Source organism: Chanodichthys erythropterus, chromosome 2 (genome assembly GCF_024489055.1).
Source record: "Chanodichthys erythropterus isolate Z2021 chromosome 2, ASM2448905v1, whole genome shotgun sequence".
Lineage (NCBI taxonomy): Eukaryota > Metazoa > Chordata > Actinopteri > Cypriniformes > Xenocyprididae > Chanodichthys > Chanodichthys erythropterus.
This window is the reverse complement of record NC_090222.1, coordinates 2754040-2898218: the sequence shown is the minus strand read 5'-3', so window position 1 is coordinate 2898218 and position 144179 is coordinate 2754040. Positions and strand designations below refer to the sequence as shown.

The following is a 144179-nucleotide window of genomic DNA, read 5'->3' as shown; positions in this document are numbered from 1 at the left end:
ATTAAACACCCGATAAACACTTTATTGCCGCTATTAAACACCAGATAAACGCTTCATTCCTGCTATTAAACACCCGATAAACGCTTTATTGCCGCTATTAAACACCAGATAAACTCTTCATTCCCGCTATTAAACACCAGATAAACGCTTCATTCCTGCTATTAAACACCCGATAAACACTTTATTGCCGCTATTAAACATCAGATAAACGCTTCGTTCCCGCTATTACACACCAGATAAACGCTTCATTAATGCTATTAAACACCCGATAAACGCTTTATTGCCGCTATTAAACACCCGATAAACGCTTTATTCCCGCTATTAAACACCAGATAAACGCTTCATTCCTGCTATTAAACACCAGATAAACACTTAATTCCCGCTATAAAACACCAGATAAATGCTTTTTTAACGCTATTAAACACCAGAAAAACACTACTTTCCTGCTATTAAACACCAGATAAACGCTTCATTCCCGCTATTAAACACCAGATAAACGCTTTATTCCCGCTATTAAACACCAGATAAACGCTTCATTCCCGCTATTAAACACCAGATAAACGCTTCATTCCCGCTATTAAACACCAGATAAACGCTTTATTGCCGCTATTAAACACCAGATAAACGCTTCATTCCCGCTATTAAACACCAGATAAACGCTTCATTCCCGCTATTAAACACCAGATAAACGCTTCATTCCCGCTATTAAACACCAGATAAACACTTCATTCCTGCTATTAAACACCCGATAAACGCTTTATTGCCGCTATTAAACACCAGATAAACGCTTCATTCCCGCTATTAAACACCAGATAAACACTTCATTCCTGCTATTAAACACCCGATAAATGCTTTATTGACGCTATTAAACACCCGATAAACGCTTTATTCCCGCTATTAAACACCAGATAAACGCTTCATTCCTGCTATTAAACACCAGATAAACACTTCATTCCTGCTATTAAACACCCGATAAATGCTTTATTGACGCTATTAAACACACGATAAATGCTTTATTCCCGCTATTAAACACCAGATTAACGCTTCATTCCTGCTATTAAACACAAGATAAACGCTTTATTCCCGCTATTAAACACCAGATAAACGCTTCATTCCCGCTATTAAACACCAGATAAACGCTTCATTCCTGCTATTAAACACCAGATAAACACTTCATTCCTGCTATTAAACACCCGATAAATGCTTTATTGACGCTATTAAACACACGATAAATGCTTTATTCCCGCTATTAAACACCAGATAAACGCTTCATTCCCGCTATTAAACACCAGATAAACGCTTTATTCCCGTTATTAAACACCAGATAAACGCTTCATTCCCGCTATTACACACCAGATAAACGCTTCATTACTGCTATTAAACACCCGATAAACGCTTTATTGCCGCTATTAAACACCAGATAAACGCTTCATTCCTGCTATTAAACACCCGATAAACGCTTTATTGCCGATATTAAACATCAGATAAATGCTTCATTCCTGCTATTAAACACCCGATAAATGCTTTATTGACGCTATTAAACACCCAATAAACGCTTTATTCCCGCTATTAAACACCAGATAAACGCTTCATTCCTGCTATTAAACACCAGATAAACACTTCATTCCTGCTATTAAACACCCGATAAATGCTTTATTGACGCTATTAAACACACGATAAATGCTTTATTCCCGCTATTAAACACCAGATAAACGCTTCATTCCTGCTCTTAAACACCAGATAAACGCTTCATTCCTGCTATTAAACACAAGATAAACGCTTTATTCCTGCTATTAAACACCAGATAAACGCTTCATTCCCGCTATTAAACACCAGATAAACGCTTCATTCCCGCTATTAAACACCAGATAAACGCTTCATTCCCGCTATTAAACACCAGATAAACACTTCATTCCTGCTATTAAACACCCGATAAATGCTTTATTAACGCTATTAAACACCAGATAAACGCTTCATTCCCGCTATTAAACACCAGATAAACGCTTCATTCCCGCTATTAAACACCCGATAAACGCTTCATTCCTGCTATTAAACACCCGATAAACGCTTTATTGCCGCTATTAAACACCCGATAAACGCTTTATTCCCGCTATTAAACACCCGATAAATGCTTTGTTCCCGCTATTAAACACCAGATAAACGCTTCATTCCCGCTATTAAACACCAGATAAACACTTCATTCCTGCTATTAAACACCCGATAAATGCTTTATTCCTGCTATTAAACACCAGATAAACGCTTCATTCCTGCTATTAAACACCAGATAAACGCTTCGTTCCTGCTATTAAACACCCGATAAACGCTTTATTGCCGCTATTATACACCAGATAAACGCTTCATTCCCGCTATTACACACCAGATAAACGCTTCATTAATGCTATTAAACACCCGATAAACACTTTATTGCCGCTATTAAACACCCGATAAACGCTTTATTCCCGCTATTAAACACCCGATAAATGCTTTATTGACGCTATTAAACACCCGATAAACGCTTTATTCCCGCTATTAAACACCAGATAAACGCTTCATTCCTGCTATTAAACACCAGATAAACGCTTCGTTCCTGCTATTAAACACCCGATAAATGCTTTATTGACGCTAATAAACACCCGATAAACGCTTTATTCCCGCTATTAAACACCAGATAAACGCTTCATTCCTGCTATTAAACACCAGATAAACGCTTTATTGCCGCTATTAAACACCAGATAAATGCTTTGTTCCCGCTATTAAACACCAGATAAACACTTCGTTCCTGCTATTAAACACCAGATAAACGCTTCATTCCCGCTATTAAACACCCGATAAACGCTTTATTCCCGCTATTAAACACCAGATAAACGCTTCATTCCCGCTATTAAACACCAGATAAACGCTTCATTCCCGCTATTAAACACCAGATAAACGCTTCATTCCTGCTATTAAACGCCCGATAAATGCTTTATTGACGCTATTAAACACCCGATAAACGCTTCATTCCTGCTATTAAACACCAGATAAACGCTTTATTCCCGCTATTAAACACCAGATAAACGCTTCATTCCCGCTATTAAACACCAGATAAACACTTCATTCCTGCTATCAAACACCCGATAAATGCTTTATTGACGCTATTAAACACCCGATAAATGCTTTATTGACGCTATTAAACACCCGATAAACGCTTTATTCCCGCTATTAAACACCAGATAAACGCTTCATTCCTGCTATTAAACACCAGATAAACACTTCATTCCTGCTATTAAACACCCGATAAATGCTTTATTGACGCTATTAAACACACGATAAATGCTTTATTCCCGCTATTAAACACCAGATAAACGCTTCATTCCTGCTATTAAACACCAGATAAACGCTTCATTCCCGCTATTAAACACCAGATAAACGCTTCATTCCCGCTATTAAACACCAGATAAACGCTTCATTCCTGCTATTAAACGCCCGATAAATGCTTTATTGACGCTATTAAACACCCGATAAACGCTTCATTCCTGCTATTAAACACCAGATAAACGCTTTATTCCCGCTATTAAACACCAGATAAACGCTTCATTCCCGCTATTAAACACCAGATAAACACTTCATTCCTGCTATCAAACACCCGATAAATGCTTTATTGACGCTATTAAACACCCGATAAACGCTTTATTCCCGCTATTAAACACCAGATAAACACTTCATTCCCGCTATTAAACACCAGATAAACGCTTCATTCCTGCTATTAAACACCCGATAAACACTTAATTCCTGCTATTAAACACCCGATAAATGCTTTATTGACGCTATTAAACACCCGATAAATGCTTTATTCCCGCTATTAAACACCAGATAAACGCTTCATTCCTGCTATTAAACACCAGATAAATGCTTTATTCCCGCTATTAAACACCAGATAAACGCTTCATTCCCGCTATTAAACACCAGATAAACGCTTCATTCCCGCTATTAAACACCAGCGCTTCATTCCTGCTATTAAACACCCGATAAACGCTTTATTGCCGCTATTAAACACCCGATAAACGCTTTATTCCCGCTATTAAACACCCGATAAATGCTTTGTTCCCGCTATTAAACACCAGATAAACACTTCGTTCCTGCTATTAAACACCAGATAAACGCTTCATTCCCGCTATTAAACACCCGATAAACGCTTCATTCCTGCTATTAAACACCCGATAAACGCTTTATTGCCGCTATTAAACACCAGATAAACGCTTTATTGCCGCTATTAAACACCAGATAAACGCTTTATTGCCGCTATTAAACACCAGATAAACGCTTCATTCCCGCTATTAAACACCAGATAAACGCTTCATTCCCGCTATTAAACACCAGATAAACGCTTCATTCCCGCTATTACACACCAGATAAACGCTTCATTACTGCTATTAAACACCCGATAAACGCTTTATTGCCGCTATTAAACACCAGATAAACGCTTCATTCCTGCTATTAAACACCCGATAAACGCTTTATTGCCGATATTAAACATCAGATAAATGCTTCATTCCTGCTATTAAACACCCGATAAATGCTTTATTGACGCTATTAAACACCCAATAAACGCTTTATTCCCGCTATTAAACACCAGATAAACGCTTCATTCCTGCTATTAAACACCAGATAAACACTTCATTCCTGCTATTAAACACCCGATAAATGCTTTATTGACGCTATTAAACACACGATAAATGCTTTATTCCCGCTATTAAACACCAGATAAACGCTTCATTCCTGCTATTAAACACAAGATAAACGCTTTATTCCTGCTATTAAACACCAGATAAACGCTTCATTCCCGCTATTAAACACCAGATAAACGCTTCATTCCCGCTATTAAACACCAGATAAACACTTCATTCCTGCTATTAAACACCCGATAAATGCTTTATTAACGCTATTAAACACCAGATAAACGCTTCATTCCCGCTATTAAACACCAGATAAACGCTTCATTCCCGCTATTAAACACCCGATAAACGCTTCATTCCTGCTATTAAACACCCGATAAACGCTTTATTGCCGCTATTAAACACCCGATAAACGCTTTATTCCCGCTATTAAACACCCGATAAATGCTTTGTTCCCGCTATTAAACACCAGATAAACGCTTCATTCCCGCTATTAAACACCAGATAAACACTTCATTCCTGCTATTAAACACCCGATAAATGCTTTATTCCTGCTATTAAACACCAGATAAACGCTTCATTCCTGCTATTAAACACCAGATAAACGCTTCGTTCCTGCTATTAAACACCCGATAAACGCTTTATTGCCGCTATTATACACCAGATAAACGCTTCATTCCCGCTATTACACACCAGATAAACGCTTCATTACTGCTATTAAACACCCGATAAACGCTTTATTGCCGCTATTAAACACCAGATAAACGCTTCATTCCTGCTATCAAACACCCGATAAATGCTTTATTGACGCTATTAAACACCCGATAAACGCTTTATTCCCGCTATTAAACACCAGATAAACGCTTCATTCCTGCTATTAAACACCAGATAAACGCTTCGTTCCTGCTATTAAACACCCGATAAATGCTTTATTGACGCTAATAAACACCCGATAAACGCTTTATTCCCGCTATTAAACACCAGATAAACGCTTCATTCCTGCTATTAAACACCAGATAAACGCTTTATTGCCGCTATTAAACACCAGATAAATGCTTTGTTCCCGCTATTAAACACCAGATAAACACTTCGTTCCTGCTATTAAACACCAGATAAACGCTTCATTCCCGCTATTAAACACCCGATAAACGCTTTATTCCCGCTATTAAACACCAGATAAACGCTTCATTCCCGCTATTAAACACCAGATAAACGCTTTATTGCCGCTATTAAACACCAGATAAACGCTTTATTGCCGCTATTAAACACCAGATAAACGCTTTATTGCCGCTATTAAACACCAGATAAACGCTTCATTCCTGCTATTAAACACCAGATAAACGCTTCATTCCCGCTATTAAACACCAGATAAACGCTTCATTCCCGCTATTAAACACCAGATAAACGCTTCATTCCTGCTATTAAACGCCCGATAAATGCTTTATTGACGCTATTAAACACCCGATAAACGCTTCATTCCTGCTATTAAACACCAGATAAACGCTTTATTCCCGCTATTAAACACCAGATAAACGCTTCATTCCCGCGATTAAACACCAGAGAAACGCTTCATTCCCGCTTATTAAACACCCTATAAACGCTTCATTCCCGCTATTAAACACCAGATAAACGCTTCATTCCTGCTATTAAACGCCCGATAAATGCTTTATTGACGCTATTAAACACCCGATAAACGCTTCATTCCCGCTATTAAACACTCGATAAACGCTTTATTCCCGCTATTAAACACTCGATAAACGCTTTCTTGCCGCTATTAAACACCAGATAAACGCTTCATTCCTGCTATTAAACACTAGATAAACGTTTCATTCCTGCTATTAAACACCCGATAAACGCTTTATTCCCGCTATTAAACACCCGATAAACGCTTTATTCCCGCTATTAAACACCCGATAAACGCTTTATTCCCGCTATTAAACACCCGATAAACGCTTTATTCCCTGCTATTAAACACCAGATAAACGCTTTATTCCCGCTATTAAACACCAGATAAACACTTCGTTCCTGCTATTAAACACCCGATAAACGCTTTATTCCTGCTATTAAACACCCGATAAACGCTTTATTCCCGCTATTAAACACCAGATAAACGCTTCAGTCCCGCTATTAAACACCAGATAAACGCTTCATTCCTGCTATTAAACACCCGATAAACGCTTTATTGCCGCTATTAAACACCCGATAAACGCTTTATTCCCGCTATTAAACACCAGATAAACGCTTCATTCCTGCTATTAAACACCAGATAAACGCTTTATTGCCGCTATTAAACACCCGATAAACGCTTTATTGCCGCTATTAAACACCAGATAAACTCTTCATTCCCGCTATTAAACACCAGATAAACGCTTCATTCCTGCTATTAAACACCCGATAAACACTTTATTGCCGCTATTAAACACCAGATAAACGCTTCATTCCTGCTATTAAACACCCGATAAACGCTTTATTGCCGCTATTAAACACCAGATAAACTCTTCATTCCCGCTATTAAACACCAGATAAACGCTTCATTCCTGCTATTAAACACCCGATAAACACTTTATTGCCGCTATTAAACATCAGATAAACGCTTCGTTCCCGCTATTACACACCAGATAAACGCTTCATTAATGCTATTAAACACCCGATAAACGCTTTATTGCCGCTATTAAACACCCGATAAACGCTTTATTCCCGCTATTAAACACCAGATAAACGCTTCATTCCTGCTATTAAACACGCGATAAACGCTTTATTGCCGCTATTAAACACCAGATAGACGCTTCATTCCCGCTATTAAACACCAGATAAACACTTCATTCCTGCTATTAAACACCCGATAAACGCTTTATTGCCGCTATTAAACACCAGATAAACGCTTCATTCCCGCTATTAAACACCAGATAAACACTTCATTCCTGCTATTAAACACCCGATAAATGCTTTATTGACGCTATTAAACACCCGATAAACGCTTTATTCCCGCTATTAAACACCAGATAAACGCTTCATTCCTGCTATTAAACACCAGATAAACACTTCATTCCTGCTATTAAACACCCGATAAATGCTTTATTGACGCTATTAAACACACGATAAATGCTTTATTCCCGCTATTAAACACCAGATTAACGCTTCATTCCTGCTATTAAACACAAGATAAACGCTTTATTCCCGCTATTAAACACCAGATAAACGCTTCATTCCCGCTATTAAACACCAGATAAACGCTTCATTCCTGCTATTAAACACCAGATAAACACTTCATTCCTGCTATTAAACACCCGATAAATGCTTTATTGACGCTATTAAACACACGATAAATGCTTTATTCCCGCTATTAAACACCAGATAAACGCTTCATTCCCGCTATTAAACACCAGATAAACGCTTTATTCCCGCTATTAAACACCAGATAAACGCTTCATTCCCGCTATTACACACCAGATAAACGCTTCATTACTGCTATTAAACACCCGATAAACGCTTTATTGCCGCTATTAAACACCAGATAAACGCTTCATTCCTGCTATTAAACACCCGATAAACGCTTTATTGCCGATATTAAACATCAGATAAATGTTTCATTCCCGCTATTAAACACCAGATAAACACTTCATTCCTGCTATTAAACACCCGATAAATGCTTTATTGACGCTATTAAACACCCAATAAACGCTTTATTCCCGCTATTAAACACCAGATAAACGCTTCATTCCTGCTATTAAACACCAGATAAACACTTCATTCCTGCTATTAAACACCCGAAAAATGCTTTATTGACGCTATTAAACACACGATAAATGCTTTATTCCCGCTATTAAACACCAGATAAACGCTTCATTCCTGCTATTAAACACAAGATAAACGCTTTATTCCCGCTATTAAACACCAGATAAACGCTTCATTCCCGCTATTAAACACCAGATAAACGCTTCATTCCCGCTATTAAACACCAGATAAACACTTCATTCCTGCTATTAAACACCCGATAAATGCTTTATTAACGCTATTAAACACCAGATAAACGCTTCATTCCCGCTATTAAACACCAGATAAACGCTTCATTCCCGCTATTAAACACCCGATAAACGCTTCATTCCTGCTATTAAACACCCGATAAACGCTTTATTGCCGCTATTAAACACCCGATAAACGCTTTATTCCCGCTATTAAACACCCGATAAATGCTTTGTTCCCGCTATTAAACACCAGATAAACGCTTCATTCCCGCTATTAAACACCAGATAAACACTTCATTCCTGCTATTAAACACCCGATAAATGCTTTATTGACGCTATTAAACACACGATAAATGCTTTATTCCCGCTATTAAACACCAGATAAACGCTTCATTTCCGCTATTAAACACCAGATAAACACTTCATTCCTGCTATTAAACACCCGATAAATGCTTTATTGACGCTATTAAACACACGATAAATGCTTTATTCCCGCTATTAAACACCAGATAAACGCTTCATTTCCGCTATTAAACACCAGATAAACGCTTCATTCCTGCTATTAAACACCAGATAAACGCTTCATTCCTGCTATTAAACACCAGATAAACGCTTCATTCCTGCTATTAAACACCAGATAAACGCTTCGTTCCTGCTATTAAACACCAGATAAACGCTTCGTTCCTGCTATTAAACACCCGATAAACGCTTTATTGCCGCTATTATACACCAGATAAACGCTTCATTCCCGCTATTACACACCAGATAAACGCTTCATTACTGCTATTAAACACCCGATAAACGCTTTATTGCCGCTATTAAACACCAGATAAACGCTTCATTCCTGCTATCAAACACCCGATAAATGCTTTATTGACGCTATTAAACACCCGATAAACGCTTTATTCCCGCTATTAAACACCAGATAAACGCTTCATTCCTGCTATTAAACACGCGATAAACGCTTTATTGCCGCTATTAAACACCAGATAAACGCTTCATTCCTGCTATTAAACACCAGATAAACACTTTATTCCTGCTATTAAACACCCGATAAATGCTTTATTGACGCTATTAAACACACGATAAATGCTTTATTCCCGCTATTAAACACCAGATAAACGCTTCATTCCTGCTATTAAACACCAGATAAACGCTTTATTCCCGCTATTAAACACCAGATAAACGCTTCATTCCCGCTATTAAACACCAGATAAACGCTTCATTCCCGCTATTAAACACCAGATAAACGCTTCATTCCTGCTATTAAACACCCGATAAACGCTTTATTGCCGCTATTAAACACCCGATAAATGCTTTGTTCCCGCTATTAAACACCAGATAAACACTTCATTCCTGCTATTAAACACCCGATAAATGCTTTATTGACGCTATTAAACACACGATAAATGCTTTATTCCCGCTATTAAACACCAGATAAACGCTTCATTTCCGCTATTAAACACCAGATAAACGCTTCATTCCTGCTATTAAACACCAGATAAACGCTTCATTCCTGCTATTAAACACCAGATAAACGCTTCATTCCCGCTATTAAACACCAGATAAACGCTTCATTCCTGCTATTAAACACCCGATAAACGCTTTATTCCCGCTATTAAACACCCGATAAATGCTTTGTTCCCGCTATTAAACACCAGATAAACACTTCGTTCCTGCTATTAAACACCAGATAAACGCTTCATTCCCGCTATTAAACACCCGATAAACGCTTTATTCCCGCTATTAAACACCAGATAAACGCTTCATTCCTGCTATTAAACGCCCGATAAATGCTTTATTGACACTATTAAACACCCGATAAACGCTTCATTCCCGCTATTAAACACTCGATAAACGCTTTATTGCCGCTATTAAACACCAGATAAACGCTTCATTCCCGCTATTAAACACCAGATAAACGCTTCATTCCTGCTATTAAACACCCGATAAACGCTTTATTGCCGCTATTAAACACCCGATAAACTCTTTATTCCCGCTATTAAACACCCGATAAACGCTTTATTCCCGCTATTAAACACCAGATAAACGCTTCATTCCCGCTATTAAACACCCGATAAACGCTTTATTCCCGCTATTAAACACCAGATAAACGCTTCATTCCTGCTATTAAACACGCGATAAACGCTTTATTGCCGCTATTAAACACCAGATAAACGCTTCATTCCCGCTATTAAACACCAGATAAACACTTCATTCCTGCTATTAAACACCCGATAAATGCTTTATTGACGCTATTAAACACCCGATAAACGCTTTATTCCCGCTATTAAACACCAGATAAACGCTTCATTCCCGCTATTAAACACCCGATAAATGCTTTGTTCCCGCTATTAAACACCCGATAAACGCTTTATTCCCGCTATTAAACACCCGATAAATGCTTTATTCCTGCTATTAAACACCAGATAAACACTTCATTCCTGCTATTAAACACCCGATAAATGCTTTATTGACGCTATTAAACACCCGATAAACGCTTTATTCCCGCTATTAAACACCAGATAAACACTTCGTTCCTGCTATTAAACACCAGATAAACGCTTCATTCCCGCTATTAAACACCCGATAAACGCTTTATTCCCGCTATTAAACACCCGATAAATGCTTTATTCCTGCTATTAAACACCAGATAAACGCTTCATTGCCGCTATTAAACACCCGATAAACGCTTTATTGCCGCTATTAAACACCCGATAAACGCTTTATTGCCGCTATTAAACACCCGATAAACGCTTTATTCCCGCTATTAAACACCCGATAAACGCTTTATTCCCGCTATTAAACACCAGATAAACGCTTCATTCCCGCTATTAAACACTTCCCGCTTACTCTCCACACCACTGATCCTGTTATCTGACAGGTTTCTTCTGTAGTTTTGTCTGGCCCAATCAGAAACTGGTGGGCGGAGCTACTGTAAATAGCCTCTGCCAACAAGGAGAGCAAAGTTAACTAAGTTAATTACTTTCTTTAATAACAAGAATAAATTCTAAAAATGTTTTTTGGGAGGGGGTAATTGAGAACTATTACAAACTCGATCCTCATGAAATCGCCTGCAGAGTGTACAAGTCTACAAACAACATCTGCATTCAGTTTTTTCATTCTTTATTTATTTGTTTCTTTGAATCTTCTGATGTTTCTGTTTTCTAGAGTGATTAGGGCTGGAACTGTCCGCTCTATACTGTGGTATTACACATGTGTAACAGGCCTTAGCGTAATTTGGCCCATTTTTTCTAGACATTTGAATATTTTTAGCTGTTCCAGATTACCCTAATTCATCCAATATAATGATGATTTGGCATTGTCCGGAATCGTTTAAATCTAATGAATGAAGTGATAAACACTAATGTCTTTACTGTGAAACTGTCTCCTGATCAGATCTGTTCAGAAAGCGGGACCAGGCCCAACAGGGAATGGCCACATTTCAATACGATGATGTAAGTCTTAAAAACATTACTGAACATAATATCATGAAGAAAAACAGTCTTACTTTATACCAAGAGGATGCATTTTTGAAGTAAAAATAATTTTCAGTACAATGTAACCTGTAAATCAACGTGTGATAGACAGTTCAATATGGTGATAGTTCATTATATCATGGTAAAGTTGTATAGTAAAAGCATTCTGTTATAGGAATAAAAAGTTGCAAGTTTCCATCCATGAAAACGAGTGTTAGCAATGACCTCTAAAGAAACCCAAAGATGTCTGGTCTTCTAGTGTTGATTTTCATACTGATAAATTAATAAATTCAGGCATTTGTGATTTTTAACTTACTAAGTTGCCAGAAATTAGGCTGTTTTTTTTTTTTTTTCTAAAGCTTTTATAAGAGTCATAAATCTAAAAATATAGCATTGTATTTCAATTTATACTTTATTCACCAAGTCCTACTTAAAGGGGTCCCTGAATAGTCATGTGACCTTGCTGCTGTGCAGAATTGAGGAATTGTTTGATTTATTATTACATTTATTAAATGAATATGACTGTTTATTGAACATTGGTGTTTTTTGTAGTTGTCATTGTTTTCTAAAGCATTCCCATGAAGCTAATGACTTTGAACTGTCTGTCAGTTAATGTGAATGATTGCATTATGAAGGTTTCACTGGTTATTCAGATTATTTGAATATCTTGTGTCTCTTCTCACAGTTCATCCAGTGCACCATGAGCATCTGAGAGAAGCCATGGATTCATGCTAAGAGCAGACAAAATCTCTACTTTAGCCTTACTTTTTATAATATGCATTTGTAAACATCTCACATACTTTTATGTCATAATTTTTATAACATTGTACTACTTAAAGTATAAAATGTACATTTAAAGAATATTGTTTGCATATGCAGCCTTAAATGAACTATGTTAGCAGTGAAACTACACCAATGACATTTGCTGCCTATCCACTCATTTCAAATGTTAACATGCATCTTATATATACATATATTACGGTATAGCACCATTACTAGCATCCAAGCCTGTCAGCATGTTCATGTACTTCCAGTACATTTGTTTGAAACTCTTAATTTGACATGGCCAGTTATGAAAACGTTGTCAATGTGAGGAGGGCCAAGCTTCAGGTCCATGTCTGTGCTGCTATTTGGATGTAAAATGTAGAATTAAAATGTTATATTATGTATCACCAAAGAATTCATGTCTCTAAAGTTTTTTTGCTCTGTGTATTGGTGAGATTCTGACTTAATGACAACACCTTCTTCTTCTTTCAGTAGTTACTGTACATGTACATCTTGTGTGCAGTGTTGTTCACACAGACTTGATAAGAATAAGACATGAATGTGTCAGAGAATCAGATCATTCCTGTGCACTTTCACAAGATTGCTCACATAGATGTCTTTTCCAACATGCAGTTTCAAAAATTACATGCAACCAAAAATTATCTGATCGTACTGTGGTTAAACAGCTTGTTGCTTTGTTAGTGTGAGTTTGATGGATAGGATGTGGACAGTGTACGCAGTGGAAAACTGATTCACACATTAATCCGCAGACACACACAGACACACACCGCTGTACGCGGTGTGAACTAAAAAAACGTTCACTCATTATTGGGAAACGTGCATAACAAGTACAAAACTGCAATTTGTCAAGATCAAAAAGGTGCGATTGCAAATACGTTAATTAAAAAAAAAGCTGTTCACCCAGATATGTTCAATTGACAGTTTTAAGACGGTCATTGCTCATATAGTCAGTGTAGTTTATGCATACTTCATTAAAATGAGTTAAACCAACACAACTGCTATACATTTTGTCATAACATAATTTCATTGTCTTCAATCCAATTAAATATATGTGAGAGTGAAGTTTACTTAATCCATTTGTGTTGGGACTACATGCATGATTTTTCTTGCATTAACTGAAGTTGGGCGGAGGATCTGTAGTTGCCAGCGTGCTTTGCGTATGACTGGATCACAAGAGTAAATATTGTAATTGTGATATTTTGTGTGTGTTTGAGTAAAGGGAAAGTTTTTAGTTCTGTTTGACATTTAAAAGAGTTTGTGTTATGTTGAAGTTTTTGTGGTTACCAGCGCAAGAGTTGAGTTTATGTGAGGTTGTGGATGTATGAAGATTGTAATGCGTGCGCTATTCAGCGCTGTGATAACCACAAAAACCAACACAACACAAACCCTTATAAAGGTTAAACGTATTAAACACAAACAGGTCTTTCTCTTCACTAAAACATTTATGGTTACACTTTATTTTACAGTGCCGTAGTTACATTGTAAATACTCAAATAAGTACTGAGTACTATTAATTATCTACATGTACTTACTATAGAGTTACAGTTAGGGTTAGGGTTTGGTTTAGGGTTAGTTACTTGTAATTATGCATAATTTACTGTTATTACTATAGTAAGTACATGTAGTAACATGTAACTACGGCACTGTAAAATAAAGTGTTACCACATTTATTCTCCTTATCGAGTCCTGTGCATGATGATTTCAATAAGTTACAACAACTTAAAAAAAAAAAAAATCAATTAACACAAAATTGTAAGTTCTAGTCTGAGTTACACACAATATTAAGTTGATGTAGTTATCAACATTAGTATGTCGACAGAACTCAACAAAATTATGCTTGCAACTTAAAAGTGTCATTTATTTATTTTTGCCATTGTTTGTAGCGTATTTGAAATGGCCTTTTTCTGTTTTTCTTCTTTATGATTCTTTGGGTTGTGCATTTGATTATAAAGGATGTGTTAAATATTAATGTAGCAATATATCTAAATCTATATGCTGCGTTGATCAAGTGTTTCATCTTTAACTGGAACATTGATGGATATTTTAAAATGTTTTCCGTCATGTTGCCACAACAAATATTGCATTTCCCTGCTTTAAAAAGAATGCAGTAAACACAGGGATTAGAAGTGGAGAAAGGGGGAGAAAAGTTCTTTTTAAAGCACGTGAAAACAAACCGAACATTAAATCATCAAAAACATTGTGTGTCTGTAAAGTCAGGTGATGTTGGCTCTATACTGGGCTTTGACTCAATCTGTGCAGCATTACTTCACTGAAGTGAGGACTCTGAGCTTTGCAAGGACTTTTATAAGGTGTTTGAACACAGACGTGTGTCCAAAGAGTATGCAAACAACCAGCCTATAATGGTAAAAATCCACCGACTCTTTTTTTATAATCCCCATAAATCATCTACAGTGTGTCCAAACGAGTCGTTCCAGATTTCCCCCTACTCTTACATAAGAAGCCCCGCCCATGACTGCTGACAGACTCCACCCTATTAGCATAGACCCCGCCCTCAGTGAGCTGCACGTTTATCATTTATCAGCAGCATTCAAGTAAGAAATGTATTCTTATTAAAGCTACTGAAGTTATTCAGTCGAGCAGTGAGTGATTTTCTGTTTTTCTTTTGTTTGCACATACAGCAGTAGGAACTGTATATTACACTGCTGTCACTTTAATACACAAATCTAATATACACATGTGATTTCTTTCCCTGCTGTTGATGTTCACAGACATAACCGAATGTGTTTATGTGAACTTTGTGTGGTTTTGACAGTTTAAGTGCAACAAGACATGAAAGAGAAGTTAGTTTAATACTCACACGGCCGTCTGACAGACAGCTTTCTGTGCGCGTGCTTCAGGTGTGTGCACTCAGAAAATCATATATCACTTTAAACTGATATGGCTTTAAAATGCATGCAAATATTAAACTTTCATTATGATGAAGATCTGTAATGCGATAGAGATGATAATCAAAACCAAACAGATGTTTTGTGAGTTTTTGGCAGGAGTCCAAACCCGGAACTGAATTCACATTTTAGCAGTACCGCTTCCATCGTCCTGAAGTCAATGGGCTTTTGGTGAAATGCCTGAAATATGGTCCGTTGAGAACACAAGCTCAAGATATTCTCACTTTTTATTCTAGGACATAAAACACATCAGTAATACGATCATGTGATGTTTTAAAGCTTTTACTTGTCTTGTAGATGTGTGTAAATGGACTCCGAGTAAACTCATCTACAGTCTCTTTCACAGTTTATAATCACACTCTTACTAACTATTCTAACTCAAACCTTCAGGGAAAATGTTTTTAAACAAAGACTGAAAGCTGTCGGATGGTGGTGGCGACGCTAAAGTCATGTGACCGTGGCGTAGTTCGTTTAAACTCTACGTTTAGCTTTTATCAATTACATTTTTTTCATCTCTTGGTTTTTGATGAAGAACGTGTTTGATGTAACTTAATCTGTAACTTAAATTTCCACATTGATTGATTTAAATTTAAAAAGTTTAATTTATTATAATAATATTTGGCCTACCTTGTAAACTTAGTTAATTCTTATAACAAACTATACACTCTAAAAAATGCTGGGTTAAAAACAACCCAAGTTGGGTTGAAAATGGACAAACACAGCAATTGGGTTGTTTTAACCCAGCGGTAGGGTTAAATGTTTGCCCAACCTGCTGGGTAGTTTTATTTAACTCAACTATTGTTTAAAAATTACTGTATTGCTTAATTAAAATTAACCCAAAGTATGTTGGAAATGAACATTTATTAATGTTCAATGAATAATTATTAAACAATAAACACTTATTACATTGCTTATTAATAAATGTCTATTAAACTATTAAATTTATATTAATAAAATATTAAAGCTTATTCATAAACATTCACCTTTGTCTATTATTGTTGTCTCTAATTGCATCTGGTTTTTAATTTCCCAAATAGTTTGGGTTCATTTTAAGCTAGCCATATAGCAATTTTTAAATAATAGTTGGTTTAAATAAAACTACCCAGCAGGTTGGGCAAACATTTAACCCAACCGCTGGGTGTAACAGTTCGTAAATATGGGAAGAAGGAGGCGGGAACCGGCGAACATTCAACAAAAGTTTAATCTCAAAATAAACAAACAAAACGAAAGTAATGCCGGCAGACCCTCGCGGACGTCTGTCGGCCACCCAAACATAACAAAACCATAACATAAAGTCCAGGCCTGGGGCCTGTACCATGATGGTAGATGAACAAACTCAGGGTTATAGGATTAGTTTCGAGTTGACAAAACCAAACCACTCCAATCCGGCTTTGTTGGTACCATGATGCTGATCATCAACTTTCTCTGTCAACTCAGGCTTTGATCCTGAGTTTGTGAAGTGTGTGCACATGAATCTGTGACATCAGTGGTGAACAGCCAATCACATGCCTTGCAACAGAAATAAACTGTGATTCACTTCTCACGAGAGAGCCAGCGAGATTCAATTCAGTGAAAATTAAGAATTTAAACGCATTTACACTAATGGAAAATACTTATCTTTGAAAGAGGACAAATAAAAGAAATGATCTTTCTCTATCAGTGCAAGTGACTTTAGTTTATATGGTTAATAATATATAGCGATAGAGACTCAAACATACAAGCTCACATGTAGTCATATTTAAATAGTATATTTACACCTTATTTATATTAGCCTACATATGATCAATATTCATTGAAACTAAGTGCTTAATAACAACTGTTAAACTAAACTTGCATGTGTGTAATGGATTAATAAAAAATATAGATCATATACAAATCATATATAAATTATATTATCATTAAAACCAGACAATTTCATCATTAAATATTTGTTTTTACTATATAATGACCTTTAATTTGGAGGAAGAGAAACTGGGGGAGTGACTTTATTGCGTTGGGTGTGTCAGTGTCACTTAGCTTACACCTGATTGGTCCAATTTCAGTTTGAGATCTCTAACCCTGAACATAACCTGCCCCGGAGCAGGTTAGCCGTGGAGCGTAAGTTACCATGGCGATGAACACCGCTAAAAGCCAAGTCACTTTCATGGTACCTAAAACCCAGGATTGGTGCAAACTAATCTGAAATTTACCTGGCTAGCCAGCTAATCCAGCTTCATGGTACAGGCCCGTGGTCCTCTCTCGTCCTTCATTGTAGTCGCTCCTCCTTTTATGCCTCCGGAGCTCCTCCGTGAGAGACTCGAGGCCGGCACGCCTCGCAGGTGACGCTCATTATCACTCGCGTCACCGGCCTCGCGCCGTTCCCTCACGGTCTCTAGCCCGCCCTGCTCGTCACACTGGGTTTGTCCATTTTCAACCCAACTTGGGTTGTTTTTAACCCAGCATTTTTTAGAGTTTATGTAGTTAAGTTTAGTACACAACTTATAATTATAAATTGAGTGAATTTAAAATTTGAATGTTTATTTAATCCTCTAGCTTGAATAATAAAACCATATTTAATCTAAAGTAAACAACAAAACAAAATAATCTTCTTTCAAATTTTTCTTTATATTACATTTTTAACTTCAATGAACTCAAACGATAAAGACATTACATTTTAAAATGTATTTAAATACTCAGAAGTCTAACTATTCAGAGAATCATTTTTTCTGACTTTAGATCAGTGCATCACCACTGTGCCATTAGTTTAATCAACAGAAACTCAAACTATTATGGTATCTGGACAACATTAGTGAATTTAAGTTGATTTGACAAAATAAAAAAGTTTTGATAAAAATCATGACAATATTTTGTGACAGTGTAGATATGTTAAAGACTGTCTTTATTGTTACAGTTTCAGTTCAGCTGCCTTGAACCGCTCAGAGGATCTAGAATGAGGGTTTGTGTTCTTCCACATTGGTTAGAACAGAGGAAACTGAAACCCGCTATAGTTTATTGGGTTGTTGGTAAAAATCTTAATACATGGAAATAACAGGGAACCAAAACTAAAACATTCTAAAGACTTTTTCCAAATGGTTTTGAAAGCGTTGAAAAATGAAACTTGGCTGAGTTAAGGAAGGAATCAATGAGGAATCAATTCAAAACCTTTTGTAAAAAGAGATTCCTCCAATTATCTAAATATTACTTGCCCTTATAGGCTATGAAGGAGGATATCAGATCATGTTTCAGACTGGTGTGTTACAGCATGTTCAGGAGCAGCTGCAGAAACATGTCAGTCTTTATCAATGAAACATGATCTGACCAAACCCTGGGGTTCCATAGAACTCTTATCTTGTGATTTGGTGTTGTTTTAACAGAACTTGGTCTATTTCAATAAATTCAGGTTATTATTGTTTTGGTGAATACCTGTTTCTCAGATCATAAAGTGTGAAGCAATAGCCCTGGTTACCACAGAAATGAGTGAGTGCATGCCAGGAACTGAATTTCAGCATTTGTACATAAAATAGTTCAAACCAAAATGAATGTTTAATGGAAAACACACTTAAGGTCAGCTGTGATGAGCTTTCTCCTCACTATAAGCGCTTGATTCAGTTCGCTGAAGCCTCTCCTCCATTGACATCCATTCAAAACCGGCCTTGAAATGTTTGAAATATTCACATCTAGACAGCTTTATTTCTATAGTGCTTTATACAGTACAGTATTGTATATAATGATCAATGATTCAATGCTGCAGAGTTCAATAGTAAAGCAGCTCTAAAAAGACAATACTTTCATTAATTAGCTTAAGTCAGTTCAGTTCAATAACTCTGCAAAGTTGATCTAATATGAAATGAGTTCAGTTCAGCTATAGCCTACAGCAGAAAGCAGTGATGATTTGTCTATCATACACACATGTCGCAGATTTAGAATATTTGCATATGCGGTTATGTTTGCTGCATAATACGTGACATTTCCATTTGTGTATCACAGCTGTTTTATTATTGTATTTTTTTACCTTTATGCAAAACCCCTTGATCAGTCCAACTGAGCTCAACTTGGGTAAAGTTGGTTTTATATTCGCACATTCGGACTTCTGATAAATTCAGACTTTCCAATAAATGTGCAATAAATTAATGTTTGCGAATTTTAAGCAGCGACATGATATTGACAACCAACGATTGTCAACTTACAACATTTTTCACAGTCGATCAAAATAGGCAAGTGTTGATTTAATGGCATATTTACTTGTGAATGTCCACATCCACATACGGATGTCCGAATGTGCGAATATAAAACCAACTTTACCCAAGTCTGAGCTCAATCTGAATGAAAGGGGTGTAGACCCGACCAAAACACTGGTTAAAATAAACTTTTAAGTGAGTTATATTCTGTCTTTATGAAGTATTTTTCCCAACTTACACCACCAAAAGGCGTGTGTTTGCTTCAATACCTCGTTAAAGAAACATATTTATTTTTATTACTGTTTACTCCTATAGTCAACAAAGAGGGGAAAACTCATTTCAGACAGACTAACAGTTGATGGAGAAAGAGTTCCTTCCGCTGTAGTTGTAGAATACACCAGCAGGGGGTGATGGAGTCATTCTGAACTCATTTCCATGTGACAGCTGAACTGATGTCAGTTATGATTTTTACCACCTCATTATATGATAATATATGATTTTTATGATAAACCCAGAATCAAGATTTATATTTCACTTGTGTGTGTCACGTCATACGTACAGCGAGAAAAGAAGCTCCAATCGAGGGTTTGAAGCTGAGCGTTTGTTGTCACAACCGACAAAAAATAATAATAAATGACCACAAATGACAAGCAACACACTAATCAAGATCAGACAATATCACCTAATAATCCTGACTGAATATTTCAGATTTCACAATCTGAAATTTGTCCACCCTGTTTGAACCTTAACAGAGGGAAGTTTTCATGTCCAGCATAAACTGACACAACTGGGTGGACATGTTATGCTTCTAAAAATGAGGTAAAGTTTATGAATGACACTTGCTTTGTTCTTGGAGTTGCTTTCCCTCCAAGGAAATGATGTCACATCTAGCAGGTCATGTGATATGGGGCATACACTTTTAAGATTTTAAGATTTTAAAGGGAAAGTTGCACCAATGTAAAAGCTTAAGGGGCAAAAAAAATTACACATTCAAAAAATAGGTATCACAATAAATTGTGTTTTACGTCAGACAGAATAAGTAAATATACCAATACTCAAAATTGCTAATTTAGAAATATGTGTGTAACTTTTATTTCAAAGTGAAGTTGAGAAAACATAATTGGGAATTTGCCTGTCAAGTGCTTTAAAATATTAAACTGACACAGTAAAAATAAAACATTGAGTTCACTTTTAAGAAACAATAGTTATAATGTAAAACAGTGATATTATTAATATTATTATGGGTACATCTATGCATGAAGAACCATGTGGCATGATAGATTATGTAAATGTGCAATATTGTTTCATGGGGACATAAATCCACCAAACAATGACCCTATAATGAAGTAATGCAATATGAAGTAATATTGTTTTAAAGTGTTAGTTCACCCAAAAATGAAAATGATGTCATTAATGAAAACCGTAAGACCTCCGTTCATCTTCTGAACACAGTTTAAGATATTTTAGATTTAGTACGAGAGCTTTCTGTCCCTCCATTGAAAATGTATGTACGGTACACTGTCCATGTCCATAAAGGTAATAAAAACATCATCAAAGTATTCCATGTGACATCAGAGGGTCAGTTAGAATTTTTTGAAGCATTGAAAATACATTTTGGTCCAAAAATAACAAAAACTACGACTTTATTCAGCATTGTATTCTTTTCCGGGTCTGTTGTCAATCCCAAAGGTTGGAATCGATTCCACTAAGAGGAATCGACTCCTCTTTTATTTATTATTTTTTTAAAACAAACCGCGGCCGAAAGAAATCACTCACTGCTCTTGACTGAATAGTTTTTGTAACTTCAATAACGATTAATCTTTATTTATTTTATAAGATAATATGCAGTGATATTTTATATTTGATTACTTTACTGTACCTGAAAACTATGTTAGATACCTGAAAAAGCATTGTTTATTTTATTTGAATATTTGCTTTATTGTTCTTATTTGTGATGCTGTTTGTTCTTATTTTCTTTATTTTTATTTGACAGTAGTCCTATTTTCCCTAAGCATAGCACATACCGAACCATACCGAAACCGTGACCCTAAAACCGTGATACGAACCGAACCGTGAGCAATTTGAACTGTTGCACCCCTATATTGTCTACTGTCCACACCTGACACAGGAAGCACGATGTGACAAATCCCCTGAGTACATGCCTCTATCTATGAACAAGCATCACTCGCAATAGTCTAATAGGAAGGACAAATGCATTTGCAATGGCCGCTTTGTCACGCCCGGTGTAGAGAGTTTCTCGCTGTGTGGCACTGTAAGACGCGACAATGTTAGACGGTGTTGGTATTAAAAAAAGAAAAAAAGAAACGAAAATGACAGTGAGGAATCGATTCCAAAAAATCCGGAATCGAACTGCCCTAGTAAACGAAGCTCGGGCGCACCAGATAACACGTCAGCAGCGTCACTGCGGAGTCGTGAACGCAGATTGACAACAGACCCGGAGCGAATAAAGTCGTAGTTTTTGTTATTTTTGGACCAAAATTTATTTTTGATGCTTCAACAACTTCTAACTAACCCACTGATGTCACATGGACTACTTTTATGATGTTTTTATTACCTTTCTGGACATGGACAGTCTACCGTATAATTTTCATTTTTGGGTGAACTAACCCTTTAAATGTTTCACATTTATTCTGCATTATGCCTCAAGCAGTTCACTACATGTGCCTTTACAAATATTGCAAAAGATATTAAAAAAACAAAAGAGTCAAAAACACTGAATACTAAGGGAATTAGAGAGCTCAGGGTGTTTTGGCAGACACATTCTTCTCTTTACACTCAGATAAACTCTGTGTTTTGTTGGGCGGCAGGTTTCTGTATTCATTTTTGTTTGTTATGAGCTATGATTTTTTTTTTTTTTGACATTTTATTAATCCTTTTAAGCTACATACCCTATTCAGAAATGCAAATTTGAATCAATTTGACTTCTCAGACTTTTCAAGTGGGATTTAATTAGAAGCCGAGGCTCACTATTTTAATGAGAGAGAGGGAGGAGTAGAGAGAGAGAGAGAGAGAGAGAGAGAGCAGGGTTTTCATGTTCACCACACATACACACAAAAAAACTTCAATATACTGTCAATCCTATGCTAGTATACGTCTCTATGTGCTTCATCATGTTTAGTTGCATTACAAGAAAGAAAGTGTGTTAAGCCCAGTATTTGGACATATTTATTTGTTTTCGGTTGGGAGGTAAGGTATTTTCACCCTTTTCAGGGACTAGTCTGAGATTTTATTGCTGTTTTACTGCCTCTTGTGTTCGTTTCAGCTGTTAACTGCAGCATTTTGTATGTAAGCCATAGGTACGTTTTAGAGGCACATGCTGTATCATGAGCTCATTGAGTTGAATAAAGAATATAAAAGACAGCATGAGCAGCAAAGGAGCCATTCTGTTAGTGAAATAATCATAATGCAGCAGAGAAAACAGCTCCATGATTTATTAATCTTCCCTTCAGCCTCTGATAATTCAGTCCAGGAGACAGAATCCAATTTGAGCGTGAAGCAAAAGCAACCTCTGACAGTCATCAAACAACAGCAGAAACTGTCAGGGACTTTCCTCCCTGCTTGAGCTGGGTAAAAGCTGGCTTTCATCTGCTCTTACACTGAAGGCAACAAGTCTGGCTAATTCGTCGTTTTGTTTGTATCTTGCATCGAATTGTGTTTGTGGAGCTGTCAATAAAGCTAAAGCAAATGCTCATCATCAAAGACACTGTGAAAAGGGATAATAAAGGAAGAAGAGATCTGTGTATTGGTATGAGAACATTTTATTTTAGTCTAAGGTAACAATATTTGGTTCCCACAACATTATTTTATGGTTGGTTGCAAAATATAGAACCTGAAGCATAAAGAATGACTGATGAAGAACTGTGAACCACATCACGTTCAGCGTTTCCTTTCACCGAAGGCTAGACTCACTGTTTCTACGTGGCTGGCTATATTATTATATTACTGCTTATCACAGCATTGCTTCTAGAGCTTGTTCTGTAAGTACAAGTAATTTCAGTTTCAGTGTTATGCTTTTCTGACGTCTTTTTGTCAGGAAACTCTCTGTGAACACCTTGATTCGGTGCTGCTCGACTGACACTCATAACTTGTAAACCTCCTAACATGACTATTCTACAGTTGGTCAATCCATATTGTTATGCTCGTTCCACGTTCTCTTTGTGGCCAGTGGAGATCAGAAGTGCTCCTGTTTAAACACTGACACCAACTAAACTCAGTCATCGACACACACATCTGTCAATCTGACCCTGTGAACGGAGAGAGCTCCTGTCACCCCGATATACACGTGGTAAACTTCTCTTTCGTTCTTCAATTAGGAGTAAAACGTTTGAAATATGTGACCAGTGATATACTGTTAGTGAACATGCTGACTCCACCCACATTTAGATGAATATGTAAACATGTGCTTTCCTCTCAATAACAGAATAAACACACAACAGAAACACCAGCGGTGAGAAAACAGCAGTTCAGAAAGCATCTGATCACAGTGATGTGGATGTGCTTGATTCAGACTCCAGTCACGTCACGTTTATTTATACAGTAGATTGCTTTAAAGGGGTCATGAACTGCTTTGTTTTATTGTTTTATAATGTTTTCTGGAGTGCACTTATAATGTTAGTATGCTTTTTACATTAAAAATTGTCATAATTTAGAAATAAAAGGCATTTTTCCTACCCTGATTTTAGCCTCTGATTTGAACGCTCTGTTTTAAGGGGCGTGTCTGCTGTGATACTTCAGTGTAAACGCCCACTGCTGTGATTGGCTGACATCTTTCCTTTTGAAATAGCTTTCACTAGCACATTTTTACTATTACAGTTCTCAAAGTTAACTAATTGTAGTCGATCACAGACATGTTGTTGAGATCATGAAAGCAGTGATCTCGTCAATTTCTGCACACTAACACATGCTTTCATCATAACTAACAGTGCAATTGCGATATAACTAAGAGATTCATAGAATTAAAACGGGAGTTTTGGCTCGAGTCCAGAACTCAGTCACTGATAAACTCACTCTGTTTGATTGACAGCTCCAGCGATTGTAAAGGGAACGTTCTTTATAAAATTTAATGTTTAAATAACAGATTATTTTCATCCTACTAAGAGAAACAAGGTGAAGTTGATCGTTTAGTCGCTGGTTTGATTTACTGACACACAGACAAAGATCATGTGACTGTACATGAATCATTAATATCAGAATGAACACAGTTACTGACATGTTGTCGCATTACTGTCGAGTTCATATCGTAAAAGTCTGTTTGCGCCGAAATGCGATTATTTATTTGTATTCGGTTCATTTCACTGTGGATTCTTTGGTAAATCAAAGCTCAGCTGAGACATTCACATTGTTGAAAATAAATAATCATATTTCTGCATTAGGATCGGGTGTGTCTCATACGTTCTGAAAAGTGAAGCCACGGGCTTTTTGATCGCCCCCTGGAGGCTGGATGCAGTACAGGTCATAAACCCCGCCTTCTCAATGCAGTCGAATGAGACTTCAGTGAAAACTTAAAAATAAATTCTGCTTCAAATAAAACTTTCTGAAAGATGGTTTTGGTCATTTAAGGTAGTTGTTATCACACTGATATATATTCAATTGTTCGTTTTTGTGATGATTTAGATTTTAGCTAGCAATTTGATGCTATAAAAACGGGGCGTGTCGTCATGATTCGAACTTGATTGACAGCTCAGCTTGTCTGAGGACTGTCGGAGCTTCGAGGGGAGATTGAAGATGTATTAACTAACTGTTAATTTTCGATTTCTTTGTTATTTAACACCAACAAAATTAGTTGTTCAGCAGTAAACTGTACTAACCGACCTTTTAACTTTAACTTTTTTTCTGTAACATCAAATGTGGGCGTTATAAGCTAATTAATAAATGTTATTAGTTAAGATAACACACCTAATGTTAACCATGTCGGGAAAAAGCAGGTGATCGTTATCTGGCAGTTACTTATTATTTTTATGGGTATAAAATAATAATTAGCAGGACAAAACTAAGGATAGCTTACTCTAATTACAGCAATCGATCTCCTGTAACGTTAGTTGAACTTGATTTAAAATGGCAGGACCGTTTCTGACGATTTAGAGTTGTTTCTAGTGGCATATTATATTGATTTTATCTACTGAATTTGCTGTTTCAAAAATATTATTGCTCTAGAAACAGAATAGCCTATTATTTTATAGGTAGACTTTTAAATTGTGTATAATTTTTATAGTCTATTTAAAATACATGAATGATGACGCAGTCGTCTGGGCGGAAGTTTGATATCGCGACTCCGGCTCAACTGACGATTCCTTCTGCGCATGCCCAGGCTCCAAACTTTTTTTTTTTTTTTTTTGACGTATTGCGTAACGTGTCAGCGCCCATTCATCAGCCCATTTTGGCTTCAGTTCAATACAATGGAAGGAAGCGACGTCGCGTCGTCCATCTTTTTTTACAGTCTATGATTAGGATCCTTTGAAAGTAATGTTATTTTAGTCCTGCATCGCTCTTCTCTCTTCCTCACCTCACTAACACACCAGTGGGAGGGGCTAATGCTGTAATGATGAAGTAGGCATTGATTTCTTCTGTGGAGGCGGAGTTTCACCTATAGGCACATTCCAGGATCAGTCGTTCTCTGGGTCTGGTGTCAATAAAAGCTTTTATTGGACTAACAAGGAAGTTTTCATTTCTGAAACTCACAGGATTTTCTTACAGTATGGTGACCTCTTATATATCAAAAGCTCATAAAGCAGCAGCTTTACAGTATTAAACATGAAAAACAGTGTCAGTGTCTCTTTAAATTAGAATCACAGCTTCAGTTTCTACTATTAGGCGTCTCTCCAGTGTGTTCATGTTTTACTCGTGTCTGACCTCGACCGACTGAACAGAAGAAATGAACCGGAGAAGATTTACACCTCAAAGAAGGCGGAGCCTCAGAGCCACACCCACCCATTATATCATCACCACAGACCAATGGTTGTTCAAAGGTTTTTCGTTAAAGGTCGGGAACTCCTGAAATGAACTCCAAACAAACTTCGATCTGGCCTGATATAGCAATGTCATCACAGTTAATCCTTCAATTTCCCTTTAAGTATATCATTGAAGTACACAATTTTCTTCTAGAGCTGCTGTGCAGCCAAAATTATGTTCCTGCTTTCACTGTTAAGCTGCTTTGACACAATCTGCATTGTAAAATGTGCTATATAAATAAAGGTGACTTGACTTGACTTGAGGGTCTTAAAGCTACCCAACAAAATTGCACATACGATCAGGCCCGCTTTAATCTCTCTAATCTCTTTTGTGAGTTATTTTGGCCTGGACGTCTCCTAAAGCCCTTTTAAAGCTTCCCCTTTTAAAAAGAAATCTTACTTTTGCATTTCCAAAAACTATGGTTTTGTCAGTTCTGGACAGGACACGAAAGTTCTTGGTTTTATCCTGTAGCTTGTACTTTTCCTCTTCGGCTGCTGCTCTTCAAGAGTGAGACCAGGGAAGAGGAAAGGAGAAGGGACAGAGAGACAAAAGGGAAAGGCTGAAGGGAGTGGTGGTGATTCAGATATAAACAGAATCGTGAAGAAGGAAGAACTAGATTGCTAGTTTCCACACACAGCTGGAGGAATCAAACCTTCTGAATGTGAACACTCCTCTCATCCGTTCAGTGTCGAGACCGCTGCAGCATTCCTCACTGTCTGTTCATACTTGTAGATAACTGCTCCACATTGTGCAGTTTTATCGCATTTTTAGATGATTATTTCTGTCACATTGAGATAAATGGCCATGCATTTTTTTTAATGCAATATTCACCAGCCTAACAAAAGTCTCACAAGAAATCAGTAAAAATTAACAAAAGTGTGATGATTCTTCAAAATATCTCCATTTAGTGTTCCATAGAGAAATATCAGCAATAAATCATGACACAGTCTTCATTTTGAAGTGAAATAAGGCCCATACTAGGCAGTCTTTTTACTCTGATGAAATTGGGATGTTGAAAGCAAACATTAATGACACATATCAGCCTCCCAGTTTAATCATTCTGCTTGTTTCCTTTTGCCTCGTCTCTGATGCCTGTGTGTTTGAAGTTTCTTCACCACCCTCCCCTCTCTCTCTCTCTGGAGGATGTTTGAAGATTGCAAGTTTCTTTTAATACTCAGAGGAAACACAAAGAGAGCATTCTGCAGAGGCAGCTGATTGAACAGTGTCCTTCTACTCCATTCTTTTTTTCTTAAATATAACATAAATAAGCATGATCAGGTGCCTTATGCATCTTTACTAAGATGATAAAGGTTCTCTTAGATGCATCATCATTCTAAATTTGATTGCATAAATGTTTTCTACATTTGTGTTTATATATAAAGTAAAATTGATTAAACATTTAACTATTTGCATACATCTGTAAAAGTAGAAATTATTTGAATAAATATTTATACCTTCATAGTCATTGTGAACACCCAACCCCACTCGTCAACAATTAAAATACTAAACATGCTCATAAAAGTAAAGTCACAATAATTAAAGTCTTCTGAAGTCATACCACATAACAATACAATATGTGGCATTTTGGAAAAGTTACGTTTCACAAATGTATATTTTTATTTAACTATAACTATGGAAGTAAATAAATTTCAAATGTCTTTGAAACAAAAAAGCTTGTTGAATTGCACCAATTAAAAAAAAAGAGTGCTGGCATTGTAATGCATTGTATTTTCAGGGCTTAGATTTTTGGGATCTGATATTCAACATGGTTGTATATTTAAGCTGTAAACATTTCAAATGAAAATATTTCATACACATTTGTCGTTATTTTACTTCCATATATAATTTTGTACTCGAGCACTGCCTTTGTAGTTTGTCTTTATAACATACTGTACAAACTTCTCATACTTTTATAATAGCTATTATTGTTCATTTAAACTAACACGTATGCAATATTTTGAGACTGCTGAGGAAACTCATCGGCTGGCAGGAGGCCAACGAAAGCCTTTTCACTGGCAGGTGTAATTCCTCCAAAAGTGGATGGGATGGGAGTGAATATTGATTCTGAGTGCTTGTATCAATGCCTGTATGTCTGGAGAAGAGATGGAGCCAGATTCTCCATCTGTAATGATTAATATGTTACTCAAGTGGAAGTTTGTCATTCTTAACATTCATGAGTACTCTGTTTCCACTTCTTGCCTGCAGTAACTGCCAAACAGGCCAAAAAGAAGTGGAATAAGACAAACACGATGCTCTGCCTGTTTCTCTTTATACTGAGAGTGCCTTCCTGAGACTAGACAGCCATATATGAAGCCTAAGAAACACAGATTCAGTGGCCCTTAAAACTGGAAAGTGTGCTTTGGAATTGTAAATACTTTCAAACAATAGGTTTTACAGTAGAGTAATTAATTTTCAGGAGCTTAGGGAACCAGAAATGAGTAGTATGACTTTCTTTCTTCAGATAAACACAAAGATGTTTAGGAAAATAATCCTTCGTGACTCCATATTATGCAAATGCAAATGAATGGGTGCGGCTCCGTTGATGCTTGAAAACCACAGCGATCGTGACGGCAGTCCATACCTGACTGAGTTGCTGCTGTTCCGAAACCCTTCCACTTTCCAATAATATCCCTCACAGTCGAGTGAGGAATATCTAGTAGGGATTTCACAAACTGACTTATTGCACAGGTGGCATCCTCTCACAGTATCACACTTGAATTCACTGAGCTCCTCAGAAGAACGACACATTTTTTCACAAATGTTTGTAAATGCAGACTGCATCTCTGTGTGCTTGCTTTTATACACCTGAATTCAATGATTAATAATACTTTTGTTCATATAATGTATTTACTGATGATTAAACCATTATCATGGTTTATTTAAAAATAGGGCTTGATGTTATTTCTGTGGCATCATTGACTCATTATTCAGTATAAAAATCACAGGGAGAAAGGATTCACTGTGGGATTCAGAAGCACAAAAAAAATAATATATTTAATACTGTCTGTCAACAACACTAGAAGCACAAAATGTCCATTAATGTCTTTAATGGGCTGGAATTCATACAGAACTTATTTAAATTCTTTTTAAATGAAATATTAAATGTTGACTGGATACTGCTCCTCTGTTTTTAATGCTCGCTTTTACTATGTGTGTGTGTCTACAGCTTTGCCATTCTCTTTGTACTGAGTGTATGCGTGTGCGCGTGTGTGTGTTTGTGTATGTCATTCGCTGTTTCCCTCAGGATCTCATGTATAATGCATTCCTGTCCTCATGAATATGCAAATTTGTCAGAATGCAGGGAGAGGTGAGAGGGCTTCCCCTGTTCTCTGCTTCTGATGAGAGAGAAATGAGCACGAGTGAGAACATGCTTCACATTTACTGAAATGAGACGAGGATGAGAGGAGGGGAACTGTGAGGAAAGGTGCTCAGTGATGAAAATAAGTAAATTAATAAATAAATAAAGAAAGAATGAATGAATGCAGGTAAACGTTATGAGGCTGTAAGCAAGGCATAAATTGAAATGTGACCAAAAATGCACAAGGTCTGATCTGATCACAAACAGTACAAAAATAGTATGATAAATAGAGTCAAATATACCGCATTTAGGACAGCAAAATAAAAACTATTTTCAACTTTTAAAAGTGAGATGAAAATACTTGTCATATACACTGCTCAAAAAAATAAAGGGAAACTTTGAAAACACATCAGATCTCAATTGGGAAAAATATGCTGCATATTTATACTGATATGGATAATGTGTTAGGAACGAAAGGACATATCAACCTACAGAGGACTGAATTCAAAGACACCGCGAAAATCAAAGTGAAAAAATGATGCAGCAGACTAGTCCATTTTGCTGAAATTTCATTGCAGCAACTCAAAATGGTACTCAGTAGTTTGAATGGCCCTCACGTGATTGTGTGCATGCCTGACAACATCAGGGCATCTTCCTAATGAGATGACGAATGGTGTCCTGGGGTATTTCTTTCCAGATCTGGACCAGGGCATCACCGAGCTCCTGGACAGCCTGAGGTGCAACCTTACGGCATCGGATGGACCAAAACATAATGTTCCAGAGGTGTTCTATTGGATTTAGGTCAGTTGAGCATGGGGGGCCATTCAATGTATCAATTCCTTCATCTTCCAGGAGGAACCCAGAACCCACTGCACCAGTGTAGGTTCTGACAATGGGTCAAAGGATTTAATCCCGATACCTAACGGCAGTCACAGTGCCATTGTCTAGCCTGTAGAGGTCTGTGTGTCCCTCCATAGATATGCCTCCCCAGAAAATCACTGACCCACCAAACCGGTCATGCTGAATGATGTTACAGGCAGCATAATGTTCTCCACGTCTTCTCCAGACCCTTTCATTTCTGTCACATGTTGGGTGGACCTGCTCTCATCTGTGAAAAGCACAGGGCCTGCCCATTCTGGTGTGCCGATCGAGCTCCACGGTGCCGGGCAGTGAGCACAGGGCCCACTAGAGGACGTCGGGTCATCAGGCCACCCTCATGAAGTCTGTTTCTGATTGTTTGGTCAGAGACATTCTGTAGTAAATTAGCTCAATAATTAATCATAAATAGTTGTAATTAATTATAAATATTTGGATTAGTTAATAAAATTAACTAAATGTAATAAAATGAATATTACAATCAATTAACCTGTTTGGCTAATGAACTCTCAGTGTTAATGGTTTATTAATTCTAAGAAATGTTCATTTCCAGATTATGGGAAATAACATTCTTATTATACAGTACTACTCAGAGCATGTAGTCAGGATCTGCATGATTAGGGACTCCAGTATATGAGCACAAAACATGGACAACTTTACATGTGACATGAACAAAACTAAACTAAACACTTAACTACTCGAACATTCACACACATACATGCATATAGTCAACCAAGGGAAAGAAAGAGCTGAAGCAGAATACAGGAAAGTAAGAAGTTATTGCATTGTTTGAAATTCAGCAGATCAACAGCCTTGAGCAAACCATCAGTTTAGTTCTAACAAACCCTTCTTTAAAAGGGGAAAAGATACTTAATTGGTCAATTAAAGAGACTAAGTTTGATACTTGCATGTCTCGCCCATTTGAATTAAAACTGTCTTGATGCAATTTGTGGAGGCTCCAGTTGATATTTGCTGATGTTGTATTGAAGAGAGAGAACCAGTTGGATTCAGAGGATCTTTGGTGAATGGAAGGTCTAGGCCGGAGCCTGGCACAAGCTTGGGATTCCTTAGAAGCTTCTAGCACAGCATCATCTTCACATCAGCATTTTTCAGTCTTTGTTCTCTAGTAAGATATTAGCACAAGCCACTGGATTGAATATATGAGAGAAGATACGATTGCGTCACAGAGTTAGAAACACGTAACTTAAATGACCAAATAGGAAATGAAAGTTGGAGTCCATCGATACCAAACATGCTACCCATGTGATTTTAGTTAACCGTAGTATGCAACTCTGAAACACTAATACCAAAAGAGTTCAAAAGAGAGAATTACCTTACCTATTACCTTACCAAACCCTATAAAAGGAAAATTATGAGATGGAAAAATTGGATACATGGTTATACATTTCTCAAGTGGTTATATATAGAATATATGAGATTAAAAGGGTCATTTTGTAGGGCTCTGGCAGTGCTCATTCTGTTCCTCCTTGCGCAGAGGAGCAGACACCGGTCCTGCTGATGGGTTAAAGACCTTCTACGGCCCTGTCCAGCTCTCCTAGAGTAACTGTGCTGGGACACACAGCAAACCTTCTGACAATGGCACGTATTGATGTGAGTTGGACTGCCTGTGCAACCATTGTAGGGTCCAGGTATTGCCTCATGCTACCAGTAGTGACACTGACCCTAGCCAAATGCAAAACTAGTGAAAAACAGTCAGAAAAGATGAGTAGGAAAAAAAAAAGTCAAAACCAGTCCTGTTTTGGGGGTCGTCTCATTGTTGCCCAACAACCCCCTCTGCTACTGAACTGACCAGATCAATATCCCAGGAGTTAGTTCACTTTTAAATAAACCTTTGCTGATCATTTCCTCACCCCCATGTCATCCAAGATGTTCATGTCTTTCTTTCTTCAGTCGAAGGTTTTTGATGAAAACATTCCAGGGTTTTTCTCCATATAATGGACTAAAGTGGGCACCAAACGGTTCAAGGTTCAAATGACAGTTTCAGTTCAGCTTCAAAAGTGGACTAATCCTTTAAAAAAATGTTCCTTTAATTTTTTTAAGCAGTGTATTTAGTTCTGACATCATTTGTGTTGATGTTTTTGGGTGCAGATTTATCGGTCACAGGCTAAGAGACATGCCCTCATCCTCAAATATCATGGACAAAATGATACTTGTCATGTGACATGTCAGAGCAATAGGAACAGCATATTCACCATCTCTGGCTAAAGGTTGTTGGTGGCTGGCAGGCACTGAGAGTGACCTGGTACATGCTCACGACACACTGCAGACGGGCTAGAGAGAGAGAGAAAGACCTTCAATATACACACATATACATGCTTTCTTTCATCCTAACACAATCATCGTTTCAAAGTTATGCATAAGGCCACATGAAATGAGAATGATATTTCAGCATTGAAATGAGTACATACACACTATATATCATGCATATGATGAGTGTGGTCCGGCCACCAAACAAACTGAACACACCGTCATGTATAGGTGTAAACGGAATGGTGTGGAGAAGTCTGTCTTTTCATAGGATATTGGTATTAAAGGGATCTGCCAATATCCCATATTCAAATCCAGGGGGGTGTCGCTCTATGATCTCCATTGCCAGTGACTGAAGTATTGCCTCTCTTTATCGTTTTATCATACAAAAACGGGCCCAAAATCTTCTTCATTAGTTTTGGATCTGAAGATGCTGTTCTATTTCAGAAGAACAACCTGTCACTCACATGAGATCCACCATTAGCAAACCACAACCATCCAACCAATCCAATCACAGACAAAATCAAGCCCCGCCCTACATTTGTTCTTGTTCCAGAACCGTTTTAATAGTCAAAAGTCTTAACAGCAATAGTTAAACAGTGTTCGACTCTTCCAGGTCCAAACCTATTCTATCTAATATCTCAACTATCACCATCTGACTCTACCCAGCCCCCAGCCATCACTTCCTAGAGTTCCTCTTTCTCCTCCAGCTGTGGGAACAGTGTGCTCTGGCAGCTGTGTGCTGAAGGAGTCTAATGAGACGTCTGTCGCCTCGGTCTAGACTGCAGCTTTCAGATCAGGCCTCTTACTGCAGGAGCACAGTCACACCTAGGGAATTCTTCAGAGCCACAGCCATGGAGATGACAGTTGTGCTGGTGTGTGTGTGTGTGTGTGTGAGAGAGGATATGTGAATAGAGTGTGTTAATATTGCTTAAGGATTCTGTCGTAGATGTCTTCACAACACAGCTGGATCCTCAAGGATTACGATGGGCTCTGTTCCAAAAGTCTTGCTGTACTTCTAAAGCAGCTTCCTAACCATCTCAGTCTCTTAAAAGTGACTGATGTGAAACACTCTGCAGGAGAAATGGCACTACTTTATTAGTTCACTGAGCTCGTCACAATGCATTCTGGGATTGTTTTCTCTTTTAAAGATACATGCTGCCTTAGAAGTAAATAAGCCTTCATACAGCAGTTAAAGCAGACCGTGTGTGTAATGTTCAACATATCTATAATGTGTGGAGTAAGAACTGCTCAGTATTCACCAGGGACATATTTCCTGCTTATTTTCTTGTTTTAATCAGGATCAGTCATTCACAGGCTTCTCTTCTGATCTAGCAGTGGTGATTGTAAACACTCGAGGGTGATTAAGGAGTCTGGAGGAATAAAGAATGAGCCGTGAACTATGGGAGGAGACGTAATGAGGGCTTTAGAAATAGAGAATGAGAAGAGAAGTTGTTGGCTTCGGTTCTTCTTAAAGATTCAGAAATTATTTATCAAATAAAAAATGGGCCAAAAATGGATAATTATTCCAAAAATGAAAATTCTGTCATTTACTCACCCTCATGTAATTACAAACCTTTATGTGTCTGTCGACAGACAATGAACTGAAACATGCACATGGCTTAAATACACAGAACAAACCAATCAACGGAATGAATAACAGGTGTGCAAATTAATCAAACAATTAAAAACCATAGAAACTAACCACAAACTAGGGCAGAAACAACTGTTAAGATGAGAGTAGCTGCCTATAGACAGACAGCAATCCACCTCACTAGGTTTTGTTACTCGTGCCCGTCAGCAGGAATGAAGTGCTGTACAGTTGATGATATGCTGAACCAGAGGAACTGCTCTCTCGCTGTTGGTTCTGGATAACAGACAGGAGTAGGACTAGATTGCTGTCTGGATAAAAGGACACAGATTCTCACACTAACACTCATACTTTCTGTTTCGGTGTCACTTTTCTCCTCAACATCACTAGTTTAATTCTGATCTTTGTTTAAGTAGCAATCCAATAATGAAAATTATCATTACTTACTTACCTTCATGCTGTTCTAAACCCCTACAGTAAAAGTCAATGTGAACAGATGCTATTTAGCTCCATTAAGAACAAATGGTAACACTTTATTTTGACAGTCGACTGTAGACATTCACTTTTACTTTTAAATCATACAGTAAGTTGTGCTTTGCAGATATATTAATACACTGTAAAGTAAGATGTTGCTTCAGTAAAAAAGCCAATAGGATGAATAAGCAGAAACTTCTTTCATATCAGTCTCTCAGCATCTCCCATTTTCCTGCATATTTTCCTTGCTAGAGAAGGACAGACAGCACTGAGTCAATTAAAAGCACACGTCTCTGGAAAAAGGGAGGGACTGTAGTTCCCTGGTGAGAAGACAATATGGCTGTACTGAGAGACACACTCCCTCTGTGACTTCCTCAGACGGGAGTATGACAGCTGTGACCAAACTCCAGATAACAAGCCTTATTAGATACTCAGCAGCCCACCCCCATCAGCACACACACACACACACACACACACACACACACACACACACACACACACACACACACACACGCACACACACACCGCCTCATCCACACCTATCAGAACAGATTCTATTTTTATACATATCAACATTTAAAATGTGTAAACTACCTCTTTACAGTAACACTATATAACTCATATGCGTCTACAAACCTTTACACATGAAGCCAGTGTGCATTTACTGTATTTAGTTCTTCTTTCCATCATGTTCTTTAATTCTTTGAGTTTTCCAGTTTCACATGCTCTGACATACACATAAATAACACATAACATTTCAGCGCTTCTATATTACAAAATGAAAAGAAATGTATTCAGCCATATGAGAGCATTATCTTCTCATTTATTTATCAGTCATGAAATGAAACATTCTCTTAAAAAAGAAACAAGCAATGAAATCGATAAACACCTTTTAAAGTCTTAAAAACTAGAATACAATATTCTCAATATATTGATTTTGTTTGTACAAAATAAGAATACCTTGACAAAAAAATTATTCAATTTCAAACACAGAAAGCAACATAAAATATCAGGACACAGACACAAAGAACCAGAACGAGTTTCTCTGACACATCAGTTTCATAGACTGTTTGTTCAGGAACCTCGTGGAAGAGTTTCCTTTTATCATTTTGTAATGCAGTGAGCTATTTAGAGAAGCTCTACAGTTATAAAGAGTCACCAGGATATGGTCTATGCTTATGGGTTTACAGTTACAAAGAGGAAAATATCAAATGACAACAACAAATAAAAAAAAAAAAACTGTATAAAAATTTCCTGCTGCCTCAACACCCAAACAGAAGACTGGTGTTTAGAGATGGAGAGATGGAGTTCGATACAAATTTTAATGAAATAAACAGACCTTTAGTTCTACTGGAAAATCAATGACCCCACTGATTTTCCACCTTAAGAAAACAAGAGTTTGGGATGGAGAATGAGGAGGAGTAATCATGGAAACCACACATACTCATGGCTATAATATGTAGCACCAATGAGGAACTGATCATGAAAATTAAACCCTCAGATCAGAGAAACAACATGAACTCAGCAGTATGTCTGATGATGACAATCACAAAATAATTCAGCATTTTTCTAGGGTGTATTTCCAGTTCCAAGCTTCCCTTGTGTCTTTTCTGAGAGAGAAATTATAAAAATATGGATTTTCTCGATATAGATAAAGTGCACAAGAGTTTTGATTGAAGAACAAAAGAATGTTGGGTAATTTACCTTAGATCAGGGGTTCTCAACTCTGGCCCTCGAGGTCCACTTTCTTGCAGAGTTTAGACCCAACCTTGATCAAAACTCCACTTTTAGACACACACTCGCAAACTTCCCTAAGCACTTTTCCTCAGGGGAATCCCTGCCGCCATTTTAAAGTGCGTTCAACTTCATCAAGTGGGCGAGGGAATTGTATTTGGGCAGACCCTTGAATCTGTAATTTTGCCCGAGGGAGCGAGTCTACTCAACATGTACACTTCAGGCAGATCCGTAGACCACAATGCACCATGATTGTGAAGTCACAGCAGATCACACTTAATTTACCCCCACCCCACACAACTCTAATGTATGATAATGGAGTTATTTTGACATTTAACTGCATAATACTAGTAGATACCTTTTATAGTTTATTGTACTGTTATCATTTTTGTTTGTTTAAATTTTATATTTTCTCCAACATCCCAAGCATACATACAGGCCTATAGAATGGATAAAAAAGGGAAAAAAACTGTAAATAATAAATCAGCTCCATTGTGGATTCCAAGGGTCCTATCATACACCCGGTGCAATGCAATGCTAGGTGCGACGGAAGTGTTTTTTGCTAGTTTCAGCCTGACGCAGTTAACATTTTCACGTCCAGTGCCATGTTGTTTAAATAGCAAAGGCACTCACGCCGATCTGTTCACCCGTGGGTGTGCTGGTCTGAAAACGAGGTGCGTTCAGGTGCATTGTTGGCGTGTTGCTATTTAGAGGCAACTGAAAATGACTGCACCATTGACCAACAAAAACCTGGTCACAGGCGTTAGTAATATGCGCTTGTTACACACACAGGGACGCGCAGCAGCACACAAACATTTTTAAATGTTAAAAATCTTTCTGCTTGCAAATTCCCAGATATAAATTTGGAATCCGCCATGGTGCAAGTGCAACTGGCTTTTAAAGGGAATGGGAGATGAGACTCTGATTGGTTTATTGCACGTTATGCCCAAAACACACCCATGACTCATTAAGAGAATAGATATACACCTTTTGGACCGCACTGACCATTTTTTCTGTCATTAAATTAAAAAGACATGACCTAAGTGCACCATGCATTTAGATTGTTAAAATGGGGCCCCAAGTGATCAAGGGATTAGGGCGTTCCATTTAAAGACATTCAGAGGTTCCACCAGTTGTGGGCACTTGTGCAATGTAAACAATGATGTTCATCCAAATGAGTGAGATGAAAGGAAATTAGCAAGGGAAGGGCATAAAAAATTGGATTTAAATGCAGCCCTGGTAATCCTGAAGACCTTGATTAGCTTGTTGAGGTGTGTTTGATTAGGGTTGGAGCAAAACTCTGCAGGAGTGTGGTCCAGAGTTGAGATCCCTGCCTTAGATTGTCATCATGGTTCAGTCAGCGATACTAAAGGAGGTTCACTCACAGCAAACTGGAACACAGAGAAACTGTAAGGGACAGAGAAGTTTTCAATACAAAGACACACAACATAGACAGAAACAGACAACATAAATCCAAAGATGGACTTTCAAAGGAGAGCTTTCCCTCTTGATTTGATTTCAGTGTTAGCACAGTGTTTTTGCCCTGAATTGTGGTGGAGTGATGGGAGCCCACCGCTGGCTGGCATGTAGGTAGTTGTGTCTTAGGAAGTGTGGCATTTATTCATCCAGACACCCAGCTCTGTTTGCTGTGGCTCTGCTGTGTGCCTGTAAATCCACATCCCATGCCCATTCCTTGTGCCAGTGAGGAATCAAAGTTGAAATCGATCTCTTCTCCGGAGTCCATAATGTCATGTAGAAGAATAGACTCCATGTCACAGTCCAGGCTGCTGTAGAATACATCCATATCCAGGTCCGGTGGCAGCCGCTCGTGTGGGTATAGCTGGTCGGGGTGGTGGTAGTTGTAATAACCCGTCCCCGTCCCCTGAGGCTGACGGTACAGTCCATATGCCATACTGTGCTGATGTGAGTCGGTGTAAATATAGGCATGGGGTTGAGGGTATGGGGATGTAGTAAGGTGGCAGGTGTCCTGGGAGATTCCCTGCATGCCCGAAGGGTTGGTGGCTGCTGGGAGATGTGTGTTGACTTGGGGACTATATAGATAAGGGGCTTTATGTATGTACGACTGCATGTGTCCATCATTGGGCTGAGAGTGGACCATTGCTGGGCGAAGGTCCTGGCTCAGGCTTTGAATGATGTTGTGGCTGTGAAAAGGTTTAAACGAAGGGTCGTTATTGTGACTGTGATGCAGACCTCTGGATCCTGCACCAACCATCATGGAGTGCACCTCATTCTCTTTCCCAAGTATCTTGTCCTTGACAAGAAACTGGGATCCTATGGTCAGTAAACTCTGGAGGGTGCTTGTGCCTTTGTAGGCCTGCATACTACTGGAGTTCTCCTCAATAGTCTGCATGGAGGAATGGTGCTGAAGCATGCCCACATCTGGCTGGCCATAAACTGTCTCGCAGATGGAGCCCTGATCCTTGATGTCACTGGTGTAGTGGTAAGGAGTGTGTTTATGGCATGGGGATTGGTGCTGCTGGTAGGTGTTTGTTGCTCTGGGATCTGTAGGGCAGTGGGATGCAGGTGAGTGGACACTGGAGGGACTGGGGTAGAGGCGTGGAGATGCTGTGCAGGATATCCTCCCCTCTTCAGGTTCCCCCAGTTCCCCCTCTGCTAGGATGGGTGATAGGCGACCACTGAGAGTTGATGCTGAAGAGCTGCCGAGTGAATGGAGATCCGTCCAGGTCTCAAACTCCTCCCTAACTACCACCCCCCCGTCTGTTCTAGACTTCCTAGTGGGACTGCAATGCTCCGGAGAGCTACAGAACCCCATCAATGTCTCTTTCTCTGCTTTCCCAGCTGCATTCTTACGGTTTACTCGTCCTTTCCTCTTCAAGCACTTGGTGCCATTGTCCACTGAGACGGCTCTACGGCGGGGAGACTTTCCTGGCTTCCCTCCATCAGGATTCAGCATCCACCAGGAGCTCTTGCCAGTTCCCTCATTCTGCACACGAATGAAACGTGTGTGCAGGGATAAATTGTGGCGAATGGAGTTCTAGAGAAAAAAAAGACGAGAGTTTAAGAATATAGATGCAATAGAAAAGTCTTGTGTCTTGAGGCCAGGAGAGTGGGGTTTAACAGATGGCCTCTGTTACATTAACAAAAATTTATCTGAATCAGACAGACCATTCACTCATCAAAATAGTCATTAAAGCAGTATCAAGATACTTGTGTATTTTTTTTTTTCCTGTCGAGTAGTTGGCTTAGATTGTTATGTAAGTATGACATTTCCTTCTCAAATATTCATCTCTACGCCATCTACAGTATATGAATACCCTAAAAATATACTTCAAGTTCATTTTATTAAGTAAACTTAAGTTCAAATGTATTTTCCAAGTATAGACTGTGTAGTAAGTATACTAAATAAAATCAATATACTAGTAGTATACTTTTAAGTGTATTATTTCAATACTTCTTGGGACTAAATTGGTCCACTTTTTTGTTTATTAAAGGGGACATATCATGAAAATCTAATTTCTTCCATGTTTAAGTGCTATCCATCCCAGAAAATTTTGAAAAAGGACAACCCAGTAACTTTGTTTTGGTAAGCCATTCTCTCCAAGTGTGTGAAAAAAATGAGCTGTTCAGATTTTGCTCTCCTAGTGACGTAGGAACCGCCCCTTAATCTGCACGTTTCCACCCAAAGAAAAGAGAAGAAAAGTTATCTGCACAGGAAAGGTCATTGGAAAGTCATTAAAGCAGAGCTTCTGTTCATGATTGACCAGGTGGTTTGTGAAATTAATTTAAAGGGTTAGTTCACCCAAAAATGAAAATTATGTCATTAATGGCTCACCCTCATGCCGTTCCAAACCCGTAAGACCTCCGTTCATCTTGGGAACACAGTTTAAGATATTTTAGATTTAGTCCGAGAGCTTTCTGTCCCTCCATTGAAAATGTATGTACGGTATACTGTCCATGTCCAGAAAAGTAAGAAAAACATCATCAAAGTAGTCCATGTGACATCAGAGGGTCAGTTAGAAGTTTTTGAAGCATCGAAAATACATTTTGGTCCAAAAATAACAAAAACTACAACTTTATTCAGCATTGTCTTCTCTTCCGGAATCCTTTCCATTGAATTGTTTCCATTGAATCCTTTCATCTGTCGGCGTTGGCAATGCACTTTTACGTCACCGTGGTTGTTTTTGGCGATTAGGACCTCCGCGACATTTTGAAGCATCGAAAATACATTTTGGTCAAAAAATAACAAAAACTACGACTTTATTCAGCATTGTCTTCTCTTCCGGGTCTGTTGTCAATCCGTGTTCATGACTCCGCTTCTTCTTCTTCTTCTTTCCTGTTTTACGGCGGTTGGCATCCAGCTTATTGATGCATTACCGCCCCCTTCTGCTCTGGAGTGTGGTTCACGTCACGACTCCACAGTGACGCTGCTGATGTAAGACGCTGCTTACGTGTTATCCGGTGCGCCCGAGCTTCGTTTACAGTCTGAGGGAGACGCACGCTGTATTCAAGCTATTCTACATTGTTTGTATTTTGGTATTGCTATATTTTTTAAAATGGTGAGTAAGTGTGCATGTCACGGATGTCCTAATTGCCAAAAACAACCATGGCGACGTAAAAGAGCATTACCAACACCGACTACTTTGATGATGTTTTTATTACCTTTCTGGACATGGACAGTCTACCGTACATACACTTTCAATGGAGGGACAGAAAGCTCTCGGACTAAATCTAAAATATCTTAAACTGTGTTCAGAAGATGAACGGAGGTCTTACGGGTTTGGAACGACATGAGGGTCGTTAATCGAGAGTCATTAATGACATAATTTTCATTTTTGGGTAAACTAACCCTTTAAAACAATCTAGATGTAACACATTAATCTGCTTTTACAGACAGAAATGAAATGGAAATTTATTATTCTTTATATTTATTGAAAGGTTAGAGCATAATCTCTGAATGGTTGTTTCAAGTGAAGAATTAGGTCTCAGAGGTTCATCTGACACAAAAGGTTTCTTAAGGTAACAATACAAGGAGAGTATCCATGGAAACGTGAAGAAAAAAAGAGAGCGTTCATCTGTGGAGGTTTTCAGATGGACAAACAGGGATCCTTATTATGAAGACTGGAGGCACTCCAGCTGTCCTCACTATGGCAATTTACTAAACAGGGCAAATTTCGAATAATTGCTAAGTCGCACTGATATCCCAAATGATTCTCCTGGGTTTTACATATAATTCAAGGCTAATCCTCCTTATTACTAAAATGGGTAAAAAAAAAAAAAAAAACTCACTGCCATGGCAAACATTGCAGTTATTAGAGGTGCACTATTTTCTGACAATGTGTTGGATAATTAATAGTGGTCAACAGATCACTCAATAATGAGTTATACTGAATGTTCATTTAGACATCATGGGTGCAGCCCAGAGGTAAATCTGAGTGTCTCTCCAAGGCATTTTCTGTCTTGTACACTTTCTCCCGCCTCACCATTTCTCTGTCCGGTAGGGAAGTGCTGCTGGCTAAGCTAACTGGCATTGACACCGTGTCTGCTCCTGTTAGACAAGAGACGAGAGGCTGTGTCAAAAGCTATACAGTCAACATGTCCACTTTCTGCAGCTCAACTAAAACACTTCCAGGGACTTTTAATTAAACACAGACTCCAGTCAGCTCATTGTACGCCCTCACAGCACAAATGAACAAAATACTTCCTCTTTTGCAAAGAAAAATGTTACATTTTGGAGCTCATTAATGACTGAAATGTTTTTTTTTTTCCTACTGGTCTTCCAGTGCACAGTTTCGCACCAGAGTTTAAAACCTTTAAATATGGTTAGACAAGTTTCGAGACATGAAGTGGGGAGAGTGCTTTTCAGAAAAGCAGGTTTAAGATTTACAGAAACATACTCCGTGCTCTGGATCAGGTTCATTTAGTTCAGGTAAACATCCAGAGGTATTCAGGACATACGTGCCATTCTGATGATGATCCAGAGGACATGACAGCACAGATTAAGCACAATATTATAATTATGGAGCATTAATATCAAATACAGTAATGTTTATTGGTTACTCTTTATTTCGATTTAGTTCACTTTAGATATTCTACTGACTATAAGTAACTTTTCAACTACATGTAAACTATCTATCATTAGAGTATTAGTTGGGTCAGGGTGAGTAAAATACTGTAAGTTGACGTAGTTGCAAAGTTACTTATGTTACTTTGCTTCTTGTTGTGCTTCTGCAGAGGGAAATACACCTGTAACTGTGCAGAAGTGAAAAGAGCTTCCATGGTTATGATCAATTGACCCTAGGGGCAGCATCTACAAATAAAACGAAATCGGGCTCAGAATGGACCCCTGTGGAACCCAGCGAAACAACCTGACAGATTTTGAATAATCTTGACCAACATTAACGGAAAAAGTTCTGTTTGTAAGCAGGGACTTAAACCATGCGAGCGCAGTACCATGGATTCCCACTACCTTTTCAAGTCGTGAAAGTAAAGTCTAATGATCAGAGGCATTGAATGCTGTGCCAAGGTCCAGTAAAACAAGGACTGCTGAAGACCACAGTCAATAAGTTGTTTAAAACCTTGATCAAAGCTGACTCAGTCAGTACCGTGTTTAACCACCTCGCAAAGCACACTTCTGCACATTTCTCCCGAGGGGGACCCCACGGTGGTGTAGTCTACGTGATACGCAGGTATATGCTGTATACCCACTAGGAAAGGTCAAGGATTTGCACATACCCACTTTAAAAGGCGTGAGGATACGGATTTGGCGCTCCATAATGTGCCGTGACATTTTCCCATCTCATACACCATGGATTGGCAAAAAGGTTTGCTTTTGTTTCTTTTCTGTTTTTTGCAAAGGGTCGTTTTCTATATCATTTCTGTAATATATACATATTTAGTAAATCTCACTTTATCACAAATGTACAAGCAAAATGGTTAATCTTAAAAATCTTTGCATATCTTTGCAAATGTAGACTGGTTTAAAACAAACCTTTTCTTAACATTTGTTTCCATGCTAAATCCTGGATTCGGTATTCACTGTGCATTCATAAACTGAACTAACTTCACACCACGTAACCTATAAATGCAAGTAAGCAATATTTTCTCTATTGAGCTCAGAGGGTTAACATCAAGGTAAGTTCTTTCTGGAATACTCCCTCTTTAATGAAGGTTTGTTGCTGTGAGAAACATGAGCTGAACCCTTGAGCAAGACACGTAAGCACCAAGTGTGCCGCACACGTCCTGAAAAGAGCCAAAGCATTTCAAAGAGCCAAACTAAAAAAATCCAATTACACTTCAAATAATTTTATTCCAAAGATGTTTTTTGTCATTTTAGGTAGTTATTAAATGTATGCTCAAGTGTTGGTTTTTCCAGTAAGTTTGGTTTTATTTAGTTATTTCGTAAGTAGCTGTGCTTGCGAATGAGTCTGCGGGAGCGAGAGTGTGTGCCGGACCTTGATACCGCGGCTCCACCTCACGATCACTACCGCCCAGACTCAGGCTCCGAATGTTGTCATCAGCACAAGATGACAACAGGCATTTCTTCTACTACAACGGCTTCGTTTTGCTACACTAGAAGGAAGTGGAGCCACATCATCCATCTTACCAAGTCTATGGTAAGTTATGATTCCAAACCTTATCAAACATACTTTCAGGACTCTGAATTACTAAAACGTGTTGGTTCAAAGCGCTAAATAACATTGATTGGGTTGCTATTGAGAAATCTGACATCTTTGGATTTCCTGGTTTCTCACTGCATTAACTAGATTGCCATAGTGAGGACAGCTGGAGCTCTTGCCTCCAGTCTTGTTTGTGCTTAATTGCTGAAGGATCTCTCTTTCTTTGCTCCAGGGAATGTGTTCCATAGGGCCAGATACTTACAAGCACCACCATGAGACCCCGTACCATCCTGACACCATTTGCCACCCATCTGTCTGCTCCAGCCACACCCATTGTGCTGATCCCTTGATGCTGGCAATTCTCTAGTCTAAACCATTCCAGAAACCCCTGTGACTCAACAGTGCTGTCCTGTCATTACTTCAGGTATAAACTTAATAATATCTCAACTAAAGATACTACTATCCTTTGAGCAGTTAATCCAGCAGGCTGACCTGAAGGGCTTTTGAGGGTTTGGGGAAAACTTGATGCAATAAGTTTTGCCTGTTAAAGCCTATTTCCTAGTCTTGTGTAGCCAGATCTTCAGGTTGACGGCAGAAGGTCTGGACTCCATAGCAGCTTTCATTGTCCGTGGACCTTCCAAGAGGACATTTGACTGTGATGTAAAGCAGCCAATCACAATTAAGCTACATGTTTAGGGATGTGAAAATGTTAAGTCAATGTACCTACAATAACAACTCTTGGACTTATTTTAAAGAGTCTAAGCTGTGAACTTCACATACTTTAGTTGATCCTGATAAGCACTCCTTATTCTTTTTCCATGAGGGGGTTTGGCTTTGCAACAACTTTGTTTCCAGGTGGACCGTTGAAGAACGCGACACACACGTCTCTCAGAAATCCTGGAGAATTCAACCAATCAGATGATGATTTTGAAACTCCTGAAGTGTTTCCCATTTTGTGTGCCATAAGCATCAGACGGGGGATAAACATGATAGTTTATGTGAGATTTAGGGTGTTTACACACATGTAGTTCGGTTCTTCTTTTGGCCCTTTTGGTTGGGACCAAAAAGGAAAATTATACATTTAACCCTGGTTTGCTTAGTACCTAAAATGGTGCACATTAGTAGCCCAGTGACAGCTTACCTTCTGTCTGAGAATATTGTTATAACAGAGCTATAAGAAGTGTGCTGCCATGATAGGCATAATAAACAAGTGTGGTTAAGACTGTGTACCACAGCCACACAAAACAGCCACATAAAACCTACAAACCTTGTAAAATCCTTTTTTTGAATGGAATGGAGCCACAATAATATCAGCAGACGTATGTGAATTGCGCTCATAGGGATGAAGGAGGTGGTCTGTGATTCTTGGCTGGCTGTGCGTTAATTGCCGTGAGCCGGCTGTGTTTCCCGCAGGAGCTGTGGGTGTGGGTGCTAGTCAGCGTGGGTGAGGTAGTTATAAATAGTGCCACCAGATTAGCCGAGCATCTGAGAAGCAGACAGGAGATCGGAAAATCCGGAATCCTGTGCCAGTTTGACTCCTGGGATCCCCCTGTCCACAGTTCAGCTCAAAACACAACACGTCACAATCACGTCAGCAGGAAATCTCATCCACTCCACAGAAGGATATGAGACAAATGTGCAGCAGTTTTCATCTTGCATATTCTCATTCACAGAAATAAGAATCTCATTTCCTTTATTGTCAAGGTCAGAGCCCATCTCTAATCTCAATTAACTGTTTAATTTAATCAAAATTATTGAAAAAAGCAGAATCCTCATTGTGATACTGTATGTCAATGCAAAAGCTCTTGGAAGTTGTATATGTGCATGTTAACATTAAGTGCTCAAAATTCATGTCCCCTAGATTTGTTTTCAATTACCCTACAAGTTCAATAGTCATCAAAATATAAGGACAATATTTTATATATTTTTTAAATATGAGGAAAGAACAAAACTCTGAACTTGGTTATATGTGATAAAATCATTTGACAATTTATTGTCTGTTTATTGTGTCTATTCAAACAAAACTGGATGTGTATATTTTACATAACAATACCTACAAATATGAATGAGGACCGCCTGCCCATTTGGATATTGCCAGCTCTCATTTTAAAGTCAGCCATCCCATAAATAAATAAAGCTTGGACACTTAAGGCCACATTCAGACTCTATGATGTGCCTCAGTCATGCTTTAATAACACATTACACACATGCAAGCTTGGCACAGTGGGCACACTGCTAAGCGACCAGTTGCTAAGGAGACCCATGGGAAAGGGAGGGATCTTGTTGCCATAGCAGCCTTTTTTCCTCCCAGCCATTCTCCCATCCCTGTGGAAGTGGCATGGGTGAGTTTAAGGGGGAGGGGCCGGGATTCACTCACGCGTGATGGGGGAAATCAAAGGATACAGGTTGCTTGACTCAACTCATATAAAAACTTGATTAATAATACTAATGACTTATCCAATTAACCTGTTGTCCTGGTTTACATGCAAACCAATAACCTTGAAATGCAAGTACACAGGACTTTATTAAAGGGGACCTATAACGCCCCTTACACAAGATGTAATATCAGTCTCTGGTGTCCCAGAATGTGTGTGAAGTTTCAGCTCAAAATCCCCCACAGATCATTTATAATAGCTTGTCAAATTTGCCTCTATTTGGGTGTGAGCAAAAAAACTGCGTTTTTGTGTGTGTCCCTTTAAATGCAAATGAGCTCCACTTTCCAGAAGAGGGCGGAGCTTTAACAGCTCAACAACAACAAAGCTGGAGAATCTCACGCAGCCAAAATGAGGATTGACAGTAACGGTGTTCAGCCTTACATTGTTCAAACCGGAGTCGCCAATGATAAGACTCAGGAAGAAGTTACAACTTTTAGACGTTTCTGAATGGTTAGTGGATAAATTGATGTAGTTGCTGTGGAGTTGATTCAACTCATCCACTAGCATGTGCCGTCATGTTCATCTTTTGTGTTGAATTGACCCTCGTTTGTGAAGCAGTCCGGCGTAAAATGACGGCATGACAACAACACTCGACTACAACAACTCTTCCTCTTCTCTAAAGCAGCCCAACATGGCCCCGCCCCCTTTGTTGAGTGTTCTCGGGGGCGGGGTTTATGTAAATATTAGGGTTTGTGATGTCACCAACCCAGGAAGAAGCTCATTGTAGTCCCTACCAGCCGTTTGTTGTAGTCCTTAAAAAGCGATTTCTGTAAAAGAAAATATCTCTCTTTGCATTGAACTTTGAGCGTCGTAACTTTGCAGATGTTGTTTATGATCAAACAGCAACATTACACACTAACTAAAGTTAAAGAAGTGAAATCATAATCAACCACCCCTTTAATAAATCAGATTATTTAGACTGTCCTCCAAAAAACCCCCGACCCTATAGGTTGTTTTTTTCAAGCACCTTATTACAACCTATATTTACGTTTTTAAAATCATGCGCCCTCTAGCTGGCTTAAAAATAATGACAGTGTCTTGTTACGTCTGTCATCATGAAATGACGTATGACCGTCGTTACCAATCAAAATGCGTGTTCATTTAAATTCAATGTGTGGACTTTTTACACCATTTTTCCTATTTCCATTTAGCAAAACTCTTTTTTTTTTTTTTTATTATTAACGACTACAACCACCCCACCCCTAAACCTACCCTTAGTGATTTATAGTGCATACACACTTCATGAGCGAGTGTTCCCTGGGATCAAACCCACGATCGTATGATCACATGATTGCATATGAGCTACGTGAAACCCGAAATATGACACAGATAAAAGGGTAAAATGCATTAAAACGAAAGTGTCCTGTTGTCAAAAGGGGCGCAACTTTAGTAAACGCTCCTATGGGTTGTATTTCAGGGAAGCGACAAACGATCTATATAGGCGTATTGGTTGGAGGACATGTTGGATTATTCCAGGTGTTATGTTGAGTGTTCAGACATGCAGCAACATACAGTATATCATCCTCTCATGAACTGCTTCTACTTCAGCTGTACGAGATGAGACACATTTTTATAATTTCTTGGATAAAGAAACATTAAAAACACACTAGCTCTCAATTAATGATCTAGTGATCATAAAGTATTTCAAGGCATCATAGGCTTGAAGAATCACAGTGTTAGCTTGGCAAACATGCTAAAACCAAAATATGAACATTGTTTTAGAGCTGCTGCTGCCTATGAAATACATTGTAAATCATTTCAGTTAGGATGCTGCCTTAGAAGGTCTTCTGAAATGAGGAGGCAGGCAGAGGCTCCTGCATATGGAAGATCAGGTAACACTTCAGTATGGGGAACAATTCTCACTTTTAACTAGTTGCTTATTAGCTTGCATATTGGCTGTTTATTAGTATTTATAAAGCACATAAATGCCTTATTCTGCATGATCATATTCTACATCCCATATTTCTACCCCATACTTAAATTAACCACTATCTAAGTATTAATAAGCAGTAAATTAGGAGTTTATTGAGGCAAAAGTTGTAGTTAATAGTTAATATGTGTTCCCTATACTGAAGTGTTACCAAACATCATAGTCTATCAACAAGCAACAACTAATGTCATGTTTATAGGTTATTGTATGTATTTTTTGTTTAATTCACAGGCTGTTGAATGCTTGATTGGTTGACAAATGTTCTGAGGTGTGCAATTATTTTCCCGTAAACACACAGCTCTGAAATTGTTCCATGTTTGTCGACTGCATTACGGTTCACAGAATGATGTGTTCAGTGTAACCTGAGAGAGAAATAATTTTGAATCCATTGCATTAAAAAGCAAAACCACACCATAAGGCAGCATATTTCAGAAAAACACTGTCCTGTAAACTCTCCACAACACCGCTTACATAAACCTATAGGCTATGAGAACAGTACATTGACTGAGAACAGGAATACTGTGATATTTGGTCATTCTGGACATGCTTGTGAAATCTGCTTTCATCTGAAATCTATGGAAGCTCGTTTCTGCCACGGAATGAAAAATGTTGAGAGTTTATATCTCTTATATCTCACAATTGCGAGAAATAAAGTCAGAATTGTGAGATAAAAAGATGCAGTTTCCTCTATTATTGTTTATTCTGCATTAGAAACAAGCTTCTATACATATCTGATACTTTTACAGAGTAGAAATAAAAATCAAAAGAATATGAAGAATAAGGAGAAGATGTTAGTGGAAGGAGAGCTGGGAAATTACAGACGACCATCCCCCTCACCAACTGCAGCTCTTCCCGAAACAAAAAAGCCCCCAATTAAGTCGCTTCGAGTTGGAGTCTGATAGTAAATGAGTGAGGAAGGGGGAGTAGAGAGTAATGGCAGAAGCTTTCAGAGATGGAGAAGAGGAACAAATGAGATGCATTCATCTCTGAGATCCTGGACACGAGACGCTGAAATATTAATGTGCACTTCGGCTCAGACTGCTGAGTCCAGCGTCTGCGGTAAAAGCTCTCAGATCCAGCGTGAACGGCTGATGCGTGTCTGGAGGAGGTCTGGGCAGCGCGTGGAGATGCAGGTTGAGACCTTTTATGAAGTCTCTTGAAGAGTAACACACACACTAACATCTACAGCACATTAGTCTGACACTCACTGCACATCGGTCTTTCAGAAACGCTTTCCAGGCACAACCAAAGAAGTTAGTAGAAAATATGTGTGGACTCTGGGCTTAGAATTCCCTTCCATCCAAAAGTAATGCGTTTTGCAGAGGGCATAATTTTCTGCAAATAATTAAGATTCATTTTTGCAATCTTCTGACTTATAATTAAAACTCAGCAGGTGGTGTGTCCCGTGAATACTGACTCCTATGTGACTGAACTAGTGGATGTCCTCAATGTGAGATTTTACTTTGTCTTGAAATTTGTCTTATTTTTGATTAATTAGGCTTCTTTAAGGATATTCGACATCTCTTCTCTTCTCTGATGATGAGGGCGGGGCAACCTGTCACTCACATGATAGCAAACCACCACCATCCAATCAATTCCCCACAGACAAAATCAAGCCCCGCCCTACATTTGTTCTTGTTTGAGAAGCGTTTCACTCGGATATACGACACAATAGAGAAGAACATACCTGAATGATTTCAAATGTTTTCTATTTGAATGTTATTAAGTAGTTATTATTCATTTTAATGATCTGTCTTTGTGATATAGCTTTTAAATACCAAAAGACTGCATTTGATTTATTTGAAATTGTTATCTTTAATCAGTTTAATCACCGAATTAAAAGTAGCATCTTTGGAGTGTTTGGGATTCTCAAATTAGTCACACATTTTTCATATTTACGTACCTCGAGAAAGAGCATTTCATCATTTATTCCAAATGTTCTGAATGTCACATAGGAAACATGTATTTATTGGTCAGAAACTAGTGAAAGATGGCATGGGAATCATGTGTTTCCTGGAGTCCTTTTCCATCTCTTTCCCCTCTCTCTTTCTCTTGTCTCACTCAAATAAAGAAAAAAGACACCCTGGCCATGAACTCTGACCTTTAATGCAGGTTGACTGCCACAGTAAAGCCGCAACTGTCAACCGAGCCAACAGCAGCTTCCTTCAGACGGACTCAAAGGAGGAGAGAGAGTGAATCATCACTGAATCACCGGCAGAAGAGATGTACCAAGCTGAATGACTTGGGTCTTTCTTTAAGGAAGAAAGGAGATAATCTGATAAGATATATGACTCAGATATAACAATCATTGTTTTAAAGTAATAGTTCACCCCAAAACTTAATCTCTTTTACTTCATGTCATGGTTTCTTAACAGAATCTTCAAAAATGATCCATTTGTCACGTAACGTAGATAAACTCTCACGGCCAGGAAGACTTTGAGGAGACAGGCTTTAATAACAAATACTCAGGAAACAGGCTCAGCTCAGGAGATACACACATATACACAGAAGCTAACATTAATGAGAACAGACGAAGACTGAAGGAGGATACAGGGACTGATGCTGCGTTCCAGGCAGGTTTTTGGGCCCGTAACTCATGACTTTTGCACGGCAAACTGCGTAAAAGTGTAATCAAACCAGCATGGCGGACCGTACAGGGCTTATGCTCATTAACAATTATTTCTATTGCCAAAGGTGCTTGCTGCTTGCTTATTTGAGGGAAACAGAAGAGGAAAACGGCGCATAAGGCAAGAGAAGCTGTTATACCTTTTATTTTACCGTGCATAAACACCGCATCCGTAGGGGCTGTGTGACGTCAGAACCCGTAACTGGGAGTAACTGCTTTTCCAGCGCACTTTCACGGGCAGAAGGATGGAAAAACACGGGTTACGGGTTGCCTGGAACGCGGCATCAATAGATGGAGCTTAATGAGTAATTTAAAGGTGCCCAAGAATGCTTTTTCACAAGATGTAATATAAGTCTAAGGTGTCTCCTGAATGTGTCTGTGGAGTTTCAGCTCAAAATACCCCATAGATTTTTTTAAATAAATTTTTTAAACTGCCTATTTTGGGGCATCATTAACTATACACTGATTTTGGCAGCGCGCCGCCCCTTTAATTCACCTGCTCCCCGCCACACGAGCTCTCGACTATAATACAGTGCATTTACAAAGTTCAGACAGCTAATATAACCCTCAAATGGATCTTTACAAGATGTTCGTCATTCATGCTGTATGCATGCTTCGAATTATGTGAGTAAAGTATTTATTTGGATGTTTACATTTGATTCTGAATGAGTTTGGCTAAAGCTAACATTACACACTGTTGGAGAGATTTACAAAGAATGAAGTTGTGTTTATGAATTATACAGACTGCAAGTGTTTAAAAATGAAAATAGCGACGGCTCTTGTCTCCGTGAATACAGTAAGAAATGATGGTAACTTTAACCACATTTAACAGTACATTAGCAACATGCTAACAAAACTTTTAGAAAGACAATTTACAAATATCACTAAAAATATCATGATATCATGGATCATGTCAGTTATTATCGCTCCATCTGCCATTTTTCACTATTGTTCTTGTTTGCTTACCTAGTCTGATGATTCAGCTGTGCACAGATCCAGACATTAATACTGGCTGCCCTTGTCTAATGCCTTGAACATGAGCTGGCATATGCAAATATTGGGGGCGTACATATTAACGTAACAGTCTGTGTTATGTTGAGATCCGCATGTTTTCCGGAAGTCTTTTAAACAAATGAGATTTATATAAGAAGGAGGAAGCAAAGGGGTTTGAAACTCAATGTATGTCATTTCCATGTACTGAACACTTGTTATTCAACTATGCCAAGATAAATTCAATTTTTGATTCTAGGGCACCTTTAACAGGGCACAGGTGAATGACATAACTCATTAAACAGACTGGGGAACACAGGACTGAACCAAAAACTAAAAAGGAAACACAGATCAGACATATAACAGTCTCCCTAGGAACCCATTGTTAAAACTGGGTAAAAAGAGCAAATTAATTCATTAAACAGAAATGTTTTGAACATTGCTAAAAGTTAAAACGTTAAGCTGTGCTGTAGTCGACTGCCACAACAACTGCAATAAACTGAAAAAAATCCCTGGAAAGTATGTGTTTTGAGCCAATCGGTAAAGAGTGTCCATATATGCCGCCTTGAATTTTATGCCAAAGACTGACAAGAGAAAACGAAGCACGGCATGCAAAATACTCCCTATTAAAGGTATATGTGCACTCTTATCATCTTGAGTACAAACCCCCCGAACTTCATCTGTATGTAGGATATGAGACTGACTGACTCAGGGAAAAGGCAGAACCTTGAATGTGCAGATGAAAAAGAACAGAAAAAAGAGATTAAGAGAGCAGATGAAAGATGAAACAGAGTTGCGTAACCGCAGAGATGAAGAGCGTGCGGGTCTGTCTGCGGCTCCCAGCTCCAGGTTTACATGGATGGAATAGCAAACATCCAGCCTTCAGACTGACCTACTTTCACCAAGCCACACACACTTCCACTCAGGATGGCCAGATCTCAGCCGTGTGAACCTCAATTACCCCTGCCGGTCCTCTCTACTGCTATGGTGTCATTCCTGCGGCTTTGACAGTTTGTGCTTCATATCGAGTGCTTGGTTCATTCAACGCTTGCTTGATTGACTTTAGATGTTGCCTTGTGGATTCACAAGTGCTCCCGGAAGTCACAGAGATTTTAATCCCACATCTATGTCAAATCCTACTCAATTTCCACTGAGAATAATAGAGCCAGCACTCATCTGCATACAGTGCCAGAGCTCTAGTCTTAAAAGGACAAGAAGTCCACCAGTCCAGCCTTTACAAAAGAGTGACTTCACATGGACTTCACAGAAATACTCAATACCGCATCAAGTGTACAGCTGGCTCTTTTGTTTCAAATGTGTGCCTATATCAGCACTGCTTCAGTCATAACGAGTCTGGACCCGCGATAACCCCGGCAGTCTGTCAGCCTCTCCCAGACATCCATCAGCACAGACGCTCATAACCCAGCAGCACACTGCCATGATACTGACTCTAAATCTGCGGGCAGCTCACTGCGCTGTCCAACACCACCACAGCTCTCGCTCTCACATACACGGGATACTGTGAATATCAACAGCAATAACTGCAGCAGCACAGACGCATTTACAAGTCTGCTGAAACCATCAACTCTTTGGGTTTGGTTGGAGATATTTCCTTCCACAATGTCTGTGAAAGAGAAATATACTATCCCGTTAAAAACGTTATTCTTTATAGAAAAATAAAAAATGTTAATTGGTTAACTGTAAGTTGCATTACCATATATGATACCTGCCATTAAAAAGGATGTGATACATCTCATATGATTATATTTTATATAAAGTATTTTGTTTCTTCTCATTTCTGTTATCAGTACTCTGCATTAACCCTGTGCATCATCTATGTACAAGTATTTGACCTGTTTTATGACCTCTCTGATTCATCATGTGGCTTTCTGTTGTTCCTCGTGTCACTCTAAAAAATGCTGGGTTAAAACAACCCAAGTTGGGTAAAATATGGACAAACCCAGCAGGTTGGGTTAAAGGGCACCTATTATGCCCTTTTTCACAAGATGTAATATAAGTCTCTGGTCTGGTCAAGTTTCAGCTTAAAATACCCCACAGATTTGCCAATATTTGGGGGTGAGCAAAAACATGCCTTTTACTATATTACTATATTGCTGGCTAAAAAAATAAATCCAAAATTGGCTGAAAAAAATGGCTGGGTGAAAACAACCCAATCCCTGGGTTTGTCCATATGTAACCCAGCAGTTTTTAGAGTCGTGGATATCAGTAGAGTGTAGAGTAAAAAGCAGAATTTGGTAGTTTATAATCCATTATACACAGAGGCTTTAAGTAAAGTGTTACTTCTTTCACCTCTGAAAGGTGCATAAAGATTTGGATGTGCAGTTTCATGTGTGTAGAGCTCATGCTTTCATTGAGAGACTGAGCAGAACAGACTGTCTGCAATTAAGATGAAATCTTCTGCCTGCTTGATAATAATCCACATCTGAATTATTAACAGGAGCTGTTCCCTGAGGAGTCCATCAGCGCGCGCGCACACACACACACACACACACACACACACACACACACACACACACACACACACACACACACACACACACACACACACACACACACACACACACACACACACACACACACACACACACACATGATGCCATAGCTGTAATTTTTGAAAAATGAATACAAATAATTTTTACACAACAAATATTGACAGGTTCTGTTATTATTTTACTGTTTATATATATTATCATAATTTCAACAGTAATAATTAATATTGTTATAATGAACTGTCACAGTTTGAGAAGGTTTGTGACAAGGGTAAAACTATAAATACCATGCATTTAAATCTATTTTTAAATATATATTCAAAAATAAAACAGTTATTTTAAATTGTAATAATATTTCACAATGTTATTGTTTTCACTATATATTTGATGCACTCTTGGTGAGCAGAGGACACTTCTTTCAGAAACATCTTACTTATTCCAAAATTTGATGCTGATAAATATCATCAACAGACACACACGACTTGAAAGGTGTGAAGTGTGCCGTTCTGCTGGAGTATATTGTGCTTTTGTCTGATGCTTTGATCCAAAGGCACACATTTAATCTTTTCACACTTTTCCAGGGAATTGAAGCCATGACCTTTGTGTTGCTGCTGCCATGCTCTTCTGTTTGAGCTCCAGGAATCTGACTTATTTTACAGAGAAACAGCAGAAAGGCTGCTCACTGCAGAGCCATGGGTGGAGTATAACCTCCAGCTCCCCTTCTCTCGACCTGCTGTGGGCATGACGGGTGGAGCTGCGCACCTAACCCTACACATAACCCTAAAGGTTATAACAGGTGAAGCTGCACCCTTGAGCTCAGAGAGGAGGAGTTGGAGGTCATTTTGCTGTGCAGCGAGCCAACACCTCCTCCTCCACACTGTGTGTTTCCTGTACTCTGTCTCTAGTGTGGTGATGTTCATCAGACGCTTTGTGTCAGAATTCTACAAATGGAGCACAACACCTACTGGTCTCTTATGATACACTCTGAAATATCTCAAATAAATATTAGACGACCAGTGTTGAGGGTACGTCAGTTATGTAATCAGATTACCTCAAGTAATGAGTAAAGCATTTATTCTTTTAAAGTTACTATAAAATATCTGACTTACTTTTTCAAATAAGTAACACAAGTTTCTTCTTCACATGTATTGACCGTCAGCTCTCCTGTCCTCATGTTAAGGTCAGATTGTTGTGTGTGAACATGATGCTATTGTAGTTCAGACTGAATGTGAGCATTTACTCATCTCACTTACACAAAAACATTCAGTATTCCTTAAAATGAATAAAAACTGTGAAATGCAAACTTAGAATAATTACAAAAACTAACACTTTACTTTCCATAAAAAGTAACTAAGTAATGCAACATTGTAACACATTACTTTCAAAAGTAACTTTCCCTAAATGTGTTTTTTGTATTTGTGAAGCGCTTTACTCTCTCTTTATGTCAGTGTCTGTCATCGCTCTCTCTCTCTGGCTCCTGACTCTTTGCCCTGCTGCCTTCCACCATTACAGACCTTAAAGACATGTTATAAATAACACTCTAGTCACTTCACATTACAGTCTGTCTGACGGCCTGACACCCGCGCTGACCCGCCGCACAACACCCTGGCAGCACATTACCAGCCATCACACACACACACACACACACACACACACACACACACACACACACACACACACACACACACACACACACACACACACACACACACACACACACACACACACACACACACACACACACTCTGTGTCCCAGTGTCTACACTCTAAAAAATGCTGGGTTAAAAACAACCCAAGTTGGGTTGAAAATGGAAAATGTTTTAACCCAGCAGTTGGGTTAAATGTTTGATCAACCTGCTGGGTAGTTTTATTTAACTCAACTATTGTTTGAAAATGACTATATGGCTGACTTAAAATGAATCTAAAATAATATTAATAAATGTTAATTTTCAAGATATTTTGGGTTCATTTTAAGTAAGCAATACAGAAATTTTTAAACAATAGTTGGTTTAAATAAAACTACCCAGCAGGTTGATCAAACATTTAACCCAACTGCGGGGTTAAAACAACCCAATCGCTGGGTTTGTCCATTTTCAACCCAACTTGGATTGTTTTTAACCCAGCATTTTTTAGAGTGCATATACTATAATTTTCACAGTATGTGAAATTAGAATAAGTGTGTCCCAAAGCATAGTATGTTGAAAAGAGTATTTCTAAAGTCCCCGGATGGTCTACTATTTCCAGCATATTTTCCCAGTGTGGATCCGTGCACACTATAACGGCTAATATTGACCCACAACCCACTGCGCTTTGGAGGAGGATTCAGTTCAAACTACAAACATGAATAAAAAGTGTTAAAAAGCTACAAACATGGCGGATTTGGTTTAGATAACGGGGTTTGAGTGACTAATAATCAACATTTAACCTGATAAAAAATATTTAATCTTATCAGTGTTATATTTCATCTGCAACAACGTGAACATTTATAAGGATCCGTTTGGCCATTAACTTTTAAATACATCATGCAAAAATCTCCACATGAAAGACCCACGACTGGCAGATCAATATGCTACTTTTTTCTCCGATATGGTAGGAAATTAAATTCAATTAAATGTGGATGATGTGACAAGATGATTGACAGGGCAGTTCACGGTGACAGTAAAGCTTACACACAATTTGATGACATGATAGTTTGTCCCGAAGCTTGTCTACTCTTCTGATACACACTCAGAAGTATGTAATTTTATAATACTTTTAGGGCATAGTATAAGTAAGCGAATTGGGACGCAGCCTCACTCTTTCTCTCTTTTCAGAAAAGAATATCTACACATCTGTAATGTGGATATTGACTATTATTATAAATGATAATAATAACAAAATATGAAAATCAGAATCCAAACTAAAGACAAGGAGAACCGAACGAGACTTCCACACATCAACCGAGCAGGAACCTGAGAAACATGGGTATAAATGAGCAAACAAACCAAAGCTGGATTTATTTGATCAAAAATACAGTAAAAACACTGAAATATTGTTACAATTTTCAATTTAAATATATTTTAAAATGCAGTTGATCAAAGCTGATCAGTTACTGCTGTTGCTCAATTATTAATAAAGTTTCTTTTATAATTATCAATGTTGTTGTTTTTCAGGATTCTTTTATGAATAGAAAGTTCAAAAGAACTGCATTTATTTTAAATATAAAAGTGTATTAATAATAATAACAATAATACGTCTTTGCTTATGTCTGCATGAAACAAGCACTGCTTTAGAGCTGAAGTTCACAAACAGAACAAAGGGAAGGATATTCATTTCCCAAATTATTATTACAAACCACACTGTCGGCGTTAATAAGAACGAATTGTAAAAGTATAGTCTGCATAAGGATAGTTTGTGCAAAAGTTAAAATTTTCAATGAATAACCTAAATTTCCATCTGTTCCTCACACAAAGCTGTACAGGGTGTCCAGAAATCCTCATTTCCTGGACATTTTGACTGTCACAACACAATGAGGCGAGAAACTCAAGACTCGTCTGTGTCCTGTGGTGTCGTTCAGTGCAGCAGAGGGCGCCGCTCGCTATGACTCCTTCAACTCAGGTTATCATTCTACTAATCACTCGCTCACACTGGTTTTCCAGTTGAAAACTAGACTAGAGACAGAGTGAATGACACTCAAGAATGAGCACAAGAGCACCTGAGAGGAACATAACATGCACGATACACCTCCAGATGCACTGCAGTGAACTAAACTATAGTGGCACAATCAGATGTCTGTCCTCTTTACAGCTTTCTGTTGTCTTGCATTGTTTCAGATAGTAGGATATGCCTTTTTTCCATGACTGGCACAGAGCTCTTGTCCATCAGGACGCGTCTCAACAGGTGTTTGAGCTGTCAGAGGCTGAAGAGATCGGCTCTGTTAGAGCTGAAGCTGCTAACTCATTCTGTCACCGCCACAGTTCTGATGAAATCACGGGCTCCTCAATGTGTCTTTGTTGAAACACAACGAATTTCTGACATACAGTACTTTTGTCATAAGCATATGTAATTTTTGTGGTTCTGTTTCATGTCAGGGTGCAAATTGTGTGGTGTGGGACTGACTTCCTTAAAGGGATAGTTCACCTAAAAATGATTATTCTGTCATCATTTACTCACATTGTTTCAAACCTGTGTGAGTTTCGTTCTTCAGTTGAACTACGAAAGAAGATATTTTAAAGAGTGTTGTTTGGTTACCAACATTCTTCAAAATATCTTCTTTCGTGTTCAGTAGAAGAAAAGAAACTCAAACAGTTTTGGAACAATATGAGTAAATGATGACAGAAGTCACATTTTTAGGTGAACTATCCCTTTAAAGGGATAGTTCACCCAAAAATGAAAATTTGATGTTTATCTGCTTACCCCCAGGGCATTCAAGATGTAGGTGACTTTGTTTCTTCAGTCGAACGCAAATTATGATTTTTAACTGCAACCGCTGCCGTCTGTCAGTCAAATAATAGCAGTGATTGGGAACTTGAACAATAAGAGTCAAAAAAACTTCCATAGACAAATCCAAATTAAACCCTGCGGCTCGTGACGACACATTAATGTCCTAAGACACGAAACGATCGGTTTGTGCGAGAAACCGAACAGTATTTATATAATTTTTTACCTCTAATACACCACTATGTCCAACTTCGTTCAGCTTCCTTAGTGAGGTCTGATCGCGCTCTGACAACAGAAGTGATGTCTGACACTCATTGAAGTATATGGGCGAGACATCACTTCCGTCTTCAGAACGCATTTTTTGACCTCATTAACAGGAAGCTGAACGAAGTTGGACATAGTGGTGTATTAGAGGTAAAAAATATATAAATAATGTTCGGTTTCTCGCACAAACCGATCGTTTCGTGTCTTAGGACATTAATGTGTCGTCACGAGCCGCAGGTTTTAATTTTGATTTGTCTAAGCAAGTTTTATTTACTGTTATAGTTGAAGTTCCCATCTACTGCTATTATTTGAATGACAGACGGCAGCGGTTGCAGTTAAAAATCATAATTTGCGTTCGACTGAAGAAAAAAAGTCACCTACATCTTGGATGCACTGGGGGTAAGCAGATAAACATCAAATTTTCATTTTTGGGTGAACTATCCCTTTAAGGAAGATTTTAACCCTTTAAATTACACGAAAACAAAAGTTTTGGAAGTAACTATTCTTTTTACATATAATGTTTCAATAGGATTATCAATCTGCCCAGAGTTTTTCCTGACTATGAGCTGGAAAAATGGACGGACAGATGTTACAATAGGGTTTAACTTACCATATGGGTTTGATATCTAAAAATAGAAACTCGTGAACAGTTGAGTGTGTCTGAGGAGGAAACCATAGCAACAGTATGCCGCTCAGGTGTTATTATTGGATGGAACATTGACAAAGTGCTACAAATACTATCAAGTGCTGCTAAAGACTTTAGTGCCATAGTTGACCATTTGGATAGGCATATGTGACTTTTTTATGAAAATGGAAAAAGTTGATTTGGGATGCAGAAAATGTAACCCAACAAACTGCAGCCCCTACATTTCCTAAAGAAATGAAGTCGATCCCTACCGAAAGACACTGTATCATTCACACCTGCATTAGTCTTTTTATATGATTCAATTACTGAATAATATATTGAGCAAGACAAACACACTTCTGTAAGCTTGACAGGTGCATCGCTCAAATAAGAACTGAATTACAGTACGAGCTGAGTTGTTTCAGAACTCTGAAGTGAATAATAAGTGCTGTTTTTGTTTCTGAAGTCTGACACGTGTACAGTAACTGTGCATTAATAAAGTTCAAGTGTGAGGCTCAAATCAAGAGCTTGGAATGAATCAAACTGATTGCAGAGCACTGAACCTGAGGGAGTCTGATGTGCGTGATTACATTATGAACAATTTCCTTCCATCATCAAAAATACACTAACAATTATTCCTTATATATTATTACCCATGCATCCTCTCTTTCTCACACCCACTTTCATCTCTGTATAAACCTAGAGATTAAGAAGAAGCCTGAATCTGTCTATAATGACACAAAGATCTTTCGTTTGACCTCTTAACCCATTACGCACACCAGCATATCCACTGTATATTGTGATTTGTGTTATATATCATGTGTATGGGTTGAATACTATTTTTATTAGAGCAAAGCACCAAGTCAAACACCTTGTGTAACTTGAGGTGAATTGTAATTGCATGCGTGCATCACGCGGTACCTTCCAGCCGGCAGAGCTGTTGCTGTCTCCTTTATCTTTGAAATAGGGCACATATCGGACCATCCAGTCGTAGATCTGAGACAGGGTGAGTCTTTTCTCGGGCGTGCTCTCGATGGCTCGGGTGATGAGCTCCGCGTACGACTGGTTTCCCCACGCGTTCCGCCGGGAAGACGCCTTGGTTTTGCGCAGCGCAGCTCCCGTCAAGCCGTGAAATCCTCCGGCATCCAGCATCATCCTTCTCCTCCTGCACGATGCTGATGGAACATGATCCGAATCCACTTTAAATATGGACAGATTAAGCGACAGATCCGCGTTCACCTCGCACGAGAAGTCGTTCGTCCAGCCCAAACCCGACTCCATATCCACCTGATGAGCCTCCGCTTCATCCTCCTCTATCATCATCATCATGTGTCCTGATGGAGGCAGATGTCGTCAGGCGATCCTGTATGCTCAGAGCTGCCTCAGTGAGTCCACCTCACAGAGCAGGAGAGAGGAGGATGCTGTAGACGAGCGCGCAGCATGATGAAGTGAGTCTGGCGGAATAATGGATGCATGTGTTCAGACAGCGGCTCATCTTCAATTTCCATGCCGGTTTTAACTCACTCTGACCGCAGCAGCTTCCTCCTCCTCCTCCTGATTACAGGCAGAACTGGAGCAGCAACAGATGACTGAAAACTTCACACTGCGTCACCAGTGTCCTGATGCTTGTTTGGAAAAGTCCCCGACATATTTTATTTTTCTATTCTAGTGATAATCTGATTCTATTTATTTACAATCTAAACTCTGTTATATTCTGCTGTTTTGTATAATGGCACTTTTCATAAATACAGTACCAAGTAAGGCCTGAAACTTAAATGAGTCCTTGATTATGAATTGACTTCTTTAACTTTAGTTAGTGTGTAATGTTGCTGTTTGAGCATAAACAACATCTGTGAAGTTACGGAAATCGCTTTTTAAGGACTGCAACAAATGGCTGGTAGGAACTACAACAAGCTTCTTCCTGGGTTGGTGACATCACTAACTAACCCTAAAATTTACATAAATCCCGCCCCCGAGAACACACCACAAAGGAGGCGGGGCCATGTTGGGCTGCTTTAGAGAAGAGGAAGAGTTGTTGTAGTCGAGTGTTGTTGTTACCGTCATTTTACGCCGGACTGCTTCACAAACGAGGGTCAATTCAACACAAAAGATGAACATGACGGCACATGCTAGTGGATGAGTTGAATCAACTCCACAGCAACTACATCAATTTATCCACTAACCATTCAGAAACGTCTAAAAGTTGTAACTTCTTCCTGAGTCTCTCCATCAGTGTCGACTCCGGTTTGAACAATGTAAGGCTGAACACCGTTACTGACAATCCTCATTTTGGCTGCGTGAGATTCTCCACCTTTGTTGTTGTTGAGCTGTTAAAGCTCCGCCCTCTTCTGGAAAGGGGGCGGGAGCAGCAGCTCATTTGCATATAAAGAGACACACACAAAAACGGCGTGTTTTTGCTCACACCCAAATAGGGGCAAATTTAACAAGATATTATGAATGAGCTGTGGGGGATTTTGAGCTGAAACTTCACAGAGACTTTAGGTCCACTTTAACAAAAAATACTTTTTTATTTGTTTTTTTCTAAATCAAATATAAAAAAACAGAGATCTATCTATCTATCTATCTATCTATCTATCTATCTATCTATCTATCATGTTATCTATGTAACAAACTTCAGTGAATTTTACAAACAATATAGAGTATCATTCTTGTTTTACAAAGAAACTTTACAAAAGAAAACATTGAATAATGCTCCTGTTGTTAGTGTAAGTGTGTTTGTTGTGTGAAAGCTTTGCTAGTGTTCTGGAAGAATAAGTTGATTTGAGACATGAATGAAGTGTTTTAGTGCATTTTGAGTGAATATTGAGAAATGTGTCCTAGTAAAAATTGTAATGCTTGAAAAAAAGGACACTGAAATGTTACCATATTTGTGAAATATGCCTTATCAGATTCAGATCTGTTTTTTGCAATTCTATTCACTGGTATTAGGTTAAATGTTATATTTTCTCCAGATGATTTCCTCTTTCTTTAATCATTTCAGAGTGTCACTGAATCCGCAGACACTGATCCGAGATTCAGATGCCCAAATCCAGTCTAATTACAACCCAAGCCCTAATGACAGACGAAAGCTTCCACAGCCCTTTCACAACAATGTTTGATTTGTTATATTGGTAACTGTTTCATTTGGGACTGAGGGTTTTGTTTTGTTGGTGGTATAGTGGTTATATCCATGGCACCATTGTGTCCTTTTAAGGGAATTTAGTGTGTAATAATTGCCATCACTCTGGATAAAAGCATCTGCTAAATGAATATGTAGCCTTGAACCATCTTTAAAGAATCAGAGCTAAACTCATGAGCTTATCTATCAAAAATGTGTTTATTTTCACCAGATAAACTGAAATGAATTAGACTATTTCTCTCGTGGTGTTTGAGGTGATCAAGGACACAATCATTATTACCATCAACAAATGTGTCCATTGTGCAGAAATGTGAAGCAGTTTTCTTCCTTGTACAACAGTTGTGTTGATTCCAAACACTGTTTGCTGAGGAACAGAGACCAGCCTGTTTAACCTCACAGATCAGACATGCAGAGGACAGAATTAAAGGATAGAAACACAACTAGACATTCCAAGAGTGATATAATTCACCACAATACAAATCCACAAAACATCCACAAGATTTTTCTGTCTCCACCCAACACAACCACACACACATTACACAAGACTCCCACAATAACTGTGATCTCACACTCGTGATGTTATCATGCTCAACACAGAGACCAGGGCGTGCACTGGGCGTTCTGCTTATAGACCTCTAACACATCACCTACTACAGCTATTGTGTGTTTATGAGTGTGTGTGTTCATTCCTGAGGGCAGGCAGTGTGAATCTAGGTTAATTACAGAGCAGAAATACTCCCTGGATGCTTATGCTTGATTTGAGTTTATTTCATGACAGATCTGTATTATTCTTTAGTTAGTCTGAGCTCTGCTGGTATTTGGCTGCTTTGAAAAGCTCATGAGTGAGCAGACAAAGAACATTAAAAACACTATCCAGTGAAGGATTGTTGATCTTCTGGTTATAAAAGACTGTGTTTGATGGGTGATTGAGACAGAGAAGAAATTGGAGAGTAATATGACATTTTTGAGATTTTGATCATTGTTTTGGAGACTGATTTGTCACTGCACAGACTTTTAACAGTGTTGGAAAAACATTTAATTGATGATGATGATGCAAGCTATTCTTCAGGAAATCGACTGGCACAACTATTTTTAGTGGGCATAAACATAATGATACAAAACTGAAGTTGCTCAGTAGTAATTACTGAGTTGCATGTTAAAACCTATAGATTTATAGATTACATTTTTAAAATTTAAAGGGTTAGTTCACCCAAAAATGAAATTTCTGTCATTAATTACTCACCCTCATGTTGTTCCACACCCGTAAGACCTTTGTTCATCTTCAGAACACAAATTAAGTTATTTTTGATGAAATCCGAGAGGTATATGACTCGTCCATAGACAGCAATATGATCAACACTTTCAAGGTCCAGAAAGGTACTAAAGACATCGTTAAAACAGTCATGTGACTGCAGTGGTTCAACCTTAATGTTATGAAGAGACGAGAATACTTTCTGTGCGCAAAAACAAAACAAAAATAACCACTTTATTCAACAATCTCTTCTCTTCTGTGTCATTCTCATACGTTGTTTACGTCCAGCACTTCCAGGTTCATCGTCAGAACACCGACTCATTATTGGCCGGCTCCTGCATCAGCATCAAACGCATGTGTCGTGCTGATCACATGATCAGCTTTGGCCAATGCTGAGTCGGCATTTGGATGTAAACACAGAAGCTTCACTGTGTCATCTGCATTAGATAATGACAGGGAAGAGATTGTTGAATAAAGGTTTTTTTTTTGGTACTAACTCAACAAGGCCCCGCCCATGTATTCTGCGTATGATTTATTTAAATGAGGAGTATTGTGAAGAAAACTCAATGGAGGGAGTTCAGAAACACTGACACTGATATAGAGAATATATGAACTTTACAAATCTTTTTCATGCTCAAACAGCAACACTAAAGAAGGATGAAGATGGAGAAATCATAATGTCACACTCATATCAAAGCAACATTTTATGCAAGAATGAATTTACAAATGCTTTCACAGAATTACTTTTTCTCAAGAAAGAGTGGCATATTTCTTGTTTAAAATGATTTGTCTAAGAAATTTCATCTGAGAATTGACACAAAACTTTAAACAGTTTTTATCGTTCAGTTCATCAAAATATCACAAAGGGAAATTAAGTGGCAGGTGACAGTCAGCGCTACATGAGGCGTTTGGGGTCGATCTTCTCCAGGTGCACCAGAGGCTTCAGCTGCTCAGCGAAGCTCCTCATGTCCTCAGACACCGTGTCCTGTCCCGCCGGAGCCAGAACGCTCAGCTCCACCAGATACGACAGAGACAGCGGCTCCGTGTTCTCCGTGTTTCCCGGAACCAGGACGCGTGACAGTTTGCTCACCACCACCTTCATCATGCCCTTCCGGAACACCTGGCCCTTTGCCACGAACTCGTGGTCCATGCGGAAGCCCATCTCATTGAGGAACTCCGGTAAGCTGTGCGAGGCGGCCACGTCCACGCAGTTGCGCACCAGGGCATGCCGGCTCTTGTCGCCCACCTCAGGCTGGCCGAGGTAACGCAGGTGCCAGGGGGCGGTGGGGTGAAGCAGCGAGCGGCGCGCGCGCAGGAGGAACGGGTTGCCCTGCTGGCCCTTCAGCAGATACACCAGCTCGTGATCAGCAAAGCTCTCCGGCTCCATGTTATCACACAGACCTCGCAGTCGATGCAGGAGACTCTCCAGGGACTGATCCAACACGCTGCCTGTGCCGAACAAAACAAGCTTCACGTTTATCATCAGTGACAATGTGTTCATTGTTCAACTGAAGAAAGAAAGACCTCTTGGATGACATGGAATTAAATTATCATGAAAAATCTATTTGAAAGTGGACTAATCCTTTAACCCTTAAATGCATACCTCGGGTCTTTAGTGACCTGGGACGTCATTCACTACCCTCCTCCTCGTTCATTTTTTAAAGTTAGACATCAACCTTCTTGGTATTCCTCAATCAATTCATTATAAGAATAACAAGGAAAAAAAAAACAGAAAATTATAAAAGAATGCTTATTTTTGCATTCATTTTTTGTAAAAATTGTATAGGGTCGCTAACGACCCGAGGTGTGTATGAGTGTACGTATATTTTTTCTGCACAACAATAATTTAATCTTCGATGATGGAATAAGTGCAATTCACCTTTATTCCACAAGGTGGCAATGTCTGATACACAATGCTGAAGTGACGACTCATTCAGACAGAAATAATACGAAATAATAAGAAAAACATGAAATGGCTCAGCGATTTACTGCAGAGCAAGTACTGAACACAATCAAATATGACTGTAAGGGCCGTTACATAGTCAACGCGAGCAAGCAACGCGAGCGACGCGCTCCCTTTCATAGTCTAAACAGTGGACGCAAGCGTCACGGGCGATGCGTGTATGCAATACACCGCTCACGCAACAGGGGGTAGTAGAGTCGGGTGATATTCAGATCAAAATGGCAATGAAGAGGAGTGTTTTCTGTAGCTGATTTTACATCGGCGGCAACAAAGGCAACGCAGAGATAGACAGTGGTATGTTCGCCCTTTAAATCAAAAAAGAGATCAGGATGGGGAGTTTGTGTCTCTGGTGCTTCCCATGCGAAGCCTGGACAAGGAGAGACATTTCCAGTATTTTAGGATGAATACAAGTTCGCATAATTTTTCCTCTTCGCCCGCCATTGTATTCAAACCTTCTTCTTCTGTAAACACGATATACTTGAATTAATGTACAATACTTGCAATGTCGCCCCCACCGACAACGCATAGTATTGCGTGCATCGACGCGTCGCGTATCAAAAACTAGGAAGACACATTTGGCTACGCACCGACGCATAATGGCGGCCGAAGCGTAACGATGCGTAGCCTCGGGGACGCGTATGCGTACAGATGCGTTGACTATGAAACGGCCCTAACTGTTACAGGATGAATCTGGTGAAGCTGTTAACGATCAAAATATTGATTTTGAAGATGTTGAAAATTATATAGTTTTGAGAATACGTTTGAGATCGCGAATGTGCTCATATTCGTGACCTCAAACATAAAACTAGCCCATTATTAGCTGAATTTACTGGGAAATGAGCTCTGATGAGGACAGTGATGATGGCATAAAACATTTCAAGCTCCAAAAGGTAACAAAATGTAATTTATTTTATTCTTCTGTAATTGTTACTCTAATATAAGAGGAGTTTTATATTATCGCGACAGGTAGAGATCCTTCTGTGTTAGAAATAGATCCGGGTCGATAAAGACCTGAATGTGTAAGGATGATTGGCGAAACAGTCATGCATTTAAGGGTTAAAGCTGCAGTACGCAATTTCTGAGAAGACTGATCAGACTGAGCGTCAAAACACACCTCAGCCAATCAGCAGTAAGGGGTGTGTCCACTCATTAGGAGGGAGGTGCCTGTGTTGCATAGCTTGTTTGTGAATTTGGGGGCGGAGCTAGAGAGAGGGGTGTGTTTATTTTGGCAATTTCAAATATCAATAATTTCTCTCAGAAATTGCTTACTGCACCTTTAAGGTTAGTTGATGCATTAACTAACAGACAATGAGCAATACATTAGTTAAAAATGTATTAATCATTGTTAATAAGGATACAGCTGTTCATTGTTAGTTCATGTCAACTCACATCTGATAAAAATATTCTGATTTTAGTAATTTATCACTATTGTATTGACTAAGATTAATAAATTCATTGTTAAAGTGCCACCAAAAAAGTTTAAGTTAAAGGAAAACTGTATGTTAAGTAAGATTAAAAACAGATGGCTAAAAGTCCATTAATATGCGTATATAAATACAGCGAGGATCTGCTGATTAACTGATGGCGTGTACCTTGCAGAAGATACTCCATCATGTTGATGGTTCCGCCCGTGACGGGCATCACAGTGACCGGAGGAGCCTCCATCACTGACCGCAGATCAACAACAACAACAACACCTGACCCGTGGAGACGACACAACTCCGCAGACTACACCATACGTGCAAAATATCATATATTTCACTTGCTGTTAAAGAGCAGAAAACAAATCAGCTGATATGTTTGTCTAAAGTACTATCGGAAGATAAAATCTGCAGAAAACAGCTACCACTCATTCGTCAGCCTCCATGTGCAAAGTGCGCACGCGCAGTGTCGATAGAAAGTACTGCGCGTGCGTGGCGGTTCTTCCGGTCATTTAGCGCCACCTGCAGGACTGAATGATCTCTTTATCGTAGTAATATAATTTATAACAGCATAACACATCATATGTTACAGCGTCTATTTTTTTTGCAAAATAAGCAATGGATTATATAAATATTGATACTGCCAATACTTTTGGTCACATGACTTCAGCTCAACATCACGTTGTCAATATTATATTCTAAAAAAGAAAAACTCTCTCTTTTTGTCACTTTGAGTGGAAAGTTTTAATTAGATATCTCTTTCTGACTTGTTTAGATTATGGTCCTCATTAACTGCAGTTAATTTATGTTAATTATAAGGGACCAAGTTGTGTTGCATGTGTTTTATTGGACTTTATATCCAAATAAAATCACGCCTCCATTGCACAAATAAAATGACCAGTTTAAGAAGTTTCCGCTTCGTTTTATTTACCTACTTTGTCCTTGGCAAAATAGGATAAATTGGATAATGTCTGTCAACCAATCAGAAACAATCATCCATATTAAATATTTAAATTACTGTATGAAGCACTGTGGAAGTGAATAGATAGAAGCAGCAGTATGATGAACACTCTGATCAAATGACAGAGACTTTTATTGTGAAAAACGCGTTATTGTGAAAACACTTTACCGTGTGGAGACTCTTATTTTGAAGGCCGTGCCATCTTAGGGAAGCATAGCATAGCTGTGTGTCGAAATGAGCTCAACTCTAATGCTTCCTGTCCACATCTAATGAAGGTACTTTATTATTCTGTTTTCGCTGTTATTTATGTCTGTACGCAGTAGTTTCTAAAGCCGAAGCGGTTTTGGTCTCGAAGGTGTGTGTCCGTGTGCTGTCAGTGCTGCTTTATTTACTCTCGCTATCACACTTACAGCTCCAGAACAGGCCGATAACTGTCACAAATACTACATTATACTTCATCGTTTTAAATTTTGTCATTTTAAAGTTTTTCAGTACTCTTCAGTTTGTCATGAAGTGTAAAATGCTTACAGTAGCCAATGTTAGCACAGCTATGTTAGAAGAGCTGATGTTTATATTTGGATTTCCTCTATTCTAATTTCTTTGAAAGAGGTTTATATATACACTACCCTCCAAAAGTTTGGAAACACCCCTGGCAAAGTGTGGTTTTGGACGATATCAGCATAAATTCTTATCATTTTTTGGTGCAAATACATTAGAGTCACTTGACATTATCATTGAAGACCAGCAATAATAATTTTCATTTTGATTACATAATAATGGCAATATACACATGTGAAAGTCAGACATGCCCCTTTGCCAGCTGTAATGCTGGTTACTGATTTAAACTTGGCCCAGGTTTGTAAAAGATTTTTGGATCAGCACACCTTAATAGCTTCAACAATTGATTGCCAATTAAGTTTAGAATACATTGAACCAATCAGAACCCAGTTTAGGTCAGATAGCTGCTAATGCTGGATATTTTGAGGAAGTTTTTTCTATGTATAAACTGTTTATGTAATAAAATCTGTTTTTGTAGTTTGTGTTGTCCCTTATCAGTGCAAAATTATCACAAATTAACAAGGATTCATGCCAATATTGTCCAAAACCCCACTTTTCTAGAGCGTTTCCACACTTTTGGAGGGAAGTGTGTATATAAGGTGTGGTTTGATGTATTGCTCTCAACCGGAGACAATTATCTAGAAAGATATTATTGACAATATGTTGTTCACAAAATTAAGTAATTGGCTTTATTGTCAGTTTAAGTAAAATATTGTCAGAAAAGTATATACAGTATTTACTTGTTTTCAGTTGGCATTCTGTAACAATTAATGGTATATAAGTAGTGTTGGATGTTTAAACCTGAAGAGAAATAATTCCTTTTAAATTTTAATGTATTTTCAAATATTGTTCAAAGTTTTTGTAAGACAACCAAGGGTTAAAGTCCCTTTGGGTTAGTTCATCCAGAAATGAAAATTCTGTCATTAATTACTCTCCCTCATGTCGTTCCACACCCGTAAGACCTTCGTTCATCTTCAGAACACAATTTAAGATATTTTTGATGAAATGATGGCTCAATGAGGCCTGAGCAATGACATTTCCTCTCTCAAGATCCATTAATGTACTAAAAACATATTTAAATCAGTTCATGTGAGTACAGTGGTTCAATATTAATATTATAAAGCCACGAGAATATTTTTGGTGTGCCAAAAAAAAAAAATAACGACTTATTTAGTGATGGCCGATTTCAAAACACTGCTTCATGAAGCTTCGGAGCGTTATGAATCTTTTGTGTCAAATCATGATTCGGATCACATGTCAAACTGATGAAATCACGTGACTTTGGTGCTCCGAACTGCTGATTCGACACACAAGCAGCATGAGGGTGAGTAATTAATGACATTATTTTCATTTTTGGGTGAACTAACCCTTTAAGGTGCCGATAGCAAGGAAAAATGACCTATAAAGACACATCCATACCTACATTACGTATTTGAATACTTACTTCAGATCACTGAAGTTACTGCCCGGTCTGCTTGATGTGTTGATGTTGATTCACTTTTTGAGCAGCTCAGAAACTGAAGCCCTTGTATGTTCCACCTGGAGGAAGAGGATCATGGCAGATGACAAGGATGTTCTCCGAGATGTTTGGTTCGGAAGGATCCCGGCCTGCTTCACTCTCTCTCCAGAGGAAACCACGGAGAGAGAGGCTGAGCCCTACTACGTAAGTTCAGTTGACACGCTTTGGTTCTGATGTGGTCGTGTCGGGTCGTGTCACCTGACCTGTGTTGTTTCCCTCAGCTGCTCCTCCCACGGGTCAGTTACCTGACGCTGGTCACTGATAAAGTCAAGAAGCATTTCCTCAAAGTCATGAAGGCCGAAGACGTGGAGGAGATGTGGTTCGAATATGAGGGAACGCCTCTCAAGTGGTACGTTGAGTTGACGCTGCGTCGCCAAACCTCGAAACTATCCTCGGCTTTCCTCTTCACATTCATGAATTGTGCGGATGCTTTTATCCGAAGATACTCTACTAGTTGAGGCACTGGAACAATTTAGGCTGAATGTTTTTTCTCTAGTGTTGTCATGATACTAGAATTTATATCTTTGAAACAATACCTTAAAAATTATGATATTCAATACCATTTTGATACCAGAGGGGGAATTGCCACAACATTAAGGGCATATAACATTTGAACAGTGTGTAAGTTAATTTACTTTCGACCATACACAAAGAACTGAAGTTCCTCGATAGCTCTAAGGGGTGTTATATGTCACAATCCTCTGCAATGTGAGTAAATAATGTCTATCATTAACCATCAGCTAATACATTCTTAGATTTTTTTTTTTCTCGCAAATGTGTGTGTTTTAGAGGCCAAATATAAGTTTAGCACAGATATATTTTCACTCTCTGAACACTCTGACTGAGTTTGGTATTCATATTCTTTTGGTTTCTCTACCCAATATATTTAAAAATGATTATAATTGTGGTGGAAATACAGGTATCGGTTTTGGCGAGTACCAAAATGAAAGTATCGGTATATGACTAGTTCTGGGCAAACTGGTACTGTCGATGCATCCCTAACTAAAATGCAACTGAAATGTTAAAAAAATGCATATTTCATAAGTTTATTTTATTTTGCACTACTGTATTAAAAGCTACACAAAATGTAGAGCTTAAAGGATTAGTTCACTTTCAAATTAAAATTTCCTGATAATTTCCTTACCCCCATGTCATCCAAGATGTTGATGTCTTTCTTTCTTCAGTCGAAAAGAAATTAAGGTTTTTGAGGAAAACATTCCAGGATTATTCTCCTTATAGTGGACTTCAATGGTCTCCAAACGGTTGAAGGTCAAAATTACAGTTTCAGTGCAGCTTCAAAGAGCTTTAAACGATACCAGACGAGGAATAAGTGTCTTATCTAGAGAAACCATCACTCATTTTCTAAAAAAATAAATAAAAAATTATATATGTTTTAACCATAAATGCTCATCTTGAACTAGCTCTCTTCTTCTTCTTCTTCTTCTTCTTCTCTATTAGAATTCCAGCAGTGTAGACACTGCTAAGTGTATTACTGCCCTCCCCAGGTCAAAGTTTGAACTAATTGTTATATACTTGCACTAGCATATTGTATATGACAGTTTAGTTCAAACTTTGACCTGGGGAGGGCAGTAATACACTTAGCAGCGTCTACACTGCTGGAATTCTAATAGAGAAGAAGAGCTAGTTCAAGATGAGCATTTATGATTAAAACTTATATAACTATTTATTTTTTTAGAAAATGAGTGATGGTTTCTCTAGATAAGACTCTTATTCCTTGTCTGGGATCACTGTATACTGTAATTTTGACCTTCAACCATTTGGGCTCCATTGAAGTCCACTATATGGAGAAAAATCCTGGAATGTTTTAATCAAAAATAGGCATGTGACGGTATCAAATTTTCATGTTGCGATTAATTGATGAAGCTTTTATCACGGCATACGGTATTATCACGATATTTAAATAAGTTGCAAAACCATTTTTGTCATAGTTTAACAGGTTTAAGAACTCTTTTTGTAATAAAACAAAAACAAATCTGACTGAAATTTTCAAACAGATTAAAATGCAAAGGAATTAGGCTATAAAGAACAACAGATAACACTTTACTCTATTTAAGCATTAACTAAGATTGAGCAATAGCTACATTTGTTACAGAAAGTGTTATTTTTTTGTTAATGTTAGTTCAGAAACACAACTGATCATTGTTAGTTTTATCTCAGGTCCATTAAATAAGTTATTTTGATTTTAGTAATGTTATTAAATAGTAACTAAGAAATTAACAGTATTTTTATTGTCAGTTTAGTGATAATGAATTAACATGTTAACTAATGAAGCTGTATATTTTCAAAGTTTTACTGAACAATAACAAATAATCAGAACATTTCTAATCATTAGGGCATGTTGTAGTCCAGATTAAAATATAAAAATGTTTAGGTTTGAAAATAAATATCCTTTTAAGTCTTTTTTTAAGTATTCAGTATTTGGTGCTGTGATGAACAACACTGAGATTACAAAAAAATGAATGGCTGTTTGAAGCATTTTAAAAACTTCACTAGCGCAGTTACTTTGTTTGCACGGTTTCCGTGGTAACCGCTGCACTCTGCTGTTCCATCAGCGCCCTCTGCTGTCAGAGAGTGAACGCGCACTTTCATTCAGCTCGTCTCCTTCACTCGTTCCGCCATATGCTTCTCGTGCATTTTGGGATTGTTTACATCTGATTGATGGGTAAAGTATTCTTTACTGCATTATAAAAAAATAATAATTGGTAATAAATTATTATTTACGGTATTCTGATGTGCCCACGATTACAACATCGTGCATATACTTATTATCGCGATTTATCGCATTACGGAATATCAGCACAAGTCTAATCAAAAACCTTCATTTCTTTTCGACTGAAGAAAGAAAGACATGAACATCTTGGATGACATGGGGGTGAGTAAATTATCAGGAAAATTTAATTTGAAAGTGAACTAATCCTTTAAAGAAGAAACAAAAACAGCTCAATGTTATTCAAAGGCCCGAAATGAGCAACATATGCAATCTGGTGCTGATATTTATATGGACAAAACATAAGATTCTGATGCTTGTAATGTAAATCAATGAGATCTTTATAACTGTATAGCAGATACTGACATAAAATGCATATAAATATCAATATCTACCAATAATGTCTTAGAAAGATGATGATATTTAAATGCTTAGTTTTATGATCAAAGCTCTGTAGTTTTAAAACATATAATGCAATATAATACAATGATGACTGAAGATGAACAAATAAACCTGATGATCATATTTGGTACTCATGATTTTTCTAAAAAAAGATTATGATAATCAAGTAAAGCTGCTTCAGTCCAGTAAGTGTTCATCTTGAAATATTACTAATATCAAAGTTATTCTTACGTTTACTTGATAAAAAAATCAGTAAAGACCATGAAGGTAGACGTTTTTACAATTACGCTCAAAGGCTTTACTTGATAAAAACGATCAATCCGACGGCAGAAGGAGGGGAGGAGATTGAGTGCTACAGGTTTATCACCAAAGTTTTGATCATTTAGAAAGTAAACGATATCATACAGTAGACTTTAAAGTGTTATTAAAGTGCAGAAAAATGGTATGCTACGTTCAATATAGTTGATGTTCATGCGCTTCTATTAAAGGTGCTGCAAACAGTTTGGCTAACCTACAGCAGAGCTTTCTGAACACATGCCAGCACACCACAGAAATGTGTAGATTTCAGAGACTCATTCTTGCTGTTTACGGGACGGATCTCTTTCTCAGCTGGTGCATGACGTTTAGTATGTGGCATTCAAAAAAAATAACTTCCCGCACCTGTAGTTGGATCTGATTTATTGGTTTTTATAATATTTTTATACTCTCAAATCCTGGCAGCTTCGTATCCATTGAAGAAAAGTAGTAGGAGTTCAACAGCTCTAGTGTCATGGTCTAAGTAATTGGTGTACTTTTCTCTTAAACCACAAGGTGGCAGTACAACACGAGCTCTCTGCTGCTCAAGGACTGAGACTGTCTGATGAGTAACTCATTTTGCTGATGCCCCGTCTTTACTTCATGGATGATAAATGTGTCATTTTCATTGTTTTAAGGCACTATCCCATTGGCGTGTTGTTTGACCTCCACGCTTCAAACACGGCTCTGCCCTGGAACGTCTCAGTGCACTTTAAGGTGTGTAGACTGCTTCGCTCCTTCTCCACGCTGTTATTAATGATATGCCACAGTTGTAATGTACTTTGTCTTGTAGAACTTCCCAGAACAAGACTTGCTTCACTGCCCGTCGAACTCTGTGATAGAAGCACATTTCATGTCGTGCATTAAAGAGGCCGATGCGCTCAAACACAAAAGCCAAGTCATCAACGACATGCAGAAAAAAGACCATAAACAGCTGTGGATGGGTCTGCAGAACGGTAAGAACCTCCTGTTTTACCTGCACTCTGAACACACTACACATCTTTGTCCAGTATTTTTCGACAATAGTTGCAGAAAGTTGTAGGCAGTCTGGAGAGTTGACAGAAAGTCATGTATTGTGTGATGAGCACAGACTCCGATTCACATACTGCCTGTCCTAAATAGTATTCTCGATATTAGAATGTGTGCCCAAAATCGTAGTATGTTGAAATGAGTATTTCAAAGATAGTCTTAGGAAGGTCCGGTTAGAATCCGAAATGTGGATCTGTGAACACATAATGGCTAATATTGCACACAACCAACATTGTGTTGGACGAGGATTTGATTAGAACTACAAACACCAATAAAAAGTGTTAAAAAACTACAAATATGGTGGATGTGCGAGACTGATGGTTAAAGGGTTGGTTCACCCAAAAATGAAAATAATGTCATTAATTACTCACCCTCATGTCGTTCCACACCCGTAAGACCTTCGTTCATCTTCAGAACACAAATTAAGATATTTTTGTTGAAAATGTCCCATGGCTCAGTGAGGCCTCCATAGGGAGCAATGACATTTCCTCTCTCAAGATCCATAAAGGTACTAAAAACATATTTAAATCAGTTCAATATGTGGTTCAATATTAATATTATAAAGCCACAAGAATATTTTTGGAGCATTATGAATCGGCGTATCAAATCATGATTCGGAGCGCCAAAGTCACATGATTTCAGCAGTTTGGGAGTTTGACATGCGCTCCGATTCATGATTCAATACACTATTCTATCAAAAGAGTAATGTAACTATGGCTATTTTGCAAGTTCTTTACAAACCTACACTTCACCCAAAAGGCCTGTAGGTGGCACAAAGACTTAAATTTAACCAACTATGATAACTTCGTTAGATGGTAAATCAATACAAAACATGGTTTTGGTGAGCGCTTTGTAATATGTATTCACATTAGATTTTAAAGCAACACAATTCGTTTGCAATAAGACAAACCAGATTCAAATTGCCCGGCAAATTCGTAAAGCAAAGAAAAATCATTTCTAGCTCATCAACATTATGAAAACTGGTAAAACCTTTAGGAATTTAAAAAGATAAACCAGCGAAATTCCTAATATTACTTCCAATATTTCCAAATTATGTTCATTTTCATGGAGCGGGCCAATATCGTGACGATTATTTAAAATCAATCGAGAGAAGCAGATATTGTGATAAAATGCGATTAATCGTGCAGCCCTAATTTAATTTAATTTGACTTGACATTTGATATTCAACAGTATCCTTGACATTTATTCAACAGTGCTTTTGATCTGCTTGCATTGACACTATTCTTTAAAAGGAAAAATTATATACCAATTATCAATGTAAAGCTGCTTTGACACAATCTGCATTGTAAAAAGCGCTATAGAAATAAAGGTGACTTGACTTGACACTGATTATTAAAGCTCCAAAGCACCAAAAATATTCTCGTGGCTTTATAATATTAATATTGAACCACTGTACTCACATGAACTGATTTAAATATGTTTTTAGTACATTAATGGATCTTGAGAGAGGAAATGTCATTGCTCAGGCCTAATTGAGCCATCGGATTTCAACTAAAATATCTTAATTTGTGTTCTGAAGATGAATGAAGGTCTTATGGGTGTGGAACGACATGAGGGAGAGTAATTAATGACAGATTTTTCTTTTTTGGGTGAACTAACCCTTAAGTAGAGCGGTTTAGATAAAGGGGTTTGAGTGATTAATAACCAGTATCTAACCTGATTTATTAAATATGATCATCATTATATTTCATCAGCATTGTGAACTTTTATAAAGATCCGTTTGGCCATTAACTTTTAAATGCATCATTGTGCAAACACATGAGGAGAGTATCCGCATGAAAGACCCACGACTGCAGATCAGTGTGCCGCTTCTTTTCTCTCCAGTATAGTAGGAAATGAGATGAAATGTGGAGGATGTAAACTGTGACGAGATGATTGACAGGCCAGTTTAACAGGTTGCATGTAACTATGCGACAGAGCATCCACAATTATGACAGTTTTGTCCTAAAGTTTGTCTACTCTTGGGACACAGCATATGCATATTCAATCAAGATCTGTTCAGATTTTTAAAGTCGTATGGTATAGTGTATTCCAGCCTTTAGCTTTAAACATAACACTATAAGTGTCTACGTTCTTCTGTTTGAGTATATGGCAGAGCTAGTGTGTTTGTTCAAGCCAGTGGTTTCAGTAGTTAATTTAAAGGTGAAAATGTGAAGCTCTGCTGATAAACTGAAAGAGGTGTGAGTTTCAGAAGCATCGATGGTTTGATGATAACACACAGCTGTCTTCTGCGCTAATGAGAGAGAGAGAGAGAGAGAGAGAGAGAGAGAGAGAGTGTGTGTGTGTGTGTGTGTGTGTGTGTGTGAGAAGAGAAAGTAACAATTTCTAAGCGGATGTTGATTTTAAACTGCACATGTGAGAACGCAGCCAGCGTGACTGAACACACACACACACACACACACGGGTTTGCTCACAACTCTCATCTCTCTTTTGTTTTTCTTCTTCATCATTTCATCATGAAAAGTTCAGCCAGCAATTAAAATTCTCATTTTGTTAGCCTAAATGGCTTTCTTTCTTCCACTGAGCACAGGAGAGATGTTAGGCAGATGTTAGGGACTGTCAGTCTCAGTCTCTGTTCCACACAGTGAAGATGAATGGTGACTGAGATACATTATTCCAGCCATCTCCTTTTGTGTTAGAAAGTCCAACACTACTGCGTGACTTACAGAAAGTCCACATGAAACTGTCACTGATTAAAGCGATTTCTTTCTTTTATCAGATAAATTCGACCAGTTCTGGGCCATGAATCGGAAACTCATGGAGTATCCGAGTGAAGAGGGCGGCTTCCGCTATATTCCCTTTAGGATATATCAGGTATTTGTTCATTTATTTCTTTTATACAGTCATTGCTGCAGCATGCACTGAGCTCTTAGTAAACGGCATAATGTGTTTTTTTTCCGTGGCGTAAGCATTTTTTCCATCAATTTCTCCAATGTTTTTTTTTTTTTTTATAAAAAGTCTCTGTTGAAGCATTATAAGTCATGAACTGAACCAACCAGATACTGGGTGAATCTTTAAAAACTTTGATTTGAAGCAAAACGATATTTGAAAATCAGCCAAAAAACTAAACAAAGGTATGACTTTAGTGAGGTAAAAAAATCCAATCACACGAAGTATATAAGTTATTTATTTATTTATTTTAAATTATATATATACTTCTATATTTATTTGTCAAACCAAAATGTATTCAGACACCTTGAACATTTCCTTCATTAATTCAGTTTATTCACTATATTTTCAAAAAATGGTAATAAAATATGACAAGATCTCGGAGTTAAACTGTCAGAAAAAAATAATCTTAATAATGTCAGATGACACTTAATCAAAACATGGTCAGGTCAAAGTGTCTGAATAATTTTTGGTTCCAGTTTATCAGTTTTACTGGTATTCCACCGTATGAAGAATTTTTGGGTATAATATTTCACGGTTTACTTTATTTTGCTGCTATCACTTACATAAATGATCTTTAGTGTCCTGCACACAGTAGTAAAAACATATCAAAAAAAGTGTCTGAATAATTTTTGGTTTGACTGTATTTGAGTCATTCCACAAAACTGGTATGATTTGGCCTTACACATTTTTAGATGTTTTTATTTTATTTTTTTTACCAAAATGTATTACTTTTCTGAACACCCCACAACATTACAGTTTTTTCCAATTGCTAACACACAATTTTTCAAACTAGTCTGGTTTTATCAAAACACTTAACACAATTCACAAAACCACACACCCAAACTGCAAAATACCTCATATATCCTGCAAAATGAAGCACTGCAACCGAAACTACACAGAGCATTATCAAAATCAAACTTTTGCATGAAATGGCACACACTTCATTCATATTACCAGATTTTTGCCTAACCACCTACACACTGTTGGGCATAATGAAAAGCACCCCCATCTTTAGTATGCTTTGCCATAATACTAAAATATGTATCAGATTGTTCACATGCACAGAAATATTTAGAGATAAACACACATGCTGTTGCAACATTTTTATTTTTTTTCCTTCACTACAGTAAACAAGTCAGTACAACATAAGCACAGCAGATATATTTACATGGGACTGAACAAAAATATTCTTACAAAAAAAGTAAACTGAAAAAGAAAATTTCTGAAAAAAAATATATTACAGTAAAAAAAACAAACAAAAAAAAAAGGCAAGAAAAATAATTAGGCAGCATCTTGCCGCACAGCCGGGTCTGGCCACAACGCCTCGTCAACATCACAGGCAATATCTTCCCTTGCCAGACATCGAGGGAAGAAGCGCCTTGAGTGCCTTATCCATCCCTGAATTGCACCCACATCAATCTCATCACATGCCTCTTCCATGGCCTGCACAAGAGGCATGCGCACAAAGGGCTGCCGGTCGTATACCTTCCACCGCCATGCCGAAAAGAATTCTTCTATGGGGTTCAGAAATGGTGAGTATGGTGGGAGGTATTGCACGAGAAATGTTGGGTGGTCAGCAATCCAGTTTTGGACTGGGGCTGCACGATGAAAGTTCACGTTGTCCCATACTACAACGTACCGGTTTCTTTGATGGTCTGCATCATTCATACGCTCTGGTGGTATGAGAATGTTGTGAAGTCTGTCCAGAAATCTGAGAATATGGGCTGTGTTGTATGGTCCAAGTTTGGCATGACGGTGGAGGACACCATGCATATTGGAGATGGCAGCGCACATTGTGATGTTCCCACCACGTTGGCCAGGAACATCTATAATGGCTCTGTGGCCAATGAGGTTTCTCCCTCTTCTTCTGGTCTTTGCTAGGTTGAACCCAGCCTCATCTATAAAGATGAACTCATGTGGGATTGCATGAGCATCCATTTCCAGTACTCCCTGAAAACAAAGAACAAAAATCACTCAATATGGTGTTATCCAGTACACTGGGAAACAATGTTGTGTGTAGTGTACTGCAGTCAATATAGTACTTACATCCACATATGCTCGTCTGAACTCTTTGTTTCTTTGAGAGTTTCTCTCAAACGGCACCTTATAAAGTTGTTTCATTCTGATTTGGTTTCGCTTGAGAATGCGAGCCAATGTGGACAGACTAACTCGTTGAATGTTGTTGAATAAGGTGTTGTCTTGGATGATGTGGCTTTGAATTTCTCGTAATCTGATTTCATTATTTTCCAAAACCAAGTTTACAATGGCAGCTTCCTGTACCCCGGTGAACATTTGGCCCCTTCCTCCACCATGGTGTCGTCTCTCAGTCCTTTAGAAAAAATAAAAATAAAAATATATATAGGGCTTGGACAATGCAGCCTAAATATTTTCCCCCACAGTAGAGTACATTGTACAGGAAACTTGTACAGTTCATGAATGGCTGATGTCATACACTAAGTAAACAGGTGTCACCCAACTGATACACTATGACATGGGGTATACTACATGTGTACTACATGAAATTTTGGTTACATACCTGTTCTCCAGTCTAAAGGTCCGGATGACAGAGGCGACAGTAAAACGGCTCAAGTTTGGCTGCACTCTCTGTCCAGCCTCACGCATTGTCAACCCATGGTTGATGACATGATCTACTAAGGTTGCTCTGATTTCATTTGAAAGTGTTTGTCTTCTTTGGCCATGAACTCCTCTACCTGCTCTACCGTTACCTCTCACTCTTCCTCCCCCTCTTATTCTCAACCTCCCTCTTCCTCTTCCTCTTCCTCTTCCTCTTCCTCTCTCTGCAATGTCTTCCATTGTTGTTGTAAAAAAAAAAGGTTCTCACCTGTGGTCTTTTCATAGTGCTTACATCCTGATTGAAGTGTTAACAATTAACCACTGAGGTGTTTGGCCAGGTGGCACATGTAATTGGCCAATTAGCTCATGTAGTGTCATTTTGAATGGCAGTGTTTTGAAATGGCAAACATGTGACTTTATGTCAGATTGTTGTGTCTTATGCAGAGAACTGTATTTAGTGAATTTAAAAAGTGCTATTTTGAAATGCAAAATGTGTGTAAAACAGAAAAGGTGTTTAGACTTTTGGAGACTTGAGAAGAAGTTTTGCTCTCTGTGTGTCAGTTTAAATAATTGTGCTGTGCATGTCATTTTAGTGTGTTAGCAATTGGAAAAAACTGTAATGACATATTTAACTTCCAGAAAACCTTATTTTCCCATCTCAGGCATCAAATCCCTGTTATTATTGGTCATTATTTTAAGTTATGGACACTGTGGGAGCTCTCTGAATATTATTATAAAATGTATTTGTGATAAAATCAACATTTTCCTATTAATCAGATGTCCCTCACACTAATTCAGTAATTGCAAATATAAAAGTTACATAAAATCTCACACTTTTGCTATTAAAGCCTGAAATGGGCAGTTTTTGTGACAGAAACCTCATCATTTAACTTCAGAATTTGAGCTAAAATCAGTATTCTCATGATTGCTCTGAACATTTCAGACATAGTTCAACTAACTTTACATTACTTTTTTATAAACTTAACAAAAAAATAATAATAAAAATTTAGGTGTGACGAGTTTGTGATTTTTTTTTTTTTTTGGCCCAAATTGGCCACTGCTCTAAATCAAGTGAATAAATGGAGAGCGCATGGCATGCATGATATTAAGAAATCATGAATAATGTTGAAATAAAGTTATTTTTTTAATGTTAATTGATGTAACGGGGCTGAGTCGTTAAGCTTGACAAACACAGGTGGATATTTATGGGACTTTTTTCTCATTTTATTATTCATGTCCCAAGTACACTTTCATAGATGTGACAAAATAGATGGTGTGAACTGAAAAAAACAATAATTTCTAATATGAAGATAAAATGTATGTCATGTTTTTAAACATTATTAAAGGAGACATTTCAATTAATACAAAAAGCTTCGTACCGGTTTCATGGTCATATCCGATCGTGACGCGATGGAGGCAGTGCCTCCTGTCATGTGATGTGACTTTCCCCCATTCATTCTCTATTACCCCCCACTAAACCCACCGCACGCTATACGGGCTCTGCTTTGTTTCTGTGAGCTGAAGGGAGGCACAGAGACGCAGACTTCCCACTGTAACTTCACCTGCGGGTGTTTCTTTAGAAAAACGAATGTCAAATTTTGTAACATTTGCATTTTTATTTTTGTAATATTGATTATTTTCTCATCCAGTCTTTTTCAGGAGGCACTGACTCCCTTGCCTCCTCAGAGGAAACGCCCCTGATATATAAATATTTACAAGTGTAGAGCATCGGGAGATGACACGATTACATCATGCGCAGTGCTTCATGAAGAGCTGTTTTAAACATGATTATTTTAAAAATAAGCTGAAATAATGCGGTCAGGCGGCATCAACGGAAGCAAATACCATTAATTAACAACGTCATAGCTCACGGTAGAGCTGTTGTTAAAGGTTTATATGTTATCATTAAAAATCAATTTCCCTATGGAGAAAATGAATGGAGTTTTTACTTCTGGAACCAACTTTTGCACTCTTGTAACGTTTCAGACCATGTAATATGCCACACAAGCATCTCGGGGACCATGTGATATGAAAGAATAGCTGAATTTTTTGGAACTGGTTCATTAAAACGAAACATTTGAAAGAATTGATTCATGGAAATAAGTCGAAGTTTCCTTCACTCTTATGTTGTGTTACAGCCTGTATTCACCTGCATTTTATGTTGATTCTGAGCATCTTTGCCTTGAGGTTACGTGAGCAGATCACTGGCACAACATCACCTACTGATCAAGAAATCATGAAAAAAGCTGTTTTTGCTGAAAACTTCTGAATAGTTTGGCCTCAGATCATGAGTATTGGTGTATTGTTGTGAAACTTACTGTGCTTTGAAGATGCCTAAATATTTGGGGCAGTACCACCTAGTGGTAGAGGAATATGGGAGTCCATAACATATATAGTTTGCATATTTTTATTCAAACATAATATTTGAATATAATTATCCGAAATGCTTAACAGTTTGAATGTTTTTAATATGCAAATATCTCAACTGTTTGGTATTTTTTTTACTTTTTAAAACCTGAATCAGACCAGGCCCAGGGTTACTGCCTGCCACCAGTGACTCATTTAGTGTTTTACACTCTGATTATTGCTGAAAGAACCTACAATTATCAGCATATTCTACAGAGTAGAGTCAGCCTCTGATCATGAGACCTGAGAGCGTCTCTTTTCTCTGCTCTCTTGCTTTTAGGGAAAGGCTAATGATGTCTGTTGTGTGGTTCATGTGCTGGTTTGCCAGGTTGGGTGTCAGGGGAGTTGAAAAGAAAGTGTCGGCACCCGGAGTATCACACTTCTCATCGGTATCAGGAGCCTTTTGGATAATGCTGAGGTCAATAATTAATGCTGCCGTTTAAAAATGCAACGAAGTAGCTGTCACTTCTCACACTCTCTCTTCTCCGGCTCTGGAGATGATCTCGCTGCTAGTGAGCAGTGAGTCAGTTTTTCTGGTAACCTGATCGAGGCCGCAGCATCCTGAGACACCTTCTCTTCCTGAGACCCGAGGGTGTCGGTGTCAGCTGGACTACCTGAGCCGTTGTGTCACCAGTTTCCTTTTCACAGCACCAAGATTGACTCCTATTGTTTGTCAGGCCACTGTTTGTCACCACAGGTCCAGATCTTACAGAATGATACCCTCCGTCACTGACCACATGCAAGTTGTGTGTGAAAACTGGATCCTGTCCAGCATTCGACACCTTGCCTGCTCATTCAAGGCCAAAGGAAAGACTATGCCATGACTACCGGCTGTTAATCCACTCAATATCTTATTCCGCTATTCACAACATTACACTCAACTAGTGTAGGTTTAAAACAGCCGCTAACTGAAGAGATATTATCAAATTAATTATGTTGTAAGCTCTCCATAGTGTTAACCAGCTGCAGTGGTGACACACAATGATTCTAGTTTAGAAATGGTTTCTAATATTTCATACAAAGTATGACAATGATATTCTATATATTTTATAATGGTTTAATTAATGTTAAAAGCGTCTAATGTGAGTTTTTTTTTTAATTTTGTGTGACCTTTAAACTGAAAGCGACAATGGATAATTCACCTCAAATGTTGAAAGGAAACAAGTTCAACTCAGTGTATTTTTAGACAAAGATGGTTTCAGTCACTCACTATGTATTTTTAATGTTAAAATGGTGAAATATTTATGAATTTGATCATGTATTTATCCATTTGGTTGCGAGTGCAGTCCGTCTGTAGAGACTCCACCCACATGCTCTTCTGATTGGCTCTGATTTTGGATTGATTTGGTTGCGAGTGCAGTGAGCTTGCAGAGAGACTCCGCCCACACGCTCTTCTGATTGGCTGCGATTTTGGATTGATTTGGTTGCGAGTGCAGTACGCTTGCAGAGAGGCTCTGCCCACACGCTCTTCTGATTGGCTGCGATTTTGGATTGATTTGGTTGCGAGTGCAGTGCGCTTGCAGAGAGACTCCGCCCACACGCTCTTCTGATTGGCTGCGATTTTGGATTGCTTTGGTTGCGAGTGCAGTGCGCTTGCAGAGAGGCTCCGCCCACACGCTCTTCTGATTGGCTGCGATTTTGGATTGATTTGGTTGCGAATGCAGTGCGCTTGCAGAGAGGCTCCGCCCACACGCTCTTCTGATTGGCTGCGATTTTGGATTGATTTGGTTGCGAGTGCAGTGCGCTTGCAGAGAGACTCCGCCCACACGCTCTTCTGATTGGCTCTGATTTTGGATTGATTTGGTTGCGAGTGCAGTGCGCTTGCAGAGAGACTCCGCCCACACGCTCTTCTGATTGGCTGCGATTTTGGATTGATTTGGTTGCGAGTGCAGTGCGCTTGCAGAGAGACTCCGCCCACACGCTCTTCTGATTGGCTGCGATTTTGGATTGCTTTGGTTGCGAGTGCAGTGCACTTGCAGAGAGACTCCGCCCACACGCTCTTCTGATTGGCTCTGATTTTGGATTGATTTGGTTGCGAGTGCAGTGCGCTTGCAGAGAGGCTCCGCCCACACGCTCTTCTGATTGGCTGCGATTTTGGATTGATTTGGTTGCGAATGCAGTGCGCTTGCAGAGAGGCTCCGCCCACACGCTCTTCTGATTGGCTGCGATTTTGGATTGATTTGGTTGCGAGTGCAGTGCGCTTGCAGAGAGACTCCACCCACATGCTCTTCTGATTGGCTGTTTGGCTGATTTTTTTTTTTTTGTTTGTTTGTTTGATTTTGAATTATGTATTAATTTTAAATAATAGTATTTGAATTTATTGTCCAATATGGGCTTGTAATGGTCAGCAGACATAATGAATGTGTTAGTCAGCAACCTTTACAACTTGTGCTTGTAATGATTGCTATATAAGGATAATAATATTGCAATATAAGAATAATAATGGATAGTTTTGTATGTTGATCCAAAGTTATAAAGGCATAATCTAGAGTTTTGCAGTTGTCAACATCATCCACATTTGTTTCTTAATAACAAAAAAAGTTTTGGCAAATGTAAAGGCCTTTTCACACCAGAAGTGAAATGAATAAGCCCCGGGCTGAAGGAAATGTCAATTCACGCCTGTATGAATTGAAAGTAGTATCAGTAACATTTTTAGACAACTGAACATTTCTTTTAACTCAGAATTGACCTAAAAAAAAGTTCTGTAAACAGTAAATGTTTCTATTGAAAGGGGAGTTGGTTGATGTTGCAGCTGGCAGAACTTCTGCTAAATGAACTATAACACAGTCTCACATATCAATATCTTAATAGACTTTAACATACGCTATGTTTTTAATTGATAGTTTTTTGTTTTTGTGTGGAAATGACATTCTTCAGTGACACAAGCTCTTTTTTTTTCAATTATCTTTTTATTGATTTTTAACATTTTAATAACATAACGCACAGAAGAGAAAAAATATATAATAATAAAATAGAAATAAAAAAAAATAAAATAAAATAAAAAATAAAAAAAAAATAAATAAAAAAAATAAATATATGAAAAAACAGCGAGTTAAATCAAGTCAATCCATGGTCACATATCACAGTTCAACCTTTGTAAATGTTATGTATACATGCCAAACATTGTAGTGTCAGAGGTCCATAAGCGGTTCCCATATCTTCCTGAAGGCATCCCACTTATTTTCTAGGACATATGAGCATTGTTCCAGCCTTAAAGTTTAATTTAGGATTTGTTTAAACAGATTGAATGATGGTGGTCTTTGTTGTTTCCAGTTGAGCAAGATGCATTTCTTTGCTATATACGACATTAATATAATCCTCTTCCTGCATGTGTTGTCCAGTGTCTTGTCCAATTCAGTACCAAAGAGGTACAGTGTTGGTGTAATGTCCAAGGGGGTTTCCACAATCTTAACAGTTAGATCATGTACTGCCTTCCAGAAATGTTTTAATTTCCTGCATTCCCAAAAAACATGCATAATTGACCCTTTACATGTTTTACAACGATGACATCTGGGGGATGACACAAGCTCTTTTTTGAGAACTTTACACTGTGATTGTACTGTCATAATCATTCTAACAGTTTTCATATCTGTCCCATTTTAGACGATGAGTGACAGGCCGTTCATCCAGAAGCTCTTCCGGCCGGTGTCTGCAGACGGACACCCGCTTACATTGGGAGACCTGCTGAAGGAGCTGTTTCCTGCTGTCATATGTGTGGAAGGTGAGCCGTGTGAGCAGACTTATCTCTTACAGGAGGAAGGAATTGCAGATTAGTGGGGAAGACATTAGAGGAAAACACATCTCTACATCTGGAGATTGACAGAGGAGATGAGAAAAGGGAAAAGAAAGGAAAAGACAAATCAGGGTTGCTTGAATGGAATCCTCAGCCAAAACAGAGGCGGTCTGGGTTTCTCCTGAGAGGAAGTAGATAAGCAGACAATAGCAGTGACAAACGGAGCACCTGCTGGCAGAGCTGCCTGCATGACGGAGCACATCTGTGCCGCTTCAAGGCCTGCTTGCTTTGTCTGAACGGCCTGGTGCTTTGCTTGAAGAGAAAGTGGCACTTTGTGCTTTGTTATTGCTCTGCCTCTTTCAGATATGTGGGATTTGCTTTGATAACGGCACAGAGAGAAGTGTTGAGATTACAGGGAAATACATCTACTTGCTCAACCTGGGAAATGCCTTTTCTGTCTCAAGGTTAGGATTGGGAATTCTGGAATTCTTTTTTTTTTTTTTTTTTTTTTTTGCTTATCGATTCCTGTGTGTGTGCACATTTTAATGTGATTTTAGAAGTGTGTGAGTACTGAATTGAGTTCTTTCTTCCTTCTTGTGATTGAATGGACAAACACACACACGGTTATATCAAAATATTCTCATACACGCGGTCGGCATTCTCTTAAAGGCACAATATGTAATTTTCGCCGCTAGAGGTCGCTTATTCAGAACCAAGGCGTAGCTTGATGATGCTGTGAATGAGCGTGGAATCATGGGATTTGTCATCTTCCGCTCGATAGCCGATGGAAAGCAATCCGACTAATTTATATTAGTCTGTTTTTGCTGTGGTATTTTTGTTAAAACCTAAAAAAAGTCTTGTGTAAGTGTTCTGTCAAAAGAACAGCGTTTATTTGAAATAGAAATCCTTTGAAATCCAAACTTTTCGGTATTGTATAAAGTTACAAAAGATTTTTATTTCAGATAAATGCTGTTCTTTTGAAATGTTTGAGCAGCAAATCAGCATAGAATGATTTCTGAAGGATCATGTGACACTGAAGACTGGAGTAATGATGCTGAAAATTCAGCTTTGTTCACAGGGAATAAATTACACTTTACTATATATTCACATAGAAAACACTTATTTTAAATTGTAGTAATATTTCACAATATTACTGTTTTTATTGTATTTTTAATCAAATAAATGTGAGCAGAAGAGACTTAAAACATTACAAATCTTACTGATCCCAAACTTTTGAAAGGCAGTGTATAAATAAAATAAAAAGAAAATAAGTTGCTAATCTTGACTGAATCACTTTTGTAACTTTAATAAGGATTCATCTATATTTTATAATTAATGTATTTAAAAAAAAAAAATGTATTAGACCTAACTGAAAAACTAAAACCACTATTTAATTTGTATCAAGGTTCACTTGCTATTGCTAGTTTGTTTATTTGTTCTTATTTTATTACTGAATCAGAATCGATAAGCAGAATCGGAATCGCTAAGATACCCAACGGTTCTCGACATGGTCTCAATTCATGTTGGCTTGATTATTCATTCATCAGTTACGCACGAGGGAATATCTACTTTTTGTTTTATCTTGTCTTGTCTTGTTTTGTCTTGTTTTATCAGCAGTTTTCAGTAATCTGTGAGAAGCTTTGGTGTTTTAATGCCACAGATGACTTACAGTCCTGTAACGGAATGGGGATTCCCTCAGATAAATAGAAAAAGGAATTGCAGCCAAGAATGCTTTAGCCAGACTGACTTGTAATGTGCATTTCAAACGCCCAGTGCAATGGAATCTGTTGATAGACTTGTACCATTTTGGGGGTAAAAATGGAGACATGCTCAAATGTGTGGCCTCTCCTACGCTTTTCATAATAAGATAAAGATTTTATATATATATCGAAACGGCGATACACGATACTCTAAAATTTCCCTATGTTCTGCTTTAGAAGTTGGTCAGAATAGTGAGAGGTTTTATAGTGAAGAAGAGGGTGTGTGGTGGTATTATTTCAAATAAATGAATTGCACAGAAAACCCCCGCCCATCAGCCCTTCATGTCAGCCCACGGCATCAGTGGGGAAACCTCCAGCTGGCCCGCCCACCTCCATCAGCGCCTCTCATGATAGAGCGTTTTACCTCGGTAATGTAGTGAAAAGGGGTTAGTGACTCAGAAATGATCTAATCTGGATTATGATCTACATTTTGAAGTTAGAAATCAAAGGGCGTTTAATAAAACTTATTATAGAATTTTTTGTGTTTGATGTGAGATACACGGGATTGTGTATTTCTGGGTTGTTTACACAATGTGTTATTGGATTATCATCAGCAGTTTTGGTTAAAATATACATTTAATCTATAGGGCAGAGCTTTTTGTTTTCGAAGTTTTGCCTTAAAGGAATAGTTCACCCAAAAATAAATTCTGTCATCGTTTACTCGCGCTCATGTTGTTCCAAACCCACAAGACTTTTGTTCATCTTTGTAACACCAATGAAGAGAAACCTGAGAGATTTCTGTCCCTCCATTGAAAGTCCTTTCATCCAAAACTGACTCTTCAAAACGTTCATAAAGAGATGGTAAAATAAATCCATTGAATTGAGCGGTTTAATCCAAGTCTCCTGAAGACGATCGCTTTATATGATGAACAGATTTAATTTTGGCTTTTATTCACATTTACTCATTGATCAACATGCATAAATAGAGCTCATTAAATATGAAAAGTGGACAAATTTGGGTTTGGAACAACAACATAATTTTAATTTCCAGGTGAACAAACCCTTTAACAAGTTGATATGAAATGATCCTGCACTGTGACAAATTCATTTCACAAATATTCCATGTCAATTAATGTTCACGAAGTATTTTGTGTCAACCACCCACACTAATCTTACATGAAACGAGTTGTCAGAGCAGTCAGTGCTCAAGACAAACACCCACAAAAAAGGTGTAATTCCTAAATATTTTGTAGCAGTGAAGGCAAAAATGACTGATCAGTTTTTTATTATTATTATTATTATTATTAATATAATATTATTAACCCTCTGAAGTTGTATGGTTTACTTTTATGATGGATGGATGTGCTTTTTTGGACTTCAAAATCGTAAGCCCCCATTCACTACCATTATAAAGCTTGAGAAGAGCCAGGATATTTTTTAACATAACTCTGATTGTGTTTGTCTGAAAGGAGATACACCTAATATGGCTTGAGGGTGAGTAAATAATGGGATAATTTTCACTTTTGGGTGTACTATCCCTCTAAGTAATTGCTTAAATTTATGTTTTTGACATAAAAAACAACACAGTTAATCAAAAAAGTTGCACTTATGAAGGTAAAAAAAAAAAAAAAAGCCCCTGGAAATTTTCAGGGGGCCCCTTAATGGAAAAGTTCGTTCATTTCTGACCCTGGCATGGAGTGACGTCTGGCACTTTTGTTTAAACTTTGCAGGTGTAAATTGCAGAAATGAAAAAATAAACCCGACTGTTTTCGGGGAATTAAAATGGGGACATTGGGCCTCATTTATGAAAACCATTTGCACAAACGCATTTGGACGTGAGTGGTGGCTATGATCATATCTATGTGCATCCTAGTAAATCTGGTGGAGAATTGTAATGAGATAGTTTTTTGATCGTTTAGATTATTTTCCTGACAAACAACCGAAGCTCATTAGTTGATCATAAACCGTTAAAATTAGATTGTCAAATTAAAATTAAATTATTATAGATTGGTGTTTGATAAATACCACACAATTATGTTTTTTTTTTTTTTTTTTCAGGAGTTTAGCTTTACATAGCAGCATAAACAGCAGAACATGATTCACACATTGTCACATCACGCACCTGCAGCGCTTCTTTGAGCCGAGGAAAACTGAATAAAATTAAGTCTATAGGCTATAAAAGTACACAACATATATTTAATTTAAATAATTAAAGGTGCGGTAAGTAGATTTTGAAAAACACTGTTTGGAAGTTTGTCGGGCCGACAGCAACAACAAACATGTAACCAATCAGCTTTAGCTATAACAGTCGAGGAGAGAGAAGCAAGAGGGAGATTTGAAAAAAATATAATAAAAACTGCAGAAAGAGAGATGAGACAATACAAAAGAGCTCAAAAGAATATCACTGGAATGAAGGGTAATGACTGGGCAATATCATTAGGACCCGCGTTTATATTAGAAAAGCTTTCCAGTGCTGGAGAGAGCTTAGTGGGAAGGCCTGAAAACAGACATGGCTGTTTTGATTGGAGGGAACTACAGTAGGCCAATGAATGTTTTGTTTTATTTACCAGTATTATACATATAAATTAATGTAGCCTAATTGTTTGCAATTATGAGATTACTTCTTGGCCGGGTTAGGTTTCACCGTGTCGTAAACTCTAGGGGCGAGGCTTCTAAACCATGAGTTTTTAGGGGCGTAATATTTAAATTGTTTTCAGCCGCCACATTTATCAATGTACGATCATTCGTACGATAGAATTGCTAGCATGTGAATGTTTGATAAATCGCATGTGAACCCTGTCGTAAGATGATTTCTGCGATCAGATCTGTGCTCGTTTCTGTGTTAGATTGATAAATGAGGCCCAATATCTTGATTGATGGTTGTCCAGTAAGGCTGTACTCACACACGGTTGCCTTGAACCGAGCCCGAGCGCGATTGACCCCTGCTGGTGTGCACTCACACTGCACTCAACGTTCCAGGCCGGAGCACACTTACGCTATACGCCGCAACTTTTTGAATGGAAGAAAACATGCACTTTTGCTAAGATACTGCATAATATATAGGCTATTTATAATTTATGCCACGCAGTGATTTTCAATTGCACGTATCAGAGGATTATTACGAAAGCAGCTGACGTTAATAGAGGAATTTGCAGCTTTACTTGCAAACTACAATTCCTGTTCATCAATAAGGTGAGAACCAGACCCGTTATAAACCCAAATACACTCAAATTAATTACATGAATGGATAAGTGTACTACCAACAAAAGCAGTAATAAAGATGTTTGCCATCATAATGATGACAGTTGCGCACACAAAAGTAGTAACTGGTCCTCTTTCAAGCGGGCCAGGGCCGGCTAACCAAACCGTGCATGGGCAGGGAACGGAGCGATCACACAAACAAACCGGGCTTTAGGGGTCAAACGCGCTCGGGCACGGTTCAGAGCGCCTAGTGTGATTAAACCCTAAGATTAATGGTAAATAGGAGGCAAAGCTGTTTTAAAATCTTTTTAATTACCAAATTTTGTATTCCAAAAGTTTCTCTGGCACTGCCACCTTGTAAAGTTACTGTCAGTGTTAGTGAACACTTTTATTTACTTATTTAAAGGGTTCGTTCACCCAAAAATTAAATTTCTGTAATTTATTACTCGCCCTCATGTCGTTCCACACCCGTAAGACCTTCGTTCATCTTCAGAGCACAAATTAAGATATTTTTGATGACAGAATGCTGTCAGATTTCCTTCCATAGACGCCTTTGCAACTTCCACTTTGACGCTTCAAAACTTTCATAAAGAGATCGTAAAACTGACTTTTACTCGCATTGATCAGCGAACACAAGCAGAGCTCAACCTAACCTGAATAACGCACAGTAGTGAATGAATTTTCATTTTTGGGGTGAACTAACCCTTCAACATCATTGCCTCCCATTGATGTATGTTAATCACAGTGCATTTCAGACAGTATTTTATATGATTAAGAAAGTGAACGTGGATTTTTATTCTTATTTTACATGTATATACAGATGTTTCCTGGAACGTTAGGTCATGAATATTTGCCTCAAAAGTCATGGAAATTTTATTTTTAGGAATGTGAGTCCAGCTGCTGGTCTGTTTTTGTTTGTGCTTTATTTTTGCCTACGCTCTGCATCATCTCTTGCCACATCCCTTTACCCAGACCTGACCCCGAGAACCTTCGGCTGGTGTTGACACCGACCACGGACGTTTTGGTACCGTGTCAACACTAGCGCTAGCGACACTAAGGTCAATCCAACAGATATAGTTTAATACTTATGTCGCACAGAAGACCCATGCTAGGGCTTTCCAGTGGGCGTTTGTCATAACTGCCAAAAGAAAGCATTGTGTTTGTTTGAATTCCCCTTGCATCATTCTGAGAGTGACAGTGGGGACGCTCCCACCTTACACCCGTACAAACTCCACGGGGGCAGACATGCTCACAGAGGCGACTTCAAGGAATGAGTACCTCCTTCTGCTCATCGCTATGTCTTCAAATCAGGGTCAGTGGACTCTTTAGACCGCTCTTGAGTTTGTTTTCGTCCAGCTTGACTGTTAACAATAAACTCTGAGCTGTGTTCAGTGTTTTAGATATCATAAATCTCTCATGTATTTTTTTTATTCCAATAACCCTGTAGCTTAAATTGGCTTCAAGTCAGTTCCGTTATTACGTGGACGGTTTGTTGACGAAAGTGTGTGCGCTTGTGTCTGAAATGGTCATCATGTGTTTAGTCATATTTGCCTGCAGGAGCTGCGTCCCTGTTCTTGGTATTTGTGAGAGGCATGGGTTTGTACTCTTTCCTGTTGAACAGAAGACTGCTTCTGAAGGACATGTGCAACACCTGCCGAAACACTCCTTAGTTTAAACTGATTTCATGAAATTGACTATTATTCACTAACATGGTTCATGGAACCTTTGTATGTCATTATTATGATTGATGTTATTATTATTATTATTATTACCACCATCATCATCATCATCATCATCATCATCAATTATATTATTACTTAATAATAATAAAAACAATAATCTTAACCACAACATATTTTTGCAATTACCAAAATAAATCTTCAACAGTGTTGTTCTAACTTTTATTTTAGTTTTATTATAGTTATTATTTTGAATTAGATTTTATTTTTCTATTTTTAATTTTTTTTTTGAGTTCATTTTATGTTTTGTCTCTTTATTCGTTTTTTTTTATATATATATATATATATAATATATATATTTATATATATATATATATATATATATATATATATATATATATATATATATATATATATATATATATATATATATATATATATATATATATATATATAATATATATATTGCTATTTAGGTTTAATTTATTTTTATTTCAGTTTTAGTTTTAGTTGGTGTTAGTTTTTATTTTTTTCTTATTTTTTTCCAGTTTATAACTTTTAACTTGCTTTAACTTTAATTTCAGATCAGATCTTAATTTCATTTAATTGCCAGGTCAACATTTCTCATTTTCATTTAGTTAAGGTTCTTTACCTAATGACTGTATTATTATTTTTTTATTATTTCAGCATTATTTTAATCAGAAATGTTTTTAATAGTTTGTTTTTTACAAGGTTTTTTATTTTATTTTACAACAATACAATAGAGAGAAAAAAAAAGAGGAAAAATACATGCTGCCAATTACTCAATGCAATCTTCAGTTTACTCATTAATAAATACAGGAATTTATTCCTAAAATATAAAGTCATGCCTTAAATGAATTCTACTATATAGCAGGTATTTCTAAATTTTAAATATATAAAACAAATTATAATGTACTTCAGTTAATTTATATATATGTCTAAATAGTAGGTCTATTGTCCCAGCACAGATCATAGGTAATATTGGAAAGAAAAATAAGCAGTGCAACAACAAAGTACATATAGACAGGCCTATAGTGGCCAGATGATATTTGCCATTAGAAATAAATAAATATGATTGTTATGGTGATACCATATTAAACAGGGTATCCACATCTCAGTCTTCTGTCACAAAGCATTATCTCCAAACCATTAAAACGTGGAGAGAAAAAAAACTTTTTTACTTGTTTCATGCAGAAATTAAAAAAAAGTGCATTTTTTGAGCTTATTGACAGCTGTGCCTAATGAAAGCGCAGATGATGCATGAGTCTAGTTTAAGATAATTGAGCTGACAGCGGGCAGAGGGAAAGCTGAGGCCATGCCTTTTTGACCACTGGTTTAATAAACAAAAGAATGCATTATGAGGAGAAGTTCCTTCCTGTGCCCACGTTATCTGTGTCCCCAACCTCTCCAGCCCTGAGCTACAACTCATCAGACTGCTGATAAATGGAGGAGGTCGAACAGACATGATGAAGTGCTTATGCGTGCATGTTCGCTTGTGCTGTTCGTATCCGGAAACTTCGGCAAACGTTTTTAAGGGCCGAACGGCTATCTCTTGCTCATTTGCCAGTGATCCAGCAGGTCATAATGGAGCTCAGTAGTGTTGAAGGTCATCCAGCGCACATCACTTGCTGTCAAACTGAAACTCCTTCCCTCCAACTGCATTAGCCATTTAACCTCCATAGTTCAACAGGGTAATGTTATGCCTCTAGCGTTTCCTTCAATTTTCCAGTCAGATGTAACTAGCGACGCAGTGTGAACTTGTTCAGTGTGATGATTAAGCAGTAATGATATTGGCATGGTTGCTCTGAGGGCTGTTTACGTAGTTTCCACTACAACAATTCCAACTCTTTACAAAGAAGTTTGAATCATTATCACAAGGGATTTTGTCTATTGTTACCTTTTACTCATCTGACAAGAATGTAAAACACAGAAAAAACATGACTGCAAACACATTAAAGTTGAATATGAGAAGAGAAACATAGATCTGCAGTTATCATTTTGTGTCATTGTTGGATTTTGAGGTAAAATCATACCGTATATATTGTATTGTTTTATATTGTGTTGACAACTCATCAATTGAATATTTGCCATCTTATATTCTGCATAATTTGGTGTTTTTAAATAAACACTGTCAAAAACTATACAAGTTTTAGGGCTGGACAATATGACGATATAACATTGATATAAGTGATTACGCAGATTTAAACCTACCTACAGTATATAGTAGTTACATAAAATATTGTATTTCCCCGCCGTCGAAATCAGGCACGTATAAATGTCAGGAAACACGACTCCTGGCTGCATGTCAATATCCATGGATTAGGTTTATTTGACAAGTTGTAAGAAACACCTTCGAGTCCAACCTTTTTCCAATTCGTTAGTTTTACTCGTGTTTTCACAGTTTCCCCTATTAAATCCAGTCATGCAGCAGGTTCTTTTGCCACTCAGTCCAGCTGAGGGACATTGATGCATACCCTTTATTGGTAGGCCCACCATAATAAGAGTCCTTAAAGGCCAACAAATGCTCCCCTCAAAAAATGCATGTGTAAATGTTCAAAATCAACATAAATTAAGTGCTGAAATGCTTTAATTTTTTCAAAGTTGTGTTGACATGAATTGGGCCTGCATATCCTTTTTCAAAACTGGTTTTTATTTTATTTTATTTTTTAAAGAAATTGGAGTGAAATGGTTGAAGAGGAAAGTGAAGGAAAAGCAATCAACAAGTTTGTAGCATATTAAATTCCTAAATAAAGTAATTATGACTATCCAACAGAATGAGCAGGTGTGTCAAAACCTTTAACTGGTAATGTGCATTTTGCATATTCTCCTGTCATATCTTGGGAACTTCCAAATGTACCAGTTCTTCAGGACCAAGTTCAAACCAACATGTCAAACCATTTGCAGGTGCTGAAATTATGAGTCATACAGTAGGAAAACGTATGAATATTAAATTCACGTCAAGCTTGTACTGCTTTGTAACGTTCCTAGAGCATCCAGTCGTGTTACTATAGTGCTATTATCCATTGGATGTGATGCATACCGGAGCGTTTCAAGCCTTTGAGCAGTTCTGGGGCTCAGGCCTCACACTAAAAAGGGTTCATTTTCTAGTGTCGCCAACAGCACTACATTATGCTGACTCTGGGAGCAGCACTTTATCATTTTCTTGAATACCATTGAGCAGTATTAATGGCAACAAGCTACAAAATATATCAAAGTTTTATTCCAGAAAGAAAACAAAAACGCAGACAGATTTTACGGTTATATTGTTTTTAATGCAAGCATTTGGATTGTTCAGAACTGTTAGATATTAATCTTGCTGATGGCATTTAACAGCCCATACTAACAGTTGGGCAGAATTCATATCTCTATCCTTGTATGAATCTGACTTCTCTCTATCAGGGCTGCGTTTCCCTCTATGATCTCCATTTCATCATTATCAACAAAGTTCAGTGATTCTGTGTTTCCTGAAACTGTAGTTCCAACAAACAATCGCAAACAGCAGCACAAAGATGTGTGGTTGGAACTACATCATTTCTTGTTAGTATGACTTGCAGACTTAGATCATGCTTTTGAGTAAAATTTAGTATAATCTCTATGGAGTCAAATTAATGCCTTAAAGTTTTGCACAAAAATAAAGTTTTGCAAAACACAAAAAATAATTGAGCTATAAAAAAATGTTTTGCAAACAAAAATAAAGAATTGCAAAGGAAAATAAAATATTGAGCGGAAAAAAAATAAGTTTTGCAAACAAAAATAATAAATTGCAAAATAAAATAAAGTAGTGCAAAAATAAAAATATAATCAATTACAAAAATCAATGACAGCTGTAATCCTATTTTATCTTTGCCACATATTTTTCATGCTCAAACCTACAAAATCATTTGTAACGCTCATTTTATTCTGCGTTTCAGTCAAGTGTGCGCTCACGATACCGGTTTTCTTTTGCGCTGCACTTTTCTGTGCGGATCTCTTTATGGCACTGGTTTGACGTGGGGGTGGAGTCAAGAAACGGGGGCACGCCCCCGCGAAATACATTGGAAGGGAACGTAATCGGCGAGAGGTGAAATCATTCTTTGACATGGTGAAAAATAATGAATGGTTTGTTTTTGTTGGTTTGTTTAGCATATGTTGTCACCGATTACGACCCCCTCCAATGCATTTCTTATAGTAATATGACCCGTTGCGCTCTGTCTCACTGCCTGTATCCACTTTTGTGTCCTTAAACATTCGTTTTTTGGGTTCGACTGCTTATAAAAACGTATTTCTGTTTTTTTTTTTAGCTTGTTAGCTGTACACCTTGTCACACAGCAGCTTTTAGGCATTGTTCTGTTTATTGTAATGAGTCAGAAAAGACAAGAAGGCAGCCTCACGCAATACAAAGTCAATGGAGACTGTTGGATTGTTTGTCCCCCGGTGGGCGTGGTTTTCAGATTATAATAAATGCGCTCGGTCTCTATGCTTGATCTGATCTGGGTAGCGTTTCCCAAAAGCATCGTAAGCCTAAGTTGATCGTAGCTCCATTGGTTTCCCATACAAAAGCTTATGATGCTTTTGGGAAACGCTGCCCTGTTCTGTTGCGATCTGCGTCTCCTGCCGATGACGTGTTTCGCGGGGGCGTGCCCCCGTTTCTTGACTCCACCCCCACGTCAAACCAGTGCCATAAAGAGATCCGCACAGAACAGTGCAGCGCAAAAGAAAACCGGTATCGTGAGCGCACACTTGACTGAAACGCAGAATAAAATGAGCGTTACAAATGATTTTGTAGGTTTGAGCATGAAAAATATGTGGCAAAGATAAAATAGGATTACAGCTGTCATTGATTTTTGTAATTGATTTATATTTTTATTTTTGCACTACTTTATTTTATTTTGCAATTTATTATTTTTGTTTGCAAAACTTATTTTTTTTCCGCTCAATATTTTATTTTCCTTTGCAATTCTTTATTTTTGTTTGCAAAACATTTTTTTATAGCTCAATTCTTTTTTGTGTTTTACAAAACTTTATTTTTGTGCAAAACTTTAAGGCATTAATTTGACTCCATAAATCTCTCTCTCTCACAGACACACACACACACACACACACACACACACACACACACACACACACACACACACACACACACACACACACACACACACACACACACACACACACACACACACACACACACACATGTTTGTTTTTGTGAATTGTGGGGACTTTCCATAGACTTCAATGCATTTTACACTGAACAAACTGTACATTCTATCCCCCTACCCTGCCCCTACCCCTAAACCTAACCCTCACAGGAAACTGTGCAAACTTTTACTTTTTCACAAAAACTCATTCTATATGATTTATAAACCCATTTACATTGTGGGGACCGCTGGCTGGTCCCCACGATGTAGGTGAACTCAGGTTTATATTACATCATGGGGACATTTGGTCCCCACAATGTAATATAAACAAAAGCACACACACACACATTAATTACAGTTTTATTAAAATATTCTGAATTGGCCTTTATTTTTATATTTTTAGTTTTATGTTAATTTTAGTTGAATTTTTAGTAATTTCATTATGGTTTGTCATTTTATTCGTTTTTTTTTTTTTTTTTTTTTTTTCTAAATATTTTAAATATTTTTTATTTCAGTTTTAGTTTTTATATATTCCATTTAATAAATTTGGTGCTTCAACTTAAAATTATTTCAGTTCATTGCCATTTCTAATTTTAATTTTTTGTGTTTTTCAACTAATATTTATATTTTAATTCAGTTATGTATTGTTTCGAATACAAGATGTTTTTTTTTTTTTCTTAGAAATACATCTGAAAAAAAAAAGCTTACCATCTTAAGCCTTGGGAATAATTTTTATTTTATTTTTTATTTTTTTATGCGCACACACGCAATCGAATGCACAGCCTTGCAAAGTATACTTCATACTTTATTCGTACGCGTAGTTTTGAGCAATCTCCGCCACGAGTTGCAGCCCATGTAAACATCTTTGTATTATTTCATGCTAGAGTTGTACAAATGAGGGCACTTTCTAACCTGTTTGCACAATCTCTCGTCTATGTAGGCCTCCATAGTCGCTGTAGCTTGCACGTGTTCCCGTCTGTTCTGTTTATGCAGATTTTTTTCTTCTTCGACTACCTTGCGAATTGAGGCCCCCAGAGCACGTTTGCCACCTTGTGGATAAACTAATTACTGCAAAAAAATTAAATGTTAATGTGCGACCTGCGTGTACAAAGTACACACGGTTACAAAAATCCAGCGCTGCGCTGTATGCTGACCCTCGTGTACGTGTAAAAAGTGAACTATACTTGTCATGTTTGAGTGCCTCGCTGATGGGGCCCAACTTCCCCCATACGTGATTTTAAAACGCAAGACTGTACCCAGATTTCAAAACTACGATAAGATTTCACTTCTGCTGTTAATGAAATTTTGTTAGGCTACATGGTTTCCACCATGACATGGATAGCCTAATTGTTATAAAATTCAGATACAGGTTATTTTTATATGGTATGCCAAAAAATGTTTATTTTTAAAATGTAATCGTTGGTATATTTTACCAGTATTTACCATACTTTCAATACAAAAATTTTAAATGTGAAAATTATGGAATATGAAATTTTTTAACGATTAATTCTGGGTCAAATCAGCCAAATTTCGGAAACTACATTTTTTAATATTTTTTTCTGAAGAAAGACCAAAATAAGTGAAAACGGAAAATAAATCTCGGGTGAAAAGTTTTCACCCCCCCTCTACAAAATATTAGATTACTCCGTAAATATTCATCCATGACATGTAATATTTTGGCTTTCTTCGTCTTTCATCAGAAAAGAAATGATCAAAATCAAAATATTTAGCCTGGGACCTCTGGTTGAGCTGACACAAAATCACCCTTCAGTCGGCACGAGGTCAAAATTGACCCTGTTTGTTAGTGCACATTACTAATATTTATAGTAAACCATTCATAAACAATTCATCCCCTCCAACTGTCAGTGAGCTGAATGGACACCCACTTCTACATCCAATCAATTCCCAGCAGGAAAAAACAAGCCATACCCTCTATTTTCTCATCCGGTATTCGCACTAAAACTGCATCACAACACTTAAGTAAAGTTGGTCGCAACATCCAGTTCGCACAAACCTTAAGAGAATAATGGTGGCGTTTTTGAAGTGTGTTTATGTGCGAATCAAACACCTGTAAATAAAGAAAAACACTGGAGAACAAAAGATGTTCATTATGTACACTTTAATTTGATTCGAACCAATAGAAGTTATTACTCCTCCATTATTAACATTGACAGTTCTGTATTGTTGACCCAACTGGAACGACAGCGGCTATGGTTGCGGGAAACTAGTGAATTAATTTCCATGGAACATGCAAGCTTTTCTTTCCTTTTTTTTTTCTGACATGACTTCAACTGGACTACCTTTAAAGCCTAATTGTGTCCTTTTCTCTCCATCCCACTTATTCCAGATCAGCCAAAGAGATTCCAGATTATGATTCACGGCATCGAGCCCCTACTGGAGACGCCCATCCAGTGGCTGAGCGAACACTTGAGTCACCCAGACAACTTCCTCCACATCAGCATCATCCCGGCTCCCAGTGACTGATTCCAGAGGATCCGACGGAGAATTCCGGAGAAAAGATCTGCAGAGACTTCCATTCCTGATTTCTCATTCTCGCCCCTGCAGTGGCCTTACTGAGCGACGGTCATCGAACGGCAACAGAACCCATGACGGGTCCCGTGTACTTGCTGCCTTTTAAAGTTCTTACAGTCATACATTTGCACAAGCTTGATGTGATTGTACTCCCACATTAACTCTCCCGTTCCCACTCTCTAATTTGAGTAACGTACGCTTAGACTCTCAGATCTTTTAATGGTTAGGAGGAATCCTGTTTGCTGTTAATGAGGCCTCTAAACCGCTGTTCGTACTACAGGACTTGATTATCAACGTTTTATGGATGAGGTGTGAAAATGAAGATGGAATTCTTGCATAAAACTTGAAGCAGGAGAAACGATGGTGATGATGACTTCATATAAACATGATCAGATGTGTGTGGTTTTGGCTGGCGTGTAGGGGGTCACACGGCTCGCTGGAGGCCATTAGTCACAGTCCCAGACTAATGTAGCACAATGAAGCTCTCTTTCCCGCACACCGTTAATGATATGCTTTACCTTCTTTTAACTATCTTGGTTTTTTCTCCATCTACTTGGGAAAAGGTTTTCATTTGTTTAGAGGCTAAATTTGAGCTTTGAACTGGGCATTTGTTGTATAAAAAGTAAGTCAAAGTCCAAACAAACACATTCACAGATCACACCGCTTCCAACTAATTAACCTTACAGTATTTTTTTCCTCTTCTGACCGTTTATTTACAACCTGCAGCAGACTGTGTGTCTGTGTTTGGGGGGATGTGGGGACTGTAGATCAGCGCTGCAGACGACACACAGCTGAGAGTGATTATTCGTTTAGAGGAATCGGTGAGTGTTTTACCCCAGACTGAGACAGAGAGACAGCGGGTAAAACCGCAGCGCTTACGCCACCACCGGCCCACTTCTCGGCAGACTCTTCTCAACACAGCGCTGTTTGTGTACAAACTTTCAGATGTTTATATCATTCCTCGTATGACTCCCAATAATTACAGAAATAAAGATGCTGCAACCCGTCACTACTGATAACACGGTTCAAATGTGCATTTTCATGTGGTGATTGCTTTTCTGTCTTTGCTAGTTTTAATTTAAAATGCTTTTAATTAAAACTATTTTATAGCTATGCAGTGTTACGTTTCTGTGTTTATTAATCAGAGCTCTCTCAGGATCTTATTCAGAGAAAAGAGGCTTATTATTTGCTTCCTATATTCACATACAGACACTCTGGCTACAATTAAAAAGAAAAAAAACCTTTTAGGTCACACTTTAGTTTAGGTCCAGTTCTCGCTATTAACTATGACTTTTGCCTGAAACTCCTAATTACTGCTTATTAATGAGAGTAACACTATATTTTAGTGCCTTTAGCATGCATATTACCAAAATATTGGCTGTTTATTAGTACTTATAAAGCACATATTAATGCCTTATTCTGCATGATCATATTCTACATCCCATAATCCTACCCAATAGCTAAACTTAACTAACTTACTATTAATAAGGAGTAAATTAGGAGTTTACTGAGGGAAAAGTCATAGTTAATAGTGAATACATGTTCATTAAGGTAGTGTTACCTTAATTAGTAAGGTAGTTAAGTTTAGGATTAAGGATGTAGAAGATATTATTATAAGTACTAATAAATAGCCAATGTTCTAGTAATATGCAACTAGTTAACAGTGAGAATTGGACCCTAAACTAAAGTGTTACCAACATTTAACACATTTAGTGCAACATCCACAATCAACATTTCAAACCGTAGTGTTATTTTCACATGAACTCATTATGTAATGTTAAAATCAACATGAAATGAAAATTCATCAAATGTGTGTTATTGATCTTATTGTGAACAATTCATTCACGCTTGTCTCATTTTGGGAAAAAAAGAGGCATTTTTCAAATATAATTCGATCTTCCGGTGAAACGACGGACTCGGATCATTTAGTGCGCTTAAACCCACTCCTTTCATACACTCGACAGCAAGATCGGCCTCCATCTGATGAACTGAACCAAGTCCCAGCCTTCGTTTTGTCTTTTTCGCTCATTTGTTTCACTCTGATGTTACAATACTGAAGAAAAGGTCAGTTTCTACTTCAGATTCAAAGAATGAGTCAAGAAGATGTTAAAAATCCAGCGGTCTGCAATAAAGCGTTAACTTCACTAACTCTACACTAACTCTCAGTTGCTCATCTCGTTCATGTGACATATCCCTCTGAAGCTGAAGGAAACTGGCATTCAACAGTCCAAAGCCCTTTACTGATGACTAGATTGATCACGATACACTTATGGAAATGAAGATTGGCATAAAGTGGGATTTTCCTAGTGCTTCAACAGAAGATTTCCCCAAAGAACCTTAAAGGAACCATTTCTTCTTGGTGTGAAGAACAATTAATAATCCCTAGAACCTTTCGTGGAATGGAAAGATTCCGTTGATGTTAAATGTTCTTCATGGAACCGTTGATGCCAATAAAGAAGCTTTATTCATAAGAGTTTAGCTAAATTCCAGTAATAACAGAACTGATAACACAATTGTTTTACCTTTTCTAAAAATACAGTAGGTCATCTGAGAATTATTCGCATTTAGAAAATGTGTATATTCTGTTCTACTCGTAGGCTGATTCTTTTTTGATATTAATCTCGAAATTAGACAGTTTATCAACCTTATTTTGCAATGCAAAAGATATTTTCTTTGATTGAACTTCAAATTAATTAGCTGCTATAGGTAAATAACTGATAAAATAACAAAGTGCTGTAAATGGTATAAATAATTTGCAGTACAAACTAGTGTGTTTATAATTATATGACAAAACGGTTTTCATATCAAGCAGCATGAGCTTCGACACATCCAAATTCATAATTGGATGGTTGTGGTTTGCTATTGGTGGATCTCATGTGAGTGACAGGTTGCCCCGCCCTCGTCATCAGAGAAGAGAAGAGATGCTGCAAGAGGGAGGAGAAGTTATTCTGATTCAAGATTACCAGAACATGAATTTAACACAATCATGATGTGCACTGATACATCATTTATAATAAATACTCCAATGTTGAAAAACAAAACGAATTTGATTTGACGGTGACCTCAGAAGCTCATGTTGTTTTGTTCGTAACTGTAAAGAAGCGCTTCAGTGCGGTGGTCTTGTGTTGGGGGAGGGCCGCTGGTTTTCTCAGGCACAGGAAGACGGGCGGGAGGCGGCCGGCGAGGACATCAAAGTGAGGCCGAGCACTCTTCATGTGTTCATTAAATAAAGAGCTGTCCTAGACCCGCTCGCTGATTCCAGTAAACCCGTCACTTAAAAGATCAGAGGAGCCACTCTCCTCCTCTGCGTCTTCCTCTGTCATCTCTCCTTCAGACATTTGTTCTGATGCATGTCGTAAGAGCAGTAAAAATGGTTCTGCTTTTTCTTTTTTCAAGCTCATTTCTTCATTTCCTTCGTTTCTTGATGTCCTCCATGGGAAGTAGGTGAAGTCTTGACCGTTTCAGGCGGTGAACCCTCTTTGAAGTTAATTTAATGAGGAAGCGGACAGGGTTCATGTCTCCTTCAGCTCTCTCATATGTGACTTTATGCACATTACTCTTGCGCCGTCCACTCCCCTACGCTTGCTGATTGGGATATAAAAGTAAAACTCAAAGGCCATAAGTCAGCCAAGCCCTGTTAACTTATATGAGGTGTCAGAAGACAACTTTCCCCTCCGTCCGACCAGAGCGGTCTTCTCGTACCCGCGGTACACCTGGAGCTGATAGCGAGGAGGGGGAGGATCACTGAGGAACAAACAACAAAACTCTCTCTTCTCCAACATCAGCTGCCCTCTAATTTTCTTCAGACCCCCGTCACAGAGAGCCAACCTGTCATTAACCTCGGCCCCTAATGGACAGGTGCTGAGGGCCCCCGAGGAGCTGTGATCATTAGGGGACAATGATGATGATGACCACCACCACATCATTCTTTCAGATTGTTTTTCCTTTTCTTTTGTCTTTCATTTATTTATTACCTTCTTTCACTTTCCTTTGATTTCCTTTCTTTTCCTGTTTTCTTCATTTTCCCCCTTTGTTTCTTCACAGCAGACAGCATGTGGGCAAATATGGTAATTTGTTATACAAAAGACTTTTCGTGTATTTTTTAATTCCTTACAATTGTCGATAAAACCACAGACAATAAAAACAAAATCAATGTGGAAACATGCTAATATGGATATTTTTAAACTTTGATAAACGTGCCATGTGGCGACATTTCAGTGCTTCTTGCAGGTATCAAAGTGAAGTGTCCAGCGAGCAGCGCTTAAAGCGGTTCAGTTTTATCTGAAACAGATGAATGTGAATCTGGCAACGTTTTACACGTTTGTTGTTGTGTGTAATGCGGCCACTTAGAAATGAAATGTCCGGTGAGGGTTAATTTACTATTTTTATGATGTGCCTTTCATCAGCAGGGGTGCTTTTTTTTTTACCACAAATACCATACTTTTACATTACCAAACAACTGAAAATCATTGACAAGACCTTTGTCTCAAAATATAGTCATTAATTTGATCAAATTCTCATTTGCTACAATGAATCTACGAAATTTTAAAAAGCATTAAATATTAAATCAAATTAGCACAGAATCAACAGCCTTGCTGTCACGATAGCGTTGAGGATCAGCCAAATTTCCGCGTGCATCGTCAAACGCGATTGTTAAAAAAGTGGTGAATTTTTTGCCATCTAGTGGTTTGAAGGAGAATAAAGTGAAATGCGCCTAGTGTTAAGAACAGCAAAGCAACCATGTCGTTCGAGCTTGCTTGCATCTTCTTTTATCTCTTTGACTTGTGTTTGGTTTGACTCATATCGAGCGCTTCACTTCACAAGTGCACTGCAGCACCAGGTGAGTTACCGAACAAGTTTACTATGCCAGAAAAGATTATGTGTTGCAAACGTCAAAATATAGGCCTGCTAGCTTACAAATCATGCATATGGTAAAAGTGTTTTGAGGACATAACGTTGTATTTTGCTGATAACTGTGAGTCTTTAATTTGCCCCTGAAATCATAATTTGTGTAAGAATAAGAATAAAAGTTGGTGTTTTATTGCCTTAGTATTTCAGCTGGAAACTGTGGTTAATGGAACGTATAGCGATGTTTTTTTGGAGTTTTGCACGTTTTCCAAAGAGCCTGTGACTTTTCATGTTTATACTCGTTTTAAACAACACGACCACGTCAGTGGATTGTGATTTGCTGTTCTGTCCATTCACTGTTTTCTCAATGTTCTGAAAGCAAAGTTGTTTCAGTAACTGTGTTTCCCCTTTTAGCTTGAGTGATTCAGACATCATCATGCAGCGGGAAATGGAGAAAGCCAATTATCAAGTATAATCCACATGCTCACATGGGACCTATAAATGTACAATTTGGGAAGAGCTGAAAGGGATTCCATTTGATGTAGTCAGCGTTCTCAGAACTGGATTCGGACACACATAAGCCATGTATTACCACATCTGTTTAACAATGAAAATATCTTCTTGACATTCAGTTCTGACAGATTTGATCAATTCTCTAAAAATGTATATTCGTCATGGGATTTTTTTTTTTGTTTGTTTGTTTTGAAGTGTTTATTTGAAGGAAAGTTTGCCGCACTAAATGTATCTTTGTCAGATTTTCATCTTGAAATGGACCACTGAACTCCTAGCTTTGTAAGGAGGGGGATTTTTTAGATTAATGAGATTTCATATTTAGTGGGATATCCAGCATGGCAGCCCAGATAATCAATAAAAAGTTCCTGTTGTGGTCACAGCTGGTCAGAGTACAAGGGATTTTAATGTTTTTCTGCAGTGATATTTGTTGTCTTGTATTCATGTGCATTTGATTATTATAGTGACATGGTGTGATATATTCATAGGCCTGTGGTGGTGGTGTTACTAACAGTTTCATGATTTGTGTGGTGTTGAGTTTTTACACTTTGGATTTGGTGACTGCTTCTTTTGTCTGTCAAGTCATGGATCTATTCATCGGAAGTGCACATGAAGCATCTCGTAATTGTAGGGTTGCTGTGTTGCTAACTTTTACCCTGGAGCTAGACGCTAGTCTGTAATGCACTGGTAAGGGTAATTTACTGTATTTTGAAATACCTAAGAATCAGAGAGTCCTTTCATATTTTCCAAATTTGATGTATTTGTGGCTGCTTTTATGTTGTATGTTATTGCAAATACACATTTTTTACAAAATTGTCATGATGCAAAAACTCTTTAAGGGTTCAAAATAACAGATCTGATAGAACAGCAAATATATTTTTTACACTCTACGGAGCCTCTTCATTGACATGGTGGGGGAAGAAATATATCTCAATGCTTTTGCATTTTCTCGCAAAATGTTTTGCGTTGCCCCGAGAAACTTTGCGTTCACTTGCAAAGAATTTGCAAAGTTTCTCTGGGGAAACAAAAACATTTGACACATAATTTTTTTTCATCACCATGCCCCATCAAAAACACAAGACCTTTGTGTCAGAATCAACTTTGCATCAAGAATCAGCCACATTTCCAGTTGCGTCATTTAGAAAAGTGCTGCGGTCAGTTTTTGTGCCATGGTGGTTTATAGGAGAATAAAATCAAACACGCCTTTTACCCCAGTGCACCTTCAGCCCCGTTGTGCGAGTAATAAAAGAGCACACAAGTGACAAACATGCATTAGATCAGTGAAGATTTATATTATAATTTACATTTTGTCAAAGCTGTACTTAAATAGCTACGTAAACCAGTATGTAAACAAAGACAGTCTTTTTCTTTAATTTAAAGCTAAAGATGAGGTGTAGACTTTGGTCATACTTTAGGACAGAAAGTGTATGAGATACTACTACCTCACAGCACATGTTGCTGATGTATTGTCCTACTAACATCGCTGGACGAAATCATATTAAAAACAAAGGAAAAAGTACAAACATAAGATGAAATAAAAAGAGCCAGTGCATACAAAGGCCAAGGTGATGTGGAGTGTCCACGAACGTCACCACAGACCTGCAGAACAGACAGTTGCAGCAGCTCACACTGCATTTGCACACATCTCTGAAAAGTTCACTTTGGTTATCGTTTCCACATTCTCATTTTTTTATCATTTTTGGTTTCAGTGATGTGCCACGCATAAGTAAGAAAATGCAGGGTCAGTGTCAATCTCACAGCCTGTGTGTGACAGCTAGACAGACTGCTATTCTTTGGACCACATGCAGACCTGCACATTGGGACATTTGGTTTCCTCTTCAAGTAGCAAAACAAATATCACCTATGCCTCTCAATACAAGTGCACACACACACACACGCACACACACACACACACACACACACACACACACTCATTTGAGGTAACAGTTGTTGTTAATGTATAATATGCCCTTTTGAATTCATTATATTGTGTAGAGCTCAACATTAAGAGAATAAATGTCATGTAAAACACGTACACATAGATATGTAACCTCCGACCTCTCCTAGAGTAAAAAAAATGCCTTCAACAAAAAGGTCTACCTCTAACTTCAGCCCACATTAAAAATCAACCTGAATGTGGTAAGCTCTTTGCAGTCACACATGAAATCACAGTCAACTGGGACACTATTTACAGTTACTATCCACAAAAGAAGATAGTAGAAGAAAATATATAAAACAGTAAATTACAATGAATTAACCAGTCATTGTAAACATTGTCTCCGTGTATTGGTTGTGAAGGATGACGCATTGAACAATAAATTAAATAGATTACGTAACAAACTGAAATGAACACCAAGAAGAGCAAATAATATTAATAATTATAACAACAAAAGAATATGATTGTCTTTATCATTTGTGTTGGACATACTGGACCGCTGATGAACTGGATCAATGTCTGTTAGCCCTGAGTATTGAAGTCCCTGAACGTAAAGGCCATAGCCTGATTCTGTGAGAAGAATTATGCATAACTTCTGGCTGTCCATAACCTGGCCTAGGAAGCTAGTCAGGCAAAGCCTATCGTCAGCTAGGTTTCCATGGCCTCCTCTGTCTCCTTTTTAACCTTGATGGGTAGGAGCTGGATAGGGCTGCTGCAATGAACCTTGATGACAGAGGCCTCGCTGCCATGCTCGTTCAGACGATACGCAGATAATGCAGGTGGCGGGGGGTGCCGGTCTCCTCCAGTGCTACCTGTGTGATAAGACGCCTTAAAATCCATCTCCTGCCAGAGCAGGCCAAAGATCTGTTTCTCCACCATGCCCTCTACATCAAACCCCTCCATTTCTTCCAGCCTGTCCGCGTTATCGCTGATGTCAAAGCGTTCAATTTCCTCGTTGACGCGGTTGAGTTCGTCCAGGCTGCAGCTGGGAGAAGGGGAGACCGCTAAGCAGTAACCTTTGAGGTGGAGCCGCAGACTGTTGAGATGAATGTAGTTGCGATGGCAGTGTGGACACTGGTGTGGACGCTCTCGTGTGTGCAGCCGTTTGTGCAGTTTGAGGTGGACAAACTGTGTAAACTTGGCTGGACAGATCTTGCACTGGTAGGGCTTTTCACCAGAGTGCAGCCGCAAATGCGTTTTCAAGTTGCTAGTGCTGCTGAAACGCTTGTGACACACCTGTGAGGTCAAAGCAGGGTTTTAGGATGTGTGCAGAGAACATGTACTGAAACAAATGTAATGAAATTGTTATGTTTATTTTACCTGGCACTCGTGGGGTTTCTCTCCTGTGTGGACCAAATAGTGTTTCTGTAGGTGGGCCAGCTGGGTGAAGCCTTTATTGCAGGTCTGACACTTAAAGGGTCGTTCACCACTATGGACACGCAGGTGCACCTGAGAAAAAGAAAAAAAAAAAGATTGGTAAGCTAGGTACTACTAGGAGTATTTTGAATACATGCATAGCACACAGAGATGCCTTACCTTAAGATTGGAAAGCTGACCAAAAGTCTTGGTACAAACATTGCACTCGTACTTGATCTTCCCGTTCTGCTTCTTAAGTGGATAATCAAGACTTTTGTAGCCTGCGGAACCTCGTTTCATCTTGCTGAGATTGATCGCCTCATCCTCCGTGCGGCTGGTACTCAGAATCGCTGAGGTAGGCTTGGTAGGAACACGCCCCGTAGAGGCTGCGGAGCCGGCTGTTGGAGACCCACCGGCTGGAGCGTAGGGGTGCCCGTGCCCGAGGATCGGTTTGTCTTTCAGAGAAGTGGCTGCAGAGAAGGCACTGGTGGCCGCTGGGAGCAGTATGTCCCTGGGAGCCGGAGAGTCAGGTGGAAGCAGAAATTGCCGACCGCCCTCGGATGGAAGCATGCCAGGTGGGAAGGGTACATGAGGGGGTACCAGGCTGCTATAAAAGGGGTACATGTGTGGAAATATACCCCCCAGAGTAGGTGGCCCACTCAAACTACTAACAGGGTAGTGGGGCATGAGGTAGCGTGAGTAGTGTGGGTTAGGGTAGAACGGCATGGAGCCTGCTGGCGAGTAGCCATGGTAGTGGGTCAGGCCACGACTGTAGAGTGCTGGAGAGAAGGAGAGAAGGCTGTCTCTTTGTTCAAGGGATGCAGGTGCAGGACTGCTTTCTGGACTCCTCTCGGGACTGCTGTGTGCAGAAGGGCTGGGCGTCCCTGAACACTGTCTGTGGGAGCGGGTCGGGAGGCCAAATACTGTGGTGCCCTTTAAAAAGTCCTCGTTTAGGGAAGGGCGGAGTGGATAGACAGCACTGGGGTAAAGAGGTCGGTCCGGGCTGTTAGGGCAGCGGGGATGGCTGGGAAGTGGTCTGCTGGGTTCTTGCAGCACGTCTTTTAAAATCTCTGAAACGCTGTGCTCTCTTTTCACTGGGTGCTTGACTTCTGTCGCTTGCTGCTTGGCTTCAATCAGGCTCTGCTCTGTTCACACAAAATAAAACAATAGGTTAATAATTTTCTTACACGTTCACAGATCTGACATTACACAGATTCTTTGTCAATAAAATGGAGAAACGAGTACATCCAATTGCAGTAACTGTTATTTTGAGGGGCACAGCAGTTCCATTGTCCCAGAGCACATAGCTCTTCTTAAAGCAAACTTCAACAAAGCACCCCAGTGGTTCACTTAGTGTGACAGTTTGACAAATTGTCTCGTGTTAGGGTCTACAGACAGGATGTGAGGTCTGACAGCCACCCCGGTCAGGGTGGGATGGATGCACTGATACTATCTAATGGGGTTCACTGAGTGGGTGTGGGGGGACTGATGGCGTCCTGCTAATAGGGATCTACATGCCTAGATTGCTCCCTTTTAGAGTCTACAGAGGCCGGATTTCATTTAGTGATCGGTCTTAAATGAGCTCCCAAATTTCTGCACAACCTCAAATTTAAAAGCAGAATTCACAAATGTGAATGAAACATACGTGGACTTTTATATTTCTCAAGTTTGGGCTTAATAGACCCATTATAAACCATCCGGACCCTTCCACACGCCCACATTTGATGAAAGGTGGAAACCTAATTAGAAAATTACTTTCCCATACATCTTAAATACTTTAAAAGGATGTAAACAATTAAATAACTTCCTGCTTCCTGTCCACTGAACTTTCACAGGGTTAACTGTGTAGAATTCAAGTGTGAATATGAGTGTGTGCATGATAAGTGTCCCTTAAAAGATGTACCGTACTCTCTACTCCCCTATCCTTCTGTCCCGGCAGCTACGTGTAAACAAACCGAGAGGTTATCAGTTCTCCCCTCCCACCTCTCTTCTTCCACAGATAGCACCAGTTCTGTTCCTCCCTAGAGAGCTTGCCAAAAACAAACAGCCAGCGATCACAGAGATATCAATCTGTCAGCACAGCCCTGCCGCCAGGAAGTTCAACTAGTCAATGGAGATGCTTTTTTTTTTTTTCTTTCTCCTTACTCTTAACGTGGCAAGCAAATGAAAAAGTTCCTCCCACACCTCCTGAGACAGGTTGACAAAGGAATGAAGGGACTTAAGATGCACGTTAGCTGTTTTACACCCGTCAGGGCCAGTGAAATAGAAAGTCAACGTCTAAATCAGAGGTTTCATGTGGGAGGCTGTGTCAGTCAGATCAGTCCATTCTGTTAGACTGACGCATACTCCAGGTTTCTTTAGGGCTGCTACTGTTCAGCTATGAGATGCAAGGGTTATTATTCCTTCTTCAGGCTGCAGGTAAAGGGGCAGCAGACATGAGTGAGTAGGTGTAATTACAGACTTGTCTATGTGTGTGTGTTGAGCTCAAGGGGTCGGCTACATCCAGTGGCCCCAGGGTATGCGCATGACTCTGGGGAGAGGAGTCACACTGACTGGCCTGTTCACCTACCTATAATCTCCCCTTTTCCTCTGTATCAATCTTTTCTTCTGTCTTGTCCTTTTAGCTTGAGACTTTTATTGCTGGTTTATTATGTTGGGCAAAACAAACCTTAGCCTGCACTTTCATGTTTAAAGAACAAGGATGGCTGTAACATTACACTCCTATTCTTTGTAATTATTTGAAGAAAAACATTGTTGGGGAAGAAAACAGAGAAATAGAGTAGTTCAAAGAATTCCGATCTTAACGGAGATGAAAGAGAAGAAGCTGGTGTGTTTGTACAATGCTTCACTATAGTGTTTTCCTTGACTTAAACTGAGATAATGAGGAACCGGGTCTATGACAAATAGAGAGAATTTGTTTGCGTCAACTTACTGAGCTTTTGCATCATAATCTCTCCAGAGGCAGGGTAGTTGAGACGACGGGCAAACTCAGGGCAGTACCACACCAGTAGCTCCTGGTCTGCAGGAATGGCCTTCACGGTGTAGAAATAGATGTTCATGCCGTTTTGGCAGGCAGCGAGGTTCTGTTCCTGCTGGGAATGAGCTGGATTCACATAACGCATCCAGTTGCTCTTCTCTTCGTCCAGTCCGTCCACAAAATGACAGAACTCTCCATTTGAGTATATCTAGAAAATATAAAGAAGAAAATTACGACCGGACAATAACTGTCTATGTTAAAACGCTCAATTCTGTAGTCCTCCAGGGTGGTTCTCATGTCTGTGAGACCAAATGAGTGGGATTTGCTCTTATAAAGTCACACAGTGAGTCAGCAAACACCCCCACACTAATATTCACAGAGTATCTCCATCCAGCTCTTAGGTCTCGTCTGAAGTTTGTTAGGGGGGACGCCTGTCTCATTATGCAGTTCACACTAAGCTTGCAAGTTCCAGGAACGCTTTTAGACGTCACAAACAAGGTTTCCCTCTGAAATGTCAACACTGTACTTCCTTTTCTCTACGCTTGAAACCCTCACCAGTTACTGTGTAATCACCTGTCTTGCAGCATATATTGAAGGACTGACAGTAACACAGGAAAGAATGATATCAGCGCTGTTTCTAGTAGGTAAAGACCAGAGTTGTTCCGCTTGGGGATCTTCGATTTGGCAGCAATATGGAAGTGACAGAAAACAAGTCAAAACAAAACCAGAGCGGGTTGACTTTGCACTTTCTCCGTGACGACAGCTGTAGACGACAGCTGCAAGTCACAGATGAGTGAGGGAAATTTGTCGTATTAATGATAGTGGCACAACAACTGTGATGCAGATTTATTTTCTTCACAGATCAAACACTACAATGACATGGGTGATCTGTCAAGCTCACATATTCTTAAGAAATATATATATATATATATATATATATATATACACAGCAGCAGAACTGAAGAGTCATTCAGCACTTCCTGTCCCACACGCTCACAGCGCTGTACAGTCAAATAAAGATTACTCTACATGGAACGAATCGCTGCACTCTCAGTCATTCAGCAGCAATGCACTTCCCAAAACAGCAGATCTTTACTCAGCAGTTTCTGGTCGCTCTGAGAATATTAACTCACTGCTTCTACATAACCATCTAGCCCATGATGTCACGCAGGAAGTCAGCCAGTGGAACAGGAAGTGACCCGGTATTTTACATTTTTTTTTTTTACTTGTCCGCTCCTTTTATTGAAAGATTCTGAAACAAAACAACTCACCCGCCAGAAGTACTTCCTGTTCGCATCTTTGGGGACATTTTCTGCAGTGTAACTTTCTCCCACAAGGGGGCCAAAGCGTGTGCCTTTGGGGATGTATTCTCTGCTTACTACACCAGTAACCTGGTTAAAAAAAGTTGGAAAACAGATGGTTAAGAAAGAGGTAGATGACGTTTACAGCACAGTATCTTTCACTTTCACTTAGGATCAAATCATTTTCTGATTCATTCCTATATAGCATCATTAAATTAGCAAGGCAGAGTGTGTGTGTGTGTGTGAAGGGTAATTAATTGACAGTCAGCCAGATGTGCGCACTTGAAAGACACGGAGCCATGCCTCTCTTCAACCGTCACCTCTCCTGACAGCCACAGGAAGCTAAAGGTCATCAAGGTTGTGTCCTAAGGCTGAGAGAGTCCCGCTTCACCTCTGATTAACCGCATAGACACTTATCCTGAGGAGAGCACTGAAGCTTAACCTCTCTTCACAAAACCGAATCATGCAGGTGCTTTCTTTGATAGTACTATATTAATAAAGCCGGGCGGTAACGTATCAAGGGCCACACAGAAGTTTCTGGTAAGATGGGAGTTAAAAACAAAACACTCATCCCTCACCAAAACTCCCACAAAGAGTGATTACAAGCACTCCCCATCAATTCTCTTTCTCATCATCATAATCTTCCCCTGTGAGCACATGACTTCACTCACTCTCTTCCTGTTTGAACCTCAGGTGTTTCTTGAATAACTCTTTATCAGCTCATAAGTACGTGCTCACAGGAAGAGATAAGACGGACAGAGCTATTGATGAAAAAATCTATATCCCTGTTCCTATTGATCTATAAACACTTTGAAAATAAGAGAAGCTTAATCCTATTCAAAGCGCCTGCCGTCATTAGCGCTGGAAAGGTGGAAAGTAGTGTGTTTGTGCATTGTCTGCCGCAGATAAAACAGGTTTGATAGATGGCAAGGAGCTCGCCTCTCAACTTTTGCACTCTGGTGCTCGAGGAGCTTGTCATGTGCTGCTCTGATGTATGGATGTTTGTGTTAGCTGAGTAACAATGTGAGTTAGAAATTATTAAGCACACAGACATAGACAGGGATTTTTTTTGTTCAACAAAACAAGGGCTGACAGTGCAGATAAAGAAGATTAATACCAGTTGTGTGATCAGTAGGTGCGGTTTAATGGATATGCTGTTTAAACAGAAATCACAACCATCCAAAGTTCTGCTTAAACCAGCTTCTTGCAGTTTGATAATGTGACAGTGTCTCCGAGGCGGGTTTGTGGATTTACTGTTAGCACACTCATACACGCAGGCAGGAATTATTAGCAGATGGTACGCAGGACTGCAGTTGTAACCTGATGAATGTTGTGGCACATTTCAGAAAGGAAGCCTCGAGGCCATGAGTGCATCATGCGTAATGCCGTGTCATACCTCTTTGGAGTCTGCTGGGTGTTTGAAGGCCAGGTTCCGGGGTAAGGATGCCTCGGCCCGTGTCAGTCCTGTGTTCTCCAGAGGACCCTCCCAGGTGTGGTCCTTTACGATGTACGTGCATTTCTCCTCATACTCGTCCTCCGTCCATTTTGTCATGTCTACATCCTCTACGTCCATCTTGAGCTCCTCATTGTCAGCGGTGTAGGGCGCTCCCTCAGTAGTCAACATTGCCGAGCTGTGATGAGAAGCAGCCTGAGAAAAGAAAAGGAGTTAGACGTGTTGACTGTGAGAACTAAACATTATCTAGGTAAAGGGCAAAGGTTAAACTACATGAATGCTCTCTTTTCTGTGAAACATTTATGATCCACAAATATTCTTTTATACCAAAAAAATAAATAAATAAATAAAAATTTTGGCCTAAATTAGATCTCGATTGTTTACAAAACATTAAAAACTTTACTTAAAGCCTATATATATTATGCATTATAAAAGTATTTTTAATGCATTAATTATGCACCTTTGTGTTATCTCAAGAATAATTGTAACCACAGTGATTATATTTATACTATAGTAATTATATATTATAATGCTTATGTTACATCTTTAGAAAGTATAACACATTAAAGCACACAACAAACAACCAGTTTCAGATGAAACAAGGAATGTGCAAATATTATAATTAATTTTAACTTTAGTTACAAATATTTACTAATATAATGCATTATAATGTACATTATGAATTCCTATCATAGTAAAGTGTTACCGAAATGTCTTTCCACACAGAGAAGCTAAAGTGCTCCTTAAAGTAAATAAAAGACAACTGGGATCCTGAGCCGTTCGTGAGGTCAGAACTGATCACAATCTCTCTTCTAGTGTCCTACTCTTCATTTCTGTCCATCAACTATCCCTCATACCTCTTCCTCTCTCCCTGTTTTCTTCCCTGAGTGAAAAAATAGTCACAAATGGAGGAAAACAGAGGAAGGAAGTCCCGTCTACATCTGAATGTGGCTAAATTTGGAATCAGAGTGGCAGAGCAACGGAACCATCAATCCATGTGTGTGTGAGAGAGAGAAATAGAAACAAAAGAGGAGAAACGTTTTTCCATTGGGAAAAAAAAGTGATACAATCAATCTTCAAGGCAAAATTTAATGCAAAATATGTAGTTACCTGTTCAACCTAAACTAACCTGCTCTGAGAATGTTTTTAAACCTCTTAAAATAATTAAAAGTGCATTCATTTATTTTCAAACTTTTTTCATTCCTATAAATTACAAATGTTAATAGTTCTATAATTTTTATAAATTATAAAGTTCACTGAATTATTATAATTTCATGTTCCAGAACAGATAGCAATTTCTAGAATTAAAAAAAAGTTGGTTATTTTATGTTGTAGTTGAGCATTTTCTATTACACTAGCATTTTATACTATTTTTATTATACAAGAGAAGATGAGAAAATGTGTTTTGTTAGAAAGACTCTTGCGCGTAGGACAGCTGTAGAAGCAAAACTCATAGTGAAACTGAAAAACTCAACATTAACAAACATGGAAATCAGATGTATGCATACTAAATATACAGACAAAATATAAAACTATATCTAAAACACTACTTTTAGGTGAAATCATTATATAAAAACAAAACAAAACTATATTTATAGATGCTTCCAGCCATTAAATACAGAAGATGCATGTCTAAGAATTGTTTTAAATGAATTCAAATAAATAGAAATGCCTACAATGTCATAGCCGAGAAAAAAAAGAAAAAAAAAAACTAAAACAAACCAACCAAACAAACAAAAAATTCACTGTAAAGCCCAAATAAGTTTTTCTAGCTCACAACAAACAATCACACCACATATAATTAACAACTGCTAAACAACTAATTAAGCACTAAATATTTAATTTATGGAATAACAGAAACAACTGGTTCTAATGTAAGACGCATTCCCCGCCTCACACAGAAATAAAGGCAGAAGCCCAGCTCAGAGAAATGTCACTTACCAGGACGCTCTGGTCCCAGCCACACATAGAGGCTGTGTGTGATCTCTCCCCTGAGTGTGTGTACGGGACAGGTGCAGCTCACAGTTTTCCTGTCTCGTCCCACTGCTAGTCCAGATGGTAAGTGACTTCTCCTGTGACTTCTTCTGCAAGTGCCTGAGATTGACTGACTGCCTGAGCATGTTTGTCTGACTTGTTGAAGGCACTTTGGCCCCGCCCACTGTCTCCTCCCATCTTAGTGTCACTGACTCCACCCACAGAGTCTATGATCTAACATTTACTCCACTGCTACACACACACACAAACAAACAGACAGACACAGACACACTTACTTAACAAAATGGATACATTGCATAAAATTATATTGTTTTTATGTGAAGCTAGTTATAAATATAATAATATAACCCTAACCTACACCCTAACAGGAAGCTTTCTGCATTTTTTCTTATTTTTATGCCATTTTCACAATTGAGGATGTTGGATTTCCATGTTTTATGGGGACTTTCCATAGACATGATTTTTATATTGTAAAAACTGTATATTCTCTCCCCTAAACCTAACCATCACAGAAAACATTTTGAAAAACTGTATTTTTGCAAAAACTGCATTTTTACATTTTCAAAAAAACATCACTTAGTATGATATATAAGCTGTTTTCCTCATTGGGGACAAAAATGTCCTCACAAGGACAAAAATGACTGGCATTACTATGTTTGTGTTGGAACTTGTGCACAAACCACCCTAAATATCTAAGATTAATTTAAATTTCCTTTCTTTAATAACCTTTTCATTTCCCTTTTTACTATTAAAATAGACTTCCCAAGTATCCTTGTATAAAAATAAATCACTTGTGTTTCTTTTTTTAAATTCTAGATGAATCCAGAACGGATAGTTTTGTACTACATTTTAATACCAATTTCATTTCTCTGATGACATTAGTTTATAACTCAAACCCGTCACACTAGTCTTATAGTTGACTGAGACACACGATGCAAGGCTGTTTTGACCCAAATCCCCAGAGGTAAGGTCTTGTTTGAAGAGGAAAGTGAACATGTTGCTGTGTCTTCCCTTCGCTCTCATCCTGTGAAGGAAGGATGTCCTGTGACGGAGACTCAATGACTAACGCCGTTGACTGGGAGCTGACTGACATTCCTGTTCCTCTTTTACCCCCCAATTCACACTCTTTCCCACAATGCTTACCCTCTCCGGTGCATTATTCATTCTTGAGAGCAGTCTTATCAAACTCATAGGAATATACAGTATTTGTACTGTGCTCTTACATGCTGATCAGTCAGATATATACACAAGCTGTAATTTTCTTGTTCGTTTGGTGAAAAAGAAGTAGAAATGAAAGCAAGAGGCTTCTTGCCTGTCCCTCAGCAGACATACACAAAAACACTCATTACACAGACAAACACTCTCACCCACCCGAAATTCAGCTGGTAACAAAGAGCTGACCACATCAGTCACAGCCTACTATTTCCTGGCAGCAGACTACCCAGAAGATCGTCGTAGCCCCAAGGACTGCCCAGAACCCGCTCAGCCCACAACCCGCCCCAATCTGCTCCACAGCTGTTTACACCCAAGCCCACTCAGTTAAGAAGTCCAGGAAGGACCAGCAACAAAACACAGACATTCACCTTCAAACAACAGAGCTGAAACAGGGACCTACGAGAGAAGAGAGTACGTCTCGGCCAGTGCCATCCCCAAGAAGATCCACTTTAAGAGCCTTCAAGCCCATAAAAGGGCTGAACCCTCCAGGGCTTGATCAGACACCTTCTCTTTCTCTGGCGGAGCTGAGGCCAGGGGGCAGGGAGGACTCTCTCAACTCTGAAGTCAAATTCAAATGGACCTTTTTACTGTCTATATAAAGGGTTTAATGCGGCCTGAAAGAAAACCAGCTAAACAATAGCGGGCAGAGGAGCATCAACAGCGTTGTTAGTTTTACAGAGAGCTCATAACATCCCCAAACCGCAGAGGAAGAGAAGAGGAAGATATGAAGCACATTAAGTGTCACCAGCAGAAATACAAATGTTCCCATCAGTTTTAATTACCTTTTGTTTTTATATTTTTATTTAAGTTCATTTTTAGTCATTTCGTTATGTGCTTTTGTCGTTTAATTTATTTTAGTTTTAGTTTTTTATTTAATTCCATTTATTAGTGCTTTAACTTAAACTTATTTCCGTTTATTGCCAAGACAACATTTCTAAGTTTTTCAACTAGTATTTGTATTTTATTTTATTTCAGCTTTATTTCAGTTAACAGAAATGTTTTTCATAGTTTTAGTTAACGATAATAACCCTGGTTCCAACTTGAAATTAGGAATGACAAATTAGCATAGTGTAATTGCTTACATCCTTTAAGCTGCGAATTTAGAAGTTGCTGACGACCGCATTAAATATACTGTTAGTCCTCAGCAGTCTGAGACTGATGTGTGAAAGCAGGTTGTGTTTTTATCTAATTTCCGTAACACAAGCCTACATAAACAGTTCAAACAGTGTTATCTTTAAAATCGTTTCATCAGTTTCTCACACGTCATCTAAATAAGAGTGATACACTCTTTGAAAAAAAGCTCTATATAAACAGAAATGTCTTAAATGATTGCATAATACTTTCATGCTTACAAGCTGTTTAATTCATACATTAATTTATAAAAACAAAAAGAATTAATTAAAACTAAATCCATAAAATTATCTCATGACAGAACCCTTTAAGGTTTTACATTTGAAGCGCCTGAAGAATCCTTTAAGGTTCTATATATGAAATGCTTGATGGAATCCTTTAGGGTTCTACATATGAAGCGCCTGACAGAACCCTTTAAGGTTCTACATATGAAGCGCCTGACAGAACCCTTTAAGGTTCTACATATGAAGCGCCTGAAGAATCCTTTAAGGTTCTATATATGAAATGCTTGATGGAATCCTTTAGGGTTCTACATATGAAGCGCCTGACGGAACCCTTTAAGGTTCTACATATGAAGCGCCTGAAGAACCCTTTAAGGTTCTACATATGAAGCGCCTGACAGAACCCTTTAAGGTTCTACATATGAAGCGCCAGATGGAATCCTTTAAGGTTCTACATATGAAGCACCTGACGGAACCCTTTAAGGTTCTACATATGAAGCGCCTGAAGAATCCTTTAAGGTTCTATATATGAAATGCTTGATGGAATCCTTTAGGGTTCTATATATGAAGTGCCTGAAGAACCCTTTAAGGTTCTACATATGAAGCGCCTGATAAAACCCTTTAAGGTTCTACATATGAAGCGCCTGACGGAATCCTTTAAGGTTCTACATATGAAGCGCCTGACAGAACCCTTTAAGGTTCTACATATGAAGCGCCTGACAGAACCCTTTAAGGTTCTACATATGAAGCGCCTGAAGAATCCTTTAAGGTTCTATATATGAAATGCTTGATGGAATCCTTTAGGGTTCTACATATGAAGCGCCTGACGGAACCCTTTAAGGTTCTACATATGAAGCACCTGACGGAACCCTTTAAGGTTCTACATATGAAGCGCCTGAAGAACCCTTTAAGGTTCTACATATGAAGTGCCTGAAGAACCCTTTAAGGTTCTACATTTGAAGCGCCTGATGGAATCCTTTAAGGTTCTACATATGAAGCGCCTGACAGAACCCTTTAAGGTTCTACATATGAAGCGCCAGATGGAATCCTTTAAGGTTCTACATATGAAGCACCTGACGGAACCCTTTAAGGTTCTACATATGAAGCACCTGAAGAATCCTTTAAGGTTCTATATATGAAATGCTTGATGGAATCCTTTAGGGTTCTATATATGAAGTGCCTGAAGAACCCTTTAAGGTTCTACATATGAAGCGCCTGATAAAACCCTTTAAGGTTCTACATATGAAGCGCCTGATGGAATCCTTTAAGGTTCTACATATGAAGCGCCTGATAAAACCCTTTAAGGTTCTACATATGAAGCGCCTGAAGAACCCTTTAAGGTTCTACATATGAAGCGCCTGAAGAACCCTTTAAGGTTCTACATATGAAGCGCCTGATAAAACCCTTTAAGGTTCTATATATGAAATGCTTGATGGAATCCTTTAAGGTTCTATATATGAAATGCTTGATGGAACCCTTTAAGGTTCTACATATGAAGCGCCTGACGGAACCCTTTAAGGTTCTACATATGAAGCACCTGACGGAACCATTTAAGGTTCTACATATGAAGTGCCTGAAGAACCCTTTAAGGTTCTACATATGAAATGCTTGAAGAACCCTTTAAGGTTCTACATTTGAAGCGCCTGACGGAACCCTTTTAGGTTCTACATATGAAGCACCTGATGGAATCCTTTAAGGTTATACATATGAAGCGCCTGAAGAACCCTTTAAGGTTCTACATTTGAAGCGCCTGACGGAATCCTTTAAGGTTCTACATATGAAGCGCCTGACGGAACCCTTTTAGGTTCTACATATGAAGCGCCTGACAGAACCCTTTAAGGTTCTACATATGAAGCGCCAGATGGAATCCTTTAAGGTTCTACATATGAAGCGCCAGATGGAATCCTTTAAGGTTCTACATATGAAGCGCCAGATGGAACCCTTTAAGGTTCTACATATGAAGCACTTGATGGAACCCTTTAAGGTTCTACATATGAAGCGCCTGAAGAACCCTTTAAGGTTCTACATATGAAATGCCTGAAGAACCCTTTAAGGTTCTACATATGAAGCACCTGATGGAATCCTTTAAGGTTATACATATGAAGCGCCTGAAGAACCCTTTAAGGTTCTACATATGAAATGCCTGAAGAACCCTTTAAGGTTCTACATTTGAAGCACCTGATGGAATCCTTTAAGGTTATACATATGAAGCGCCTGAAGAACCCTTTAAGGTTCTACATATGAAATGCCTGAAGAACCCTTTAAGGTTCTACATTTGAAGCGCCTGACGGAATCCTTTAAGGTTCTATATATGAAGCGCCAGATGGAACCCTTTAAGGTTCTACATATGAAGCGCCTGACAGAACCCTTTAAGGTTCTACATATGAAGCGCCAGATGGAATCCTTTAAGGTTCTACATATGAAGCACTTGATGGAACCCTTTAAGGTTCTACATATGAAGCGCCTGATAAGACCCTTTAAGGTTCTATATATGAAATGCTTGATGGAATCCTTTAGGGTTCTATATATGAAGTGCCTGACAGAACCCTATAGAACCTTTTCTTCTATGAGTAATTACTAAGTTAAAAGAAAGCTAGTGTACATTTCCTCTGTGTGTGTGTTTTTGGCTGTCAGTCTAAGCACATCCACCATGACAGAAATATTAGGAACAGCATATTAAGCCACGGCACCTGGATTGAACCGAGTCGAAGGGTTGGAGCATGTGTGTACACACATGTGCTGCAGAGAAGCTGATCTGCACGTGTGCCGCACGTTCTGCAGATGACACCCCTCCCAGCCCGTTTCATGTGGGGTAATGGGGCAACAGAGCTCTAATCCCTCCGCTTCGACTCCACTTCCTCAAAGCAGCCATCTGGAGATATGTCTGTCTCCTTACAGCATTTACCACAGAGGGGGCGGCGCGGTGATTAATACTATGACCAGACAGATACCATCTAAACTGAAAGAGGACCGTGCTAAATTTGGCATGTGTTATTAAACTGTTTATATTGATGATAGAAATTGTCGGGATTCACCTATATTAAATATTAAATAAACCCCTTTTTAAATAAACAGTAACAGTGCTCTCTGTTCTATATAGAACCTTAAATGGTTCTGTTAGGCGCTTCATGTATTGAACCTTTTAGGGGTTCCATCATGAGATCATTTCACGGATTTAGCTTTCATTGCTTGATTTTGTTAAGGTTCAGGTACCTTGTTAGGGTAATGAAAATCTGTTTGTTTTGCTTGCTGGTTTCCATGAACGTTTGTGAATGATAGGGATGCTTTAATCCTGCAGACATACATAGAGTTCACACACACACACACACAGCTCCACCCAAATGAGCCTCATTAGGATTAAATGAAGTCATTAAGAAAGCAAACAGTTCAGCAGGAGAAAAAAAATTAGGGCAAAGCAAAGGTTTAAGCTTTAATATATAAGACTATGTATGTGCAGTAGGACAGAACTCCACTATTGGAAATCAAAACTAAATTTACACAATAGTAAGGAAAAGCAATTTTTTGTTTTCCGTCTCTAAGTTTGCACCATATTTCATATGTATTTTTGTTATGATGACACTCTTTGGATCAGGCCAGTTGGCCGTGTTTGACTGTAGTTAACTGTTATAGACACACACACATCAGCTGCAGCGTTATGTTGAGTTGATAATAGAGTCCACGTTGAATGAGTTTGCCCCGCCAGCGCATTTCCCCTCCTCTCGGCGTCTCAGATCTTTACACGAAACAGACATAGTGTTCCTGACTACCCCCTTACACACACACACACTCAAACATCTCCCCATCAAAGCAACAGAGAAAAGTGTGTAGGATGAACAAAGTCAGTAAGCACACATGCTCTTCTCTTTACTCTCAGTGACTTCATCAACATTCAGGGGAAACTGCTTTAAGAAAACCATTTAACTATTTAATAAGATCTGATTAGCAGAAAATGATCAGAACACAACAGCCTTTATCTTAGAATGTTTATCTAAACACACACACACATGCACGCACACACACAGTGAGTAGGGAAGCCCTTTGGCCCATCAGCACCCTGTGAATGAGTGTGTGAATGTTAGGAAATATTTAGTTTGGATCTTTGCCACAAAACTCAGCACACCTCCATCCACCTGTGACATGAGTCTTTCCGTGTGTGTGTTTTGCAGTGAATTCACAAAACAAATCAAAGGTTTTTTTTTTTTTTTTTCATGTATAATTGAGGGTATGTAAGCTATTAATAACAATTAAGATTAACGGCATTCATTAAAATAACTAAAATATTTAAGATAAAAATGGAAGTATTGTGGGTTTGTGAAGATGTCCAGATATACAGTAGTGGTCAAAAGTGATGCCTAAGAAAACATCTTCAGCCTTCTTTAAAATATTATTAAAAACGTGTTAGAGATGTTGTAGTCATGTTGTGTGGTTGTGCTTGGAGTCGATTGTTTTATATGTGATAATAAATCATTTTTGTCCAGACCGTCATATGAAGAAATTATGAATACATACAAAAACAAGAGAGAACAAATGAAATATTAATAACTGATTATGTTGAGTCTGTGTTTGCTTTTTACTGTCAACTTTTTGTTTTTCTGTGCATTTAATAATTTTTTTGTATAGTAAAATAAAACTGTAGTTTGACTTTTTTGCTAAATAATTTTGTCAGATAAACACCTTAACCAAGTTGAGTGTTTTGTTCTTCACTCATATCTAAAATATTTTAAAAAAATATATATAAAAAATGTTCCTCATATTTCAAAGGTTTAATCATCGAAAGGTACTTTTAAGGTTATTAAAATCCCATATCCCCTCCGGATGTCACTTATGGCCACTACAGTATGAAAACGAGAGCATCAGATAAGGCATCGGGTGAGGTACAGTCGAACTATAATGAAGCTATTTCACTTTTAAAAGGCTCAGGGTCACTGCCTGTGTATTGTAGCTGAGATAATGGATCATGTGTGAGAAAATAGACGCTGTGTGTCCATCAAATCACTGCTGAAGCACTTGTTATGTGGAGCAGGTGCCTGGAGACAAATTCTCATGAATACATGGGAAATATGAATCATCAGCCATATGGTTTCATATCAGTAAAAGTTTGAAAGCACTGATATGGTTTATTCCTTCTCAGTAGACAATTTTATTTTAGCAGCCATGTTATGTTTGAAGGAAAAGGCTGGAAATGTACATTAGCAGGGATTAAAAGTGAAAAACTTTGTTTAAATCACAGACGGCAAGCCGTTCAGGCTGAATGAAATGTTGCGTGCCGGACGCGTTCAACATGCAGAACGTTTAATGATACATGTCACATGTTAAGTATGACTGTAACTCTACTACAGTGTAGATGCCATTAATCACCGTAAAATGACATGATGAGTGTTTGGAGCAGATCTGTGTGTTAGTGTGATAGATGGAATGAGCGATGGATATGACAGGTGTGTGTGTGTGTGTGTGTGTGTGTATGACCAGCAGCCACGCTTAATCAGCACAGACAGAACAATGAGTCCATTTAAGCCACTGCTGGCCCCTAATGAGAGATCACACACACACACACACACACACACACACACACACACACACACACACACACACACACACACACACACACACACACGATTGTTTTTGTGAATTGTGGGGTTATTCCATAGGCGTAATGGTTTTTATACTGTACAAACCGTATTTTCTATCGCCCTACACCAACCCTACCCTAAACCTAACCATCACAGGAAACTGTGCACACTTTTACTTTCTCAAAAAAACTCGTTCTGTATGATTTATACGCCTTTTGGAAAAATGTCCTCATAAGTCACCCTCTCCTTGTAATACCTATGTCATAAAAGACATGTTCAAACGCACTCCGTCCGAGGTGCGGATCAAGGGAGATAAATCTAAATATACATGAGATTTGACTGCACACTCACTTGCAATATCTTTTTATCGACCTAGGTCTTTGCAAGTGATTGTGCAGTCAAATCTCATGTATGTCATAACCATGTCATTATACAAATGTGTGTCCTGATATGTCACAAAAACGCGCACAGATCATCTTATTGATCATCATTCAATAAGGAATATTTGATGATGGGCCCTTGAATTATTCTAAAATCAATGCACATGTGAGGTGGTAATGCGACGAGACACAGATTCAACAGTCAGTCCCACACCTCAGGAAGACATTGTTCCAATGTTTTACTGCAAGACATTTGTCAGGATTTTGTTTTTCTCTTGTATTGTTTCTTATACATCTCATCTGAAGCGTCAAAAATGTCACTTCAGAGCTTGTAACAAAAGCTTGAGACTAAAGCAGTTATTAGATGTATAGAGATTGATGAATTACCCGAGTCCGCGTCTCTCAACAATGTTCGACAGCTACTAATAGGCCAGCTGTATGTTAAACTGCTTCAAGAACAGAAATGTTACTCCCTCCATACTGAGAAGTGTCGTGTAGCTTTGCGAATGCAAAACTATTTTAGAATAATACTAATAATTTAATAATATTATAATTTTACTGATAATTTTAACTATGTTTCTGTGCATGTGTATGTTTCTATGTATTGTATGTGTGTGTTTGTATGGGAGCGAGCGCATGCTTTCTATAGATAATTAAACATTTTGTAAGGAATTAGTTTGTCATTTGTATCCTATTGTTTTATATGTTTATTGGTTTGCTCAGAGTCTTTTGCTGTTGTAGGAGCTTTGAAATAACTGAATCATTTGGCGAAGTGATGTGATGTGATACGAAACTGTGATGTGGTCAAAACCTGCCTGGAACTACTTCAGCTGTGCGTTTACTGGAAAATAACAGCACACCTTAGAACATTCATCAACCAATCAGAATCAAGCATTCATCAGCCCTGTAGTATAAAACAAATTTACTTTGCTAAATACAATGCAATCTGTTAATTTGTTAACAGAGACACACAGAAACATACATTAAGTATATAGGGATAAATTAATGTGTAATGTGTAGTTTTATTGATGCATTTGATGAATATAAGCATCAATAAAATAATGCAATACGTACATTTTTCTTTAAAAAAGCAAATGAATACAATTTTACCCGCCATCTGAACCCCCTGATGTGTGTGTTTGAGCAGTGATGTGTCGCTATACAGCAGATTCAGTGTTTTAGTGATCCGAATGGTGAAAAGACTGTCCTGCTCTGACTGTGTTCAGATCATTGGCACAGCTCTGTATAATGGCTTCATCTGCTTTCCAAATGTTTATTTTGCTCATTCTTCTGGTAAACCTCCATCCAAATGGATTTTGCAAAAGCTTCCTCCTGCCAAACTTTCATAGAAGCTTGTAATATGGATTAAATAATGTTGTCACACACAGTTTGACAGTTGCTGTCTTGATGGTCAGCAGGTCTTTTGCAGCTTTCAAAAGGGTTTTTTGTAGTAATGCCATTTAAGAACCATTTCTGGTTCCCTAAAGGGAGCAATTGTTATGAAGAGCATTTTAATAATCGAAAGAACCGTTTTCCATTATAAAAAAACCTTGGAAGTTAAAGGTTCTTTATGGAACCATCAATGCCAATAAAGAACCTTTAATTATATTTTTAATACTTGTGTAATGCATGTCTATATATCATTCCAGTTTCATTTATTTTGCAGAAATTCCAGGCAGAGTTGGAATATTTTGTGTGAAAGAGTTAGCAAGCATTGAACTTATTCCCTAATATGTGTGTGTAAACTTTGCCAACGTCATTAAGAAGGGTTTTGAGGATTGTAAAGGAGAATCGGGAGGAAGCAAGTGACATGAGGCAATTAGTATGATATCGCTGACCTATCGTTGCTTGGCCAGACTCCATATCCTCCCTCTCTCCCTCTCTCTCTCTCTCTCTGTGGGTACAATGGAGCTCTTGTGACATTGTCCTTTGATTGGAGCTCGTGTAGTAAATATTTAGAGGGCATGCAAAGGAACTCTCATGTCAGCATATAGAGACAGATAGCTGCTATCCATCAGCTGCTGATGCTGTCTGGTGCGGGTGGTCAGCGAGGGGCTCTCTAAGTGCTGTGTGGAGCAGCGGCTGTTGATTTACCCCTCCATCACCTCTGGGTGCCCTCGTCATGACCCCACAGGTCACCCGCAATCATGAGCATCCAGCGGCCAATGGCAGGAAAGAGTTCACTGATACACACACACACGCTTGTTGCCCACTTCTTTCGCTGTCCTTCATCTGAACTCATATTTTGCAGGAATATATTTCCTTCTCACGGACACTGTAAAATGGGATTTGTTCAGAAAAAGTCCCACTCTTGAGCAGATCACTCTCCACACAAAAACACAGTGTTTCTGCAAACCTCTGGTGAACTTGGTAAGAAACGAACCTCCAGTTTTTGGTAGCTCACATAGTGATGGGGAGGATAATGTTTCATAACTTTGATTATATGGAATGAGTGTCATATTGGAGAAAACAATAGTGAAAATTCCAATATGGGAGTTAAATGATGTTTTAAAGGAAATTCGATTTATTTCACATCAAGGCTGGAGAAATGTTTTTGCAGAAATGTTATTCGATATATCATGCCATATGTCATTCAACATTATGAAATTTATGTACACTGACACAACATGAAATATTAACCCTTTATTTTGATGCTCCTCAACGGACATTCTACTGAATATAAGTAACTTTTCAACTACATGTCGGCTTATACTCTGATACTCTAATGAGAGTTAGTGGACATGCAGTTGCAAAGCTACATATAGTTAGTAGAATGTCTAAAGTGGACTATTGGGATAAAGTGCAACCCATGAAAGTCTTCCGTCCTACTCTTGGAGAACTGGCATTCATAAAGCGATCTCGACTGCTTGACTTCTGAGAGTTCTGTTTGCTGTGACTGGTTGAGTGCAAAGATGCAAATTACACATGATCAACTGTGCTTCTGACAGTTTTGCATTTCATAGCAATTGCAAACCGTACTGAACCAAACCCTAGACTACCCTTTCAAGCTGGTTACTGATGCACACTTGAGTTTGACAATCCACTTTCACACCAACCAAATGAATGAAACTCCAAAAACACCAAACAATCCTTCACAACCGTGTTTTCGTTAACAATTAGATAGATGTGTATTCTAATAATTTATTATTATTATTATTGATAAACACACACTAAAAAATGCTGGGTAAAAACAATGAAAATGGACAAACCCAGAGATTGGGTTGTTTTAACCCAGCAGTTGGGTTAAATATTTGATCAACCTGCTGGGTAGTTTTATTTAACTCAACTATTGTTTAAAAATTTCTGTATATGTTGCTTAAAATGAACCCAAAATATGTTGGAAATTAAAAATCAGACACATATTTACTAGAGGCAACAATAATAATCAAAAGGTGAAGAATGTTCATTTATTAAACATTAATAAATGTTAATTTCCAACATATTTTGGGGTCATTTTAAGCAACAAATACAGTCATTTTTAAACAATAGTTGAGTTAAATAAAACTACCCAGCAAACATTTAACCCAACTAATGGGTTAAAACAACCAAATCACTGGGTTTGTTCCATTTTCAACCCAACTTGGATTGTTTTTAACCCAGCAATTTTAAGAGATTAGCATTAAATTGTGTCTTAAAGAGTACTCTTTAAAAGTGCTCTAATGTCAAATTAAAAGTTTTACTTCAAAAGTACTTTTTTCACTCATTATGTTGTAATAATCTTTTGCTGTTTAGATGCCTTGACTAACACACTAAATGTAAAGATAATAATTTTAACTGTAGCGTTACACAATATTAGTTTTAAAGTTAATATATTTTAAATGTAGTAAATTGCAACTTCATCATTAAAATGTGTAATTACAAATATATTTAAATACATGATGTACATTTTTCCTTGCATATAGTTTACCGTAAATGTTCATATTTCATTAAATAACTTTAACCATATTTCAAAGTCAACAGAAGTAATTATGGAATTATAAAGATGTTCCAATTTAAGTGAGTCAAAATGTCCAAAATTCAGCTAATTGCATTTAATATAAACTTTAAACTATGTAATACATGCATTTCAGTATATTAATTCTTTAATATGTACTAGTTTTAAAAGTATGCCAATCTTTTTCAAGGGTTAGTACTTATGAAACACTTTGATTCCTGAAGCTATGTACGTGATTAAGTATAAGTAGCTAAAAATATATGCTTGTGTGTGTTAATATGCATTCGTGACTGTGTGTGTGTGTGTGTCAGAGAGAGCGATCCCCGTGATTTGTTGACATCAGACCTGTAATTACAGCGGCGCTGTACAGATCACACACACGGATGTTTCTGTCACTGTCCCTTTAAAACTCAATTCACCTGACAAACTCAATAACAGTACATGAGGAAAATGTCAAGCTCACAGCAAACACACACCCAGCACTCTGGAACACAAGGACGACGGCGCGTGAGCTCACAATCACAGCTGGAGGCCTGCGGTTAAAGAGGAACACCAGTGTAAGTGCGTTCGAGTGTTGATTGTATTGTTGGAGGACAGCCCTTGACAAACACATGGAGACTGGTTGACTGGCCGCTGTAGCTGCCCTGTGTTTAACACATCCTTTACCTGACTCTGAGTGAGTCACGCCTCACCCGAACGGCTCGGTGACGCCACTCCTCGGAGACAAACACACACACAAACATGCCGATGGTTGGTGGCGATTTAGCCGCAACCTAATTACACAGGAAGTCAAAGGAGCAAAACCTGTAATCATTAATGCGACTCCTTACAAGAAAGAACAGAGTGAAGTCTGACCTCTGAGACAATAACACACACAGATACTGAACCCGCGACCTGTCGAAAACAAAAACACACGCACACCTCTGTTATCTCCCGTGAGTCAGTGGATCAGACCTACAGCGACATGACTCATGACAGTCAAACTTGTGCTTACAAACACACACAGACACATAAAAATCTTGATATTGAAACAAAAAGTTTCAGGGATAAACAGCCTCTGAAACAGAGTGACCTTTGACCTGACAGATGAACTGTTGTGATTGTTCAACATTTCTCATTTTGTTCAGATAAAATACGTTCCCTGATAACAGTGTGAACAGGGGAGAGTTACTTATTACTGCATACTATCGCTTTCCTTTCACTTTTAAGGTTAAATATCACCTATAGAGCTGTTGTATAATTCATCCATTTTGAAAGCAGATTTTTATGCTCACCAAGACTGATCAAAAAAATACACAACCAACAGTAATATTGTGAAATATTATAAGAATTTGAAATAGCTGTTGTCTGTGTGAATAAATGCAATTAAAAAAAGTGTTATCAAAGCTGAATTTTCAGCATCATTACGCCAGTCTTCAGTGTCACATGATCCTTCAGAAATCATTCTGATTTGATGCTCAAGAAACATTTCTAAATATTACTGCGAGCATCAGTTATTGGGGCTTTAAGGCCTTTAAAGGATTAGTTCACTTTCAAATTAAATTTTCATGATAATTTACTCACCCCCATGTCATCCAAGATGTTCATGTCGTTCTTTCTTCAGTCGAAAAGAAATGAAGGTTTTTGATGACAACATTCCAGGATTATTCTCCTTAACAGTTGAAGGTCAAAATTACAGTTTCTGTGCAGCTTCAAAGAGCTCTACATGATCCCAGACGAGGAATAAGTGTCTTATCTAGAGAAACCATCACTAATTTTCTAAAAAAATAAATACAAATTTTATACATTTTAACCATTAATGCTCATCTTGAACTAGCTCTCTTCTTCTTCTTCTTCTCTATTAGAATTCCAGCAGTGTAGACGCTGCTAAGTGTAATACTGCCCTCCACAGGTCAAAGTTTGAACTAACTGTTATATACTTGCACTAGCATATTGCATATGACAATTTAGTTCAAACTTTGACCTGAACATGAACTGATCTTGGAAATTTTAATTTGAAAGTGAACTAATCCTTTAAGCACATGCATAAAAAGGTATAATGTTTAAATTAACAAGCCCATAACCATCTCGATCATAGATGGGAAAGACCATTTACATGCAATTTACCATAGGAAATATATGTTTTTTAAAGCTTTTTAACAGTTATCGAGGTTAAGCCAAAAACCTAGGACTAGTTCGCCAAAGTTGGTTTTTGAAACCACCATGTGGTACACTCTAAAAAATGCTGGGTTAAAAACAACCCAAGTTGGGTAAAATATGGACAAACCCAGCAGGTTGGGTTAAAAGGCACCTGTTATGCCCTCTTTCACATGATGTAATTTAAGTCTCTGGTCAAGTTTAATCTTTAAAATACCCCACAGATTTGCCCCTATTTGGGGGTGAGCAAAAACATGCCTTTACTGTATTACTATATTGCTGGCTAAAAAAATAAATCCAAAATTGGTTGAAAAAAATGGCTGGGTGAAAACAACCCAATCCCTGGTTTTGTCCATGTTTAACCCAGCATTTTTTAGAGTGTATGAATGTCATTGGCATGTGTGACAAATTGCGTGATACACAATGCTTTACACACGTGAAAAACGTGAAGGCGCTCCCCCAGTGGCCGATTTCTTTCAAATTTCTCAAAGGCCAGCGAGTTTCATTCAGAACGACCTCCGTTAACCTTGTCTGATAGCTGCTCAAATTTTAGTGGACGAAGGTGGCCATGTTTTTTGACGTACGTCAGTGTCCTCATAAACAATCATGGCACCTCAGACAAAGACACTGCATGCCAGTTTTCAAGTCGATCGGACTGACTGTGAGGTAGTTATAGCCGTTTTCATGTTTTTTTTTGCTGTTATAGTGCCACTAAGTGACCAGTCGCCGCATGCTTTTTCACACAATCGCAGAATGAGCTCTTATGTATCTGTGCCATGTTTGGTGAAAATATCTCATTTTGTTCATGAGTTATAGCAGTTTTACCACTTCAAATGTTTTGGCGGCCCTTAGAGAGCATGAACCAGAATTTCAACTTTGTTTTTGATAATTATTGAGACTCCAGAGTATCTTGCTGCACTGGTTTGGTTCCGGTCGGGTCAAAAACCTAGGACTACTTCGCAAAAGTAGTTTTACCGACCGCTGTAGCGCTGTAGGGCGAGCCTCGGTGACGTTGTAGGCGGTGTGAGAACTACCAGCTCTCAAAGATTCAACTCTCTATGACTTACGGTTCGGTCTGCCTGACCCCTTTCAGGGGAGAATTCTGATCCTTGGAAAATTGAACAATTACAATAGAGTTTCGGCGCTACATGCTTGAACCCCTGATTAATCATAGCTGTGATAATTCATATTTTTGTGGAAACTGTGATTTTCAGGATTCTTTGATAAATAGAAAGTTCAAAATACAGCTTTTATATCTGTAATGTGACTTTTGATCAATTTAATGTGTCCTTCCTCAATAAAAGTATTTATTTCTTTAAAAAATAAATCCTACTGAGCTCAAACTGTTGAACGGTGGTGTATATGTAATGCCACTAATGTTCGAGCAGTGCAAAGCACACCAGGCCAAGAAAGAGAACCTGAGAAATCAGAGAGAAAAGTGTCAGAAACAGTGCAATACCACACACACACACACACACACACACACACACACACACACACACACACACACACACACACACACACACACACACACACACACATACACACACAGACAACAACTGCCCCACACACTGAACAAAGTCATGACGCCCTAGAATAACAGCAGCCTGACAGACTGTCAGAGTGTGTGTGTGTGTGTGTGTGTGTGTGTGTGTGTGTGTGTGTGTGTGTGTGTGTGTGTGTGTGTGATGGGTGGCAGAATGCCATTGACAGCTGAATTTACAAATTGATTCTAATTGACAAACACAAAGAGGAACACACAAGTTAGAGCAAATGGTTACAGAGAACACACACAGAGATGATCAAAGGCCAAAGATCAGGAATATAGATATTTCACGAGTTCATATAATCATCACGTGTGATAAAGGTGAGCTGTCCATTACTGAGGGGCTCATGATTTCCAGAGCACCAGATCCTGCTGTCGACACAACAATGCATTATGATAAATAAAGATTCTTTATTGGTTTCATAAGGAATCTTTAACATCCATGAGATATTTCCATTGTACAATGGTTCTTTAAAGTGGAAAAAAATGGTTCTTTTGAGAACTGCTGGGTTCTTTTGTGGATCTTCTATGGAAAAAACTCCTGGGATGTGTTAGCCAACTATGGTCCCACTGAACTCTATTGGCAACGACGGAACTTGCGACCATAGTTCACTTTGGGAAACGCACCCCTGGTGTTTAAAATAAAGCTGGAGAAATGTTGGGAAATTCATCTTAGGAATGAGTTGAGCCACTCCTTGAGTGATGATTGACAGGTTTAAATGAACAAGCAAAAATAAAAAAAAAAGTTTGTAACCTGAACACACTTATCTACTATAATTTCTTGTATCGCTCCAGGAAACTCGAACTCTCGCACACAGGTGTGTCTCCACATGAAGTTAGGACGGAGCCTCAGCATGATTTGCCGTAATAAAACCTCATTCATCCGCTGGTTTTCCTGCTGAGAGGTGCGGTAGGCTTGAGATAATGTTATCACTGAACGCTGTAGTATTCACTGGACCACTGCCAAACAATGATGTGTGTGTGTGTGTGTGTTGAAAGTGAGTGTGATTTTGCTTTCCTCTCTATAGGACAGTGGCGCATTAACACAGTATGCATGTTCCTTATATTTTTAGCACGTGTTGCCGTGCTTGTAGAAAGTGTCGTACCGTGTGTGTGTGTGTGTGTGTGTGTGTGTGTGAGCCGTGGCTCTGTCCTTGTGCGTGAACGGCTGTGAAATGTGAGTCACTCCAGCGATGTCAAACTGGCGAGCGTAAGCAGCGTCACCTGTCGCCCTGCCGCCCGCAGACAGGCCGCGCCGCAGCAGCTGAGGGTCACCGGTTCAGCGGGCGTCTGCCACACACTTGCCACATTCCCTTTTAACGACCGCCATTGTTTTTCTTTCTCTTTTTTCTGTCCTTGTGTGCTGTAACTCAACTCCTTCACAGCTCTCATCTTTTCATTTCATTCCCCTCTCTCTCTGCTGCCATCCCTCACACACACACTTTACTGCCAGTGAAAGCTGCACACACACACACACACACACACACACAATTCCTTTCTCTCTCTCGCTCTCTCTCCCTTTAACCATTATCCGCCACAGTAGGGATCATCTTTCAGTTCAGCATGTCCTCTAGTTATCACTGCAGAGCTCGGATTATAAACACATGTAAACACACACACACTGCTGCTCAAACGTTTGAGGAGAAAAAAATCCAGTAAAAGTGACAGTAAAGACATTTATAATGTTAAAACAGATTTCTATTTCAAATAAATGCTGTTCTTTTGAACTTTCTATTCATCAAAGAATCCTGAGGAATAAAAAGCATCTCAATTTCCACAGAAATATGAACTGTTTTCAACATTGATATAATGATAACTGTTTCTTGAGCAGCAAATCATCATATTATTGTGAAGACTGGAGTAATGAAATTCAGCTTTAATCACAGTCATCGCTGATGTACCTGATGATTCTGGAATAAATGACTTCAAATGCAGTTTATAATCATATAAAATAGTGAATTTACAATGGTAAATCTACACAGGTGTCAAAAAGTCAGTCGAAATGTCATAAATATTGACTTTCACACGTGTAACAGAGGCTTTCTGCAAATGCAAACAGGTGTTTTTTTTTTTTTTTTTTTTTAATAAAGTTAACTTTGGTCATATAAATGTAGTCTTATTTAATGAAGAAGGAAATTGGTGCTATTTAAATCAATTTCTCCCTTTTCTAAAAGCATCCACCATGTTTTGTTTTGGACGATCATTGAAATGTTCAAGTTTCATGTGTGTTTATGTGGTTTAGAGAAACAAAACTCCATCATTCACTAGCCTCTTACGATAACTAGTATGTGAATTAGGTTATTAATGATCTATAACACCACATATTTACTATAATGCTTGGAATTTGCCAAAAAATTTGATTTATATGTCACAGGCAGTTCAGTAAGTTTGAGGGACAAAAAAGTGGATAATTACAAGGCTTATCAGAACAGTGATTTGATTGGCTGTTTGGGCTGTCAGTCATTTATCTGTCACAAGATGAATGCAAAAACTGCTTATTTGGCAGCCAACTTGAAGTTCATTTTTAGTAAATGTGTGTTCAGTTTGACACTGAAGGTGTTTGCTGGAATTCTATTTTTTAATGGTTAGCATCAGTGATGGATCATCATTCTATTTAACAACTATTACTGAACACATAAAAACACAGAAAGAACCACATTAAAACTATGTCACCATACTGGGAAAAAACGGCACTGTTCTGCTGAGATAGTTGTGGTTAACTAAGTTAAATTTAACTTGCGGCAAATTTGCCGCAAATGTCTGGCAGAAGTTTGGCATATGGCTTTTCTACAGAACTATATACCATGTACCATGGTAATTCAGTCCTTAAATACTGTGGTAAATGAATATGGCAGTCATTCAGTAACATTGTACTACCATCCGACACCACTCCCTTCCTTTAATAAAATAAACATATTTTAAGGATTATGCACATTCTGTCAAAAAACATCATCCCAAAATAAAAGAGAAAAACGTTAAGTGATGATATACTTCAAGCGGAATCGAAGAATGAACTGGTGTGATGTAATTTCGAACAAAATCAGGCCAAAACAAAGTTCATTTCAGGAGTTTGAAACTTGCCAAAGGTAAACCGATAATGCCTCTGAACTACCATTGGTCCATAGTTATGACATAATAGGTGGGTGTGGCTCCGAGGCTCCGCCTTCTCTGAGGTGTAAATCTTCTCCGGTTCATTTCTTCCGTTCAGTCGGTCGAGGTCAGACGCGAGTAAAACATGAACACACTGGAGAGCTGCTTTATAGTAGAAACTGAAGCTGTGATTCTAATTTAAAGAGACACTGACACTGTTAAATACTGTAAAGCGATCTATTGTATAAATAAACGTGACGTGACTGTCAGAGCTGCTGCAAACACTGTGATCAGATGCTTTCTGAACTGCTGTTTTCTCTCCGCTGGTGTTTTTGTTGTGTGTTATTGAGAGGAAAGTGCAGCACATATTTACATATTCATTTAAATGTGGGCGGAGTCAGGATGCTAATTGGTCATGCATCTCAAACTTCTTTTCATCCCTAAGTGAAGAATGAAAAATCATTTTTCCGTGAGTATATCGAGGCCTGAACTCGCTGCAGTGTTGGTCCACCCAGCTCACAGGGACAATAGAGCTGCGATACCTGACCCCTGACAGACGCTCTATTCCTACCTCACAGGTCAAAGGTCAGCAGCCCTTCACAACACTTTTAGAGCCAATAAAACTGAAACCAAATCCATGACTCAAGGTGAACCAGAAAAAAGACGAGAGAGATTAATGTCGACAGTTCAAAACTCCTGGGCTTAAACTTCTGTTGTCTTTAGTTGTGAATCACTGACACCTGTGACGGCAGCAACTGCTGCAGGAATCAATAGCTCCTGCTTTTGCTGGAATGTGCATGTGGACGTATATATGTACATGAGTGTGTGACTCACCACATTGTTCTTCTGCTTGGTATTTTACTCCTGATTAAAGCTGCAAACTCTAAAGCGAGCCAAACAACTGTGTCAGCAGCAGCATGTGTGTGTGTGTGTGTTTCATACAGGGATTCATCATTCTGCAGTGATGTGTGTGTTCATTGGCCCTGTCCCCGCTCTCCTCACAGAAACGCTGAAGCCATCGTGACGGATGCAGGACATGATGAATGTTTCATCTGTATCACAACTGTCAAGAGGAGGTCAGACACACACATATGGACACACACACACACACACTGGCAGTAAAGAATTAGAGGAGGGGAGGCTCTGACACCACTAATATCATCTCTAATATAATCTTCTCACAGCAGCAATGTGTTATCCTGTCAGATTCTTCAGAAATTCATCCAGGAATTAAACACACACACACACACACACACACACACACACTGACAGCAGTCCTCATACACAATCTGACAGCCGCTAATTACCCCTAATTGATAAAGTCACTTCACTGAGAGGGGGTCTGAAGTCTGATTAGCCTGCAACAGATGGGGCTGCAGTCATCACGGCCTTATTGACCGCTCGGTGTGTGTGTGTGTGTGTGTGAGAGAGAGAGAGAGAAGCCTCAATGACACTGTATTGCTCCCCTAAGAAGTTTATCAAGGCAAGCATTGCACCCTAGGGAAATCTCTCTTCTCTTCTCTTCTCTTCTCTTCTCTTCTCTTCTCTTCTCTTCTCTTCTCTTCTCTTCTCTTCTCTTCTCTTCTCTTCTCTTCTCTTCTTCAGTTCATACAAAAATGAAATTTGTGCCTTTATTTACTCACCCTTGTGATGCACCAAACCATCTTTCTGAAGAATGTTCAAGCTGCTTTTTCCACTAGTCAAGTCAAGATCACCTTTATTTTGGTCACACTTTAGTTTAGGGTCCAATTCTCACTATTAACTACGACTTTTCCTTCAATGAACTCCTAATTACTGCTAATTAATAATTAGTAAGTTCGTTTTTAAGTTTGTGCATTGGGTAAGATTGTGGGATGTAGGATATGATCATGCAGAATAAGGCATTGATATGTGCTTTATAAGTATTAATAAACAGCCAATATCCTATATGCAACTAGTTAACAGTGAGAATTGAACCCTAAACTAAAGTGTTATCATTTATATAGCGCTTTATACAATAGAAATTGTTGTCAAAGCAGCTTCACAGGAAAGTAACACAATCAATGATGCAAACGCCATCAAATATGAGACAGATTGAAAGTGCAATGAAAGCAAACATTGACTGGGTGGTTAGGATTCAAAATGGATAATAAAACTACCTTAAAGTAGTGCAAAATTAATAATCTGCTATTTTCAATATGTTTGTGAGGAGCAAAATTATTTACTGAAAATCTGTCCACTTTCAAATCTATGGAGCCCCACGCAAAACGTGTGGAAGAAAAAATACATATTGTGGCTATGAATTGAGAATTCCTTCCTATGTGTTATGAATTTGTGGCCACTATTTATTAATTTTTTAATAAATTTGTTTAAGTTAAATTGTGGCCACATTGTAGAAATTTGTGCTCTCTTTTCAGGTAAACCGTGACCATGTTGTACTAATTTATTTCATTGATATAATTTAGTTACCAGAAAATAATTAAGCATTTATTTATAATTTAGCATAATTTAGTTATGTTCCAGACATTAAGTCGAGTCCAACTATAAGCTGCAGTGGGTCACAATTTTTCCAAAAAACAAAAAAATGTTATACATTTTATTATTACAAACAGAATGTAAAATACCTGTAAATAAAACAAAATTTTGCAATACATCATAAAACTATAAACATGTATTTTGGTTCCCCTCACTCCACCACAATTCCTTTCAATTTCACAGTATTCGGAATAGAACAGGAATAAAATGTACAGTAATTGGAAAACATACATTTTAATGGACTTTATTATAAACAACATTTATTATTAACAGCAAGCCCATGCAAGTCAAATCTCATTCGTGATTTTGCATTTTAAAACTGTGTCATGTTTGTTTGAATATGCATATGCGTCAATGATATTCAATATTTGGGAGCAAATGATTTTATGAACTTGAAAGAGATTTGGATGACTTCAATTTGGGTCTGTTCTTTATATAATCTACTGCATCAAAGAATCCTATGAATAGTCTGGTCACTTTATGCTTGTTTTCTGTAGAAAAAGGCAACCTGAATCTTCTGTTGAGAGAGAAAGTCATACAGGAGTGGAATGACATGATGGTTTTCATGTTTTATGGCTTTAATGGCATGACAAGCATCAAATATGGGATTATGCGTTTAAAAGTAGGAAATGAGAAAATACAGTTTCACCAAAAGAATGGAGAAATAAGAAGAGAGGAGAGGAGAGAGGAGGAGAAGAGAAGAGAGAGTGATGGGACGACTCTTGTTGACCTTCTGTTGGACTGAACCTTTTCATTAGTGCTAGAGACAACTCAAGGATGGAGTCTGGGAGATGAATTAGGACGAGGGGCTACAAATTTGTCCAGGACAAGGCCTTCCCTGATTAAAACTCATCTGAGTAACATCACCTCCGAAACACCCCGGCCCAATCTGTCTCCACACAACACGTGTGTGAGTTAGTGCGCGTGTGTTATGAAGGAGAAAAAGATGCACAAGAAGGTCACTCTATTTGAACCGAACTTTTAGACACATCATGTGTGGATTAGTGTGGGAGAAGCAATGATAATGTTCAAGAGAAAAAGCATCATGTTTTAGGGTTATTCGGACCAGTCATCAGTTAGCAAACTTCCCTAAGAAAAGCACATACAACCTACTCCAACTGGAAATGGAGATTAACCAGACTTTATGAGAACTGTCTTGACTGATGACAATATATATTTTGTACAACTGCACCACTAAACTTTATCCCTAAGATTTTGAAGAACGTGTATCACATAGTAATGTATTTATTTCCAATCATTTCAGTAGAAAGTGCCTATAAATTAATCTTAAACACAGGAATGGATGAGTTATTATGTAAGAAGGCCCCATATGCTCCGGGTGGCCCCGGGGGACCCCTCATTGTCACCAGGGACAGTTGGATTGAAGAAGAGGTCTTGGTAAGCTGCTAAAGGGCTAAAGCTTACAGAGAGAATGGTGACCATGAGCCATGATTAAACCCACAGACACCTAATGACCTGAACACCCACAGACCACTGTATGAATGTCTGTCTAAGTGAGTATAAACAGATATATCAACCAATCTCACAAAAAAAAACTATATATTAAACTATATATATTTATATATGCAGATTTTGACATTAAAGGTGCCCTAGAATCAAAAATTGAGTTCAGTACATGGAAATGACATACATTGAGTTTCAAACCCCATTGTTTCCTCCTTCTTATATAAATCTCATTTGTTTAAAAGACTTCCGGAAAACACGCGGATCTCAACATAACACTGACTGTTACGTAACAGTCGGGATCATTAATATGTACGCCCCCAATATTTGCATATGCCAGCTCATGTTCAAGGCATTACACAAGGGCAGCCAGTATTAACGTCTGGATCCGTGCACAGCTGAATCATCAGACTAGGTAAGCAAGCAAGAACAATAGTGAAAAATGGCAGATGGAGTGATAATAACTGACATGATCCATGATAGCATGATATTTTTAGTGATATTTGTAAATTGTCTTTCTAAATGTTTCGTTAGCATGTTGCTAATGTACTGTTAAATGTGGTTAAAGTTACCATAATTTCTTACTGTATTCACAGAGAAAAGAGCCGTCGCTATTTTCATTTTTAAACACTTGCAGTCTGTATAATTCATAAACACAACTTCATTCTTTATAAATCTCTCCAACAGTGTAATGTTAGCTTTAGCCATGGAGCATAGCCTCAAACTAACACAGAATCAAATGTAAACATCAAAATAAATACTTTACTCACATAATTCGAAGCATGCATGCAGTATGCATGACGAACATCTTGTAAAGATCCATTTGAGGGTTATATTAGCTGTGTGAACTTTGTAAATGAACTGTAATATAGTCGAGAGCTTGTGTGGCAGGGAGCGTGCGATTTAAAGGGGCGGCGCTGCCAAAATCAGTGTATAGTTAATGATGCCCCAAAAAAGGGGCAAAAAAAAAATGGTTAAAAAAATGAATTAAAAAAAATCTATGGGGTATTTTGAGATGAAACTTCACAGAAACATTCAGGAGACTCCTTAGACTTATATAACATCTTGTGAAAAAGCATTCTTGGGTACCTTTAACTTTTTTGCTCACCAGCCACTGTGTCCAGTGGTTTTACAAATTTACTAGCCACTCAGCATTTTCACTGGCCACAGTTTTGACACTGATACCATGGAGAAAAACTGTCAAATATATATTTTTTTATATATTTAATATATATATTATTATCTCATAATTTGGCAGCAGGTATATTAGGCTGCTGTCACTTTAAGACCTGACGCACGGATCCATTACACTGTTACACATGCGTTTTCTTTCTCAACTGTTTACGTTCACTTCAAACATAACTGACTGTGTTTACATGAACACTAACAAAGTGTGTGTGTGTGTGTGTATTTGACTGTTTAAGAGCAAAAAGCAGCTAAAAATAACCAACCCGATCTCACAGCAATACGTACATATTTTACAAGGTGGCTAATTCGTACAAATTTGTATGACCTCACTCGTACAAATTCATACGTTTATTGCTAAATTGTACATATTTTATGAGTTGCTAAATTTGTATGAATTACTTACACCTTACCCCGTAATGACCTTACCCCTAAACCTACCCGTCACTGGGGTTTAGGCAAATTTTATGAATACGAGTGAGGCAATACGAATTCGTACGAATTAGGCACCACGTAAAATATGAACAAATTGGTTGTGGGATAGCAGTGAAATAACTAAATTTAGTACAGAGAGGCGGTAATGGGAAAATTTATGCACAATCCTATGCTGAAATTCAATCCGTGTAACACCAATAATATTCATCCGGACCAAATGAAACAAGTGAATGAATTAATTACTATAAAGTTCAGTTGTGTACTTGATTACAAAATACAACTGTAAGTACACATCTGATTTATATTATGCTGATTTCAATTTTTAAAATGTGGTGGAAGGGTTTAAAATTCTGCTTAACAGTCATAAAAATAAAATAATAATTATTGTCCTAAAATAGCCTTAACTAGTTTTTTCATATTTGTATTCTTCTTCATGGGATTCACCTGGACAGATTTGTTTAGGGATATTCATGCAGAAATGCGGTATACCTCCAAAACTTTATATGTTACATGTAATAAGAGTAAAATAAGCATAATTACCCGCAACTAAACCTATTCATTGTAACAAAGACCCTTAAAATAAAGTGTAACAGGGGATAATTTATTAAAGTGCATTCCTTTCATGTCTCATTTCAATAAATGAGATGTCATTTTGTTTGCATAGAGAAGGAAATGAACAGGGCTGTTCTACAAACAAATCCCAAATAAATGGAGCGACTGGAGGAAGGAGAGGAGAGGAGAAGTGGGGGTGCGTGACTCCATCAGATCCGGCAGATAAGGCCCTTCATGCGGCAGGGGCCCGGAGGCGCACCTGAGGGCCGGAGCGGAGGCTGGGGGGTGGACAGCAGTAAAGACTCAAGCAGCGAAAAGTGAAGCTTGTTGGGAAAGGGTGTGCCAGGACTGAGTCACCATCATTACCATAACTTTCTTTGAGGTTGAGAGACTTTTGGCATCTTGTTCCCACGCTTGTTGTTTGTGTCCTCCTGTGATTATATCTAGCACTTGTTACTTGTTCTGGCATTTCCTGTGCACAAATCATCAGACCCAGAGGTCAGAGGTCAAGCCATGAGATTTTCTTTTTTATATGTCTGTCCAATTCATTGAAACGATCCAACGCTACTTCTCTAATGAACTCAAGGAGAGCGAGGGCAGATTTACAGTGATGTAAACGCTGGTCTGTTCCTCAAAGTTATATATATATACTGCACATGTTAAATATAAATATACAGTTAAATGTAGTGCATGAGCTACTATGATATTTTATGGTGCTTTTCATCCATTTGAA

At 38.3% G+C, this 144179-nt stretch overlaps 6 protein-coding genes across 7 annotated transcripts in view; 2 read left to right on the top strand and 4 right to left on the bottom strand.

Annotated features, from left to right (window-relative positions):
* The window catches only part of sri (sorcin), a 25567-nt gene extending 12258 nt beyond the window's left edge, over positions 1–13309 (top strand). The window contains exons 7-8 of the mRNA XM_067399616.1: positions 12020–12078; positions 12785–13309. Coding sequence (XP_067255717.1) covers positions 12020–12078; positions 12785–12811 — 86 coding nt within the window. The 3' untranslated portion in view covers positions 12812–13309. The remainder of the gene's footprint in view (positions 1–12019; positions 12079–12784) is intronic.
* A 25470-nt stretch (positions 13310–38779) lies between these two features.
* foxo6a (forkhead box O6 a) lies at positions 38780–61878 on the bottom strand. The gene is made up of 2 exons (XM_067391600.1): positions 61477–61878; positions 38780–40174 (listed from the first exon to the last, which is right to left on the bottom strand). The coding sequence occupies exons 1-2, from the start codon at positions 61876–61878 to the stop codon at positions 38780–38782; spliced, it is 1797 nt and encodes a 598-aa protein (XP_067247701.1).
* A 3595-nt stretch (positions 61879–65473) lies between these two features.
* Positions 65474–68796, bottom strand: med18 (mediator of RNA polymerase II transcription, subunit 18 homolog (yeast)). 2 transcript variants are annotated; one of them, XM_067391588.1, is made up of 3 exons: positions 68756–68794; positions 68502–68674; positions 65474–66395 (listed from the first exon to the last, which is right to left on the bottom strand). In XM_067391588.1, the coding sequence occupies exons 2-3, from the start codon at positions 68572–68574 to the stop codon at positions 65842–65844; spliced, it is 627 nt and encodes a 208-aa protein (XP_067247689.1). In that variant the 5' UTR covers positions 68575–68674; positions 68756–68794; the 3' UTR covers positions 65474–65841. The 2 variants fall into 2 exon arrangements, with proteins under 2 accessions (XP_067247689.1, XP_067247683.1); XM_067391582.1 differs by having other exon boundaries at positions 68502–68796.
* Positions 68797–69469: 673 nt separating this feature from the next.
* atg5 (ATG5 autophagy related 5 homolog (S. cerevisiae)) lies at positions 69470–102774 on the top strand. The gene is made up of 8 exons (XM_067391570.1): positions 69470–69566; positions 71359–71512; positions 71590–71717; positions 75431–75509; positions 75586–75748; positions 78562–78656; positions 87318–87435; positions 101513–102774. Exons 2-8 carry the CDS (start codon positions 71405–71407, stop codon positions 101647–101649), a joined length of 828 nt encoding a protein of 275 aa, XP_067247671.1. The 5' UTR covers positions 69470–69566; positions 71359–71404; the 3' UTR covers positions 101650–102774.
* On the bottom strand, positions 79749–80990 carry LOC137024238 (uncharacterized). Its single transcript, XM_067391557.1, has 2 exons — positions 80781–80990; positions 79749–80684 (listed from the first exon to the last, which is right to left on the bottom strand). The coding sequence occupies exons 1-2, from the start codon at positions 80853–80855 to the stop codon at positions 80016–80018; spliced, it is 744 nt and encodes a 247-aa protein (XP_067247658.1). The 5' UTR covers positions 80856–80990; the 3' UTR covers positions 79749–80015.
* A 5493-nt stretch (positions 102775–108267) lies between the features above and the next one.
* Positions 108268–118167, bottom strand: prdm1a (PR domain containing 1a, with ZNF domain). The gene is made up of 7 exons (XM_067399579.1): positions 118020–118167; positions 116022–116273; positions 114596–114715; positions 113280–113532; positions 110528–111492; positions 110312–110440; positions 108268–110227 (listed from the first exon to the last, which is right to left on the bottom strand). The coding sequence occupies exons 1-7, from the start codon at positions 118044–118046 to the stop codon at positions 109640–109642; spliced, it is 2334 nt and encodes a 777-aa protein (XP_067255680.1). The 5' UTR covers positions 118047–118167; the 3' UTR covers positions 108268–109639.
* Positions 118168–144179: the final 26012 nt, after the last annotated feature.

What these genes read in the sequence shown, in the direction of transcription:
- foxo6a (XM_067391600.1), bottom strand. Translation starts at nt 61,878, where the DNA reads ATGATGATAGAGGAGGATGAAGCGGAGGCTCATCAGGTGGATATGGAG. An exon ending in ACAGCTCTGCCGGCTGGAAG is followed by an intron (nt 40,175 to 61,476) that starts GTACCGCGTGAT and finishes TTTTTTCTCTAG; the next exon opens with AACTCCATTCGCCACAATTT.
- med18 (XM_067391582.1), bottom strand. Translation starts at nt 68,574, where the DNA reads ATGGAGGCTCCTCCGGTCACTGTGATGCCCGTCACGGGCGGAACCATC. An exon ending in GATGGAGTATCTTCTGCAAG is followed by an intron (nt 66,396 to 68,501) that starts GTACACGCCATC and finishes TGTTCGGCACAG; the next exon opens with GCAGCGTGTTGGATCAGTCC.
- atg5 (XM_067391570.1), top strand. Translation starts at nt 71,405, where the DNA reads ATGGCAGATGACAAGGATGTTCTCCGAGATGTTTGGTTCGGAAGGATC. An exon ending in GAGAGGCTGAGCCCTACTAC is followed by an intron (nt 71,513 to 71,589) that starts GTAAGTTCAGTT and finishes TGTTTCCCTCAG; the next exon opens with CTGCTCCTCCCACGGGTCAG. An exon ending in TGCTGTCATATGTGTGGAAG is followed by an intron (nt 87,436 to 101,512) that starts GTGAGCCGTGTG and finishes CACTTATTCCAG; the next exon opens with ATCAGCCAAAGAGATTCCAG.
- LOC137024238 (XM_067391557.1), bottom strand. Translation starts at nt 80,855, where the DNA reads ATGAAACAACTTTATAAGGTGCCGTTTGAGAGAAACTCTCAAAGAAAC. An exon ending in TCAGACGAGCATATGTGGAT is followed by an intron (nt 80,685 to 80,780) that starts GTAAGTACTATA and finishes CTTTGTTTTCAG; the next exon opens with GGAGTACTGGAAATGGATGC.
- prdm1a (XM_067399579.1), bottom strand. Translation starts at nt 118,046, where the DNA reads ATGTGTGGCTGGGACCAGAGCGTCCTG. An exon ending in ACCCAGCAGACTCCAAAGAG is followed by an intron (nt 114,716 to 116,021) that starts GTATGACACGGC and finishes TTTTTTAACCAG; the next exon opens with GTTACTGGTGTAGTAAGCAG. An exon ending in GTCAGCTTTCCAATCTTAAG is followed by an intron (nt 110,441 to 110,527) that starts GTAAGGCATCTC and finishes TCTTTTTCTCAG; the next exon opens with GTGCACCTGCGTGTCCATAG.